Below are 144,179 nucleotides of genomic sequence, written 5' to 3'. Positions count from 1 at the left end.
TGCATAATAGGGTGTGACCTTTATAGTGATTGGTAGGTTCCTTTCCCTCCCCTTCCATTGCTCGCAGATTTTCCCTTTAAAAGGTACTTGCTGTCTGGTAATTGACCAGTTCTTGCTTCACTTGACTCCCCACTGTGTCTGAATATCTCCCGGGCTAAGGGAAAGGACCAGTGGTACACTTAACATTCCCTGGCCCCATCCATCTTTCCGGGGCAAACAAAGACCCAACATGTATTGACTGTTTATTTTATTGACTAATATGGCAAAAAGAACATTGGTTACATTGATTAAATAGGATATAGCTCTGCATATGTATTCCACTTATATCTGATACCCAGGACTTCCACAGAAAAGGAAAACATGTGTCACCATCAGTTTCTTACTCCATGATTCATTGTTTGGGCGTGATGGCATCTAAACTCAAGGCCTACAGGGCCAAATTCATGAATGTGTTTGTGTCAGCATGCCATCCTGGAACAAATTGAGCTGATAGGCAGTTCCAGGATCTGAGGTCAAGCACCAAGGGCTGACAAAATAAGAACAGATTTAAATGCAGATCATAGTACACTAAGATATATATATATATATATATATATATATATATATATATATATATATATATATATATATATATATATATATATATATATATATATATATACAGAGTGCCAGAGATGTCTATCCATTGTTCAGTTATATAGACTACATTCCTACCAATTCTTGGGTATTTATTATGCCTCCATGTAATTAATGTTATTATTTTTATCTTTAATAAACTATTAAGTAAATCAGTGTCCTGAAATTATTGCGTCCCTGTGAGAAATAGTATTCTTTTAATGTTTTATGATATATTAAATAAAATCAATCAGCCGACTGAAATCACGAAGTCTAATTGTGTACAATTACCATTCATGAGCATGTCATTCAACTGTGACATTGATAACATTCCATCAATATTCCTGTGGATGGGAACGAATTTTTAGGATATCCCACCATCTGGAAGTGGCATGACTGTATTCGAACTGTAGGCCTATGTTGCCGTGTGGGACTATGGCTTCTCCAATAGCCCTTAATTAAAAAAATATTTAGCTCCCTGGTTTGTAATTCATGACATTTTTTTCTGCCAGGCCTGGGATCTGAACTCAAGGTCTGGGTACGTATGCAGCACCGTGATGGAAGGGAATCTGAACATGCTTGAACACATGAAAGTCAGGCCTGTTCTCTAGGCCTGAATTCAAGCCTAAGAGCTTGAAAACATACTCCTTATATCCAATTTAAAGATAGGATTTATGCTTCCATACACACAGTCAGACCATATTTTGTTGGGTGTGGTTATTCATTTTATTTCTTGTTTTATTCATTTATTTACTATTTATTTCATTGACTCTAATGACCCCTCTACCATTTATTACATTGTTTACATCCTATAACAGCATCCAGATTTGTAAATATGTTCTCCATCATTCCTGACACCCAGGACTATCACAGAAAAGGAAAACATGTATCACACTTGGCTTCTTACTCAAACATTAAATTTTTGGATATGCTGGGATGTGAACTCAGGGTTTAGCAAGCCCAATTCATGAATGGATGAATGTAAACATGGCAGCCTTTAGCCAATGAAGCTGTGAGGTGGTTCCCAGGTATTGAGATCTAGCCCCAGGTTTGGCTAAAACAGTGATACATGTATAGGCAGAGGGTGGTATACAAATAAATATATATTAGTAACGAGCGCCAGAGGCATCTATCCATGATTGAATGACACCTACTACATTCCTACCAACTCTTACACATTTATTATATCACCATTGAGGGAATATTATTCTTTTCATGCATAATAACCTATTAATTAAGATCAATCAGCATCCTAGAATTATTGCATCCAATTTTAGACTAGACAGAAGCATGATGTACTCTTTCAGTTGGTATTCCTATGCAGAGGAACGAGTCTTTTGTGATCTCCTGCCATTGGTAGGTGTCATTACTGGGATTTTTTACCCGGGGCCTATGTTCACAGGTTAGCCTATGGATTCTCTGATAGGAAGCCAGCCTTCAGGTATGGCAGGTCAGGTCCACTTTGCAGCCATGTTATTCAGACCTAGGATGGTCACTGTGCAAAGAAAAAAATGTAAAACCCTCAGTCCTCTGCAGCTTGCCATTTTTTGTGCTATGCTACATATTTCTTATTCTTCCTGAAAGCCCTCTGGGCCTAGAATCCCTGGATTGGCAATGGGTCCGAGGGTGCCCCACCCTAGGGCGATTGAAGCTGAGGCAGAGTTGCCATGACCTGAGTTCAAGCCCCTTGTTGGCAAAATAAAGAATAAATAAAAACATTAATTAATTATTTAACTAAATTAAAAAACAAATAAAGCTCCCTTGTTTTGCATTTCTACAAGTTTTCTTTCCTAGCCTGGGATTTGAACTCAGGGTCATGGTAAATATGTAGCAATGTGAAAGAAAATGCAGATTTGCCACTACTTGAGTTCAAACCCCATGCAAATCCAAAATTAAAAATTAAGTCACTGAGCTCAGCAGGGGGAGTAGTTGTGGGGATGGGAGGGAAGGAATGGTAGGGGGAAAGCAAAGGAGGAGGCAACAATGCTCAATAGGAACTGTACTATTTACCATGCTCATTTAACTGTAACCCCTCTGTACAACATATTTACAATAAAAAATGAAAAAAGTAGTGCTTAGAGAAGCATTTTGGGGGTAAGAGAAAGTGTCTGAATAGATGTACAAAATTCTACACTGCATTTTTTTAATGTTCAGTATGTAACTGAATAAACATAACTGCTTCCATTAAAAAATTTAAGTCACTGTCTTGGAACTGGGGCCAGTATTTCCATCATTGCTGGGATTTGATCTAACCATCCAGGTAACTCTTTTGCACCATGAATGTAGGCAAAGCTCACTGTCCTTGAGGAAAAGAAATTCAGGCTAGAGATCCCAGCGTCTGAATGAAAACCCTGCAATGGAAAAAATATTTCTATATATGTGTAATATATGATATATATTTACATCTGTATGTTTATTACATATTTTAACTTTTATTATTGATTTTGTATTTTTTTATTTTTTATTTTTCATTTACTTATTGTTTATTGTATTTAGTATTATTATGCACACAATATTTAGTACATGTTGTACATCTATTATAAATTTGTACACAATAATTTAGGACATTGACTGGTTTTTCATTAATATTTTATTAAGTGTTAAACATGAATCATAATTAAATGGAAACATTTTTCACAGTCTTCACATGTTTAGAGTCTCTCCCATGTATGAACTTTGTCTTCTTTATCTTTATAATTTTCCTAAAGGAATTTCTTTAGATGATTTTTACTCAGAAGCCTTATATTGGGGATAGTCAAGTTGAGGGATAAAATTGTAATGGTGGGGCTAGAAATGTGGCTTAGTGGTATTGAGCTGAGTCAGCATGCATAATGGTAAGGTTTGAATCCTCAGTGCCACATACTCAGAAAAAGCCAGAAGCTGTGGAGTGGCTCAAGTGGTACAGCACTAGGCTTGAGAAAAAGGAGCTCAGAGACAGTACCCAGGCCCTTAGTTCAAGCCCCAGGTCAGGCAGAAACAACAGACCAGATGCCTGTGGCTCACAACAGGAAACTTAGCTTCTCAGGAGGCTGAGACCTGAAGACCACAGTTTAAAGACAGCCTAGGCAAGGAAAATCTGTTAGACTCTTATCTCCAATGAACGAAAAAAGACCACATGTGGTGCTGTGGGTTAAGTGGTAGAGTGTTCGCCTTGAACTGAAGGGCTCAGGGACAGTGCCCAGGCTTGAATTTGAGACCAAAAACTGGAAAAAAGTGAGGGTTAAGCAAAGTACATTGCCTGTTTGCAAATTAGAACATTCTCTGGAAAAAATGAATGTTCATGTACACCAGAATTGGAGTTAGAGTTCAAGGTTCAATTGTAGCCCATTCATATGCATAGCCTCTCAGATTCTAGCATTATAACCTTGTGTCCTACAGGTTTCTGAAAGGTCCAATGTTGAAAGGCCTAATATGCTGCCCAAGCCCTTTGTGATAAGCAGCTGACTTGTAATGCGAACATTATTACAGTTCTGAACCTAGGAGAGCACCAGTAGCTCATGCCCATCACATTAGCTCAGGAGGCTGAATTCTGAGGATCACAGGATGAAGCAAGCCAGGGCTGGAAAGTCTATGACTCTCTGACTTCTACTGCTGAAAGGTCAGATGTTCAAGAGCTTCCTGTGTTTCCCGTGGTAATGAGAAGTTGCTTGCACTCTAAATGTTCTTAGAGTTATTGAGTTATAAAGCAGGAAATAAACATCATTGACCAATCCTGGGTTCACATGAAGTTCTCAGCTTCCAAGCCCTAGTCTTGTTAGCAGGAAGAACTCCAGTGTAACAATATTTGAAGGCAGAAACCAGTTTCAAAAGCCAGACTATGCGAAGAGACCTAGGCCTACAGGATTAGGAGCTAGAATGTACACACTCAACAGGGAAGTGAGCTGCAAAACCATTTCATTCATTCCAGACACAGCCAGCAATGAGGGGAAAACTTGAACATTTGTCAGAGTTACACAATGATCAGGCTTTTCTCAGCCTCTTCAAACAATGACTAATTAACCTTCCTCCCTCAGGTGAAGGAAACCTCAGGCTATCTTTAGGTTAACAATAGAGAGCCTTGCTCTTTGGTCTTAGGGAGTGGGGTTTTGACTCTCCATCTGTCAGATTTGAAGGCCTTTCTTCTCGCTCTGCCTGTCCATTCTCCTTCCTTCATTCTCCACATCATTAATGCAAATACCCAGTCCAAAGAGAGGCAGGGTCCTTTCTCTTCTGGCTCCAAGCACCTGAGTTAGAACCTGGCTCTGCCCTCTTGACTCTGGGGCCCTTGGCTGACTGAGAAGTGGGAGACGGTCTTCCTGCTCTGTGGTTGTATGAAGAACATGTTGGTGTCCTGGCACGCTGCAGAAGGCCTCATGACTGGGGAGTGTTCCCTTCTTTCCTCCTGACATCCAAGACCAATTCTGGCTTTTTCTTGAATGTGCTACTGAGCAGTCAAACCCAGGGCTTCTTGCATGCTAGACAACACTCTCTCACTAAATCACATTCCCAGCCCCCTCATCTTTTTCTTAATGGTAGTTTTTACATAAATATGCTACCATTTTATGTCCTCAATTTTAATTTTCTGAATATTGGTTACTTCTAAGAAACCTGGTCTTCTCTTCCGCTGCGTGACTCTTCCTGCATTGGCCTCATAATAAATTGTAAATAAATGCTGCTGAGGGTGACCTGCTTTAGGCAGATGGCTGCACAGATTGTTGTGTATGGTTGTTTGTTAACACTCCTGGACCTTGAATTCAGGATCTGGGCACAGTCTGTGAGCTGCTTTATTGAAGGCTAGCCCTCTAACACTGGAGTCATATGGCTATACTTCTGGCTTTGTTTGCCCTGAACTTGGACAGGGTTCTCAAGGACTTTTCGGCTTAGGGTGACTTTGACCATAATCTCCTATCTCAACCTTGTAATGAGAAGTGTGATATATATAATCAGATAGACCTGTATTTGCATTTTGTATTAGATCTGCTTGAAGAATGCAGCTGCTATTCTACCCTCCCTTGAGCCCCAGAAACTCCTGGATCTGGAGTTGAAATTAACGACCCTCTGGCAGGGAGTACCTGACAAAGTACACATTCCAGATCACTTTCCCCTGTGCCTAGGATCGGAGATAGTGGCTGCTTGGCAAAACCACTTCCCCCGGGTCGGGGTCAGAGATAGTGGCCATCTGGCAACAACTTCTCCTAAGTTACCCTAGAAGTACAGTCTAATTAGTTTAGAGCACAATAGCTCACTAACCTGACCAGTTATTAGCCCCAGCCCTTTTCCCACTTTGTATTGCGCCAATCATCTGCTAGAATTATGACTTAAATTTCCCACGTGGTATATTAATTCATTGCCAATACATACTGAGGCCTTACCCCTACCAAAGAACATATGAAAAGTGTTGTAACCCTGTGCTTGGGGCCTCTCTCTGCAATCGGATATCAGTGCACAGAGGGGTCCGTGCTCGAGCTCGTCAATAAAAGACTCATTGCCGCTTGCATTGATCTTTGGTCCCTGGTGGTCTTTTGGCGGGGGCTCCAAGTCTCCGGGCATTATAATAAGTATCAAGGAGGACTTCTGAGAGCCACTGGTGCCTTCCTAAACATTGGTCTTGCTGATGTTCTTGAACAGACCAGTGAGTCCCTATCCTCGGGTTGAAGTGGTGGGAGCTGGAGCCCACAGTTTGAATCCTGGTCCTGCCACCTCCAAATGGCAGGAGATCCTAAGAAACTCATTCCTATCCATATGAATACCAATGGAATGTGATGTATGTCATGATTGAATGGGACGTTCTTAAATGATTCTCGGATAAAATTGTAAACAATTAGATTATAATACACTGATCAATTTTAATTAGTACTTATGAAACATTTAAACAATCACATTCATTAAATGGAGGCATAATGAAATATATCAGAACTGGGTGTCACATGGTATAGGGGTGCCATTTTTTCTGCCAAGACTTACTTTAGTTAATTGTTATATCCCATTTTCTGAATGTAATTTGGTATATGAAACTAGGATATATTATAAATCAATTATTCAAAGTTTTTATCATAAATATTTATAGCAAAATATAGAGATAAATCCAAATTATATATATATATAAGCAAATTCCCAAAATTAAATATATTTAAACCATTAAAATTTTTAACAAAACTTAACACTTGCTGCAGTGTTCATTATGACAGGAGCCTTGTATAGAATAATTGAATTCCTCCTCCTACACATCTCTTGAACAACAAATATCTGGAATTATTTTGTTTTTGACATGTCAATCTTGACTTTATTCTTAAATGTGTGCTTATGTAAGAAGTACATGGCTTTAAATTTCATGAAAATTCTTTTATACTTACTTTTTGTTGAATTGTCTAGTTTAAGAAAATCAATTACACTTTATATATAAAACATGTTCTATGCTCCATTCAGCATGACGTACTCTAACATTGGAACAATACAGACAAGATTTGAATGGCCCCTGGGCAAGGATGATAGGCAAATTCCTGTACCATTCCATACTTTTACAACAACAGATGCTGGAGGGGATGTGGACACAAGGGAACTGTACTGCACTCTTTGTGGGAGTGTAAACTTGTTCAATCACTTTGGAAAGTAGTATGGAGGTTCCTCAAAAGACTCCACATAGAACTCCCCTATGACATAGCAATCCCACTTTTGGGCATTTACCCAAAAGATCACAAACAAGACGGTACTAAAACTATCAGCACAATCATATTTATTGCAGCATTGTTTAAGATAGCTAAGATATAGAAACAACCCCGATGCCCCTCATCAGATAGATCAAGAAAATATGCTATTTGTACTAATGAAATTCTATGCCTCCATAAGAAAGAATGGCATCGCCCAATTTGTAGAAAATGGAAAGACTTGGAAAAAAATTAAGTGAAGTAAGCCAGGTCCAAAGAAACATAGGTCCCAGGGTTTTCCTAATTTTTAATAACTAATATATGTCTGGGATAAGCAGAAAAAGTCAAAATCTATGCACATATGACCAGATAAGATGATGTTAAGGGAAATGAACGCCCAAATAGGAACACAAGTGTTTTTTTTTTCTTGCTATTGTTTCGAACGTACTTATAACAGTCTATGTGATTTTTTTTGTTTCTTTATATGTTCCTCCCTCATGCTATAACCCCTGTTTTCACTGTATTTGAATTTGGTGTGCCCACCTCTTGTATATACGCTCCTCTAATTTGGGAAGAGGAAGGAAAAAAAAATGCTTAAGTAGGGATTCAAGTTGACCCATTGTAACAATGAGATGCACAAGACACTATGGTGAAAAATGAACTTTACAATTTAGGCAGGGGAAGGGGGGAGGGGAGTTTACTAGTAGAGGTAAGAGGGAAGGGACGGTAGACGGAAAATAAAGGAGGAGGTAACAATCCTTGTTAAGAAATGTACTCATTACATGCTCATGTAAATGTGACCTCTCTGTACAGTATTTTTAAAATAGAAAAGTATGAAAATGTTCTGAGATGGGAGAGTTTATTTCCTTTATTTTACTCAAACAATATGGCTAACAAAGAAATTAATGCAAAAAACTGATATGAAGGTATTTTGAATGAATGTGTGTGTGTGCACGTGCACATGTTCTCATGCACTTGCATGTATGTTGGTGTGCTCACAGTTTGAAAAAAGGGCTTCAAAGTCTTGCTAGGCCTTTCCTCTCTAGATTGGTGAGCTACTATATGAGCTACATCTCCATTCCTAGCCCTTTGCTAACTCATTGAAATTTTTGAAAAATAATCTCATGAATTTATTTTGCCCTGATTGGCTTCCACTGGTATCCACAGATCTCTGGCTCCTGAGTAAATATGCCGAGTAGTTAGGATTACAGGTGTGACCAACCAGCACAAGGCATGCAGAGTAATTTTAAAAGTAGAAGAAAGTTTACTTCACGGGGGCCTGTTTTATCATCTCCTACTTTTAAAGCATTTTGGAGTGATTATTTGTGAATTTTTTTTTCATTTTTTGGATTCTTAAGAAAGTAAGTGATGATATTTAAAAGTTATTACTTTTTAAAATGGAACCTGGAAAAATGGGACAGAATATATTTGTCTTTCTTATAAGCTCAGCTCTGTGCATGATAACCCAATGTCACCAACACAGTCTGTGTTGAAGAAAAAATGTAACAGAAAAAATAACCATGGGCAATAATTGCTATGGTATTATTTCTTGGACAATATGAATATTGAATTGAGAGTGTAAGAGAATGGAGAGATTTTACCTACCTTTTGTGTATTGCTGAAAGACTTTTGGAAACTTTGACTCATTTTCTTCCTCACAGTGTGTGTTTGGGCCATGCACTTACTGCCTTTAATTACAATTTTTCCCAACACTAAAATGGTAATAACATTAGCATTATAGAAAATGTTATCTTAAGAATTAAGGAAAATAAAACTTGTGAAATACTTAACATAAACTTCCATGAATGAGTTTTGAGTTTAGCCAGCAGTTTTTTTTAAATACTAAAAAGAATGTGATAAGTATTACAGAAACCATTGCATATAGTGAGCAAACAGAAGTAATGTAATCTATTGGCCATACTCTTCTTCCAAGGAAGCCAGTTGGATTATTTCTCATGCTGTAAATCAAACTGGTTATCTTATGTCTTGAGAGTGTAAAAATATCAGGGACAAAATAATGAAGGAATGTTGTAGACTGAGGTGAAGTTCATATGAAAATGTGCAAAACTGATAAAAATTCAAAGCATCTGAGCATTATATTGTGTTTTACATCATTTAAGGTACATTGCAAAGTTAAGAAAGACCTAGAAGAATGGATTCTCTTTTCGATGTCTTATCATTGGTTCTTGGATGAACACTTTCCTCATTCTTGTAAAGGCATCATAAGATGAGGGGAACTATATTATTTTTTGTTTGCTTCTGTCCATTTATTCTTCATTTGAAATCTGAACTACTTGAGACTGAAAGAAAACAAGGAAATTAGACACGCAGTCTTTGGAAAAAACAATCATTGTGAAATAAATAAAATGCGTATGTATTTTATTTATATAGTTATATAGTTATATAGTTATATAGTCTCAAGCATAAACAGAAAATGATTAAGCAATATCATGTTATTTAAAATTGAAAATGTTAGGAGTTGCTTAATATTGTTGCTTTCTAATACCTTGAATTAATTATTGATTTTGTATTTGAAAGATTAAAGATGATATTAACAAGAAACTTGATTAAAAGTGTACAAAAGTTCTGAATAGACATGTTCTCCTTAAAGCCCTGAAAATTTCCAGTGGGCTTACAAAGTTATTTAATACCACTTCTATGCTGGTTTAATTCTTTTTGAGCAGAACTCATTAGAGAAATGTAATTCAAAATTACTATGATACTACTTCATAATTATTGTAACTGTAAGTTCCGTTCCACCGTCCTCACAGCAAAGTCTCCACCTAGTATCTGCGTTAAGCAACTGGGACACTTGGAAGAGGTCACATCTGAATTTGATGTGGCCACACCTTTCTCCACCCATACCCTAGATAAGGCTTAGCCCAGGCCCAGAAGCTCTCTCTGCTTTTCTAGCTCTTTCTCAGCTCTCTTCTCTGTCCTCTCTCTCTCTGTTCTTTTCTAGCTCTCTCTGCTCTCTCACTCTGCTCTCTGCTCTCTCTCTGCTCTTTTCTAGCTCTCTCTGCTTTTTTCTATCTCTTTTCTAGCTCTTTCCTCTCTCTTTCCCAGCTCTCTCTCTTTCCCAGGCCTTTCCCAGCCACGTGGAGTGCCAACCTTGCCTGGTCCCAGCAGGTCTACTGAATAAACCTACCCCTTACCTGAATACCTTGTGCGTGGTGCTGTTCTTATTTGACTACCTCATTTTAAAAACCTAACTAACTTTTATCAAAAAAATCAAAGGAATCACGTGTGGTGGTAAAGGCTTTTAACTCCAAGTATTTAGGAGGTTGGATTTAAGTCTAAGGCCAGTCTGGAGTACTGAAGAGAATAAAAACCTGCCCTTTATTACCTTTTAACAAAGGTAATAATGCTGGGAGTGGAGAAAAGGAAATTTTCTACACTCTTCAACAAAATGCAGGTTAGTATTCTCCTTGTAGAAAGTAATATGCAGCTTTCTAAAGAACTCCAAAGTTGAAATATAATCTGCCCCACCAATCAAGTGATTATTTCTCTATTTGTAACTCAAATATATTTGCAGTTCATTGTAATCATCATTCACAACAACAGCCAAGATATAAATCGAAGTTCAGTGTTCAACTACAGACTTATAAAGCAACTGTGGTACATGCACAAATATCTTTTTCTGTTTCATCCTTAAAATAGCAAGAGACTTCTCCCATTAGCCACAACTTACAATGACCTGAAAGATGTATTCTAAATGAAGAAAAATATTGTCTTCTGATCTTTGTAAACACACACACACACACACACACACACACACACACACACACACACAAACATCAAAAATTAAGAGAGAAATTTTTAACAAGTAAAGCAACGTGGAATTGTTGGGGCATTTAGGTCACAATGTAGAAGATAGTAGATATACAGGATGAATCAGTATATAGTTGTAATGTACAACATGAGGATACAGGAGACAACACTGGCCTTACATGGTTTCCCTGATTTGCAATATCTAGTATATGTCTGAGTCAAGTAGAAAAGGTCTGATAAGGTGATGTTAGGGAAATGAACCCTTAGATATGTATTCTTTTTTTCTTTCATGCGATTGTTTCTAACACATTTATAAGACTATTTCATTGTTGTTTGTATGTCCCTTCCCCACAGTATAACCCCTGCTTTCACTGTATTTGATGTTCGGTATAATTTGTGGAGGGGAAGGGGAAAAACAAATCGTTTAAATATGGATAAAGGTGGATCCATTGCAACAATGAAATGTACAAGTCGTTATGTCTAAAACGAACTTTACAATTTTAGTGGGGGGGGGAAGCGGGTAGGATTGGGTGGGGGGCGGAGGGAAGATGGGAAGGGATGGGAAGGGGAAACAAAGGAGGAGGCTACACTCTTGTTAAGAAGTGTACTCATTATCTTGCCCGTGTAATTGTAATCCCTCTGTACAGTATTTTCACACACAAAAAAGAAAGAAATGAATGAAGCTAAGTAAGTAGGAGTTGTTCTTATGAGTAGGGGTTGCTCTTTTTGTTGTGCTTCCCTCAGTAATGGATAAGATGAACATAATGTTGCATGCTCAATATAGAACAAAATTTCAAATTAAAATACATGATATTATCCTTGGTGTAAACTAATTATTGCAAATAAAGGAAACCACGGGACCTATGTTTCTTTGTTTAGTTTACTTCACTTAATATGATTTTTTCCAAGTTCTTCCATTTCCTTAAAAATGAGATGGTACCTTTCTTTCTGATGAAAGCATAGTATTACATTTATGTATATCTCTTTGTGTGTGTGTGTGTGTGTGTGTGTGTGTGTGTGTGTGTGTGTGTGTGTGTGTGTGTGTGTGTGTGTGTGTGTGTGTGTGTATGTTTGTATGTGTGTGTTTCACTTTCTTGATCCATTCATCTACTGAGGGGCATCTGGGTTGATTCCATATCTTACCTAGGGTAAATACTGCTGTGATAAACATAATTGGGCTGGTAGCTTTAGAGTGGCCTTGTTTGTGGTCACTAGGGTAAATGCCCAGAAGTGGGATTACTGGGTAATTGGGAAACAGTATTGTGTACATCAAGGATAATATTAATAGTTGAGCAGAATAGCTCAAGAGCTATGTACATATGACTGTATAAGGTGATTCAAAGTTAAATCAACAAATGTTGATTTAACTTTTTGTTGTTCTTAATGCACTACGTGATTTGTTTTTATCCTTTTGTGTTTTCCCCACCTATGGTTTATTGCCTGAAGTCACTGTATTTTAATCTGATGCCCTGGGTATTGTAAATATGTTGATTTGAACTTGGGAATGGAAAGAGAAAAAACAAAATGGTGAGACAAAGGTCAAATAAGTAACCTATGCAACTGTCATACTCACAAGACAATATGTTGGAAATAATCTTGAGGGGGGGGCGTTGGGAGGGAAGAGGGTAAAAAATTGGAGAAGGGGTAACAAGTTAGAAAAGAAATGAATTCCTTGCCTTTCTTGTGTAAGTATAACCCCTCTATACTTTACCTTAACAATAGAATTTTAATAAAAAATAAAATATATGAGAGCAGCATTACAGGATATAGGAAAGGGGGAAATATTGTAGTATAGTGCAGTAAAACAGCTGTGGAGACCAGAAATTTTACTTTTACATAGGAAGAAATAAAATAGCACACAGATTTTCAGCCTCATGTCAGTCATTACAAAGAGAAAACAAAATGCACAATCAGCAAACCAATATAGATAAAATAGAAAATTAAACAAGTTGAAGGGATGACTTGGACCAAGAATAACAAATGACACAATTAGGTAACAAATAACAAGCTGGTAAGTTTAAAAAGTATTACCCATAATTCTATTAAATGTTATTTACATCACAATTTGTTAGCACTGTAATTCAAATCACAGTTAAATAATATATCATTTTTATAATGTTATTTATTTTTGATTTCTTAATATTGAATGTTTAATATATAATTTTAATTTTAGCAGCTATAGAAAAGAAGAAAGTGAAACTAATTTTAATGATATATTTTATGAATTGTAAAACAGAAACATTAGAATTTAAACAAATAATTTATCATTATTGTTTTATTTCTGTGAATTAATGTAATAATTCAAAGTGTATTCTACACTTAACACTCATCTTAACATGAAATAATAAATTATTGTACATAACTCGGTTTTAGGTGGAAGGATTCAGAACTGTGGTAAAATTCACACCACACAATACACGTGGGAATGACCCCTCTCCTCTAGTTTAAGTTGTGGAAATTTGATTTCTACATGAATGTAAAATTCCTGTCTAGGTGACATTTATACAAGTATATACAATTATATGCATGAGGAGTACTTCAGATGATACTTAAAAGTCATATTCATTAATTAAATTTTTATGATTTTGTACCAAATAAATATTTATAGAGAGACTGAATGTCTGATTAGATGATGGTGTATGTGGGCCAGATTATGCGTATTGAGGCTTATTTTATATTCCTGATATTGTTTCTACAGTTAGATTTAATTTTCCATAACTGGGTCAAGTGTATTATATTGCATATATGAAAGTAATTCTTTGCCATTAATCCTTTGCCATTTGTCAAATACTAATATTATTTATCCATGTGTTAGAAGTAATGGAAATAACAACAGATATAAGCAAGATAAATCAGTCTGAAATAGAAAAGTATTTTCACCTTTATTTTCATAGCTGGTCCTCTTTTACACTACAGAATATTCTTGGGAAAATGTGCTCCAGGATGGCCACAACTGCAGAATATTATGGTTTGATCTATCATAAGAGAAAGAAGGATGCAGAACCTCCCTTCCAAAAGTCTGCTCCCAGGGATGTAATCTGCTTTATGGTGGTTAATTGAAAATGAACATTTTTCACAGTCAACCTTGAAAAGCCATCTTGATAGACCATTTCTGTAAGTGGATTACTACAGAGTTATTCATGGCTTTGTAAGGATGCCAGATTGCCTCATTTTGAGACAATTTTACAGGAATTTAGTCACCAGTTCTTTGTATCTTTCAGGGAAAAACCAATTGAATCTAGGCCAGGGAAGCACTGGGGCCCAGAGAAGCTACTACCTTGAATAGTAATCCTAGACCTCTAAAACTAAACACACACACACACACACACACACACACACACACACACACACACACACACACACACACACAAATCAAACAATCAAACAAACAAAAAAATTCCAGTTAGTACAGCCAGTCAGGTCTGCTATCACAGCCTACTTAAAATCAGGCAAAAAAAGAGAAGCTGAGAGTTATTTAGATGATAACTAATATATTTTTTATGAGGCAGACTGAAATGAGACCCCAGAGAGAGGGTCAGGAAGACTGATAAGAGAGAATAAAATTGGTCACACAAAGATTGGAAAATAAAATTCCTTGCAGAACAAATAAATCATAGTAAGCCTGCGCATATAAGAACAAGACAGCAGACCAAATTCCAGAAATGCACATTTACTTAGAGGTCAGCTTAATGAATTATCAATGGAAATATTTGAATTCTTAAATATTTTACAACATGTGGAAGAATGCTGAAGAGAAAGAAAATGCCATCACTCTGTTAGGAGGTCCAACATCACATTAGGAAGTAATCAAGCACAGATTTGTAATAAAAAGAGTAAATAATTATTCCAAATGAGGGCTTCATTTGTTTTGATCTAACAGTTCTTGATTTAGGTGCTAGCAATTACCATACAATTGATCCAGTCCCACAGCTGAGTTAATACTGACCGCAGCATTCCCACATGAAGGAAAAGAGAAAATTTACAAATGTCTGATGAAATGAGTAGAGGGTGAAGTGTTCTAATAGTGATATCTAGGTTTAGACACAGGTGATGAGGTCGATTTTCTTTTCTAAAAATCCCCCATTTTTAGCCTACTGCCAGTGGCTCACAGCTGTAATCTTACCTACTCAGGATGCTGAGATCGGAGGACGGCGGTTCAAAGCCAACCTAGGCAGGAAAGTTCCTGAGACTCTTATCTCCATTTAACCACCAGAAAACCAGAAGTGGCACTGTGGCTCAAGAGGTGGAGCACTCACCTTGACTTGAAGAGCTCAGGGACAGTGTCTAAGTCCATACTTCAAGCCCCTCGACCAACAACAAAAATCTCCCTTTTCTTGGACTGCCTACATCTTTTCCTAACATTCAACAAAGAAGCCATTTTATCAACCACTACATTTAAGTCCTATTCTAGCTACTGCAAATAGAATGATTTGGTATCCTATGTCAAAAGGTTCATATTTGCAGAAATAACAACAGTGGTAAGTTTTTTTTTTCCAGTCCTTGAACTCTGGGCCTGGGCCCAGAACATGGTTATGCTGGTAGTTTTCATGTGAGCTTGTTTGTTATTTATTGGATTATTGCCAATGAGGGTAATTACTGGGTCTAAAGGGAGATCTATGTTTACTCATTTCAGGAAAATCCGTACTGCATTCCACAGTGGTTGAACAAGTTTAGTTTCCCACCAACAGTGTAATAGAGTTCCCAATTGGTTACATCCATTCCAGCATTTTCTATTGCTAGTTTTCTTGATAATGGCCATTCTAATTGGGATGAGGTAGAATCTGTCTTGGTTACTTGTAGATTTGTGGGTACCTTATAGCTACCATGAATAAATCCATGAAATCTATGTTGCTGAGAGTCTGCATTCCTTTCTCTTTTCTCTTAGTATAATTTTCCCAAGCCTTTCCTTTTCCTTAATACTGGTGAAAAGTCATCCTTTCTAATGGGTGATTAGAATTCCAGTGCGTGTGTGTGTGTGTGTGTGTGTGTGTGTGTGTGTGTGTGTGTGTGTGTGTGTGTGTGTGTGTGATGATTATAGGCCCATGAGTTCATTTCTATGTCTTCTGTTTCATGTGTACTTTTGTAATTCCATATTAAATTTGGATTGCTTTCTTTATTGCATTGAAGAATATTGTTAGGATTTTGATGAGTATCGCATGGTCAATTGTTTGGGGCAGTATTGCAGTTTTTGCCACTTTAATTCTTCCAACCAGGAACATTGAAAGATTTTCCATATCCTTGAATCTTCTTCAATTTCCCTTTTTAGATTTTAATGTTTTCACAGTAGAGTTCCTTCACATTTTTAGTTAAATTAATTAATTCCTAGTTTTGTTGTTGTTTTGTTTTGTTTAGATTAGATTTGATTGGATTTTGAGGCTAATACATATGAGATTGTATTTTGGATTTCAGGTTGGTTCTTCCCATTGTTGGTAACACAGAAAAACTACTGATTCTTGTGGGTTTTATACCGTGCTACATAGCTCAAGGTTAGCATCACCTTTACTAACTTGAGGGAAGAAGCTATAAGGACTTTTAAATACAGGATCATTTCATCTGTAAAAAGGGATAGTTTTACTTCTTCCCTATTTGTATCCCCTTATTTTCTCTTTCCAATTGCTCTTGCTAGAAAGTCCACTACCATTTTGAAGAGTAGTAGAGAGTGAACATCCTTGTCTCATTCGTGATTTTGTCTTAATGCTTCCACTGTTAGGTTAAGGCTAATTAACTATCATAACCAAACTCTGTATTATATTGAGGAGTGTTCCATGCATTCCTAGCTTCTCAGACTTTTTTAATCATAAAGGGGTATTGGAGGTTTTTAAAAGCTATTTCTATATCCATATAGATGATCATGTGTTTCTCACCCCTGCATCTGCTGATGCTTTGTGTTATGGTTACTGACAAGAATATTGAATCAAATTGTATCCTAGGATGAACACAATTTGATCATACTATATGTCTTTTTTGTTAGTTACTGAAAATGGCTGGTGAGAATTTTATTAAGAAGTTCTGTTTTAATGCTTATCAAAGAATTCTCTTTCTTTGGTGATTCCCTATGTGATTTGGGGAAGTGTGTAATTCTATCTTCATAGAATGTGTTTGATAATTTCCTTTCCCTTTCCATTCCATTGAAGAGTTAGACCTGCATATTGTAAGTTCTCCGCAGTCCTTAATTCCATGGTAAATTCATTGAATCCTAGCTTTTTCTGGAATGGGAAGTGGTTTATTGAAATTTAATATTCATTACTTCTTATATGTTACTTCTTGCTTCAGATTCAGTATAGGAAAGCATCAATTTCTCCAGGATTCTCCAGATTATTGGCATAAGGTTTTCAAAATACTCTCTTATAACAGTCTCAATTTTGCTTATATCTGTTGTGTTGTCTCATTTTTGTCTCTAATTTTCTCTATTTGAGTGAGTCCTCTTATTTTTTTTATTATGAAAGTGATATAAAGAGGGGTCATTACAGTTACATAAGTAAGGAGTACATTTTTTTAAGTGTTAACCCTTCCCCATTTTTTCCTGCTTCCCCCAACCCTGACATCCCACTCCACCAAAGTTGTAAAGTTAATTTCTAACATGATGTCTAGTGTATATCACTTTTGCTTTGGTTAATCTTTGTGCCACCATTTCTGTGATTTTTCTCCCCTTTCTCCAAATCAGATAAACATGTATAAGACAAAGCGTACCGAAATAAAAAACAGTGAGTACAAGGAATAAACCAAAGGGTAAAAACTTAATATAAATAACCCAAAGCAGCTCACTATACAATCATCTTGTATCCATTTCTTGGAGCTCATTTCGATAAGCATCATTTTATATGGTGATATGCATATTGCTTTTGAGCTATTGTGAATATTGTAGACATATTCTATTGTTTCCAAAGGAGTGAAAATCAGTGGCCTATGATTCTTTGGGTCTTGCTTGTTTGACTTATTATATTTTCGAAGTGATTCCATTTCCTTACAAATGGGGCAATGCCATTCATTCTGATGGAAGCATAGAGTTTTGTTGTGAACGTATATGACATTTTCTTGATCCCTCATTCCTGGCTCATAAGGGAGCTCTATTGAGAAACCTCCATACTTCTTTACAGAGTATTTGAACAAGTTTACATTTTCACCAATACTATAGTAATGTTCCTTTTTGGTCACATCCCCACCAGCCCAGCATCTGTTATTTTTAGTTTTCTTCATAATGGTCACTCTAACTGGGGTGAGGTGGAAGCTCAATGTTGCTTTGATTCACAATTCTTTTATGGCCAGAAATGTTGCATATTTATTCATGCGTCTATTGGCCATGCATATTTCTTCTTCAGAGAAGTCTCTCTTTAAATCTTTAGCCCACTTATTAAGAGAGTTGTTATTTCTTTGAGGATATGTTTTTATTTGGGGGGGAGTTAACTTTTGGGGCTCTAAATATATTGAGATATGAGGCCATAGTGTGTTGTAGAGCAAGTAAAGATCTTCTCCCAATCTGCTGGCTTTTTATTTACTTATCTATATAAGTTCTCTTCTTAGTCAGACTTGGTATGGTTGTGTCAAGTCTGTTAATTTATTTTAAAAAAACTCTGTTTTTTTTAATTCTTTCTATGTTTTATTTTGTCTTTATTTATTTATTTCTGATTTTTTACATTTGTTTCTGTCTACTGCTTTGGTTTAGGGCTTGCTCCTGTTTTCAAGGAGTTTGAGGTACATAATTAAAATATTTATTTGAGATTTCCCCAATTGCTTGAAGTAGGCACTCAGAGCAATAATTTTTCCTCTAACTACTGCATTTCCTGTGTCCCAGAGAAACTAGTATTTTATGTGTTCATTCTTGTTAAATTCCAGAAACTTTCAGTTCTTTTCTAATCCCTTCAGTGTCCCACTGGTCATTCAACAACGTGTTATTCAGTCTTCATGGGTTTTACAATTTTTTTTTGTTTTAGCTGTTTAATTCTAAGTTTATTCTGTTACAGTCTGACAAGATATGGGAATTCAATTAATTTTTCTTTCAATTTGGACAGAATTTCTGAGTGACATAGGATATGTTCTATTTTGGATAATCTTCCATGAGCTGCTGTGAAGAATGTATATTCTGATGATGAATGTATATTCCGTAGATGTCTGGTAGGGGTAGGTGGTCAATGTAGTTATTTAAGTCTGTAGTTTCTTGGTTGAGTTTTTCCTGGATGGTCGGTCATTCATGGATGACAATGATGTGTTGAAATGTGTTTTTAGGTTAAGTAGTATCTGGTTGATGATGTTTAGACATGTTATATCCTCCTAATTGAGTGTTGTCTTTATCAATATGTAATATCTCTTTGTACTAATTTTAATTCTATTTTATCTTATGTTAGTAATTCTACTGCAGCCTGTTTATGGTGTCCATTTGCTTGAAAATTTTCCTTCCAGCCTTTCAGTTTCAGTATGCGTTTGTTTTTGTCAATAAAATATGTCTCTTTTAGATGCTAGATGGATACGACGTGTTTTTTGATACCACTATTTAATCTATGTCTTCTATTCGGAAATTTAAGTCCACTGATCTAGAGAGTTAAGACTGAGAATTGCCTGATAAGTCCTGTTATGTTATACATTTGCTGTTCGGAGCCGTGCCTCATCTACTCTTAATATATTTACTTTGTTCTCTGATAGGGAGCATTTTACATAATCAGTTGCTGTTCTACTTGGTCTTCTCTATGTTGGATATATTTGATTAACTTCTATCCTGCTGACTTGGTAGAGATACATTGCTTTAAGTTGCTTTGTAATGAAATATTTTTATATTTCCTTTAAATGTAAAGGAGTTTGGCTTGGGCCCATATTAACGATTGGTAGCTGTTTACCTTTAATGTTTGTCATATATCATGCCAGGCTCTCTTTTTGCCATATCAGCTAAAAAATCTGTAATTTATCTCACTGTATATCCTTTATAAATAATCAGTCTTTTCTCTGTAGCATCCTTTCCTTGATCTTTAATGATCCTCTAATGGATTATGATGTAGAGGTTGCTTGTTCAGTACTAGAATTCTCTGTTTGGTGTTCTAAAGGTTTCTCTTTTCTGAATGAGCCTATCTCTCTGGATGTTTGGCATGTTCTCTGCTATATTTCTGTAATATGTTTCCCATCCATTTAGTTTCTTGCTCTTCTCATTCTTGATACCTATCTACCCGAAATTTGATTTCTAAATGAGTCTTGTACTTCTGGCAATATCATTTCTTATTTCGTTTATTTGTTCTTAATGATAATTTCCTCTTTCCTGTTAAACCTATTCTGTCTTTGACCCTGAGATTATCTTCTATGTCATTTATTTGCTGTGGAGACTTTCTGTTTTGTTTTCGATTTCCCTGTCTTCTAATTGGTCCTTTTTTAGGGCTTCTAACTCTTTATTAAAGATTTGTTTTAAGTCTTGTATGGAATTTCTGTACATTTTTTCTTTGGGTGGGGGGGTTGCAAAGGTTGTTTTTTTTAGCTGTGTCTTCTCTCATATCTTTTAACTAGGCATCCATTTTTTCCTTGGACTCCCTTTACTTCTCAGACTTTATCTTTGTTTCTTATCTCCATGAATTATTTTGCTAATCTTTGTTTGGTCTCATCTTGTTCACAAATTTCCTTGTAGAGGTTTTCTATCTTTTCATTAATCACATTTTCAGCAACATTTGTAAAATATTTTGATAACAATCTTCTAGGTCCTTGATTGTCTGTTCTAATGCCTGGTTATTTACTGTGTGAATTGAAGTACCTTGACATATTTTTCTTGTATTTTTTCTGATTGGTTGTGTCCATTTGGAGGTTTTCTCTTGGGGAAACAATGATGTTAATAATTGACTCTCTATGTTCTTGGTTGATTTGCTAGGTGTTGGTTTGGTCTTCTCTTTTGATTTGTTTTTCTGGAATTAGGTTTTTGTCTATACAATTAAGTGTAGAAGTGTAAATCACTTGTGGTGAGACTTTGTGATGTTAATACTTATGGTTCCAGTGACGGTTCGGACTGTCCAATGGTATGTTGAATTGTCTCTGTGTATGCATGTGGTTTTCTCTGATGTACATTTCTGTTCCTACTTTTTTCTATGTAGCCCTTTTATTTCTACACTGCAGATGTGCTTTTGAATATGTTGGCCAATACAGTCACAGCAGTCACCTGCCTGGCTGGGCACGTTTTCATAGATTTCTGTTTTCTAGTGAAGATAGTATAAAATCTTTTTATGAATTTTATGTCTATAATTATATCTATAATTACAGCTGTAAATCTATAATTATGGCTATCTTGGTGTGACCCTCTAGAAGTGGAGTACTGGCCAGGAATCTAAATCTCTGTTTCATTAGAGAGAGTTAGGGAAATTTTCTGTTGTTATTCTGCCATTGTTTTTCCTTTTCCTCAGATTTATTTTTTATATTGTTATTTTTTTCACATAATTTGGGATTTGTGATGGTTGTATCAGGTTATTTTTGTTTTTCTGCTCGTGTTATTTTGAAGTAGTTATTTCAGGCTTCTATGAAGAGACAGAAAGAGAGAAATATTTGTTATTACATTAAGAGAAATAGAGAAGACATTTTAACCTATTTGCTACAAGTAAATTAGTATTAAGCAAAGCTAATGAAAATAATTACTTCTTACGCTACAGAGGACGAGTATAGTACTGGGGATTATCTTGGAGGAAAAGACTTTAGAATAATAACAACTGATGCCTTATATTGAAATTACTGGCTAAACATTCTTCTTCAGAAAGGCAAAAGCTCCATTTCTTTCATATTAATATTATAAAATCATAAACCTGCATGTTGAATTGTTTTCCTCAGCTATTTTCAATTCCATGCTTCATCCATTACATATCTCTGAATGACCAATTCCTTAAAATACCTATATTTCTTTTATTGTGTTATAAATCTCAGTAATATAAATACGAATTTATCTCTGAGCCTCATCTTGAGCTACATTCATATGTAATTTATGCAGTCTCAAGCAAGAAACCTATTTTACTCTATTATATGTCTTAATCAATAAATGCATTCTCTTTAGAAATATGTTCTCATCTTTTATATTGCTCCAGTAAACATCATGTATCTAGTACATTTAATGAAATATAAGGTTTGGAACTGGAAGCTACCCCCCCCCATTATCACTTTAACGTAAACTCCTGGAGACTATTTTGCATAAAATATATAAAAGTGCAATCCACATGTTTATATATAAATAATATAATGGTTAAGACAATTAGACACAAGGACTACCACATCAATTCTCAATTGACTTAAAGGCACCAAAACATTGTGTTCATGAATATCACTCATTGTTAGAAAATGACTAGTCAATACAAAGTTTATATTATATTTGAAGTTTACTAAATGAAAATTACACCCAGATTTGCTGTCAATATCTTGTTTCCAGGGATACATTTTTTCAGCAAACAGGGAAATAAAAATAAGGGTTTGACACAGAATGTAAGACGTAGAAGTAGACTGTCTGTCCTTAAAATGATAAGTACCTGCAAATCATGTGATATATTAAAAGATACTATAAAAATTCATAAGAGGATTTATGATCAGAAATGATATGTAAGCAAAGTAACTGGAAAACTGTATATGTAAATTGAACTTTCAATATAAGATGGCAAGTTTTCAATAAATGGGCCCATAGAATGTAATTCTGTATTTCTAACTCACATACCATATTCGGCATTTTTCCACATACTCCCATTCTCTTACCTCAGTTCCTGATCAATATTCTTGTATTTCATGTTGTCAATTCCTACTAAAATAACAAGGTGGATTTTTTTTGGTCTCTAGATCCAATACATTTTAGTATTTTGGAATAGTATGAATTCATGGAGTTTGACTTGAATGTCAAGATTGTAGATATTGTATTCAGGTTACTGTTAATTGGCCTGAAGCATACAAAGACACATAGTATACTAAGAAGAAGGGACTTGATCTCAGGGAAACATACATGTCCAGGCAAGATCCTGAAGCAAAGAAAAATAAATGTAGCAAACACCAATCAACTATAATTACAAAGGAATGGAACTGATCTCTGATGTTTCTGGGTGGCAGCTGTGTGTGTTTGCATGTGTGTGTGTGTGTGTGTGTGTGTGTGTGTGTGTGTGTGTGTGTGTGTGTATGTGTGTATGTGTGTGTGTGTGTGTGAGTGTGTGTGTGTGTGTGTGTGTAGAGAGAGAGAGAGAGAGTGAGAGAGAGAGAGAGAATTTTAGTGTGGCTTCCATATTTATAGACCATAGAGCATTACTTATTAAGGAAGAGGTGCTCATATCAGAGCTCTGATACCATTGTCATCACTTTTTACTGCGAAAAACATTTGCTTAATCTCTAATTAAATAGGGAAAATAAACTAACATCTAACGTGATTGTTTTCACAATTTATTAGCATATTGAAGGCTAAAGGGAGGAATCAGAGATCAGTTTAACCTTCTTCCTCTCTTCTGAATATTACACAGCAATAGATGTGATTTCAGGAGTCTCTTGAAATGTACTGACAGCTAAATTATTAATGTGCTTTATAATATAAAACATATGATGGAGAAATAGATCAGCCAGCAAGCACAAAGTACTAGTGATAAGATCGAACTTTTGAGCAGGTTGCCATATCTTTTAGGAATGTAATTCCTGTATATGAACTTCAAATTTTGTGGCTTTCCCTGTGTGATCAAATGGTAGGAAAGTCCTATAGGAAAGTACTGTACTGTTCAGCCAAATAGAAAATGCTCATGATCCCATCCTCATGTTACAATTTTCCATTCCATACAGACTCTCTTTTAGAGTGCTTTCATTTAATATACTGCAGCACCTCATCCTTCCCTGTGGGAGACAGGAAAAAAGATAATTTTGATTGAATATTAAATTACATAAATTAATGTGTACAGGCATGATTTGTAAAATTATAGAAGTTTGTAATAAATGTAAGTAGGGAACATGTCACAAACAAAAAATATAATTAAAATCAAATGACAAGAATAGAAGACACAGCATTTTCTGCAGGAAAACATACATTAGATTAGTTGCAGAATTTCTCATTGGAGATAAATTTTATATTAGAGCATAATTCCCTTTACCCAAGGATTGAAACACTTTATTGAAAAATATATTTCTTAGAGATATTTTTGCTTCATAATATTAGGGATACAGGTGGACCCATTGCAACAATGAGATGGACAAGTCATTATGTCGAAAAACGAACTTTACAACTTTGGCTGGGGGTGGAGATGGGAAGGTATGGGAAGGGAAAACAAAAGAGGAGGCAACAATGCTTGATAAGAAATGTACTCATTATCTTGCCCATGTAATTGTAACCCCTCTGTACGGTATTTTCACAATAAAAAAATAATTTTAAGAAGAAAATAATCCCAAAGTAATTATTTTCCTATTTCCATCTGATTTACCTCCAAATTAGAAATCCAGATATATGATTTAATTTACTTTAACCAAATCTATTATTGAGAATAAGGTTCTTATACTCTCTACATTCGTCACACTAAGATCGTCAAATATGGTGACTTTGAAATGATTAGTCTCTTTATGAACTATGTTAACATTATTTACAATATGAGTGAAATGTTTAAAAATAGTATTTATTTAGTTTAATTACTCTGAAGAGACAAGAACTCATATAATAAAAGGTTAAAAATGATTAGTTTTTAACTTTAGAATTTAAGAAATGTTTTTGACCACACTGGTTACTGGAGCCTTCACAATAAACTCATGAGATAATTTATATTGATGAAGCAAAAATCCTAGAGCTTAGACATTTACAAATACAAAAATCAAGTCATTCTGAATATTTAGATCATATATTAAACAGAAAACTTAGCATTCAAATATCTGAATATAGTAATACATTTAATTGCAGGGTAAGTACTTGTTCTGAAAGGAGATAAAATTGCATTTATTTTTAAAAGTAAACCTAAGTATATATTTGAATAAAATACAATGTTTAAAATATCACTCATGCAAGACAAAAGATGTACAGTTCATTGCTTTTCATGACAATTATGTTCCCTAACTTACTAGAAATACTAGATTACTAACCCTAAATCTTTGCTTTGTAGGGAAATAGAAATTTAGTTTCCTAAAACTCATTACTACAACTTTTTTCAAGCAATTACTAAGTAATTGTTTATATTTTCTGTCATGGAATCTTATTTGATTTTTATTCATTAAATTAAATAATTAGCCAATAACAATATAAATTATGTGTAAACAAAGTTTATCTAACATATATATTTCTTTCAAAAGACAAATGGCACTCTTAAAAACACTGGAAGGGGCTGGGAAGGTGGCTCAGTAGTAGAGAGCTTGCCTTGCATGCCTGAGGCACTGGGTTCGATTCCTCAGCACCACATAAGCAAAAAGAAAAAAAGCCGGAATTGGTGCTGTGGCTCAAGTGGTAGAGTGCTGGCCTTGAGCTGAAGAGCTGAGTGACAGCGCCCGGGCCCAGAGTTCAGACCCTACGACCGAACCCCCCCCCCCAAAAAAAAAAATAGAACACTGGAAGTCAGTGTTATGTATTTATTAATTTTTAGTTATTTTGTTAATGGTTATTCATTTTCAGAAGTGGCATTTTCATTATGCTCTTTCCATAATATATTTAAAACTTTTGATTATACTCCCTCTATTTCCGTTTTATTATTCTTCTCTCCAAAGCTCTTCTGTTTTTCACATCAAATTACATCTTTATATATGCACATATAATCTAATTTGGAAAATTTAATGTGAACTGCAGGTTAATTCAAGTTTACAGTGGATTAACAGGATGAAAAAAACCTTGATTATTTTCAGTTAACTTCTGAATTGAGCTATCATTATTATTTTGGTTAGGGTTAGGATCCCAGACAGAATTACAATTAGGGTTAGAGTAACAGAAAATTTAGGTTCAACACAGGATGACCCATTGAAACAATGATACTCACAACACACTCTGTTGAGAATGAACTTTACACCATTGAGAGAGAAGACTGAGGGATGTAGGAGAGGGAAAGGATAGTGGGACAACTCCAATGCTCTACAAGAAAAGAACGAATTACCTTACACATGTAATTGTAATCCCTTTGTAAGCCTCTTTACAATAAAATAAGATTTTAAAATTAATGAAAAATAAAACCTGACATAGAAATATAAGTAGAAAATATAAATAGAAAATGAAATAGAAAAACACTTTAAAACTTTAAAAATTTAGGTTCAAAATGCAAGTAAAATTTAGACCTACACGCTGAGCAAGAGATATGATAAATGTGAAATAGAGGCTTGCTATTAACATTATGATTCAGTTATATGTAGGCTTAGGGTTAGGCAAGGTGTTCCAGTTAGAGCTGGGGTTAGGATAAGAAAAAAGATGTAAGATATTGTGTAAAACTGCAACATATTTTAAGAAGAATGAATGGTATCAAAGTTAGAATGAATGAAAACCAATGTGGGTGTAATTTCAAACATTCAGATATAATTTGGTTTAAACTGTGAGTTACTGTTTTAGTTCTTGTTAGGATTAGGGAAGGACAAGCTTTAGGGTAAAATTTACTTTTCCACTAAGAAATAGAAGCAAAAAAATGAGTGATTCAATAGAATCCAAACAATTTTACTTACATTAACCATTTGTTGTTAACTCGGATTGTGATTAGGATTTGGTTTCTGGTTAAAGGGCGTTGAGGATAGAGTAAAGAAATGGATTAAACTCGTGGCTTACGCCTATTATCCTAGCTACTTAGGAAGCTCATTTCTGAGGAACACAGTTCAAAGCCATCCCAGGCAGGAAAGTCTGTGACAATTTTATCTCCAATTAACCACCAGAAAACAAGAAAGTGGTGCTGTGGCTCAAGAGGTAAAGTGCACACCTTGAGTTAAAGAACTCAGGGATTGTGCCCATGCCTAGAACTCAGGGATAGTACCCAGGCCCAGAAATGATGCCCCACTAACAACAAAAAGAAAAAAAAAAGGAATGGGATAAATGTTTAGTAAATCTGAACTTATTTTAGGTTCTAGGAATTCAGGAAAAGATATTAGAAATATATTGTACTTCCATTATCACAGCTTTTCCTGAATGTTCCAGTTAGGGTTAAGATTAGAAAAATAACAAAATATTGGCCAAAACTACAAACTATTTTATAAAAAATGGATTGAATCAAAGAAGGGATTAATAAATCTAATGTATTTGTGTGGCTTTTAGAATCCAAATGCAATTGGTTCTAGGGTTAGTGTTACCTTTCTAATTTATGAACTAATTAATTAAAGGCAAAATTCTTTCATTCTTACAAACCAAGACAGTTACGATTGTGAAAACAAATTCAATTTTCTACCTGAAAATGTGTCTTAAAATATTTTCCAACCAGGATTAAAGAATAGTGAACAGGGTGTCATTTATTACAATTAGGTAAGTTGATGACAAAGGTTTCAAAAATATCTAAATACATGGGATAAAAATTCAGACATGTTATTGGGAAAACAGACATTCTACTAGCTCTAGCTGGGAAATTGTTTGTGTGTGTGTGTGTGTGTGTGTGTGTGTGTGTGTGTGTGTGTGTGTGTATGTGTGTGCACCCACCACAGGTCTTCAACTCAGGCCTGGGTCTTGTCATCAGCTTATTCTCTGCAAGTATGGCACTAAACCTCGTAGCCACAGGTTTTCTTCTGGCTTTTTAATAGTTAATTTGAGATACATATTTCATGGATTTATCTGTCAGGACTTAATCTTCTGATCCCCAGCAATCCTTGGGTTAGCGTTACTGTGGGTGCTACCACAAAGTGACAGTTCATTAAACTGGGAGCAATATGGAATACTTTTACTAGATACAAAATAACCAGTTCATTAATGTGGGAGTAACAGGATCACACTAGATTGCCTTCAAACACATTGTTTCTAATGCGTTTAACTGAATCCCAAAACATAATCAAACTTATTAGCCACAATGTATGAAGTAGCACAGATTTATGATGTAGAATATGTACAATGAATTAAATCCTGAATCAAAAGTCTTTTCTGGATTTGCAGTAAAGATAGAGTGTCATTGAAATGAAGTCCCAACTGGAGGCCTGTAGTGAGCAGCAGAGCATATGCTTAATGTGATTCCAACCCCCAGGACAATAAAGAAGTAGAAGAAAGTGAAAGTGTAGGAGGAAGAGGAAAGGAAAGGAGGAGGAAGGGGTAAGAAAGGAGGAAGGGCATAGATGGAGGAAGAAAAAGAGGGGAGAGGGAAAAAGTAGAGGGGAGGAGAGAAGCAAGAGGGGTACATTACCCTGGGAAGAGGATCAGGAGAGGAGTCAGGAGGAGGAAGATAAATGCAATATAACAACAAGAATTGTTGGAAAACATTTTGCAGAGAGAGATAGCACAGTGACAATAGGTGTGTTACCTGTTGCTCAGTTATTTTATTCATTCTTCAGTGAGGAATTCAGATGAAATCCTGAGTTTGGTGTTTTACAGAACACTTCAGGATTTCTTTTTCATGAATCAAACATGAGAAAGAACTAAATGCAACCTCCCTGAATTAAAAAAAGAAAGTTTTAGTGGATGCTTTTCATTTTTTGTCTTTTCATTTTTTTTGGCCAGTTTTTCAGTGCTACAAGGCTGTGCCCTGGAGCCCTTTCCAAGTCCCCATGTGAGCATCCATTCCTGTAGTCTCTGTTGTTGTAGGTGCCTTCTCAGATCACCCGTTGAGAAGTGTGGCCCCTTCCCTTGCAGGGATGTGCAGTGAGTATATGTGTGTGCATACTCCCCAGCATTGTCAGATGAGTCCCGCCCCCCATGCCCACCTAACTTCCCAGTCTCAGTTTTTCCATTTCACTCAGGAGCTGGCAGCCATGGGGCTGGAATTGAGTCCACTGATGACCTCTCCTCCAGTTGTGCTGGCACTGCTCTTCAGTGGTCCTGGGTGCTAGTGCCATCCCAGGGAGACTGTTATGGGGTCACTCCCTACACCCATGGGTGTGGGGTGGGGGGACACTATGTTTGTACACTGCACAGTCCATGTGAGAAGGAAGGCTGGGTGTGCAGCTAGCCACTTTGGGGCCAGGCAGCGCAACCTTGGTTCACCTCATCAGTCTTTAAGTTCGTCTGTGGACTGGAGCCATGTGCTAGCCCCTCTGCCAGTGGGCTTGTGAAAGATGCAGAAGCTCAGCAACCTGGATCCCCTTCAGCATCTCTGTGGACTTCCATTTTCTGGTCCCTGTGGGCTCGGGTGCAGGGCCATCCTTGCATATGCCCATCACTGCCAGAGGAACCTGGACTTGCAGAGTATCAGCTGCAGCACCGGGGGCACGAAGCCCCTTTGGCTTTGCTGTGTAGCCTCCTCCGTCGTCCTTCTGGTCCACATGGGCCCTTCTCTGGGTGCCATTCCGGGGATGCTCTTTTTGGAGGCAACGGGCTCACCCCCTACCATCGATGGTGTCCAAAGCAGGGGAATGGATTTGGCCTTGGCAATGTAGGCTGCACAGGTAGAAAGCAGGACTTGGGGTCTGCCCTGACTAACCCCATGGCTTCGGCACCTGAGTCTGGATTGCTTGGTTTGATCAATGATGGACCCTTGTTGGCTACAGCCTACTGCAACAAGTGCTGCACTTGCTGCAGCACCAATGTAGTGTCTTGGACCCCCTCAGGGACACCAAACGGACATCTGATGGGTCTACATGGGCTGGATGTGGGTTTCATCCAAGGACTTCATTAGAAAGTGCTACTCCCCTTCATTGTACTGTAAGCAAGAGGTGCCACGTATAATTTCTACTTTCTAACATTTTCCTTCACTGAGATAAACAGAACTGGGAAATATAAATAAGTTTTATAAAAACAAAATATATAACCTATATCACTTCAACCTGTTAAAACACTGTAATATTTTTTATCCGGTAGGAATTCTGTCTGTAATTACTTATTTTACTTTGAATGTAATTAATATAATATATTTTGTGTTTACTTTAGTATTCTAGTATAACTTTATTTGCACTACTTACAAACAATTTGTTTTCAAATTCTGAGATTTAATCATGTGTTTTTTGGATAAGAGTTTTGTTGTACTTTTATTTCCATTTGCCATTATGGCCTTATAAATACAAACAATAAAATCCATTCTTGTTAGTATCAAGTTTAATGATTTTAGACTAGAGACTCAAGGATATATCATTATATATCATACAGTAATGTGTATCACTTTGTTTAAAACTGCTCCATAAAATAATAGGTAATTCAGGCAGCAGCCACTTCATCTGGCATGCTGGTCCCTCTGGTGAAGTAGGACCCCAGTTGGAGCCTGCCCAGCTCGGGCCATTGTGGGCACCTCACCTGGGACTGTGGGAGAAGATCAGGATGTACCTGTTGTTGGGCTAGGGAAGCAACACTGAGGCTGCTAAATGAATGACACAGTGCCACTAACTCACATCTAGCACCCACCTGCTCCACGGGCTTGGGTCCTGAGGATCAGCCCCTGGGAGCATACACACCGTGTGGCCAACCTAGGAAGGAGTGCAGACCGAAGAGAAGCCACTCTGTGGTTCAGCTTGTACAGTATTCATATTTATCCTTCATGGAGCAGGGGACTATTCTGCTCCACTGTGGGGAGAAGACAAAAAAAGACAGGCCCAGGAGGGGTGATGCCAACTTTTGTATTCAGGCTGGCAAGGAAACTTTCCTCCACGCATGCTCAAGAAGCCCTTCTATGCTTGGAGTAGCAGCCAGGGACACTCCCATCCGATACTCCTGGCTGTTCTTTTGGGTTTGTATGTTAATTTATACAGAGAGCCCCTCCCTCAGACAGCAGAGTTATATTCTGGGTTTTGTTAAACATTCTGCATGTGAGCATTCCCAGTGTTTGGTTTTAGTATTGTTGCTTATAAATGCGTTGTGAAATTAGTGTTTTATGTATTGAGGTGTGGGAGGAGGAGACAGATTATGAACATAGTTTCCTACAAGCCTTTCATCTAAAAATGAAAGCAGATTCTCTCTAAAAATGCCTTTCAGGAAATAAATTTGAGGGGGGAATAAAGGCTGTTTTCTCATGAGATCAAAATGTGCTATTTTATATGCATATTTTATGGTTCAAAATACAATTAAGTAATTTACTATCTAGGAATAATTTTCCAGAACTAAGACTTAAGTGTCATGGGAGCTAGAGGCAGGATTTTTTTTTTTAGCTTTATCCAAAGGGAGGGAAGAAAGTTAAAATCCATACATTACTTTGTAGAATCAAAGTGGTAATACAAAATGAGAACCACTAAAAAACCTCTGTGCTATTTGGGTTTTTTATTGTTCCATTTGAATTTTTGGATTACTTCTATTTCATTGAAGAGTGAGATTGGGATATTGATAGGTATCACATTGAATGTGTATATACCTTTGTCAATATTGCCATTTTCATGAGGTTAATCTTCCCAATCCAGAAGCATTGGAGGTTTCCAACTTCCTTAGTTCTGCTTTTATTTTCTTTTTCAGGTTTTTAAAGTTTCCATCATAGAAGTCCTTCATCTCTTAAGTTGACTCTTAGGTATTTTATTTTGTGTGCAGCTATTAAAAAGGAATTGCTTTCCTAATTTCAGCTGAACTCTTATCGTTTTTGGAATACAGGAAAGGCATTGAATTCTGAGGGTTAATTTTATACTTTGCTAGTTTGCCAAAGTTTCTGATCAGCTCAAGTAACTTGGGAGTGGAGTCCATGCAGTTCTTTAAATACAAGATCATGTCATCTGCAAAGAAGGAGACTTTTACTTCATCTTTCCCTATTTGGATTTCCTTTAAGTTTGCATCTTGTCTTATTGCCCCAACTATCATTCTAATACTAAGTTGAAAAGTAGTGGAGAAAGCAGACATTTTTATCTCATTCCTGAATTTATAAGAAATGGCTTTAACTTTTCACCATTAAATATATGCTAGCTGTATGTTTGTCAATCCTTAGCAGAAAAAAACATAACTGGAGCAATATCATTTCCAAATTTCAAACTCTACTAAAAAGCTATAGTAAAAGAACAGTATGGCACAAGAACAGACCTGAGGACCAATGTAATAGGAATGAAGACTCAGAAATGAACCTACTGACATAGGAACATCTAGACTTTCACAAGGAAGCTAAAAAAATAGAATGGAAGAAAGACAGTCTTTTGAGTAAATTGTTTGGGCAAAAGTGGTTAAACTAAACTAGAAAACTAAAGCTATATCTCCGTGCACGAGAGTAAACTCCAAATGGATCAAGACCTCAAAATAAAAGAAGACACCATGAGAACATTACATGAAGGAGTAGGAGAAACGCTAGGGCTTTTTAGCCCAGGCAGATATTTTCTTAATAGAGAACCAGAAACAAAAGAAATATTGGACAAATGACATTGCATGAAACATCAGAGCTTCTGCAAGGCAAAGGACATAGCTAGCAAGATCAATAGAAAGTCTATGTTCTGTGAGAAGATCTTCACAAGTCATAAAATGGACCAGGTCTTATATCTAAAATATATTTAGGACTCAAAAAATTAAATCCGGGCTGGGAAGGTGGCTCAGTGGTAGAGCGCTTGCCTTGCATGCTCGAGGCCTTGGGTTCGATTCCTCAGCACCACATAAGCAAAAAGAAAAAAAAGCCGGAAGTGGCACTGTGGCTCAAGTGGTAGAGCGCTAGCCTTGAGCTGAAGAGCTGAGGGACAGCACCCAGGCCCAGAATTCAGGCCCCACGACCAGACGCCCCCCAAAAATTAAATCCCCCCAACAACATATCCTCAAAGAAACAACTGCTCGATAACTAAGTGGGCTAAAGACTTAAAGAGAGATTTCTCCGAAGAGGAAATAAAAATGGACATTAGACACATGAAGAAATGCTCAACTTTTCTATCCGTAAAAGAAATGCAAATCAAGACAACATTGAGGCTACACCTCATTCTAGTTTGAATGACTATAATCAAGAAATATAATAACAATAGTCGTTGGAGCAAATGTGGCTAAAAAAGAACCCTACTGCATTGTTTATGGGAGTGTAAACTTCTTTAACCTCTTTGGAAATCAGTATGGGAGTTCTTCAAAAGACTCCACGTAGACCTGCCCTATTACCCATCAATCCCACTTCTGTATATTTACCCAAATGTTCACAAACTAGGTCATACCTAAGCTGCCAGGACAACCATGTTTATTGAAGCATTATTCGCCATAGCTATGATATGGAACCAACCTCAATGCTCCTCAGTAGATGAACGGATCAAGAAAATGTGATATATAAATATATGATATATGATATTAATATATGATATTAAGTGAAGTAATCCAGGCCCAAAGAAACATAGGTCCCATGGTTTCCCTTGTTTGCAAGGACTAGTACATGTCTAGCACAAGCAGAGAAGATCAAAGGCTAATGCACATATGACCATATAAGATGATGATAAGCAAAATGTACCCCAAATCAGAGACACAGTGGGTTTTCCTTTCTTGCTTTTGTTTTTAATATACTTATAATGTGCTATGTGATTCCTTTGTAGGTTCATCCCATCACGGTATAACCCTTGTTTTCACTGTATTTGATTCCAGTGTTCTGCATCTTGTATATACATTTTTGTAATTTGGGGAGTGTGAGGCAAATAGCAGAATGCTTAAATATGGATGGAGGTTCACCCATTGTCATGATGAGATGTGCAGGACACTGTGTTGAAAATGAATTTACAATGTCAGGCAGGGGTAAAGGAAGGAGGAGTTGGAGAGGTGCGGAGGGAAGGGATACTAGGGGAAAAACAAAGGAGTAGGTAACAATGCTCAATAGGAAATATACTCATTACAATACTCATGTAACTGTAGACTCTCTATGCAGCACTTTTACAATAAAAATATATAAAAACTCTCTGCCTGATGTAGATTTCCAGCACTTCTCTTGGCATTGCATTTTTTTGCCTTTTCTGGCTGTGGTTATGTCCACCTGCCCAGTGGAACAGTAGTCTTCAAGGCATCTTGGTCATGAACTGGGACTTGGGTTATCCAGTGGTGGTTGGAACCAGGCCAAGGACAGGACAAAACCACTTCCAGGACATGGCTTCTTAATTCCCAATGCAACGAGGATTGCAAACAGAATTTCTCTGAATCTGACTCCAGAAAACTATCACTGAACCAAAAGGCATTCTCTCCTTTCTTCCTCCTTGGGAAAGTACAAAATATTTTTGCAGGTTTTGGCACACAAAAATTGCCCACCACTCCCCTGGTAAACTAGGTTTCAAGTCACTAAATCATGTAAATGGATAATGCGACACTCATTATTCTGGACATCATCTTCAGGTTATTTGATGCTTTAATTGGTTGTTGGTGGTGGTTGTGGTAGGGGGCCTGAACTCTGGGTCTGGGTGCTGTCCCTGAGCTCTTCAGCTCAAGACTCATGCTCTACCACTTGAGCCCAACGCCATTTCGACTTTTCTCTGCTTATGTGGTGCTGAGGAATTGAACCCAGGACCTCATGCATGCAAGATAAGCACTCTACCACTGAATCTCCTTTCCGGCCCTAATGTTTTAATTCTTTTAAGTTTATTTTTGTCAGTCGTAGGTATTGAAATCAGGACCAGGGTGTAACATATCCCTGAGTTCTTCAGCTCCAGGGAAGCATTCTACCACCTGAGCCATAGTGTCACTTATTGTTTCTAGATAAGTGACTCTCAGACTTTCTTGCTAGGGTTTGCTTTGAACCATGAATTTTAAAATTATTTTTCTTCTACTTGTTTATTGGAACATTACAGTTTTTCTGAAATTTAAAGTTTTCTGTAAACATTTGTTTTCAAATAATCCAACAGCATTAAATATTACACTTAGAATCTATCCTGTAGAACATCCTTTTTGAAATTCTTATGTTAAGATGAAATTATTATTCATTGTAGATAAATTCCTTTAATGTCCAAATGGGAAATATGCTTATTTCAGCAGCCTTGAGTCTCCTTCCTATTTTTTTTTCTCTCTACTATCTTTTCTTGTTCTGGATCAAGTATCATGGACTGTCCAAACATTCAAAGGAAGCTTATTCCATTAATTTAATAGAAAAGGAATGGGGCCTGCCTGCATCTCAAGGCATCTTTGAGTACCTTAATCCGAAAATTCACACCAGTGAATTTTCAAAGTTATTTTGATACTTTTTTAAACCATTCATTAAAGAAGTTCCAAATAGCAAGAATAAAAAACAATGTTCTGCTTTCTAAGAATGCTTAAAAAGCTAGTAATGCAACAAAACACATTCTATTCTTCCAAGATTCCATGGTGAATAATTTCACTTTTATCATAACCCTGACACTGACCTCTCCCTTCAAACTTGTAGCTTTATTCAGTTTTCTTGTTCCACCTTTGTTTTGGTACCAGCATCCGTAATCTCCTTGTAGTATTTGACAATGAAATTCCATTTGTTGTTAAAAAGCTCAATTAATATTGCCAAAGGCAGGCTCATGAGCATATCACAGAGCATAAACTATTGAATATCATTAATGTGATCCTATGCAACTATTCCACCAATTAATATAAGTACCACATAAATCGCATCTTCATATAACTTTTAAAATACAATAGTTACATATCTATGTCATAAAATAATTCAGACTACTAGTAGAAGAGACTAAGCTAAACCTTTTATATCATCCCCAAAAATTTATGTAAAATTTTCTTTTCTCATTAACATTCACCTTAGGGCCTTCTTTTCCTAGCACCAAGTTATAAGTCATGTACTTGGATTTTAGTCATCTCTGAGTAATGTCCTTTCTTTCCACTGCCAGTTAGTCCCTCATGTTAAATACCTGAGGAATTACTTGTCCCAATGTGCCTGCAAGAGGAGTATCCAAGTCGACTGTCTGTAACCACTCATCACTTACTTTGTTTCGGGATGGGGTATCAGAGACAGGGGTTCCAGGGATCAGGTGGCTGGAGCCATGGTATTATGAGTTATGGTAGCAGAAAAGAGTAGTAGAGACTAGGATACCAGGGAAATGGTAATTGTGACTGTAATTGCTGAGTTGCAGTAGCATGAAATTGGGTAGCAGCAACAGCTAATACAGGCATACAAAACTCTTTAGCAAGGACAAGAAATCATAGAAAAAGTGAAAGAATAAAAGTTGTGAGGGATTGTGGGGTACAATCAGGGCAACAAGATCATGGGTGTGAAAATGGGTAGCCAGTACTATGGTAGAAGCAATTGGAATGGTGGGCTGATGTGGTTCAAACTCTAGGTTTGCCTCTCCAGTTTTGGCTGTTAGATCTTTAGGGAACTACCTCTAGCAGTTCATTATCAGCTTATTGTGTGCAGGCACGTGCCATGTATAAATACCTACTCGGTAGATTGCATTCTTGACACCAGCTATATTATCTTTGCCCTAAGCATCCTGAGAGACCACACTCCAAAATGCTGCAGAACAGGCTCCACATAGTGAGTTTCAATCAACTCAAACAACACTTGCTGCTCCTCTCCAGTGTCAATTATCATGATAGAAATGGATCTGAGATGTGCTCAACAGCAGTGCTCTGAGAAGCTGCCAAATCTTACCCTGGCATTCTGGGAGCTCCCTAGAAATGGACAAGAGCACTTGCTGATGCTCTTCCAACTTCTCTCTGTGGCTCTAGACAGCCAGACTGTTCTACCTCAGATGGGATACTTTGATGTCCAGGAAGCCTCAAACTAGCTCTATCTTTTCTCTCTAGGTGCTCATCATCTTCATCTGCCTCTCCTTTTCCCTCCAGGTAGCTTGCTTCATCTCCACTTCTTTTAAATTGCGCTTCATGTCAACCTGTGGCTATCACACCAAGCCCTTCCACTTTCTCATCTATCTCTCTAGCTGTGAATCTGGCACAACAAGCTAAGTGTAACTTTTTTTTATCTGTTTATCAAGATTTGAGCTGGAATCCCAGGTAGTACTAGCTAACTGAGAACTTGGGAACATCTTGAATACTCCCCTGACATTCACTGCTCATTGAGAAAGATGCAAATGTGTGGTGGTCAGTCTCTCTTACATTTCTTGTTCAGTAGAATAAATTGAAGGCACAATGGGGATACTAGACAGCTGCTATGTCAGCAAGTGACCCAACCAAAGATAATTTAGTGAGGGGATACTTATCAAATGTAGTAGGATAAATCCACATATTTGTAGGACAATACTAAAGGCTTTCATTAAACTAGTTATTTTATGTCCCAAGTGACAGACCAATCTTAGGCTTTCCCCTAGATCTTCCTGATCTGAAGGCCTGAGGACTCCTACATACAACACAGACCTAATGACATGGGTGAATAGAAAAGTAGGTGAGTATGGATTAGTATTCTGAAGGTGTGCTAAGCTGTTGTCTTGTCATGATTACGATTAAATCAATGTCCTTTTTCTGACCTTCACCATATCTCTTTATTAGGCATCATTGGTAGGTTTCTTAGTGTGTCATTTTCTCCTGTTCAGTGCACAGGTTAAAATATTAGCATGCCAAACCATGGGTTTCCATTATCCTAGTAGACGTTTTCCCTTCTAGGACCTTCCTTCCAGATAATTCTCTTCTTGGGCCCTCATATGCATATATACAGAGAAGTGAATGTCTCACAAACCATGGAACATAGTTGCTCAATGATGATTAGCTAACATAGAGACTCAAATAATTTGGGTCTGGAGCCTTTCTGAGAGGCCTTGTACTATATACTGTGGGCAACATTGACAGAAATTCCTCAGAGCAATACCACTGGCAGCAAGTGAGCTCTGACTACTACTCAGCCCTTACTAGTTCTACCTCGGGTATGAACACATGAACAACCCTGATTAGCTTATTACACAGTGCCCCCATCAATGAAATAGTTTTGAGCCTAGGAGAAAATCTCCATTGGCAGTACACATAAGGAACAGATGATACCCCACACTCAAATGCTCCAGGAGAACAGAGTGTAAGGCTGTCTACACAATTGAGAAATAGGATTCTGAGGGTGGGAAAGGATGAGTTTAGATAGCAAACTTAGAAGTAATTATAAGTTTCTGAATTCCTAACCTAACTTCCGCTCCCCCTCACCTCAAATTCAGGAAGTGGTGGAATGTTTATGATCACAAAATGAAGTTTTTAATCCAGGCCCAAACTCTAGGTGTTCTTGTTACATCTTCCCACCTGCCCCTGATGTAAAAGGTCAGAAAGACAAAGGGGAAGGGAGCCCCATGCACAGGAATATAATTAGAAGTCACTGAAGTCTCTGACTTTCTATGTTGAAGGTAAGATAAAAGGCAGCTTGAGTTTCTAAGAACTCAGTTTCTAAGCTATATGGCTCCTTCAGAACTTTCCCTCCTCCTGTGTTTTGAGAGCAACAGCTAGTACAGTGCTTCTGTCTCTTAGGTACAATCTTTCTCTTCACACAATGCTTAAAGTAGACAATAGGTGGAAGCTGCTATTAAATCCAAAAAGAATAAAATAGCACAAGTAAGTGCTTCTGCTGAATTCCTGGACCCAACATGTTCCAAATTCTGAAGACAAAATTATTATGGGTGAGTACTAACAACTTCCACAGAATGGTGAGCTTAGAACAATTTTCCCAAGCAGTTTCTGTCCATGTTATTACTATTGCTAAGATCTACTGGATCAATGAGCATACAGACAGTGCAAGACAGAAAAGTGTAAGATATTGAGTCCCCAAAAAAGAAACTGGACCAAGAAGAGAAAACTTATCATTGCTGGAAAAGGAGGAAGACAACTAGGAGAATGTTTCTCTGAATACAGACATGGATATAATTAGAACAAAAATGTAAGTTGTGGCTCATCAGTACAAACTATCAAATCAAATTTCACTAAAGCTAAAAATAAAATATAAAAATAAAAAAACAACTATTTGGATTTCAGTACTAACATGTATTTTAAGGAGTGTGTGTGGGGGTGGTGGTCTGAGATTATTATGGGACATCATTGGTTCTTAAAAATCATCATATTGACACTAACCTTTAGGTTTCCCATTCAAGTCCGGTAGCTTTCTAGCTCTACCACTTGAAAAACACAATTCTCGCTTTCTTCTGGTTAACTGGTATTGGATATGTCAACCTGGATTGGTTCAATCTATGACCTTCAGATCTTACTGTATGGAATAGGTAATGTATGAGAGTGAGCCACTATGCTTAGCCCAGTATTTCCTGTAAGTTACTTAATCTTTCTGAATCTCAGTTTCTTCCTGTGTGGAAAGTGAAAAGAATTACTTTGTGGACCTTACAATCTGGTGGGATTTATGACTGGGTACAGGAAATGTAAGTGTTCAGGATGTTTGGACCGAGTCGGACACTCTCATAAAACTACTGATGTTTATATGAAACGAATTCTAGGAATTGGAAACAAGAGGGATTTTGCTGTTCTCGTTTATCCATTTATGGGCATTGAGGGAGCCAAAGATATTCAAAGAGAACAGGGAAACAAATGCAGCAGTTGTACTCTGTAGATATTATGTTCACAATGAGTTATAACATTGTGGACAGGGACAGGAGGAAAATCAGAGAGAGAGAGTGCAAAGGAAGTGATGAGATTGTCAAACAAGAAATGAACTCATTACCTGACTTACAAAATGGTGATCCATATGTATACTACCTTAACAATAACAATTTTAAAAATCCAGGTTTCTGATTCTTTCCTCCAGTTTTTGTAGGTGCCCTTAAGACTCAGGCCCACCGATGGAGTTTTTGAAGGTCAATTTATATGATAATGAATATAGAGCCAGAATCTCTTAAGAAATGTTATAAAAAGTATTTCATTCTTACTACCAGTTTCTCTTTAAGTGGCAATTCTATATGTTGTTGGCAAAGATTTTTTTTAGTTTTTTTTTAGTACTTGTGAGGTGTTGAAATCCTTCTTAAAGCTTTGCGACAGATGTCTGCTATATCTTGGCACCCTGCCCCTAACTAAGATGATAATCAACCTTTAAAATTAATGTACTTGAGTATGAGTTTTATTTATTTATTTTATTAGTTGATGTTGATGAAGTCTGGACCTAGTTGCTGTCCTTCAGCTCTTCAGCTCAAGACTAGTGCTCTACCACTTGAGCCACAGTACCACTTCCACCTTTTTCTGCTTAGATGGTGCTGAGGAATCAAACCCAGGGTCTCATGCATGCATTCAAGGTAAGCTGTTAACCATTGATCCATCTTCTCAGCCCTTATGAGTGGTATTTTTGTGCAGGGGTGAATCAAGAAAATCTATTGAGCAAATGTAATCATTTGCCACTAGACGTATTCAAACTTATGAATTACCTGATATTTTAATGAATAAAACTATCATTGTTACTAAGAATTTTTGTCTCCCCATGCTAAAAACATATAGGAGGTATTTTAAACTAAAACTACAAAAGAAATTTTAAGATCTTGATACTAACAAATATGTCCAGGTGTTATTACATTAAACAGAAAATTCAAAATGGTTTTTCTTCATGAATACAGAGATCAAAGGTCTTATAATACTTATTTCAAAATCCAAATTAAAGGGAAAATCAGTCAGGAGGTAAAATTTATTTTGAATGTTAGTTTTTAAAGAGGAAAAGAAGATCCTAGATGGCAGACTAAAGTCAAAGCAGTATCAGATCTCTATGTGCTCAGTAATAAATAAGAAGCCTTAATTGAAAAATTGAGCTGGAATATGCACTTAGGACAAAGATAAGCAATCCGAGCCCACCACCAACAAAGAAACACCATAATGTATATCTCAGAAGAAAGAAAAATTTCAGACCAGGGCTCAATATCCTTATCCTTGATTTCAAGGATAACCTTTGATACACATCCATCACCCTACACACACACACACACAAACACAAAAACACACACACACACACACACACGAATGTATGCAACAACTCAACCTACTCACATCCATTCAACATGAATCAAAAATCATCCTGTAATATTTGAAACTTTAAAAATTTTAAGTCTTGTAAATCATTGATAACAGATGCATAAGCAATTATTTTCTGAATAACACTCTGATATGGAAATGAGAATTCATGTTGGTTATAACTACTTAAACATTTTTGAATCTTGAAAAAATTAAACAAGATACAATCCGAATTTTGGGACTATATTTCTACCAGCTATTCTGCAAAGGCTTAATAAGAAGTTATGAAATCCAAAATTAAATACCAAATTAATACAATTAATACTTGTGTAAGTGAAATGAAAGACACTGATCAGAGACCTATGCTGCCTCCAGTTCTCAGCCGACTGCACACTGTGGCACCTTTGATTCTGCTGGGCCAAGCCCACAGTGTCTTCCCCAGAGCCATGGCCATGTTGGGGTTGGAGCTGGGAGCTCTGTGGATAGGTTGGAAAGCCACGGGGGAGGCCGAGCTGGGGTTGGGGCTGGGGGAAGTAAAGAGAGGACAGGAGGCCCTGGCAGAGGCTGGTGAAGAGAGGAAGGAGTCAGTAGGCCAGTGGCTCAGAAAGCAGCAGCCCCAAAGGCAGCTGGGTTCTGGAGAGTGTCTGTGAGGTGCGGAGTTTGGCCCCTGGGGCCCGGTGGCTGGGTGAAGAGAGGAAGGAGTCTCAAATCATACCCAGACAATGAGAAATGAGACAACCATGGCTGAAGAATTTCAAGAAAAAAGGCAGGGACTTGTAGGTAAACTCAGGGGTCTGGGACGGCAGCAATGCTGGGCCGGTGGTGGTCATGCTTCTCTGGAGGCCCTTGGAAGTGAGGGAGGGACAGCTTTGCTGTGGGCTAGTCCTCAGTCTCCCCTTGAAGCAGGCATCAGCAATTGCCAGCATAACCTCAGTCTGCCACACAGACCTGGCCTGGCGTGGATGCTGCAGACCAGGCAGCTGCTGGGAGGCTTTGTGCAGCTGGGCAAAGGAAGAATGGCAGGTGGGCACTGCTCCATACCAGCCAGACCCAGGGCCAGTGCGGAACTTCTGGCTCTGGATCAGGACCAGGGACTGACCCCCAGACAAGTGGCCTGTGGTGACCTGCGTGGTGACTGCCACGTGTGGGCTTGGAACTTCCTTAACATGGCTGAGGAGTCTGCACAGAGATGCACATTTTTTCCTGTGCCTCTCCCATCTTTTGTATTCCCACTGTCCTCAAACCTCGTGCCATGTCCATCTATAAGAGTCATCTTCTCCAGGCCTCTGAGAGGTCATCCCGGAGATGCTCACAGGGCTTCCCCCTTCTGGTTCACCATGCATGCAGGGATCACAGGGTGCCATCCTCCAGGCAAAGTGTACTCCCATTTCAAGTTGGCCACACTGCTTAAGGGAACACAAACTGCATTCTTACACAGAAAGCCAGGGGAACACAAGGCTGTCCTGCAGTCTAAGTCATCCTTTGACTCCTCCTGTTCAGGTGTGGGGCAACTGTGGAGCCAATCACCCCATCACGTTTGATAATTTAAAAGGAAGAGGAAAAAGCTTCATTGTCACAGATAGAGCTGCCCTTGGAGTTCTCAATGTACACTAGTCTTGTGCTGAGATAAGGATCCCCAAAACCACCAAGGAGCCAATTCCCATGTGAGCACATGAGAGACATTTATTGCAAGTTCGAGACTGGACTCACAACTGTCACCATCCCAGCGGGTCAGAGTTGAGTACCCCGACCCTTCAGTTAACAGTGTTTTTATAAGGTATAGGGCTTAGGTAAGGGGGTTCCTAGCTTGGCAGTTTCATTATTGATTGACATTTAATGAGTGAATATTGTAACAATCTTATTGGCTAGCCTGTACAGGCTAAGCAGTAAGCAGCAAACTATGTTAACTATGCTATTTTAAGAAACATCTGTACTGTTAGGTACCTTTCTTGTCATTCGTCATCCATATGAACCTGTCATCCATGGCTATTGCTAGGGGAGTGACGAGCAGAACGTTATTGGGACATTTCCCATTTTTTCCGGGAACCTGAATTATAACTTTCAGTAAAAGTCTTTCAGTAAAGGCCTTCACAATGGATACTTTCTGTAAAGGCCATCAAAATGGAGTCTAAGTCCAGAATGGCTGTTCTTTGGCTAAAACCTCTCACTAGGGGTTTGTGTGTGTGTGTGTGTGTGTGTGTGTGTGTGTGTGTGTGTGTGTGTGTGATGTGTGAGAGTCAGCTGAGGTTTGGGGTAAAACACTTCTTCCTTTAAGCATTGAGTTTTGTATCTAGTAGTTGTTCCCCCTCCCGAATTCTGAATTCTAAAGTTGTCCTTCCATATACTATTATCCTTTGATCTTCTTGATATTCAGATTCCTAAGGTCTGTTGTGAACTTCAGCATTTGCTTCATGAAAGTGGTGCATTTCTTTTAACTTTTATAAAGCCCTTTGCTCTCATTAGATGCAGTTTGTGCTTTGTTAGTTGTTTTACTTAGCCTAGACTGATAAGGCCCAGGCTGTGACTTTTAATTCTGAGATTAGATTAGACCAATATGAGATACTATGCTTTCAGTCTATATAGTGGAAGAAGTTCAGAATCTTTATTGTAATAATTTCCTGGCTTTAAAAACAAACAAACAAATCCAGTGAAATAAATGTACAATCAGTTGTTTTTGTTAATTGTGCACCATTGTAATGAAAAAAAAACCTTTTTACTAAAGTGAGTATTTAGAATGGAAAAAAATCAAATATTATAGAATTTAAGAATTGATCAAATACAAAAAGAAAAAGAAAGTCACTGATCAGGAATGAAGTACAAATGTAAGTTTTTAATAAGTAAATGAAATGTTTGAGATTCTTATCCACATAGGAAATACATAGGAAGATAAATAGGAAAGTCACTGAGATCCCAACTTACACCCCAGAGTAGATATCACCACTCAAATAAATAAACTGCTGGAGAGGTTGAAATAAATCAGGAACTGTATTTGGTTTTGTGGCATTGTAAACTAGGGCAACCCATATGGAGAACATAATGGAAGTTTACATAATACCAAAAAGACACATATGTTAATGACCTTTTCGGCAAGTTGGATACATATTGAAGGAATACAAGTCAACATGAACATCCATGGTCATGGCAGCAATATTCATAGCAACCAAGCTGTGTAATCAACCTAGATGCACAAGAAAGAGGGAATAAAGAAAATGCTCTATTCATAGCTTTCAACATATTCTGTTATATAAAAGAAGTGATTGTTTCTCCTGCATTATTGTTAAATATTTTGGGATATATACCTAATCCTAATTGCATAGGGTTTGTGGCATTGTATTTTTGGTTTAATGAGGGAGCTCCATATTGATTTTCAGAACACTTAAAATATGTTGAAAATAGCCTATAATATGTGTATATTAAAGCAAAATTTAAATATATAAATGAACACATCCAGGACCATCATATATATTTTATAATTTGAAGCAATTTTAAGAAGGCAACAACTGGGGGAAAAGACAATGTTAGAAGATTAATAACAAATATGCAGACATGGAAAAATACAAAAAATGTGCAACTAATTAGTGCTAATAGTAACAAAACATTTACCTCAAGTTTTAAAAATGAAACTATTAAAATAATACTTAATAATATCAAATAAATATGCCATGGAAGAAAATGTACCATAGACATATGTTTCCCCATAATTTGTTTTATTTTATAACAAATGGATTAAAATGTGATTACATGTCTGACGATGATAAAACATTTATGTGTAATTGATTGAACACAGTAAAGGAAAGCAACAGAGAAGTAGAGAGTAAGAACAACCTAGGGTATGGATGAAGATACTCAGTAGAACTTTGTGAGGAAAGAATGTCCACGGTTTTCCTCATCTAAAGAGAGCTAGGACAGCTACTTTTTGACAGAGCACTTGTTATATAGTCAGAGCAGTGGAGTTACTAATTTAGGTAGTAATATATTACTTTTATTCCCTAATCTTATGATGTGATTCCCAAATGATGTGAGTGGTCCTAGATTATCTGAGCCTTTCTGACACCAAGTTTCTAATTCCTCCCCCTGCCAATGATTTGTCTGTTACTCTCAATTCTTCTTGTTTCTGAACTCAACTCCTGTGACTTTTTGGTTCATGAGAAAGGACTGGAGAAATAGGATGGATGGCCTGGATTCTGACCTAACATCAACTCCAGCTTGAAGGATCTGGTGAGGAACTCCACCTGGGCCTCAGAATCAGAAATTAATTGACCTTTTTGGAAAGGGAGAAACTCACTCCCTTAGGCAGAATCTGTCATTCTTTAATTTTCTCTGAAGAGATTTGGTACTAGGGCACAATTTACAGAATGAGCTTTCCCACCACCCACCACAGTCTTGTCAGGAGGAAGAGGTTGAACACTAAAAGTGGCCTCACTTCTCACAGGGCCAGTCAGAAGCCAAGAGATCACACTTCCCTCCTCATCAGGGACCTTCTGGTAGTTATAGAGTCTGAGCAAAGTCTAAGATGGAGACTGAGACTGGGTCTAAGGAGGACACAAAAGAATGACCTTCTATTTGACTACAAGTGAGTTGTGTAATGAAACATGACAACTTCATTAAAATATGAAAATATACTAGGTGAGTTATCTCATTGCCACTTTACAGGAGGTCAGTTTCCCCAAAGGAGAAGTTGTTAAATGTTTTGACTACCAGTTTGCTCTCTAGGCTGTTGTCTCTCCCACCAATTCCCATGCTAGGAATTCATTGCTTCTTTCAGGCACTCAAAAACTTGTCCTGACTCCTAGGTAGGAATACTGTAGGCTATTTTTTGGCTAACCTCTTGCATTTGAGGTAGAATAGGCCTAGGCTCTGCTCATGCCAAGAGGTAGATGCAAGAAGGTGAGTATAAGCTCAGATTTGTGCTGAAAATCAATCATATTGGAAAAAATTAAATGAAATTAATAGTTGATTGATTCAGGGTTTATAGCTACTAAATTTAGGTAATTATTTGTGACACACCTAGAACCATGGGTTAGGACGAGAACACTGAAGTAGGTTCAAGATAAGATGGAAAAGACACACCATTGCCATTACAGGAGATGAGAGTGTGAAGGAACTATTGGCATAGTTCCATTTACTATCTTAGGAGTGACCTTGGATAGGAGGCTTTTAGAATAATATCTAAAAGAGAGGGATTGGTGGACACTGGTGACTCACACCTGTAATGAAAGCTACCCAGGAGGATGAGATCTGAGTATTATGATGCAAATGAAGCCCAGGCAGAAAAAGCCAGAAGTGGTGCTGTGGCTCATGTGGTAGAGCACTAGCTTGGAGCTCGGGGACACTGCCTAGGCCCTAAGTTCAAGATACAGGATCAGCAAAACAACACCAACAAAACAATAATGATAAAAAGAAATAAAAGAAGGACTTAAATATATGTGATGGAATGATGATCCTGTGTAACTATTTAGGGAACATAAAAGGAGATAAAATTTGGAGCAAAATAATACCTATTCATTACTAATCAAGGATGCAAAACAAATGCCAAATTCCTCTCTGGAAAACTACCTCTCTGGAAAACTTGGGCTGGGAAGGTTGCTCAGTAGTTAGAGTGCTTGCCTTATAAGCATAAGGCCCTGGGTTTGATTCCTCAATCAGAAGTGGCGCTATGGCTGGAGTGGTAGAACACTAGCCTTAAGGTGAAGAGGTGAGGGACAGCAACCAGACCCAGAATTTAGGCCCCATGACCGGCAAAAGAACCGCCCCCCCCCAAAAAAAAAACAGAAAAAAACCTTCGAAACTTATCTTTTATCAAAATTGAGGCGAGGCTTCCTTTACAGGAATTCTCCTTATCTAGCTCAAGGCCATCAGAATTTCAGAAGACTTTTCTTGTTGAGATGTAATGCACCTAACTCTACTGAACCTAATCATGGCTAGGTAAGTATGGACATTGATATGTTTATTGCATTTTTCCTTATAAATTTATAATACTGTCAGGTATTATAAATAATATATATAATATACATATGCATTATATATGATATATTAAATATATTATAATATAACATGTTATATATTAACAGACTTCCTAATTTTAGTGTTAGGTACATAACATATTGAAAGACATATGCTTGAATCTCTGAGTAATTTCTCTACCACTGGAAAAATCCAAGTTTCATTCTTATTACCCAAAGAGCAACATAGGAACGCGATGCCCATGGAGGTGGTTCTCTGGATTTTGGAAACTGTCATCTGCATGTACATATATATATATATATATATATATATATATATATATATGTATGAATATATATATATGTATGAATATATATGTATATTTATACTAGTGAATGTGTAAAACTATAGCAACAGTTACATAAGTGAACACCTATGTGCACACACACTCAATCACTTTCGAGTATAAGACTTTTTGTCTATGTGCCCTATTCACCTACACAGAGAGTACATGATTTGCCCTTTAATTGTCCTGGAAGTTCTTTATCTGGCTACTGTAGCTTCCCATCCTTTGCTGTCTAAGTAGCCAGATTCTATGTATTCAACAACAATACTTGTTACAGGCAACAGTATCCACTCTAACACACAGAGGAACTTGGATTTCAAAAATGCCACAAATAAGTGGGAGGTACAGCAGTAATTTTCAAAATTGAATAGATTATATATCTATTAGAAAGTTTGTAAGAAAAATAATTTCAATGTAGGATGAAACACTTGAAGAAAACTACAGTTTAAAATACATATGGCCAGGTGCTAGTAGCTCATGCCTTTACTCTTGGCTAATCTGGAGGCTGATATCTGAGGATCACAGTTCAAAGCCAGCTTGGGCAGAAAAGTTCCGGAGAGACACTTATCTCAAATCAATCATTAAGACTAAAATTGATACTGTGGCTCGATGTTGTAGAGAGCTAACCTTGAGTCAAAGACCTCAGGAACAGAGCCCAGGCCCTGAGTTCAAACCCTGCAATAGACAATAAATAAAAATAAAAATAAATTACATATAATTTCTTACCGACTCTCTACAAGGAAAATATGATATGTCACATGACACATATGACTTCAAGTTACAAAGTTCCTGGGCATTTCCCCACTCTTGAGAACTAGGAGTAATCCATATTGAAAAAAATAAAAAGATGAATGATTTATACAAAATTTCAAAACATACTATATATTATACAAAGGAAATGCAATAAACATGCATTTCACAGTCTAGTAACATCATATAGTATAAAGAATCTGATTAACTGATTCATAAAAATCAATACAATGCAATTAAAACATCCAATATCTCAGGTGTCAACTTAGCAGAATACTTTCAATCTATGATGAATATTTTGTAAATTACCCAGCACTATCCATCCCACAATGGCAGAAGGCTCTTCCTGAGAAAGTCCAGAGATTTGTGAGTGCTCCATGTATACCTGTTCCCATTCTCTATTACTTGGGCATGTGATAGACTGAATATCTGATAACTTGACAAAGATACAATTTAGGACTGGCTTCCAGTAATGCTATTTTCGTTCTCAGAAAAAAAAGGAAATTGAAGACAGTAGGAAAATCTGCCAGATCCTTGAAAAATTTCTATCATTGTGCTAAAACTGTACCCTTCTATTGTCACTTGAACAAACCAGTATTTGTCACTCCAACCACATGTACAAAAAATGTCTTTCCAAATATTGACCTGTTTTCACTTTGGCAAATCAAGACACACTATTGTGGCCCCATTTTACTTAAAATATCAGCTACGGTTGGCCCAAGAGATAATTGATCTTACCAATTTCTTAAATTTTAGGTCATCACCCAATCACTTCATAGCCCTTAAACATTAAAAATGTGTATCCATATAAGTCTGCATTACATACTTATTACTGTTTTTCATTTGTCATCTTTTACATATTTGTGTATCCCAGGTCGTAGTTCTGTAATCTTCCTTCTCATGATTTTACCACTGAGTACATGTAATTATTTCTATTTTTTTCTCCTCCAGCTCTGTTCTTTCTTTAATTCAAGTCCTTAATAGCATCCTGTCTACGGACAACTCCTAGCTATTTATTTTAGCAAACTCAAAAGATTCCAAAGTGAGCTTTAATCTTTAATCTACAAACCCATCCCTCATTACTATTTGATTAAGTGATACCTCTTTTAGTTGTCTTGTCAAAATACCATGGGGTCATTTCAGACTTGCATACATTTTCACACCTCATATGAAATCTATGACCAGGTTTTGACAATTTATCTCACAGAATATATAGTACATGAGTGCTAATACTATGACTTAAATTCAGGGCCTAGGTACTTTTACTTTTCTTTTGTGCTCAGGCTGTCAGTCTTCCATTTGAGCCACAGCTCCACTTTTAGCTTTTTGGTTCTTAATTGAAGATAAGTGTCTAATGGTCCATTTATCTGGTCTAGTATATATACCTAACAGACTATTTTTTATGATTTCTTATATGATTTATATAGATTTCTTATGTTATTCTTTTATGATTTCATAAAGATCCATAAATAAAACTGCTCAGAACAGAAAACAGTAGGTAAGAAGTCATAAACAATACTATTATGGTGGTCTTAATGGCTAAGCATAATGAATATGTAACAAAACTGTTGGAAGATTCATTTGCTCTTTTTGCTATTCTCTCCCCCTTCTTTGTAGAAGGTTCTTACTATGAGGTGCCAAATTGTCTGGACCTTTCAAGCCTTGTCTCAGTGACAGAAGTGATGGAATTAGGGACATGTGCTCCCATGGATGGATTTTAGGAAGTTCACAATATAGCAATACAAATACACATAAAGAAACTATTGTGAGTGATGTGTATTCACTTCCTCAATTACCAAAATTTAATTCATATGTCAAAACATCAAATTACTTATATTATCATATATGCAGTTCAACTGGCATCACTAGCACCCCCATAAATCAGAAGCAAATTAAAAGTTCTACTTCAAAAATTAACAGATAAGGCAGTGTTGGAAATACAAGAAGATAAACAATAAATCTAAAAAGTGAGATCTTTAATACTGGCAATGAGCAGTGATAGCTCAATTTTAACCAGGCTTGAAAAGTTCGGGTATCCACTAACTTATGTGTTTAAAGTTGCAGTGTTGACCTTAGTACCAACATTGGAGGTAACATTCAAAGCAGTTAAGGTTGCTGCAGTATTGTAGCTCAATACAGTGCCACCCTGCCTGATAATGGTAAAGTACAGAGTAGAAGTTAAGTCAGTAAAATGTATAGGAAGGATTCTCCACTGAGAATAACTGCAGGGGTGATCATCACTCTTGCATTGAAAATGTATTGCCCACCATTCTACTTTAAGCTCTAGCATTTTTCTGATCTGAAGACAATTATAACATACGAATGTGCCATGAGTGCTGAGAGGTGTATATTACTCGAATCTACGTATAAATCCTCACAGGTATGGAATGGGCTGACCCTGATACTTCATTCTGTGTTGTTGCGTTTCATGAAGAAACAGTAGTAATTAGGCAATTCACACTCACCTAAGTGTAATTCAGGCAACTGGGTCATCACTCCAGTGACGTGGTCTGACCTATGAAATAAATAACATTATTTCACAATGTATATGTGTTTCTGAAAATATGTGCAATACCAAATACCAAATATACAAAAGGGACAATGATCCATCTCTTATGTTATCAGAAGTAAAGATAGTCCTGAATTGTACTTTCTTGCTAGAGGATCACAGGTTAACTGCTGATGTTTGGTATCATTCCAGGTGATCCTATACATTTGTCAGTCTTCTTTGAGGAAGATTTTTTACGTAGTTTGTTTTGAGTTATTCAGAATATCAGTACTGTCATTAACCACAACCTTGGGACAGCAAATATGATGGGATACCTGGCCAAAGAAATGAGTAATCACAGGAAGTGATAGGAATGAAGACACCAGATGACGCAAAGCCTCATTGCCAGCTTCTGGATCCCCAAATCCTGCTTAACAGACTTTATATTCATTCTAGTATAGGGGGGTGGTCAGTGGCTACATGTATGTCCACAAACTAAGGCATCAATCTAGCTTGTAGTTATAATTATTAACATGAGGTATTGTTTGTAAATATAGTGATAATTGAATCCCTTATTGTTAGGGAGCAGAAGGGAGCAATAGTCATTACAACTATAGCACAGACATCCATCTTGTCTCCAAAGTCTTAATCTTTTAGTGTCCAACAGCTCTATCTTAAATACCCTTGAGGTAATAACTCATACCCCTGTTTTCCCTTGACTGTTTGACCTTCCCAGAGCCCAGTTCTCAGCCTTTTGATTGCTGTTTGAGATGGCTTCCCAATATATCCCTTTCCTGGTCTAAAAGCTTGACTCTAGAATCTCTCACAAGTACGGTGAGGGATGTATTATTTTGAAAAGGATATTTTTTCTAAGATAGGTTCAGTTTTTAAATTTTATTTTATTTCAGAGATACTTTACAGAGTGGTTACAGTTACATGAGTAAGGTAAATTCCTTGTTGTATATTCTTACCCATTCCATTGTTGTTCTCATATCCTTTCCCCCATCCTACCCCTCTCCCCACCCCAAAATTGTCAAGTTCATTTCTGACATAGTGTCTTGTGAATATCATTGTTGCAGTGGGTCGCTCTTTGTACTTTTTTCATCATTATGTTTTTCCTTTCCTTCTCCAAATCAGATAAATGTATATACAAAATGGAAGGTACCAGAATTAAGACAGAGATTGCCAGACATAAATCAATGGAAAAAGACAAATGAAATAAAATAAGATCTAGATACACTACTTTAGAGATATCAAGGTTGACATCTGAAAAAAAATGACTTGTTTCCATATCTTGGAGTTCATTTCAATTAGCATCATTTCGTAAGGTCAAATGTACATACCTCTGGAGCCAGCAATCCCACTTCTGGGCATTTGTGGAAATGATCTCAAGCTAAAACTCACTAAATCTACAACTATGATTTTGGCAGCATTATTACCATATCTAAGATATTGAGCGAATCTAGAAGCCCCTCTGTATATGAATGGATCAAGAAAAGGTGGTATATATACACAATGAAATTGTGTGTTTCTATCAGAAAGAATGACACAGCCCCTTTCTTAAGAAAATGGAAAGTCTTGGGAAAACAGTCATGGAACCTAGTTCCATGGTTTCCTTCATTTTTATTAATATATGCTTAGGATAGTCCTGGCAGACAGGTTCCCATTTTAAACTCTTAATATTCCCTTTTTTCTCCCTCTTCCTCTCTCATTCCATTTGTGTGTGTGTGTGTGTGTGTGTGTGTGTGTGTGTGTGTGTGTGTCTGCGTGCGTGCACGCGCACCGCCCAGCAATGAAACTTGACGTGGAGCCTCAAACTCTTGCTTGGTTTTTTCACTAATAACTGACTGAGTCTGTACTATTTGATACAAGGTTTCAATCTGTCTTTGATTGAACAACTGAACATAAATAATTCATGGATTGCTACCCCAGCCATCGGTGAACTATGAACTTCCAATCTCAGGCTCATGACTATCTAGAAATAGGGATAAGGCACTAGCAACCAGCTCTATTGCCAAGTGTATTTGCTTTGATTTGTTTTTGTTTTTTATTGTTTTTGTGCATCCAAAATCTGTAAGGAAAACAAATCATTTATAAAGAGGACTATTCACATAAAATGTGTGTTGTTTAAAGATTACCTTAATAATGTTATCCTTTTGCATCCACGTTATGTGATTTGATTTTTTTATCTCTACTATTACAAACAGTCAAGTAACATACACATTTTGAATCTTCTTCTCTTGGTTTTACAGTTTGTTAGGTGTTTCAAAACAGAGTTTATCAAGGTTTAACTCTTCACTACTGAAGCAAGACGTTTATGATTATTCCATGTCCTGTAAATCGTAAGTTCATCATTCTTGTGGCACCTTATGAGCACAGGTAGATTGTATAATAACTACACTTATTTTAGATCTCAATGCAATGTGCTCTACTGCCAAATATTCAAGAGCATCCTTTGTAATTCTCCTGCTCTTTTCTATACTCTACAGTGCTAAGTCCCGTGATGATCTTGTTGATTTTCCCCGCTGGTACATTCATCATTTCATCTTGGGAACTACTGGTATGCACTACTGTACTTCTTTCCGTTCTCATTGTGCTTTGGCTTAACCTTTCCCCCCCCCCCCCTGGAGGGCCAGAGATGGGGATATTTTATTCAATCTTTAGCTAAGACATCTATCTTTATACTTTCTAGAAATACATTCATTGAATTCTTTCTGTAAAGTCTAATACCTTGAAAATAATTACTGCATTTTCATGGCCTTTCGATTGGCATTAGGGAAGAATATAGGTCAGTAACTGTAACTTAGGTAAAAGAAGATTGTAATCATTCCTCAATAGCTGTTGTTCATTGGATAATGTTTACTTCAAGATCTGCCTGCCTGCTTCCTTTTCATTGTTTATTTTTCATTGTAGCCTTTTCTTCTGGAATGTATTTATGGGCCTAGTGAAGATCAATTTCTACTGTAATTAGTCATTTATTTTATTCCAACATAACTTCACAGATCCTTCTGACTTTCTTCAGGGTCTGTATAGTAGTGCTTCCCATTCTTAGGTATGTTTTAACATCGATGCATCCAATGATAAAGGCACATTGCTTAAATCACCATTTTGATGACTGCAATAAACCATGTTGCAACCTCACTATATTGCAATTTTCTGGTTTTAAATTCTTTTAGATTAGAATTGATGCTTGAGAATGAACTTTCTGCGTACAATTTTATATTTTCCTAATTATTTTTAGTATACTTTACAATATTGCATAAAGTGAAAACATTACTATTTACTTAGTTTTAGGATTTCTAAAATGGTCAGAGTAAAATTTCTATTCATTCACAATTTTAAGACAATAGTGTCCCTTATGACCAAGTGAGACATATTAAACTTTTAATTTGTGATCTTTTATGGTGGTTTTGGGGAATCAAGTCCAGTGCTTCATGTGTTTTAGTCTACTGTGTGCCTCTGAGCTTGATGTTAACTGTGGTTTTATTTTCACTCAACTGGAATAAAGAAAAACTTCCCTAGGAAAGAATTATTACTTGGTTACTTTCTCCAGTATCTCTCACATACATAAAAGTAATATAAGTCTACACTGACTGAAAATAGTGTTCTTCTATTGTATTTATTAGTAGTAACTTTTTATTTTTTGTAGCCCCACTCTTCACTAAGTCTTGCCCCTTTCCTATCCCTCCTTCCCATAAAACTTGACTAGATCGAATGGAAACTCACTTCCAGTCAGCCTCCTCCTTAAAAAGCCCAACCTTAACTAACCTACCCCCTGGTAGCTCTGCTATAAACTTTCAAAGGCCTGACTGCAAACAAACTCCTTCCTGAAAGCCCTCCTCTGCTATAGGGAAATCTCTCTTCCACTCAAAACCTTCCTGGAATACCTGCTCTGCACCACCAGAAACCAGGCCACATTCATATCTCCTTCTATGTCCCACCTTGCTGCACCAAGAACACTACCTACATCAGGCTCCTCCCTCAAATCCCCAGCTCATCCACCAGATACCCCACCCTAACTACTCTAGTCCCTCATAGTTGCATTGCTCCCCTTTCCTAGTACTTCCAAGCTCTTCCTTTACCTTTCATACCCCACCCCCAACTAGCCTTCTCCCTGGAGCCCCTCCTGTTTTCATCAGAACCTCCGTCCATAACTAGCCTACTTCTAAGTGGGCTAACCTCTCAAACCCAGCCTTGAACCTACATATTCTCACAAAACCCATCATGCAATAACTAAAACCCTTCACCTCCCTATAACTGCCCTTGAAGCCACACCTTGCTTGGCTAGAAGCTTCTCACACAGCCCATCTCCTGACTGGAAAGCCAGTCCTGTTCCCCCACAAGCCTCTCCACCTCCCACAAGTATTCTCTCAATGCCCTGCCTTAGTCTCCAGATGAACTCGACCCCTATTGGCTCCTCCCGCAGATCCACACCCTACTCCACCAGATACCCTGCCCATAATTATCTACACTTTGTATCCCTTGCACTCCTTCTCAAAGCCCCTCCTCCAACTAACCCCAGGGCTCCAAGCCCTGCCTTGCTCCAGAAAAACCACACTAGAATACCCCCCCACACTATCCCATCTCTCAACACCCACATTGTTCCACTAGAAACAACTGCACCAGTTGGGCTCCATCTGTCAGCCTCAACAGGCTCAACTGTAAGTCCCTGTCCCTGTCCCTACGTATTCCCTTTTTGAAGGTTGCTTTGCCCTACTGGAAACCCTATCCAAAGACCATGGCCTGCCTTGCAACACTGAAATCCCCACCCAACATTACTCCTCTTTTCAAAGTGGTGACTGACTATACCAGAAACCCCATCTTAACCATTCTAGTGCACTTGATCCTATCAGTGCTCTCACAAAGCTCTGGTTCTGCAAATCTCCTCCATACATTGTGACTACACCCTTCTCTTCAGGAAACCCCACTTCCACCCTAACACACTCCCCAAAGGCCTGCCATTGTCCACCAGTAACCCTGCGCCTTACTAGTCCATGTCTTCCTTTTACCACCCTGACCTCTCAAAGCCAGACCCTGAAAAGCCTCTCCCTCATAGCTCCACATTCCTGCACCAGAATCCCCACCTTCTGTCAGCCTCTTGCCTACATTCACTGCCCTGCCTTATGGCAAACCTCATCCTGCATATCCCACAAGGGCTCACAATGCTCCCACAGCACCCTTCCTCTAAGTAACCTCCTCCTTTGTAGATTTGTTCTTCCTTCTCAAAGCTCTGCCCCAATCAGCCTCCAGCCCTGTGACCCAGCCTTCTTCCTAAAGTCCCGCCTACTCTACAAGAGACCAGACCCCGAACAAGTCTAGTACTTCCTGTCTCCTCTCTGCGGTCTCAAAGCCCTACACAGACTGGTCTTCACCCCCTAAGCCTCACCCTGCTCAACTACAGAGACTGTGCCAATACCAACTCCTCCTTTTAACCAGAGAGGGCTCCACCAGAAACCCACACCATCTCATCCATGAAGGTCCAATCTAGTAACTGTTATTACAAATGTGATTTTGTACTGGCCATAGAATTCATACTAACCAATATGATAAGAAAGCAGTATTGCTAAAAGGCAACAAAAATTAGATAGCTATTAGATGCCTTATTCTATTTTGGGGTTCTGTTACCAGGCAGATACACATTGTGTGAAAATGTATGAAGGTGATTCCTCTTATTGGAAACCATTCTTTAAATATCAGTAAGGTTTCATGAATGATCATTTTATTTCTCGCAAATTCGTGCATATTTGTCCCCATTAATTTAAAAAATATTAGTTATTTTAAATCCTCTTTTTTCGTTGAGGAAAGAGTATTAGATGACTCATCTCTATAATAAATAATTTTGGAGTTGCTTACCTTCCTATGTACCAGAGTTTTTAGCAACAGAAATTCTCTACCAGGGGGCTGGGAATGTGGCTCAGTGGTAGAGTGCTTGCCTTGCATGCATGAGACCTGGGTTCAATTCCTCAGCACCACATAAGCAAAAAAGAAAAAGCCGGAAGTGACACTGTGGCTCAAGTGGTAGAGCACTAGCCTTGAGCTGAAGAGCTGAGATACAGCGCCCAGGCCCAGATTTCAGGCCCCACGACTGGACCCACCCCCCAAAAGAAAAGGAAATAAGAAATTTTCTAACAGAATCCACTTAGAATTTCCTCCTTCCACTAAAGTGTCCTTTGGAAAAGATTGAAATGAGATTATACAGATAAAATGCCAGAAATAAAAACGTATTTTAGATCATAACAAAATTATGATAAAGACCCCACCCAATGTGCTTTTAATTTTCTAACTAAGGGAACTTAAGCCTTTAACTGTAGACTTTCTGAAGACTAGAAGACAAAAATATAAGAAATGCCCTGTTATACCATGGTTCTGAAAACAAAACCAAAATAAATAAAGACAACATAATGACACAGAAGTGAATGAAGAACTTGTACATGTGATATAGAGTGTAAAAAATACACTGAATCAGGTAAAAATTATTTTGGTTACCACGTCTGGTTGTTCAATATATTTCATTGTAAATATTGTTCTTTGTTAAGCTGTGAATTAATATTAAAAGTCTCAGCAGAGATCTGCCCAGGTAATTGTGTTGTTAGTCAATTTCATCATTGCAAGATCATCAGGATGAAAAACTCCACCTACCTTAAGACACACCTGCAACCGCAGTAGACATACACTCCTATTGGTCCAACAGTGTAAGCCAGACCTGTGTTTTACCAAAGCTTTGTATGTGGTATGCTCTGGTTTATTCAGGCTGAAGAGCCAAAGTAACTCCAATTTGAGATTAACCCCACCATCTTGTGCTAGGCTTCCCTCAGAGTAATCCCAAGAGAGAGAGAAAAAAGAACACAGGTTGCCACCAATCCTGCCCACCCTTAAGAAATCAAAACAGTTGCCCAAGTGTTCCAGGAACAGTACATACCAATAGTTCAGAGAAAAGGCAGTGCGGTTCGGGTGGACTCAAACCAATCATGTAACTGCTTGTGTGGAAAGTCCCTAAATTTGTTTGTTCAATACTATAAAACTGTGCTGATTTTGTGCTCAGGGATTCTTAGCATCACCGGTTAGTGAGTGCACAGAGGACCAGCTTGGACTTGCAAATAAAGGACTCTTATACTGTTCATATTGGTCGTGGTCTCTGGGGGTCTTTTGGGAGTCTCAATCTGTACAAAATTTCTGGGTGTTCATGTGGAATCCCCCTCATAAAACTATCCAGATGCCCCACCACAGAGACTCATAAAAAACAGATGTTAAGTCAACGCACTGCTGTTCTGTATATTTTGTTGCCTGCAATTTCTGTATCTGTAATTCTGGTTTCCCACAGGGTCTGTATTCTGGTTGTAAGGACTCTTGGTAGACGTACTATAAGACTGTCAACGGGGTCTGTGAGAAGATGTCCCCAGACCCCTCGGGGTAGAGTGCTGTTCAGTACGGACTTTTTTGGGGAAATTTTCTGTCTGTAGTCTGGCACTTTCATGCAGACACTTTTTGGGAAGCTTTCCATCTGTATTGGGAAGTTTTCCATTTTTGGGGAAACTCTCCATCTGTAGTTTGGCACTGTCTGGTTTACAATTTACAATGATGCACTGTGTCTTTGTAAGTTCTGTCTTTGTGTTGAGTGTTCTGTTTGTCATTTGGAGTTTATCTTAGCCTTTGGCCTTGGCCCAGGAGGGTCTGAATATGGGGGAGAATCTGTCAGTCTGAGTAGATGGCCGCTAGGGAATTATTTCCCTTGCCCCAAAATGACGGACTTCTCTTTCACTTTGGAAGGCCCCTGGGTCAACAAATGCTGGTGAGACATCACCCCATTCACTGAGACCTGATTGTTCTCTGTTCTATGTTTCCTGATGTAGGGAAGTTCTGGGTGAGAGTGGCAGGCTCATTCAGCAGACTCTGGATTCAGCTTGCTGAGTGAGAACGGCACTGAGTTCTGATAGGGATAAACTCAACCTTTGGGTATTGAGTTTTCTAGTTCTGTTTTAGAATTGGTATGAGCTTTACATGTGGGTTTTTGGGTTTTGTGTTTTTGTTATTTATTTGAACATCTCTGGGGAAATAAAAGCTCCAGCCTCCAGCTGAGCTCAGTCACAGAGAAGGCTGTGTGGCTGGGTTTCACTTTTCAGCTAGTCCTGAAAATGTAAAGGGCTCTTGTCTAAAATTGGATAAAAATCAGGGCAGTTTAGTTTCCGGTGACCCTCCCCCCCAACATTCCTCCAACAGAGGGGATTCAAAAGACTAATTGGCAAAATGCCTTCATAAACAAGCAAGCCCAGGAAAAATGAAGCTCAACAAAGTTACTTAGTTTAAAAGAAATATTATCTTAAAGTTTTGTTTGAAAATTTTAGAAAATGTATGTACAAGTTGTTTTTATTTTTGCATGCTTAAAGATCTGTGTGAGTGTGTTTTGTATGTGTTTGTTAATATGTTGAAGATAGACATTTTCAGCATTCTGTAACAATTGGGTGAGTTTAAATTTAAAATTCAAAAGGTTATGAGGTTTGGACATTAACAAAAAATTTTAAAGAATTTTTACTTTGTTTCAAATGGCTTTTTAAAGATTCTTTAACTTGAAAATTAGAAAATCTGGTATTTTAGAATGCATAAGTCTCTTTACACTGTAATCAAGTTATCTGGCTTAACAACAAGGAGAAACTTAGAAGACAGGAGAAGGACTATTTTTAGGAGTGAAGGGTGAACATGCAGAACTGCAAGTCAGCTGGTCATGCACAGTGGAACCATGCATGGTGAAAGAAGGCAAGCTGGCACAAACGCAGTTCATCTAACCCTAAAGATCGGACTGGGTGCGTGCCCATTACACAGGAAGGGCTAAGTGGGTCATCTTTATTCTGTACCTTTTACCTTCAGATAGACACTGGAAACATGATGGTAAAACTGAATGATGTAATGATCTGATTAGCATTGCTAAAACTGTCCCTTGGATGTGTTAAAATTAAAATTAAGAAGGCCTTAAAAAGGGTTAAAAAGTTTATTTATATAATGCGATTTGTTCTCAATGATATTCTGCTATTGGATATTTTTTAAGGCATAATGGTGTTAAGTCTAGCTTCTTGGTACAGTGATGGTGATTATAATTTTTGCAATAAGAAAAAATTATTATTTGAGTTTAAATGTTTTAATGTGTATCAGTTTTAAAACAAGCAGCCAAGAGGAAATGAGTGACACCTAGCCTTGAGAGGTCAAGGGATTATTCAAAATGCAACTAAAAACTAAAGTATAGAATATTAAAATGGAGATTACAAATTAGGAATTGATTTCTGTATATAAAGCTTAAAAGTAAAAATGTTCTAATCATTTGCCTCAAAGTGCTAAAAGGAAAAATTAGGATTACCAAAATAATTGCTTAATACTTAGTTTAGTTTGCTCTCATAGGTTTTTCTTGTAACAGTTCCCAGCAGGTCCACAAAAAGGAGTGAAGATTCGTGTAAGTTTATCAGATGTACCTTTGGCTCTTAGTAATTTTCAGGTAAGAACATATTTAAAAGACACTTCTATGTTGACCACCTTGTTGCTTTTAAGTGGAGGAAAGTGGCCTTTTATGAGAATTATTGAACTGTAAACTGGTTCCACGCCAGCCCAGGCAGAAAAAGGTCCTTGTGAAACTGTCACCTCTACTCAGCCAAAAGATATCTGAAAGAGCAAGCAGAGTTGCTTTAGGACTCAAAGTGGCAGAGTGATAGCCTTGAGCTGTAGAGCTGAGGGGCAAAACTCAGGCCCTGAGTTCAAGTTCAGCAACTAAGGGAAATGCCAATGAGGCATTTTTCCCAGTGTGGAGAAGACACTCCTGGGATGAAAGAAATGGAGGAGCATCCAGAGACCATAAGCCACTGCTTGGATGGCAGAAATAATGTCAGATCCTAGAGTCATTTGTGGTTGGCCTTTCAAAAATTGGTCAGAGCCAGGGGGTCATGGGAACATATTTTGTAAGGATGCCTAATGTCTATGCCTATCTACCTTGTAAGGGACAGGAACTCGTCAGTCATCTGTGATAGTACTAAAAAGATAAGGTTTTAAAATGTGGAACATAGTTTAGATCCCAACACCTGTATGTGCCAAAAGCTCTAATTGGCAGTAAATTTTGAGCTGATGCCAGCTACATGAAATTCATCTGCTCAGGAAAAAAATCTTTGTAAACTTGAGAGTGTGTTTCTATTGATATCTGTCTGAAGGCCTGCTTAGGTAACTCAGACATTCTTATGTTACTAGAGATCACATTACTATGCCATCCAGAAAGATCCTTTTGCAAACCAAAAGTCTAAATAAGCTCCACTGCTGTAGCCAGAACAAAGGTCTGTGCATTTTTTGAAAGTTAAAAGATTGTTCTTAATGACATTTAACCCTGATAACCTCTTTGTAAAATAGGCTATGGTTATTGACTCCTGGCTAACTAGGATCAACATCCCTGAGTCAGCTTGAAGAAGTGACAGAAGATGAATCTTTGCCCATCATCCCCTTTTAAGAACAAGGGACCAGATTCACTTTTTTAAAAAGGTGGCAAAACAGACAGAAGGAAAAGACAAGACATGGGAAATAATATTATGGGCCTGAGCCCTCTATATCTGCCTAGAAAATCCTAGCCTTATTAAAAGAACTATCTAGTTTAAAATGTTGGCAACTTTGTAAATTGTCCCGGGCTGTTGTCTAAATACTTTTAAAATCTAGTGGGGTCACAGCCTGCCAAGCATATGTCATGTGTCCTTAACCAGGTTGTGTAGGAATTTGCAGCTCAGCACGAGGTGTGACTGTTCCTTGGAGCCACTGAGAGACCCTGCCGCTGCTGCTGCTGCTGCTCCTGCTGCTGCTGTTGCTGCTGGTGTTGCTGCTGCACATGCTAATGGGTAAAGTTCAACGACAGCCTGGCAGTCACCTGGAGGAAATCTACATCATCACCCAGACCACCTCCATCGCAGTAAAATAGACTGAACTCCTGCTTGATTCCATCACCTGAGAATGCTTCCCTGTTGAAATCTGCTACAAAATAAGATCTTGTGGGACATTTTTTGCTGATATCTAGTAAGCCCCTCTACTCCCACAGTGGATATTGGGGGCAAGGATATCACTGGCTTGCCTTAGGCACTTCAGGGCCATAGCCTAGTTTGTCTCTGGTATGGTAATAACCTGCTTCTTCCTGGGTGTTTTTTAAAGATAAAGGAGAGATTTTTTTAAATCAATGGAGGTAGTAAAAGGAATGAGACCCACCCTAATCTTAGCCTTAAAACCTAGCAAGCTTTTCATCCCATTCCTTGAGGCTTTCTGAGATAACTTGTTTCCACAAGTCAAAGGAAAACAGAGCAGATTTAAACTCTAGCCACAAAGAAGCTCAAGGAATCATAAAGAAGAGGAGGGTAGTAAAGAAAGCCTTACAAAAAGAATTGGAAAAAAAATTGGTATACTCTGGATAAGAAAGGATTTACAAAGTAAGGAATGTCTTAAAATGTTTGTAAAGAGGACAAACCACAGAAATTTTAAGTATGTAGCAAATGGTATGAGTATATTTTAAAATTGGAACTTATGAGTACAGCTGGTATGAAATTAATTGAGCTGGGGCTGGGAAGATTGCTCAGTGGTAGAGTGCTTGCCTTGCATGCCTGAGGCCCTGGGTTCGATTCCTCAGCACCACATAAGCAAAAAGAAAAAAGCTGGAAGTGGCGCTGTGGCTCAAGTGGTAGAGCGCTAGCCTTGAGCTGAAGAGCTGAGGGACAGCGCCCAGGTACAGAGTTCATGCCCCACAACCGGACCCCCCCAAAAAATTAAGTGAGCTGTGATATATGGAGTCAGGATTGCTGGAAGAAAATGAAAGGGCCTTTGGTACTGTTAATTTTGTTACTCACAATTGGACCTTGTAGAGTGATGTCCTTTGTAAAAGAAAGGATCAGCAGAGTCCATCTATTTGTTCTGAGATCCCAATACCAATCTGTAAATATAGAAGACTGTGCCAATTAGGGGACCATGATTGGTCCCCGATGGTCTGGAAGAGGAGGGAATGAAGAGCCAAAGTAACTCCAATTTGAGATTAACCCCACCATCTTGTGCTAGGCTGCCCTCAGACTAACCCCAAGAGAAAGAAAAAAAAAAAACACAGGTTACCACCAACTCTGCTCACCATTAAGAAATCAGAGCAGTTGCCCAAGTGTTCCAGGAACAGAATATGGCAATAGTTCAGAAAAAGGACAGTGCAGTTAGGGTGGACTCAGTCCAATCATGTAACTGCTTGTGTGGAAATTCCCTAAAAGTGTTTGCTCAATACTATAAAAGCTATGCTGATTTTGTGCTTGGGGACTCTGACCGGCACCAGTTACCGAGTGCACGGAAGACCAAGCTTGAGCTTGCAAATAAACGACTCTTTTGCTGTTCGCATTGGTTGTGGTCCCTCGTGGACATTTGGGGGTCCCAAGTCCGTACAACAGGGCTTGATACAAAATGTCTCTGTCCAGAGAATTAAATGATGGCATTTATAGCTAAAATGTTTTACGGTTATTATTAACATCTGACACATGCTGAGATGTTTATTTATACCTCTCTTTCTCCTTTTCTTTCTTCTTCCCTTTCTTTCTTTCTTCCTTCCTTCCTTCCTTCCCTTCTCTCCTCCTCCATCTCTATTATCTTTTCTTTCTCTTTCTTTTCTCTTTCTTTCTTCACTTTTCTTTCCTCTTTTAGGAAATGAGTATGAATTTAGATATTTTGTTTGCTCAACAAGTATTCTACCATTAAAACAATCCTTTATCAATTTAGTTACTTTGCTCATAGGTTATCAATTTTGCTGATGGCTGAACAAAGGTTAAGTTCCACAGTTCTTTCTTCAAAGCAGCTGGGAACACAAATGAATTCCAACATGCAAGACTTTAGGATGATATTAAAATCTTATTACTTTCCTTGCACACTGGTTCTGAACTGTGATCCTCTCAAATTCTACCCCTTTAGTTAGTGATGTGAATTCCAAGAGCCTGCCCTGTGTATAGATTGACTAAATGAATGATTGAAGGCAATTTCACTTTAATCTCTTTTTTTGCCAGTCCTGGGGCTGTTATAATTTTATTTCTAGACAATTTTTGTGCATATGTGCATAATAGCGTTAAAATTGCTTTCCCCCTTTTTTATCCTTTTTTATTTTTCTTGGTTATGGGGCTTGAACTCCAGGCCTGGGTGCTGTCCCTAAGCTCTTTAGATCAAGGCTAGTACTGTACTACTTGAGCCACAGTGACGCTTCTGGTTTTCTGGTGGTTAATTGGAGGTAAGAGTGTCACAGATTTCCTGCTAGGGCTAGATTTGAACTACCATCCTCAGATCTCAGTTCCTGAGTATCTGGGATTACAGGCATGAGTCACTGGCTCCCAGCTAAAATGTTATTTATTTTAAATTCTGTGATTTAGATGAGGGACTAGCATGCGTGTGTAGAAAGTTAACTTTCAAGTCATCTTTCTGAATAGTTTCAGAGGTTGATATTCATAATATTTATTGCAGTGTTTAAGAACAGAAGCTCCCAAAGTAACAGAATGATCCTTCATTTTCTCCTTCCCATAGGTATTTTTAGAAGAAAATGAGTGAGATCTAAGTCTAAGACAATATATACTTGAAATTATAAAAAAATTATTTTGATGACACATAAAGAGCCAGATTATGAAACTGCCTTTCATTTTCTAAAGAAAGGAACGTCAGACAAGTATATTTATTTGCAGGCTTTTTCATCTGAACAACAAAGAAAAAAAAACAATATCATAAAAAAGCTGAAGGGGCTGGGAAGGTGGTTCAGTGGTAGAGCGCTTGCCTTGCATGCATGAGGCCATCGGTTTGATTCCTCAGCACAACATAAGCAGGAAAAAAAGCCGGAATTGGTACTGTGGCTCAAGTGGTAGAGTGCTAGCCTTGAGCTGAAGAGCTGAGGGACAGCGACCATGCCCAGAGATCAGACTCAACGACTGGACCCAAAAAAAAAATAAATAAAATAAATAAATTAAATTAAAACGCTGAAGAAGATCAACATCCATGTAAGTGTGATATAGCATTGGATACTTTAAGACATTAATTTATTAAGGTACAATAATTATTTGCAAATGGTATCAGTTCGTTAAATTTATTCATTGTAATTTATTCATTTTATTTTATTTACATGTCACTTAGTATATAAATATATATATATAAATATATATATAAATATATATATATACATATATATATATATATATATATATACCAAAAATTTAGGAAGTATCAATCTCAACAAAACAGTGGATCATGTTGAATCATGCCATTCATCTCAGCACCACAAGAGGCTAAGTTGCTGCTCAGTACCTGTGTCATATAGATCCCTGGTTCACTTGGAGGCAGTCACCTCTCCTGATCCAGAAACTGGGCTGGGATTTAGCCAAGAGGAGGAAGGACTCTGCCTCATCTTCCCTGGGTGGACCTCACAGAATGCAATGTATTTGCTTGCTTTCCTCTTCCAAAAGGCTTGAAATGCCATGCTGCTAAGTGTTCACAATTTGATTCCAGTGACCTGTGGTAGAGGTGTGAGGAAATATTAAATTAAATTTCACATTTGCCAATTGAGCTGTTCTTCCCAGCCTGTGAGTTCAACTCAGCAAGTGTTCATTATTTGAGAGTTGAGAATACTGAGGTAGAGGAGAGTGGGAGGTTGATTGAAAGAGAGGAGAGATAGAGAGAGGGAGGGAGGGAAGGAGAAAGAAAAGAAAGGAAGGAAGGAAGAAAGGAAGGAAGGAAGGAAGGAAGGAAGAAAGAAAGAAAGAAAGAAAGAAAGAAAGAAAGAAAGAAAGAAAGAAAGAAAGAAAGAAAGAAAGAAAGAAAGAAAGTGATAGAGAATGGAGTCAGAAGTCACATGCCAGAGGAACTACCTGTATTTGGTATTAGGTCTGCCCCAGCGTGCAGACCCTATGCAGACACCCCCCCCCATTTCTTGGCTGTTTCCACCCTTTATGTGTTAACTAGGTATCTGACACACCTGGAGATAGCCACCTCCCCCTCCTGCTAAGTCACAACCTGGTCAGCCTCTGGTAACACTTCTCATCCAATCCTTGGCCTAGATATGTCCTGACACTAGGTTAGGTTGCTCCACCTTTTTTTACATGCCGCTCTGCCATGTATGGCATGGGCAGCAGTTAGGTAAATAAACTACTTTACCTGACTGAATACCATGTGGTGTTCATTTCGATGGCTACCTAATGAAACTTACCTAATTAATATACCTTACACTTCAGTGTTTCTTTTTTCTTTAATTTTAATTTTAATTTTTTGTAAACATATTCTACAGAGGGGTTACAATTACGTGGGCAAGATAATGAGTACATCTCTTATCAAGCATTGCTGCCTCCTCCTTTGTTGAACCTTCACATCGCTTCCCAGCCTCTGCACGCCCCCCCACCCAAACCCGCCCCCCACACACCAAAGTTATAAAGTTCGTTTTTGACATGACAACTTGTACTTCTCATAGTTGCATCGGGTCCACCTGTATCCTTAACCAACATATTTGTCCCCATCTCCTCCACAAATTATACCGACATCAAACATAGTGAAATCAGGGGTTGTATTGTGGGGGAGGGACATACAAAGCTACAAAGAAATAATTTGTAAATGAGTTAGAATCAAATGCATGAAAGAAAAAAAACATTTAAATACTTATCTAAGGGTTCATTTTCCTAACATTACATTATCTGACCTTTCCTGCTTGACTCATACATATACTAGATATTGCAAATTATGGAAACCATGGGACGTTTGTTTCTTTGGGCTTGGCTTACTTCACTTAATATAATTTTTTCCAAGTTTTTCCATTTCCTAACAAATGGGGAAATGTCATTCTTTCTGATGGAGGCATAGAATTCCATTGTGTATATATACCACATTTTCTTGATCAATTCATCTACTAAGGGGCATCTGGGTTGCTTCCATATCTTAGCTATGGTAAATAATGCTGCAATAAACATAGTTGTGCTGGTAGCTTTAGTGTGGTCTTGTTTGTAAACATTTGGGTAAATGCCCAAAAGTGTGATTGCTGGGTCATAGGGGAGATTTATGTGAAGTCTTTTGAGGAACCTCTATACTGCTTTCCAAAGTGGTTGAACAAGTTTACACTCCCTCCAACAGTGAAGTAAGGTTCCATTCTGTCCACATCCCCTCCAGCATCTGTTGTTGTTAGAGTTTTTGATTACAGCCATTCTAGCTAGGGTGAGGTGGTATCTCAATGCTATTTTGATTTGCATTTTTTATGGCTAGGGATGCTGAGCATTTCTTCATGTGTCTATTGGCCATCCTTCTTTCTTCTTCAGAGAAGTTTCTCTTCAAGTCATTAGCCTACTTATTTATTGGGCAGTTGTTTCTTTGAGGATTTGTTGTTGAGGGATTTAATTTTTTGAGTTCCAAGTATATTTTAAATATGAGACCCTTGTCCGTTGTATGGCTAGTGAAGATCTTATTCCAATCTGTGGGCTTTCTATTGATCTTACTAGCTATGACTTTTGCCATGCAAAAGCTCTGCAACTTCATGCAATCCCATTTGTCTAACCTTTCTTTGATTTGTTGGGTTTCTGGGTCTAAATTAAGAAAATTTCGGCCTGAATCAAGGAGACCTAGGGTTTCTCCTATTCCATCCTGTAATGTTTTCAGAGTGTCTGCTTTGACTTCGAGGTCTTTAATCCATTTGGAGTTGATTCGGGTGCAGGGTGATATATAAGGATCTAGTTTTAGTTTTCTACAAGTAGTTAATCAATTTTGCCAGCACCATTTTCTGAAGAGGGTGTCTTTCTTCCATTCTATTATGTTAGCTCCCTTATCAAAGATTAGTTGGCTATATGCATGTAGGTTCATTTCTGGGTTTTCATTTATATTCCATTGGTCCTGAGGTCTGTTCTTGTGCCAGTACCAAGTGGTTTTGATTATTATGGCTTTATAGTAGAGTTTGAAATTTGGTATTGATATTCCTCCAGCAGTGTTCTTTCCATTGAGGAGCATTTTTGCTATTCGGGGTCTTTTATTGTTCCATGAGAATTTTTGGATTGCCTCTTCTATTTCTTTGAAGAATGAGGGTGGAATTTTGATAGGTATTGCATTGAATTTGTAGATAACCTTGGGAAGTCATGCCATTTTCGTGATGTTAATCTTTCCAATCCAGGAGCATGGGATGTTTTGCCATTTTCTAAGTTCTGTTTGGATTTCCTTTTTCAGATTTTAAAGTTTTCATCATAGAGGTCCTTCAATTCTTTGGTTAAGTTAATTCCTAGGTATTTTATTTTTTGAGGGGCTATTACAAATGGAGTTAGTTTCCTAATTTCAGCCACACTTTTCTCATTGTTTGCATAGAGAAAAGACATTGATTTTTGAGGGTTAATTCTATACCCTGCTACTTTGCCAAATTTTTGAATCAGTTTGAGAAATTTGGGAGTGCAGTCTATGGGATTCTTTAAATACAAGATCATGTCATCTGCAAAGAGGGAGAGTTTTATTTCTTCTTTCCTTATTTGGAACCCCTTTATGTTTGCATCTTGTCTTATTGCTGTAGCAAGGCATTCTATTACTAGATTGAAGAGAAGTGGAGAGAGTGGACATCCTTGTCTTGTTCCTGAGTTAAGAGGAAATGGCTTTAGTTTTTCACCATTAAGTATAATGCTGGCTGTAGGTTTGTCATATACAACCTTTATTGTATTGAGGAATGTCCCATGGATTCCTAATTTTTCCAAAACCTTCATCATAAAGGGGTGTTGGGTCTTGTCGAATGCTTTTTCTGCATCTATTGTGATAACCATGTGGTTCTTATCCTTGCTCCTGTTGATGTGATGTATAATATTAATCGATTTGCGTATATTGAACCGTCTTTGCATCTCTGAAATGAATCCTGTTTCATCGTGGTGTATGATTTTTTGTATGAATTGTTGAAGTCGATTGGCCAAAATTTTGTTGAAAAGTTTTGCATCAATGTTCATCAAAGAAATGGGTCCATACTTCTCTTACTTTGATGAGTCCCTGCCTGGTTTTGGGATGAGGGTTATGATGGCTTCATAGAGTGTGTTCGGTAGTGAACTTTCTCTTTCAATTTCATTGAAGAGTTGGAGGAGTATTGGTGTGAGCTCTGCTTTGAAGTCCTTGTAAAATTCCGCTTGAAAACCATCTGGTCCTGGACTTTTCTTAGCTGGGAGGTCTCTTATTTTCTGTTTCTATTTCAATGCTTGATATTGGCCTGTTAAGCTGGTTTAACTCATCTTGGTTTTGTTTTGTCATGTCAATATTTGCTAGGAAATGGTCCATTTCTGTCAAGTTGTCAAACTTATTAGCATAAAGTTTTGAGAAATATTCCCTTATAATGTTCAGAATCTTGGTTGTTTCCGTGGTGATGTTTCCATTCTCATCTCTGAGTTTATTAATTTGGGTGTATTCTCTTCTTTTTCTGATAAGATTTCTAAGGGTCTGTCAATTTTGTTAATATTTTCGAAAAACCAACTCTTTGTTTTGTTGATTCTTTCTATAGTTTTTTTTATTCTAATTCATTTAATTCTGATTTAATTTTAATTATTTCTTTCCGTCTACTGGATTGGAGTTTAACTTGCTGCTCTTTTTCAAGGAGGTTTAGATGTGTCATTAAATTGTTGGTTTCAGATCTCTCCAATTTGTTGATGTAGGAGCTCAGAGCTATAAACTTGTCTCTGAGTACTGCCGTTGCTGTGTTTCAGAGTAGCTGGTAATTTGTGTGCTCATTTTTGTTGAATAGCATGAACATTTCAATTTCCTTTCTAATCTCTTCCATGACCCACTCGTGATTCAGCAGTGTGTTGTTCCCCCTCCATATGATACCGGACTTTCTTTGGTGGCTTTTGGTGTTGAGTTCAAAATTTATTCCCTTGTGGTCAGAGAGAATGCAAGGTATAACTTCAATGTTTCTGAATTTGGACAAGTTTGCTTTGTGGCCTAAAATGTTGTCTATTTTAGAAAATATTCCATGTACTGCTGAGAAGAACGTTTATTCTGATGCTGCTGTGTGAAATATTCGGGAAATGTCTGTTAAATCTAGTTGATCTATGCAGCTGTTTAGATCTGTGGTTTCTCTGTTGAGTTTTGGCCGAGTTGATCTATCTAGTGGGGAGAGTGGTGTGTTAAAATCTCCAACAATTAATGTCTTTGGATTTATGTGGGATTTGACACTTCAGTGTTTCCAGTTTTGAATCCATGGATATTTTTTCTGACACATGTGTGTTCAGTATCTACAAAACATATGTACTAACTTATCATGTAACAGTATAATTTTGCCTGGAATCTTTTTTTTAAATTTTTTTAATTGTGAAAATACCATACAGAGAAGTTACAATTACATGAGCAAGGTAATGAGTACATTTCTTATGAAGCATTGTTGCCTCCTCCTTTGTTTCCCCTTCCTATCCCTTCCCATCCCCCACCTCCCCCGCCAAATTTGTAAAGTTCATTTTTTGACATAAAATGTTGTACATCTCAGTGTTGGAATGGCTCCACCTGCATCCCTATTTAAACCATTTTTCCCTTCCCTTCCACAAAGTATACCAACATCTGAATCTTTAATAGCAGCCTAATTAACCTTAAAGTCTATTTTCCTTGCTTTGTTTCGTTTTTTGCCTAACATAAGCAAAGATTTGGTGGGACATTCTGAAAAGATCTCTGCCCTCATATTTACTAATCTCCCTGGGCTTCAACCCGTGAGGTACCAGCTCAGATGATGGAACTTTGAAATTCTGGAAAGCAGATGCACATCATAAGGCCCATGGCTTTGGGTTTTCTCAGATTATTTTTTAAATGTACTTGTTACTAAGGTGTGTACAGTGAGTTTACCATTCCACAATTCATGTCATGTGTATATTTTTCTTATAGACAATGGCAACCTTTCCTTAGCTTTCTCCCAGTTTCTTTTTTTGTTGTTGTTGATGTTTTTTTTTTTATTTGTGTACCTGACCTTCAGCTTGAAATCATGATTGTGTGCTGCCCCTGGGTTTTTTAATCAAGGCTACTCTACCTCTGGAGCCCCAGCTTCCTTTATGGCTTTTTGGTTGTTAATTGAAGAGAAGAGTCACAAATTTTCTCACTCCTGCTGTCTTTGAACTGTGATCATCAGCCTCCTGAGTAGCTAGGATTATAGGCCTGAGTCTTCAGTGTCCAGCTACTAAAGTGTTGGTTTTATGCTTCCCTGGTTGTGTTACAATTTTCCTCGACTCTTAGCACTAATACTACATATTGCCTGGCTAAAATCTGAATTGGTAGAACATACTTGTATTTTGATTAAAACAAGAATTGAAACTATAGGCCATAGGGACATATAAGCTAAACAATTCCCTTGGAACATGGCATAAAAACGAGTAGGTTTATTGCCAGTTGACTGTGTCTTGTCTTTACTGTTAATTCTACATGGCCTGTGAATGATGTTAAACATATCCAAATGACCATTGGCAGAAATAATGTTTCTCATCCTGTTCTAAAATTAAAACAAAAACCAACCAAAAAAAACTATATATGAGTCCAGCAATTTCCTCTAATTAAAGACCAGTCTGCCCCAGTTTATGAAAAAAAAATCCTTTAGTTAGGTGCTGTTGCTTTTTCTAACTGCAAATATAACGAAATCTGTTGTAGTCTATAGAATTGTATAACACACCTGTCATTTTAATTCACAAGAAATTCAGCCATTAAAAAGTTTATTTATTTTTTGAGTCAGTTGTGGGGTGAACTCAGGGCCTGGGCACTTTCCCTGTGCCTCTGTGCTCAAATTGAGCCACAGGCCACTTCTGGTTTTTGAGTTGCAAATTGGAGATAAGAGTCTTATGGGGACTGGCTTTGAACTGTGATACTCAGATCTAAGCCTCGTGAGTAGCTGGGATTATAGGCATGAGACACTGGCACCTGTCTTCAAATAGACATTTTTGAAATGATGAACTGCTTGGTGCCTCGGGCTCACATATATAATCCTTGCTATAGTTAGTGTTACAGGTATGAGAAACAAATACTAGGTGTGTGTTGTTCATGATAGTTTATATTGGCATCTTTTAATATAATTTGTTTCTTATACTACAATGCTCTTATTTTTATTTTCTCCTAGGTGAGGGTGATAGAAACCCTAGGTCTCCTTGGCTCAGGTGGAAATTTTCTGAATAGAGACCCGGAAACACAACAAATCAAAGAAAGGTTGGACAAATGGAATTGCATAAAGTTGCAGAGCTTCTGCAGGGCAAATGACATAGCTAGCAAGATCAATAGAAAGCCCACGGATTGGGAGAAGATATTTATTAGCCATACAACGGACAAGGGTCTCATATCTAAAATATACTTGGAACTCAAAAAATTAAACCCCCCAACAACAAATCCGCAAAGAAACAACTGCCCAATAAATAAGTGGGTGAAAGACTTAAAGAGAAACTTCTCTGAAGAAGAAAGAAGGATGGCCAATAGACACATGAAGAAATGTTCAACATCCCCAGCCATAAAAGAAATGCAAATCAAAACAACATTGAGATATCACTTCACTCCCATTAGAACGGCAAAAATCAAGAACTCTAACAACAACAGATGCTGGAGGGGATGTGGACAGAATGGAACCTTACTTCATTCTTGGTTTGAATGTAAACTTGTTCAACCACTTTGGAAAGCAGTATGGAGGTTCCTCAAAAGACTTCACATGGAATTCCCTTATGACCCAGCAATCCCACTTTTGGGCATTTACCCAAATGTTTACAAACAAGACCACACTAAAGCTACCAGCACAACTATGTTTATTGCAGCATTATTTACCATAGCTAAGATATGGAACCAATCCAGATGCCCCTCAATAGATGAATGGATCAAGAAAATGTGGTATATATACACAATGGAATTCTATGCCTCCATCAGAAAGAATGATATTGCCCCATTTGTTAGGAAATGGAAAAACTTGGAAAAAATTATATTAAGTGAAGTAAGCCAGGCCCAAAGAAACATAGGTCCCATGGTTTCCCTTATTTGTAATATCTAGTATATGTATGAGTCAAGCGGAAAAGGTCAGATAATGTGATGTCAGGAAAATGAACCCTTAGATATGTATTTTAATGTTTTTTTCTTTCATGCATGTGTTTCTAACGCATTTATAAGATTATCTCTTTGTTGCTTTGTATGTCCCTCCCCCACAGTATATCCCCTGCTTTCACTACATTTGATGTCAGTATAACTTGTGGAGGAGATGGGGAAAAACCAGTTGTTTAAGGATACAGGTGGACCTGTTGCAACAATGAGAAGTACAAGTTGTCATGTCCAAAACGAGCTTGACAACGTCGGTGCGGGGGGCGAGGTGGAAGTTGGGGAAGGAGAAGGATTGGGATTGGGGGGAGGGGGGAGGCTGGGAAGGGATGTGAAGAGTAAACAAAATAGGAGGCTGCAATGCTTGGTAAGAAATGTACGCATTATCCTCCCCATGTAATTGTAACTCCTCTGTACAGTATCTTCTCAAATAAAATTAAATTAAATTTTAAAAAAAGACCTATTTTAAGTGGGAAGAAGGTTCTCAGAAAAATTTTTTCAGTGTTTGTGTTGTGTAGTATTACCCAAGTGTACATAAGGTAACAGAAGGAGAAACAATAGGAATAGGAGAAGAGAAATTCTGTATTTAAGTAAAATGGTTCTATACACTATAGAAGACTCTGCAAATAAGACAATTTTGAAATAATAAAGCCATGGCCAGTATGCAGATCTATGGGAGTGACATAGAGAAAGCATTACTACTAAGTGGAACATGAAGGATGAGACCACTCTCTTTCTTCTAATAGCTCTAAATCATTATAGCTAATCATTCAAATTTGTAAAAAGTAGAATGGAAGAATAATTCTGGTTCCAAGCAATTCATATATAAGACCATGGACTTAACTGGAAAAAAGGCCATGTCGAGTGCACAGGAATTATACTAGCAATGAACTAGTGGCTAAGATCACATTTCTTTTTTTTTTCTTTTCTTTCTTTTTTTTTTTTTTTGATGGTAGTGGGGCCTGAAATCTAGGCCTGGGCCCTGTCCCTCTATTGTTCAGCTCAAAACTTTTTCTCTACCTTTGAGCCCCACACCACTTCCAGGTTTCTGTTGGTTAATTAGAGATAAATGCCTCAGAAACTTTTCTACTCATACTGGATTTGAACTGCAATCCTCAGATCTCAGCCTCCTAATTAGCTAGGATTACCAGTGTGAACCACTTGAAACCTGCTTAGGATCACATTTCTAACAGTGTATACTCAGCATAAGTAATGTGTATAGTCATCTGTCTTTATATGAACTCGAGATACAAATCTGTGAAACAGATTAGATTTTACACTCACAAAAATGGTTGTAGTTCAAAAGTTGATACCCATGGAGAAATAAAACTTAAGAATGTAAAGGAGTCTGGGAAGTTCAGTTTGCATCCAGCTTGGGCAAAACAGTCTTTGAGACACTATAATTAACCGGCCAAAAGATGCATTAGAAGAATGTCTCAAGTGATGGAATACTAGTTATGAGCAAGAGTGCTGAAGAAGAGCTTGAGGTTTTTGCATACTTATATACATACAAACACGCACATACACACAGAGGCACTTATATGTTCTAACAAACATATGGAACAACTGTCAGATTATGTAGAAAAGTTAGAAAATATATCCTTAGTAAGAATAAAATCAAGTGATAATTTTTAATATTAGAAAGTCCTCAAGTGAAATTTCCCCAAAAAGCTTGAGAATATTACATAGGTGAGAACAAAGATAGTAAGAAAGTCAACTCATCATTAATAAAGGGATCAGATCCGGGGAGGAATGAATCAGAGACCCCTTCACAGCATCTGAAAAGGTTCATATCCTGTTTCAAATGTTAGAACATCTTTGAAAATAGTACATGAACAATCTGAGCCATCAGTCTAACGGAAAATATTATTGGAGAAATTCAGAATTGCTAGTCTGTATCTAGATTAAATAAAAAAAGAAAACTATTGTAGGACAATGTGATACAAGCCAGGAATTCTAGCACTCAGAATAAGACAGGTGATTAGAGAGTGGAATGACGTAGTGATACTTTCAGTGGACTAGGTAGTATAATTTGTCTCAATAAAACAAACAAAAGAGGAATAAAAAATAAGCCAGAAAGGAATACACAGTTGGAAATTTGGGCTAATTTTGTCAATATATTTTGAGAAGTCAAATTTCCTATTGAAACGCAACTCATATAATCCTCAGTTGTGTTTAAATGCCGCCTTCATTACAGAATATTACAGTTGTGTTTAAATGTCGCCTTCATTACAGAATATTACTAGATGCAAAAGAGCTCATGATTCCCAACCAAGAATTTGAAAAAGCAACCATCATTCTGTTAGATTCTAAAGAAATGTTGGATTACAAAAGCTTAAGCCTAGAGAAATAGGAAAGTTCATTTAATGTAGGACTTTGTAGACCTGGCTAAATAAGAATTTAGATTTAAAATAAATATTTTTGTTTGTAATTTAATATTCTATAGGATCGTATAAAATTGTTTTTAAGTAGAGATTTAATTTACAAATTCACAAATTATTATGGCATTCTATTTGCCTAAAATATTATTTCAAGTAAGGTATAATTAGTAGTTAGTTAACAGTTAATTTCAACAGTTCATAAGTAACATGATAATGTGAATAATCTAGATAAAGTTGTCAACAAATTGATACTATTAATTTATAAATTTACCAAAAGAGCAACTTTTTGAGACTTTGGTGTAACATGGTATGAAGAGAGTAATTGCGTGACATCTTTTTTTTTTTCTACCAATACATAACACAGGAAGAAATTTCCTTAATTATGTACCTCTGTATACAATGAGAAAAATGCTACGGTTAGGGTTTGTTTTTATTTTGTTTTTGTTATTTGGTTTGTCCTAGGGCTTAACTTCTAGGCCTGGGCACTGTTCCTGAGACTGTTTTTGCTCAAGGCTACTGCTCTACCACTTGAACCTCAGTGCCACTTGTGTCAGGCTTTTCGTGACCAGTTTATTGGAAGTAAGCATCTAAGGAACCGTCCTTCCTGGGTGGGATTTGAACCAGAATCTTCAGATCTTAATATTCAGACATTCAGATCTCCTGATTATCTATGATAGATAAAATATGTAATTATAAATAATATTTGCAAGTGTTCTGATCTCAAGGGTAACACTGGGTGGAAAATGATGCAGCAAAGTTTAGTGTAGTGTTTAGTGTACGAAGGGCATCACATTAGCAGTAGTGTAGTATTTTTCACAATACTTATATGCTAGTCATGTTGTGAATTTAAGGAATTTTAACGTGCACATTACAAGTTGGAAATTGTTGAGCTAGGATGACTTTATGGCATAAAATCTTGGGATTGATGGTTATCTAAATAATGGCTTACTTGATAAACAAATGTTTACTCTAGAGGAATTAATATAGATACTTCATCGTTTTAACTTCTACCAGACTGTGGTTATTTTTTCTGTTGAATTTAAATATGTAACGCCTCATTGAAAACTGCACTTATTACAGAATTAAATAAAATGCAAACAGGTACTGTTTTGAATGTCTCTAGTGTGGCATGTTCAGAATTTGAATATGAATAGCTAGTAATAATAGGAATGTTGAAGAACACATATATTCTGTCCTCCTAACAATTATTAAGTTTGAAAAGTTAAGTGTTTCCATAGAATTGAACTTTTTCTGTTTTAGTATGAGACAATACTAAAACAATTTTTTTCCAAAATAATGACAAGTATATTCTAAAAATATTGTATTGTTTGATAATATTCAAGTTGATGACCCTCTCATAAAGGGATAATTAAATCAAATTAGCAGCCAAAATGTTCATTTCTTTAAAAGGTAATACACTTAGAATAAAATTACTATACCAATACAGTGAAATTATATTTTATACAGCTCAATTTTAATTTAATTTTATTGTCAAGGTGATATATAGAAGGGGTTGCAGTAATTATAAGGTAGTGAATACATAATATGTGCTACTTTTTTTACCCCTCCCTCATTTTTCTCACACTTTTCCTTTACCCCAATACACCACATAAGTTTAATGTAAATTTCCAACATGTTGTTTTGTGAGTATTGCTATTGCATTGGTTTGCCCTTTGTTCTTTGTCTTGCCATTTCATTGTTCCTCTTCCCTTGCTAAATTAAGATAAATGTATATACAATACACAGGATATTGAAATCAAATATAACAGGGATAAACCAAAGGGAAAACACAAAAGAAAAAAGGAATCACATAGTACATTAAAAACAACAACCACAAACAGAAAATTCTGTTCCCATATCCAGGAGTCCATTTTGCTCATCATCATCTTATATGGTCATACATACATAGTTATTGAGCAATTCTGCTCAACTGCTAGCACTATCCTAGACATTTCCTACTTATTACAAATGAGGAAACAACGGAATCTATTTCTTTGTGTCTTGTTTATTTTACTTTGTAGGATTTTTCCAAGTCTTTCCATTTCCGTATGAATTTGAAGTATAGAATTCCATTGTTGGTGGGAATGTAAACTTGTTCAACCACTTTGGAAAGCAGTATGGAGGTTCCTCAAAAGACTTCACATAGATCTCCCCTATGATCCAGCAATCCCACTTTTGGGCATTTACCCAAATGTTTACAAACAAGACCACACTAAAGCTACCAGCACAACTATGTTTATTGCAGCATTATTTACCATAGCTAAGATATGGAACCAACCCAGATGCCCCTCAGTAGATGAATGGATCAAGAAAATGTGGTATATATACACAATGGAATTCTATGCCTCCATCAGAAAGAATGACATTTCCCCATTTGTTAGGAAATGGAAAGGCTTGGAAAAAATTATATTAAGTGAAGTAAGCCAGGCCCAAAGAAGCATAGGTCCCATGGTTTCCCTTATTTGCAATATCTAGTATAGGTATGAGTCAAGCGGAAAAGGTCAGATAATGTGATGTTAGGAAAATGAACCCTTAAATATGTATTTTAATGTTCTCGTTTCTTTCATGCATATGTTTCTAACGCATTTATAAGATTATTTCTTTGTTGCTTTGTATGTCCCTCCCCCACAGTGTAACCCCTGGTTTCACTATATTTGATGTCAGTATAACATGTGGAGGAGATGGGGCCAAACAAGTCGTTTAAGGATTCAGGTGGACCTGTTGCAACAATGAGAAGTACAAAATGTCATGTCAAAACCAGCTTTACAATGTCGGGGGGGGAGGGGGGTATAATTGGGTGGGGGGAGGGGGGAGGCTGGGAAGGGAGGTGAAGGGTAAACAAAGGAGGAGGCTGCAATGCTTGGTAAGAAATATATGCATTATCCTGCCCATGTAATTGTAGCCCCTCTGTACAGTATGTTCTGAAATAAAATAAAATAATATTAAAAAAAAAAAGAATTCCACCGTGCATACATAAACCACATTTTGTCACTTAGTTCATCTACTGAGTCGCATATTGGTTTAAAACATGACGGCATGTAATTATCACTTAGGGTCATTCAAAAATGAGAGATGCCACTTCCCCAGACATTCTAAAAGCATGATTTCTAAGTAAGATAGGATTTTATGGTGGTAGGAGTTTTGAGAAATCTGGATGAGTCTCATGTATATCTTGCACTTAATTAGGCAGGAAGATATCCAATATCAGAAGATAAATATGGTAGTGTCAAAAATATGTCCCTTGAGAAAGATATAGGAGGCTGCCAGAAGTATAAAGTAGTTCAGATAATTTTGAAGAATTTAGAAATGCAAGCTTAAGTATGTCTCTTTAAATAACAATTATGTAAGTGGAAGGGCAAAAGAAGGGGACGAGAAGAAAACAACTGACAGCAGATCATTGTCCAAAGATAGAGTATAAAAAGACATAATCTATAACTTTCAAGTTAAAGAGAGACCAATAGAATACATCTCATTTAATTTAGGTACATGCAAAATAATTACTTGGCTTTTTCCTACTTTAATGCTCCAAAACAATGGAAGATTTGTAAGAAAAGTTATGTGATTGCCATTGCTTCAACCTGAACACCAACTGTGATAAGCCTTTTTTTTCTTACTTTGCAGTTGGAATTTATCCCTAGTTGATGATATTGTGTCTGATTAGAGTCAGAGTTAGCGGCTTGTACTTGTACATTTATCCCAGAATAGGTTAAAGCAGTCCCCCCCCCCAAGATATCCAAGTACATTGTCTGAATCTGTACTTTGAACACACCCTCACACCTGAGCACATTATTTGAAAATATACTTCAGCATTTCTTGGCACATTCTACTTTGTGCCCTTGTCTTCTTTGCACATTCCTTTTGAGTTCGTAGTTGCTCTATTTACATTTCATCTGTAAAAACTGCTAAGAAAATTTTTCAACTACCACTTCTTCTTTGCACATGCCCAGTCTATGTATGAAGGTACATTGTCCATGTTAAGCAATAGGGTAGTGCTCACTCTCTGCGGAGAAAAGTTCCACAATATGACCCTGTGTCCACATTAAAGTGTGTAGAATTTAAAGCATTTTAAGACAAACAGTGATATTAGAATTGAAAGGCACCTTATGGACATTTTCTTGGAGCTCATTAGTTTACCCAAGAGAAATATAAATCATCCACAAAATCTGGATTAATATTTTTAATGTTGCCACTGTGCATGCATCCATATTAAAAATCTGCACAAATAAAGAAACAAAAAAACTAAACCTTAACAGGTAGATTGACTATGTGCTTATAACAAATTATGGAATAGATTTTGGAATTATTGCAAATTCCTAACCAGTATGAATTAGTTTCTTCTCTCCCCACCACTACACACAAATATTTAAGAGTGGCAACAGAATTATTTCAAGTAATATACTGTAAATGTTACTGCAATATCATGTGTATCTCTAAAATTCCCTTGAAAGTAATAGATTATACATTCTATTGAAATATTAGTTATTGTATTCTAGGAAACTTTTGGAAGAATAGACTGTATATCTTTGAAATGAAAAAGGTCAAAAAATAGTAGCATAAAAGCTTTAGAGGAAGTCTGTCTTCAGCAATATATATATACATATATATATATACATATAATATGTAGAAAGACATACATTTTAGAGAATATTTGTCATCAGAAATAAATACATATATTTGAATTTATGTGTGGAACGATGTACATTATAGTGAAACAAAAATCTTAAAACATAATTAAATTAAAAAAAATACATCAAACCAAGTGACTCACGCCTATAATTTGAGCGATTCTGGGTAATGAGATCTTAGAATTGTGTTTGAAACTAGCCCAGACAGGAAAGTACTTTTTAGGGGACTGGGAAGGTGGCTTAGTGGTAGAGCGCTTGCCTTGCATGCATGAGGCCATGGATTATATTCCTCAGCACGGCATAAGCAAAAAGAAAAAAGCTGGAAGTGGCGATGTGGCTCAAGTGATCGAGCTCTGGCCTTGAGCTGAAGAGCTGAGGGACAGCGCCCAGGCCAGAGTTCAGGCCCCACGACTGGACCCCTCCATCCCGCAAAAAAAAATACTTGTTCAATTCTTATCTCCATTTAACCACTAAAAACAGGAGTTACCTCTGTGCCTCACATTAATTTCAAAAAAGCACCTTTTAACTGCTGTGAACATTCCTTAGAAACATGAATACATTCCCCTGGAAAATGTTAAGTAAAACCTATAGAATATTTATGTTTATGTTAAAGACATGACTATTCAGTTTAAGGTATTTAGGTAATGATTAGGAATTAAGAATAATGATAATATATTGGGACTGGTCTTTTATTCTATTTTATTATAGTATTAAAATGATATTTGTAATGATTGTATAAAAATACTCTTGTTTGCTATTTGAGTTATAATAAGTAATAAACATTTTAAATTGATTTCCATAGGAAAAAATCATTTTCTTAATGGTATCAATTCTTTTTTTTCTTTTCTTTTTCTTTTTTTCCTTTTCCTCACTTTTTTTAAAAAAATTTATTTTTTATTGTGAACATACTGTACACACGGGTTCCAATTACATGGGCAAGATAAGTACATTTCTTATCAAGCACTGCAGCCTCCTCCTTTGTTTACCCTTCACATCCCTTCCCAGTGTATCAATACTTTAGTAATTACAAAACAATTAAAAAAATTAGTCGAAGGCTGATTTGCTCTAAGACTATATTTGTTTTCTTGTTCTAGTTTTTATATGTTGGTCGAAATTAAAATTCCAAAAATTCAATGGATATTGGTATTCAGGAACATCTTTATATGTACTAATATTGGAGTTGCTTAAGTGAAATTGTTTTATTTCATTTGTTATTTTCACAAATAAGTCAAGATGATTATGTATTTTTATTCTTTTCATTGCTATTGGTTCTTACCTTGATAATAATTTTTTTCCTAGCAAAGTAGAGAATACAATTGGATTGAAGAAGTAACATATGACTTTCTTAGAATGCAGATGCATAGATTTGGGTCATTTGTCATTTGCTAAAAGTTTCTTCCAGAAAAGGTTATCAATTACTTATAAGTGATGCATAATTCCTAGATATTACAGTTATCATATACACTTTTTGATTGAGTTATCTCTGTATAAACTCAAAAAAAACGACCAAAAAACTCAAAAAACACAGAAATCACATCGTTGTTTTAAACGCTGTAGTTTACAAAGACTTTTTAGCCAACAATGAAAACATCTTTTTAGGTATTCTGCAATTTGTGTGAAGTATTTTTAACAATAGTTTTCCTTTTTGCTGACATGAAGTTCACATGCAATATATAATCTCCTTTTATTGTATACATTGTAGTGCTTTGGAAGTAAATTGTACAATAATAGGTTTTCCAAGCCTAATTTTCACAAACTTGCATTTCTTCAAATAGAAATGCCATAAATTTTAGAACAGACATTAAAATAGATATAAAATTCACTTACAGGAATTTGTCCAGCATACATCCTCTATAGTGTGTCTTTTCAAATTTGTTTTTGGGGATTATTTCCAGGTTCTAACACATATTATTCAAGTGTACTGTCAATGAGCTATATTCCCTGTCCAAACAAGTTTTTTACTTCTCTTTAATATATACATAGAAGTGTAATAAATATATCCTGTAAATTTTCTTTGACCTTTTGAAAACTTGCTTGATATAATGATTGTAGTATTGTACAAATTGATTTGCTATGTGGAGTATATCAATTTCTCCATAATTGCACTACTATATTTTGTGTAATCTTTTTATTTTATGGTCATACTAGTGAGTTTTCTTTTGATTTATTCTTAGATACTAAAGAGGAACTTATTTCATTTGCTCCTCCTATTGACTATCAATTTACATATGTTCTTTAAAGAAATACCTTATTCGGGAAAAATTTATATAGAATTAGAAGATATAAAAATACTTAAGATTCAGTAATATTGTAGCATTAACATTGTAGCATTAACAAATATGTTTCCTGTATCTCTTGGATACGTTTTCACTTCGGTTATAGTGTCCTTTGAATTATGAAAAGCTATCACTTGATATAATCCAGATTATTTTTGCTTTTCATTAGCCACTAATGCATTCCATGTCAAAATTTTAGAAACCTTTTACATTTATGCATTATAGGTTTTCACATCTCACATTTAGTTTGATAATCATTTTTTATATTAAATTTTTGTATAAGGATGGAAGTAGGCTCATATCTGTAACCCTGCCAGGCCGGGAAGGAACGTCCATGATACTCTTATATCCTATAAACCTCTAGAAAACCAGATCTGGTGTTGTAACTCAAGCCGTAGGGCACTCACATTGAGCAGAAGAACACAGACAGCGCTTAAGCCCAGAGTTCAAGCCCCATGAATGTCAAAAAAACAAAACAAAACAAAAAAGGATTGAGGTAGTAGTCTAAGATCATTCTTTAAATCTCGAGAGACAATAGTGTCAATACACCCATTTAAGATTTTATTTTTTTTCATAAAGTCATAGGATAGTTTTCAAAATCTATTGATCATAAAACTAAGAATTTATTTTTGACAACTCTGTTACATTCTTCTATGTATCTGCTCTTATAGTAGAACTATTTAGTCTTCACTACTAAACATGGTAATACGATTCAAAGTTAGTATGAAGGCTGAAGCTACACAATTTTACAAGATTGTTCTGACTGACCTGTATTCCTTGAATTTACATACGAGTTTATTGAGCAGGTGGACCAATATTCTACAGAGATATCTAGATGTTTGATAGTCACTCATATTTTGTACCTTGTAAAAACACAATACCCCAGATATTATACATAGAGAAATGTCTTTAGTGAATACTGGAAACAACTAAAATTAATTTAGGAATGAGTTAAGACTTAGATAATGCTGTAGCATCATCAAACTGAATGATAACAACTTGAGCTGTACAACAGAGGAGAGTGAGAGGGGAAATAATGATGGAACACATAGGAGCTATATGTCATTGCTATGGTGTTTCAAAAAACAGAAAGACTTCAGAGAAGAAAAGGAGAAAAGTAAAGTGTCCTGAGTCAAGTTTCTTTTTAATCCATCTAATAGTTTGGACCAAAAGTCAGTGAAAATGGGAAAAAAGAAAATAGAAAATAAAGCATTGTATATACCTGTTACAATGTAAGGAAATTTAATAGGAATATGATAATTAATTCGCAAAGAAATAAGAGAAAAATTAGCTAAACTCTAAAGGGAAAAAGAATGAAGAGAGAAAAGAAGCAAAGTAAAACATTTATCAATAACAAACACAAGACTTTGGAAGTGGAAAGGTAGTGGGAATATTCTATATAACAATAAAAATTGCTAGCATGGATAGAATAAGGATCACATTGTATCATATATAATTTTGAAAAAACATACTAGGAATGAAATTTTCAATGTCATGATTTGCAACACTATTTGGATTATAACTAGGCAGTATAGCTCAATGGTAAAACATTGGCCTAGCATGTGTGAAGCAATGGTGTGATCTCCCAAACATTACAAAGTACACACAAAGCAAACACACACAAAAACCACATAAACACACACATACACACATTTGGAATATTCATATTATCATATTAAACAGAGGAAATTATCACAAATACTAAAAGTATGTTAATATATGAAATCATAATATTACTCATACTATTTAAAAGTTTAGTAGAAATAAAATAGTCATAATATACTTGGATTTTAATAGATTAAGTAAATTAAAAATTAATAGAAGACATGAGAATATTTGCAAATAAGTTTAAAAAATAAGCATTTTGAAACAAATGTCCTTTTATTTTGACAAAAGATTGATGTTACTGGTGTTTTAACTCAAGATTTAGAATATGATAGCGAGGTGCCCTATATAACAGTAGCGAGGGCTATATATCTATTCATTTCATTCTGAATAGTTTTATAATAAGGTCAGAGTTTCTCAGTATCTCTCGAATTACAAACCCTATTTACACTACCCACCATAGCTAGAAAATGGATGCCACAAATCACAATGCCTAGCTCAAACTTTTTTTTTTTAATTCAAGTAAAACTATTTCCAAAAAGTGGCCAAGTAATGAAGCATTTCTTAATAAAGTATGTGCTTCTTGAAAATACAGTAAGGATTTGTTACCTGGACAAATATGTTTATAACTATAAGAAAATAAATTTATTTAAAATCATTAACCATATAAAAATTAAGAAAAAATTGTTTAAATAGTCATGTTAAATATTATAAAAGAAAAATACATGTGTCTGAATAATTTACATGTGTAAAAATCATGCAAAAATAAATTAACTAATCCTACAACTCTGAAAAAAATGAATTACCCTAAAGAAACGAAATCATTTAAGCCCAAAATTTGAAATTTAGAAAATAAAATGAAGTGTGCTCTTTAGTTGACTCAATTAAGTGTAAACCCTCTGTATATCGATTTTATAATAAAAATGCATTAACAAAGAAAGCAGAAGTACCCATGGATCAATAGCAACAAAAAAAGCATCAGTATTTCTTGTTTTGAGTATACAAAATTCAATGGAAGGCATTACAATGTTCCTTCCCTATTAAATGTACTCAATACTTTACCTTATTTAGGTAACTGTAACCTCTGTGTACATTACCATTAAAATAAAATTAAATTGAAATTAAAAATAACCCAAATGATATACCAATTAAGAATTCGTAGAAGCCATTGGTTAAAAACTTTGTAAAAAACTGCCATAAATACCCAAGGAATATATTTGATGATATTATTTAATTACTTCAACTTCAGCAGAAAAGCCAAAAGTTTAAAAATTGTTACAAAGTAAAGTAATAAATCAGAATATATTACTATTAATAATAAACATAAGATTAATTTATAGTGGTAGTCCAATATGTAAGAAATGAGGGAATTTGCCATTCATTTGCACTTAATAAGGGAGAAAGAATATTTTAGGTCTTTTTAAATTATCATAAGTTTAATGAAGAAACTATTCTGTCACATCATATGATAGTCAGATAAAGCTGATATTAGAGCAAAGAACAGTTTTTTGAATGTTCATGTATATATTTATTTTGGTTGTGGGAAATTGTGGGTATTTCAACTTGGGGTATATTTTTCTTGCTAGGCTGGCATCATATCAGTGGCTCATTTTAGTATAGGGGTTTCCTTGCCACAAGAACTTGGACCTGATCTGTGCTTTTAGCCTTCCCATCATCAATGGCATCCGAGATGAACATCAACTTGTCCAGCCTGCTACCTTGATTGGCCTGGATCCACAGTCCTTTCCATCGTAGTAATTAGATAGTGAAGGATGGTGGAAATGTTCCAATTCACCCAGCTATAGATTGAGAAGGAATTCCACTAAACTTTTGGCCTGGGTTCTGTTCTCAAGCCTCCTAAGTAGTTAAGAGTACAGATAGGAGCCCATGGTGCCAAGCAGTAACAGCATTTTTAAAGCAATTAGACATATATATGACTTAGGCTTGTGATTACCTCAGGAAATGAATAAAAGAGCAGTGAAGCATAGAGGACAGGCAGAATTTTAACTAGCTACTCAGAGGCTGAATACACTTAACTAGCTACACGGAAGTCTGAAATCTCATGACCACTGTTCAAAGCAAGTCCAAGCATGAAAATACAAGTGATTATCTAAACAAACAAACAAAAGAAACAGAAGTGGTTGAAGGGGTAGACCACTATCCTTGGGCACAGAAGCTGAGGAATAGTTCCCAGGCACTATCAAGCCTCAAGAATGATGAATGCATGCATGAGCACATGCACATGTGTGTTTGCATACTCCCATGCGCATGAACACACACACACACACACACACACACACACACACACACACACACACACACACACACACACACAAATGAGCATTTCAATGTGAAGTTCTTTTTTACCTTGCTGTACTTTATTACCCTGTATTAGTTCACAAATTAACAAAATCAGCTAAGGACCTATTTACATAAAATTCATCATGTTTCTCTAAAATCTACTTTCTTTTTGGAAGCTTGCTTTTAATTGACCCAAAAGTAAATTATTCAGGAAGTCTTCATCACTCTCAAGTCTATAGTATTAGATGATTGTTTAGGTTCTTCCTAGCAATATGATTTTGAGAAATCCTGCATCAAATAATATATTTCTTTCACTAGAAGGGAAGCCTCTGTCAAAAAATTAATAATAGGTTTTTCTCCTCCTGGCATGCATCCGTAGTTATATTATCTTCATATATTTCATGATCTGTGTATGGCAAAGAGTACCGTGAAAGTAAAAACACCCTTCTCAGCGCTTAGCATTTTTATACCATTCATAGATATGAAGGTGTTTAAATGTTACTGAAATTGCTTTGGAATAAATAACGTTCACCCTGACTATCTTGAGAAAGAAGAATTCGTTTCTCAGCACGTTAGGTAAGAACATCAGGGAAAGAAACAAAAAGTAAAGTTAGGAACAACTCAACACATACATTCAAATGAAACAAAACAAGACAAGAAAACACAAATTAATTCAGTACTCAAGAACCTGCAGGAAATGCAAAGATTTTTTAAAAATCATCTATGACAAGCTTATGAAAATCCTGACTACATGGGAGTGCACTGTTGTGAGAACATTGGCTAAGGCCCAGACTAGACAGAAAAATCTGTACATAACACCATGCACTTGTTATTCTAAATTCCAGGAAGAATAACATAAAGTGGACTGAGACCAAGATCATACACATGTAGGAAGCCAGTTTCTATCTGAAAAAATTATCAGGATAATTTAGGGCAGGACACATGACAAAGTGGTAAGAACACCCATTTAGTGGGCACAAGATACTGTAATATTAGGGATATTAAAGAAAAAAGCTATGATTTTAATAATTGGAATAATTGTAACACTTGAGTATTTGAGTGGAGAAAAATCCATTAGAGAGATAGAATGAACCCACTTTCCAATGCTACTTTAGTGATAATGTTTAGTGGTTCTTCACACAAAACAGAGTTACCTTGCAAATGAGCATGGATATGCATTTGGGTTATGGAAATACTCTACTTACACAGGTGTAAATTAAATAGAATTTTTGTGTAGATTGTAGTTCTTGAACTAAGAGCCGGGTTATGTCCCTGAGCTTTTTCTCTCAAGGCTACCACTCTATTACTTTAAACCACAGTTCCAGTTCTTATTTTCTGTTGGTTGTTTGGAGATAAGAGGTTAATGGACTTTCATGCCCAGGATGGGTTTAAACCATGTTCATCAGATCTCAGCCTCCCGAGTAACCAGGAGTCTAGGCATGAGCCGTCGATGTTTTTAATAATTTAGTAAATTGTATAGTTACAGAAGTTAAAAATTATCGTTGTAACCTGTGTAATATATGTATTTATGTATATATATCAATACATATGGATAGAAATAGTTTAACATATTTTTGTATCTACAGTACATATATGAAATCATCCATTATAAAATAAAATGGAAACAAAAGTTAATAAGGAGCAAAACAAAGGGAATTGTTACACGTTTCTTTTTGTTGAATGAAATATGAATCAGTTTGGAAAAACCATCTCTAACAAAATGGATAATTTCTATTAATTCTAATCCATCTATTTGCCCATATTGTGCATCCTCACACATGAGTGTCAAAATCAAACCACACTTTTTGTATGTATTTAACTCACCTATTATAATTTAGGGGATAGATGAAGTAATCAAATAAAGATTAAAATAATAGTAAGTGAGGCTATGAGTTAGAGCTGAAAAAGATTTTAAATATGATAATAGCTAATTAAAATGAATATTTCTTACTTTTACTCTTGTTATGTCTCTCATTCGCACATTACGAAAGTACATAGAAGGTTCTCACTAAATTTATGTATTAAAAATATATTGAAAAAATATGGGCATAGTGTGGTTTTAGCTTATTGAGACATGTATGGGATAGTGTGTTTTTGAGGACTTGCAATACGTTGTGATGGAGATGAAAGGAAGGATGTGCTTATTCTGAAAAACTGGCTAGAGGATTGCTCACAGAAAAATATTGATGAATTCTTAGAAAAGGTTACTGTAAAATCACTTTCACAACCTTGTTCATTACTGCTCTATTCACCACAGCCAAGTTATGGAAACAGCCAAGATGCCATTTGGCGGAGGGATGGTTGGAGAAAGTGTGTCATATATACACAATTGGATTGCATGCATCCATTATGAGGACTGTTACATTATTTGCAAAGAAATGGATAGATCTAAAAATATGCTAAGTAAACGAAGTCAGAATCAGACACACAAAGGACCCATGTTCTGTCGCATATTTGGAAGCCAGAATTTTATGCAAGTTAAACAACAGTATTAACCAAAGCTTTCATTTTTCAGAGCAGTATTTAAAAGGTGTAGTAGTATCTTATAAAATTGAACTTTTAATCCAACAAAATGAATACCAGGAAACTATCACCTGGAAGATGTGAGGGGAAGACAAAGGGAAGGAATAAAGAGAGTTATGGAGTAAGAGTGAAGACATTATATTCAATGCAAATAATATGAAAATAGAAAATATTAAAGTGGGGTGAGGTTTGGAAGGGTAGGGAAAAGTTATATAAAGATCCAAACTTAAAAACTCATTTATTGAATGGAAATTCCCGTGTATACCTAGTTAAGATAATAAAAATATAATTAAAAACAATGGAGACATTTGATCTTAAACCCTGTTCTCTTAAACCATGAGTCAATATAATATTTTCTTCCTCAGAAGTTTTCTTTGTAGGTATTTTCCTCATAGTGACAGAAAAGTGATCAATGCAATGAATATCAATACATTACATTGCACATATTAAATCACAGTAAAAATGTTAGAATTCACAACATGATAAAATAAAAGGTAGAATGTGTCAAATGCTAATTGATTGTTTTTCCAAGTACTTTACCTATGGTATATAATTTAATCCTCACAATAATTGCATAAAGTGGAACTCCTTACATTTTTAATTCTCAGTTAATAATATTGAAGTCTTCAGAGTTGGAGTTACTAGTACAACATTGCACACATGGTAAGTGTTAACCTGAGGATCATGTCCCACTGTATCAATTAACCTCATTCTATTTTATGACTAAAATATCAGCACTTAGTCTACAAATTCTAGGAAAATTTCCCAGAATTATTGTTTTCAGTTTCACAATATTTCACTTTATCTTTGTTAGAAAATAGGGAACTGTAATATGAAAAGTCAAAGTTAATAATCAATGCATACCTCCTTGGTGAAAGGAACTGCTAAAGTATTACATTCTTGATTTCTAGCTCAAAATAGTAAAAATCATATTTTATCCCTTTACTCAACACTGCAATGCCTGGGGACCATATTTCTGTTTAACACTGTCTTACTGAAAGAATGACCTCCCCAATTCCTGATGGAAACAGACTGCAGGTCTTATGGACCAATCATTTTCACATTGCAGCTCAACTAAGTTGTTTACCATTCGAAGTATTTTGATTGCTTTTTGTACCTAACATTTTGAGAGAAAGTTACTACTTTAAAATGCTGTTAAAGCAAGACTGATATAAAAATCACCTTTGACCCCACATAAATATGTTACCTTTCCTATACCCAAAAATGCATTCTGACCTATCATTAATGTTAGGAATGAGAGGATAAAAAATCATAGACACCAAGACCTAAGTATGAATTAAAAGACTCTCCAACTTGTGAATACTATTGGTTTAAAAAGAAATGAAGGGCTTGGAAGGTGGCTTAGTGGTAGAGCGCTTGCCTTATATGCATGAAGCCCTGGGTTCGATTCCTTAGCACCACACAAGCAAAAAGAAAAAAGCTGGAAATGACGCTGTGGCTAAAGTGGTAGAGTGCTAGCCTTGAGCTAAAGAGCTGAGGGATAGTGCCCTGAGTTCAGGCCCCACTACCGGACCCCTCCCCTCCCAAAATAAAGACATCAATACTACCAAATTTTTTCAAAATTTCTTATGATACTGAAGACTAATGAAAATAACTCATGTTCATGGGAGTAGAACACAAAACACAAGATTAATCCTAATCATATTAAAAGACCTTTATTTATACTACAAATTCACTCATAACTACAAAGATTCTAAAAATAACTGAAGCACAGTGACACAAAAATAATTTAACTGCATCATGTACATTCAAAGGACTGTGCTAATAGAAAACAAAATTATACTTATAATTAGGTTACCCAATTCACTTACATTCTTTTATTCTATTTCTTTTAGTTTCATAAAAACTGGCTTTACATAAAATGATGCATAAAAAGCCAATATAGCCACTTACATTTTCAGATCTTAACAATATTTATTTCACAAATGTCTTTAGCTGTATAGTCAAAGAACTAAAATATTACTAAAACATTTATATGTTTTTATGAAATTGCAAAACTCTCTCTGGGGGGGCTGGGAAGGTGGCTCAGTGGTAGAGTGCTTGCCTTGTATGCATGAGGCCCTGGGTTCGATTCCTCAGCACCACATAAGCAGAAAAAGCTGGAAGTGGCACTGTGGCTCTAGTGGTAGAGTGCTCGCCTTGAGCTAAAGAGCTGAGGGACAGTGCCCAGGCCGAGTTCAGGCCCCATAACTGGCAAAAAAAAAAAACAACAAAAAAAAAAAACAAAAAAAAAACCTCTCTCTGGGGTGTTATTTATATTGGAAAAGATATTAGAAAAGCCTTATTTGTTAAAGTTGTGATAGTTACTCCCACAAAAGAACTATTAATGAAGAAAGCTTTGTATGTACAAAACAACTTCAAATGCATCCACAATCTGGAGATAACACATGTTTTTGTTTTTTTAAAAATATATATCTAACAAGTATAGATACAATACTGATTTTCAGTCATTATGATGGGATATTCAAACCTTAAAAATACGGGGTTTATTATCTTGGTGTGAATAGATAAGGTCTTACAAAGAAAGTTATTTTCAACTGAAATCCGGAAAGAGTTTATCCACCTTGAGTTTCACAGAAATACCCTGAGAGTAATACCTATTTGGTCAAGTCGGTCAAAATCACTCCATGAATATTTCTTAAAAATATAACCAATTTAAGAAGTCAAATACACATTTTGTACAGTCATCTTACAGAATAACTTACTACCTAATTATATGTGTATATTTTTACCTAACATATATTAAGAAATAAAAATGATCTCTTTTATCTAACTTATGTTGTAAATGCTTTGATTATGATGATTTTATTACTTAACAAATAAAATTTACTGAAATGACAGGACAGAACACTTATAAATAAAAAACATTGCAACACAGCTCTTTGCAGCCTCGCCCTGTTCATATTGGCAAGCAATATTGCAAGAGCAAACTCACACACATAAACACACATGTGTGTGCACGAACACACACATATACACACATGCTAAATTCAGGGTTTATTGTACAAAAAAGTTCAAATAAAATATTAGTGATTTGGAAAATGATAATTTGCCTTATTACAAAATAATACATAATCCAGTCACCATGGTAGTAACATTTTATCTGCCCCGCCACCTGTGACCACTTAATTTATTTTAGGTAATTATTAAACTAATTCATTCCTTCATTAGTTAAATACTAATACTAGAGCTTGAACTCAGGGCCTAGCTCTGTCCTAGAATTTGTTTTTTTTATTTGTTTTAGTTTTCTCAAGGCTATCATTTTATTGCTTGTACCATTTCTAGCTTTTGCTGGTTACTTTCAAACCAGAATCTAATGGACTTTTTTTCTTGGTCTGGTTTCAAACCACAATAATCAGATTTCGTCTTTCTGATTAGCTTGGAATAAAGACATGAGCCACCAATGTGGCTCCTACTTTTTCCTATACTTATATATTGCACATACTTAGCAATTTAATATTGAGAGTATAGAAGCAAGTTGTATAGTGATTATATTGTTCTGTCAGAAATTCAAGTTAGTAATGTAAATTTCTTCTTAAGACCATACACAAAAAATACATACGAAGAAATCTGATGATGTGTGTGTATGTGTGTATATGTGTGTGTATGTATGTGTGTGTGTGTGTGTGTGTGTGTACTGTTGCAATATGTTTCACATATAAGTACTGTGCAGGGGTGTCCAGACATTCACAGTAATTGCGTGAATATCTGCCTTGAGCTACCAATTCATGGACAATGTCTAAGTGTCCACTCTAGGCTTCCCGATGAAGAGGGGTATACTCATCCTCATCCTCAGTATTCATATGACTGGCCTTTTTTGAAAGTAGTCTCTGCACTATAGTAAGTTGCAAGTAAAGCACTCTACCACTGAGCCAGCAACCCAGTCCAAGGATTAAGATTCTTATTTATAATTTGGTCAAAGCTATGTCTCTTTATGTAGGCTACTAAAATGTATTTACTAATTTCAATAAATACATAAATTCTATTTCAATCTCTTTTAACAAATAAAAAATAAAATTCTTTACTTTGTAAATGGATCAGAAGCATGGATTTTTTGGCCAGCTAGGTCATTGAACATCTGTATCTCTCTTCCTCTCTCTCGTTCATGATTCTCATAGACAATAAGTTGATCCATAATTATCCTAATTTATTTTGCTTTTATATTTTTGGTTGCATCATTTCACTTTCTGCTCTGCCATTTTCCAAATCAGCACCACATAAACAGAACCGCAGAAGTGGTTCTGTGGCTCAAGTGGTAGAGCACTTGCCTTGATTTGAAGAGCTCAAGGACGGTGCCCAAGCCCAGAGTTCAGGCCCCACACCTAATTTTTTTAATAAAGAATCTAAATCCTTGATGATTCTATTAACAATTCTGACTGAAATCAGTTGAATCACACTTTTCTTGCACAATGAAAGAAGAGATCCAGGCTAGGAAAGCAGCTAGAAAAGACAGGCAGATTGTATCTGTGACAAAACTTTGTGGAAAATGGTATCAAAGATTACTTACTGGTGATCCATTTGCATTGAAAGTATGATGCTGAACTATTGTTTGCTGATTCTGACCTATTGCTTTGATCATTATATTATCCAAGAAGAAAAACTGAAATTTAATTGATATCAAAGGACTACTAATACATGTGGACTCCTCATTAAGCATCTTCAATCATCAAAATCAACTGAAGAAAATAGATAGGCCTATTTTTTAGATGAAAACAAGTGTCTTTAAAAAAAAACAAGAATTTAGGTAGTCATACAAAGGACTTCTATTTTACTACTGCACTATACATTTTTTTCTAAGGTTGGTTACCAGTAAATAATGGATCTATTAGAAAGCACTTAAAGCTCATATATTGAATAGTAAGTTCTCTTACACTATATCTTGGTATTTTCCAAATCATTTACATAGAAGGCATTGTTTCCTATTTTCTCCTTTCTAGAATAAGCTGCCTATGAAGACAGCACTGGTCCTCATTTTCAGTCTGTGCATTTGAATACGGAGGAAAATCTTTCCTCTGCTCTCTATCAATTCACTACTCTCCAGTTAGAATAATTTAAAATAGTAAAAATGGAAAAAGAGAAAATAAATCATGGTGGATTAACATATGCAGAAAATTCACCAGATTTTTCTGACCAGTACAACCAACCTGAACTATTGGGGACATACATGGACACTTCATTTCCACTGGTACTCAAAGTCTCTGGTTAGGCAATTCTGATGAAGACAAGGAACAAGATGAAAACGTGAGAAAGGTATCAATTGCAAGAAAATAATGGAGAAGAGTCCATGCAAATTTCTTCTTTGGGATGTCGAAATGAATCGGCTTACTACAGTACCGAGACTATTTTTCAAAAAGGCCACTCATATGAACACTAGAGATGAGGTAAGTATACCCCTCTTCATCAGGAATCCTAAAGTGGACATTTAGACATTGTCCATGAGTTGGTAACTCAAGGCAGATATTCATGCTATAATTCTGAATGGCTTGGCAACCCTGCACAGTGCTTATATGTGGAATAATACCAGAATGGATTCTTTCTTACTTCATCATGATGCAGATACCAATCTCCAAACTAAAGTCCTCTTGACCTCCTTGAATCTTGTTGCTGGGAATTGAAATAGCAAAGATATGCTGTACCTCCTTCTGTTGAATCATGATATCAAACCGGATCTGAAAAACAACTTGGAAGAAACCTCATCTGATATTGCCAAAAGGATAAGTATGTATCACTACTTTTGAAGTAGTGGAAGGCTGTACAAATTGTACTCCTATGTAGTAATGGTTTGGTTAAGTTTCTTAAATTTCAAAAGTGCCAGTCCATCCTTTCTGTCCCTACAAAATATTTTCATAATACAAAACAACAGTAATATCTTAATTTAAAAATTTATGGATTCCATGGTATTCTTCCACGTGAATTGCATGACTTTGGTCTCAAAATGTATTTAAGAGTTGTTTGTATGCATCTATAATGATTTCTGCAGAGTTTGGAATATTTTTAATTTTATTTTTTCTGTTGAAATGAATAGTATAGAAATTAAAGATAATCCTGGTGATTGTCTGAAAAAAGTATCTATGTTTCTATAAAGTTCATAATCTATTTCATTGTCTTCTAGATATAATACTTTGCAGTCTATATTGTTTTATAATATAAAGGTTCATTAATAAATGTGTCCTTTCAGATTACATTCTATATAGAAAAAGTTTAAGATTCCTTTTTTCCCGAGGTCCTTATATTATTTTATTTCTTTGGGATAAAAAGATAATGTTATCTAATTTCAAGTTTTTTAAAGGTTATTCTATGTAAGGGCCGTTCGAAGGTGAAGATTTAATACACTGATGTCAAACTAACCTGTAATTCTATGAATTACAGGTTTTGTTACACTTGATTTTTGTAATCAACTTTTTAATAACTGTTTTTCATTTCTTGCATTTGAAGAATGAAAAATATGGAATACTTCACACATTTTCATATCATCCTTGTGCAAGTGCCATGTTAATCTCTGTATTGTTGTAATTTGGGTAGACCGACTGCTGAAGCATGGAGTATCCTCTTAGTTTAAGTAGTTAATAATGCAATCTTTATACAGGCATATATCCTTGGTTGCCTATTTGTAACAAGGAACCTTTATTGTTCCTAAATATGCTATTGATCTTATTTCTATAAATTTCTGTATATAGTGGGAAAAACTTATATTGTTTGGTCGATTGCTCACATTTGCAATTTTTTGTCAATGACTATTTTGTCGTTTTCATTTGAAATTTGATCATATTTTGAAGCCTTTATAGCTAAGTCCAAAGGTGATGGCTTTTCAAGTACTTATCAACGGAGTTAGCGTTGTGGAGCTAATGGATTCAAAGTAAGCCTTGCATAAGAGCTACTTCTAAACTTCTGCAGCTTAAAATTTCCTAAATGAGGTCTCAGTGGTACAAATGTCCTCCTTACCCTTCACCCTTCTTCCATGTAGGAACAGACCAACCAGAATATCTTACCCTGACAGCATAGTTTTCTTACTGGAACAAAATTAATCTTAGTTACAAGGGTTCATAGAGAGATGAACACTGCAGACCGAAATATTCAGAATAGAAGGTATTTTATCAAAATATAATTGTTTATTATACCTATCATTTTAAAAGTAGCTAAAGCCAAGAATGTGAAAAAATTGTTCATATGCATGTTTACCTAATATCCTGGCCTGTCTACCATCCAACAAGGCAGGAACTTACACTACTGACTTTCTATCACCAGATATTTCCATACCTCCTAGAGAAGTCCATATGTTTCTCCTCGATATTAGGCTTAAATTGGTTATGTTTTAATCAAAGTGTTTCCTCTTGCCTCCAGGCTGTAAATTTACAAATGGTAAAGTTTTAGGTCTAACTCTACTGAAAACTGAGGTAGAGATAATGGAATAATACTTTAAAGCAGAGTTGCCTTTGATACCCTAACCACAACAGAACAATGAATAACAATTTCTCATAATATATATACTTATATATTTTATATTTATATGTATTGATCTTAAATTTCACACAGTGACTCTTACTAGAATTGATTGATAATTTGACAAATAAATTGAAATTTATTCCCATAAATAGATTGAAACATGAATAATTAGGTTTAGAATATATAATAGAATATAAAAAGTATCAATGCAATGTCCTCGGGATAAACTTGTGATACCTTCTAAGTGTTCGTGGTCTTCTGAATTCACATAGTAAAAAAAAACAGTATTGTTTTCCTCTAATCTAGAAGAGATTTTACACTGCTGCTGTGTATATTGTGTTAACTCACTAGTCCCAAAGTGTTTTTCTCCATATTTCTGAAACATTCTTACTGATTATACCCAAATTTTGCTGATATGATGCCTAAAAGCTATTATTCTTCTGCAGTACCCACGGGTCTGAGGATATCAGGTCCCAGTTATCTGCATCATCAGGTAACATGGGCAAACCTTCTCATCTTGGCCCATGCAACATGCTAACAGAAAGTAATTAAAGACCCATCTCAATTTCTCACTTCCTATGATATTTCAGTGCCCCAATTCATTGCAGGAATTAGCAGTAAGCAATTGTGAAATGTAAGGCAACTTAAAATGAATGATGAGATCACAAAATATGAGAGAAAGTAATGTAGTTCAAACTTTCAATTTACAGATGAGCAGCCCATATGAGTAAACAAAATCCCAAATGTCACAAGATTATTTTTAATACCCCTCTCTTAATGATGAATGAAAGATTGCAGTCCAGCATAAGTAGGCAAAAAAATAATTCCTGGAATGATAGATCCATAATTGTTCTACCAAGGCTAGGAAAACTTGACTTAGAGGTCCAATATAATTTCGAAAAACATTAATTGAGAAGACCCTTAGTACTTCAAAACACTGGTACTTCAGTAAATCTTGGTTCTGTAGTATAAAAATGTTGTCATTCTCAAACCAATGATAACCTACATTTAATCTCTTGAAAGTATATAACTTTTCAAATAAACTTTTTAAAATCATATTCACCAAAATAACACTTGACAAGTAAATGACAGTGACATTAAGTTTTTCAAGTGTAGGAATCAAGTTACAATAGAGTTGATTTATTTACTCAGCACTAATGCCAAATAAGTTCAACCATTCATTAAAGTGTAGAAATAATATCTCCCACCATTTGCGTTGATCAGTAGGTGCCTTCCAGAAATGTGTAAAATAGATCAGCTTCCCATAATTCAAACCCAAATATTGGATAATAAAGTAAATTTCATCACATAAGAATGCACACTTTAAAAAGTTACTAATAGTTGCCCAATCATGTGTTGCCTTATCATATTTTCCCTATCTGTCTAACATAGTAAGAAATATGACTTTAAGTCTTGATTATGGGTACTGATCAAATATGTGATAAACGTAAAATTTGTCTTCTATTTCTATCATATTACTCTACAGTAATAAAATTTAGTTTTCTTCTTTGTCCAAAACTTATAGGTAGCAGAAAATATCATCCCATGTAAAATAAAATAATCACACACCAATGTACAAAGCCATTTATAAAAACTGGTAGCTAGCTATAAATTCTAAGTGATTTTTAAACTTTCTTGTTGACTAAAGATTAATCTTCCAAAAAGATGAGAATAAAATCATGTCTAGGTGCTTCACGTCTCCAGTCTTACAAATTGTTATTGCAGATGAATGAATTATGGAAATATAAGCTGACATCAGTTCAAGTATATGCAGGATTGAAACTCCATGGAATGTATATAAGCCTTTCAAACTATTAACTGACAGTTTAACAGAATGACTATCAGGATATTGAAACCAGAAAGGAATAATATTAAAGACATAAAATGAATGAAAAATGGAACAAGGGGCAAGTACAGCTAGAATACTCAATGTACACATGTAATAAAGGAAGTGGTAAATCTGAAATAAGTCTTGGAGAAAGGGTTGGTTAAGAATGATAGAAGTATTGCCTCTGATCCAGGAGCATTGGACAATTAGGTGGACATATTTAATTCCAACCCACTTGTGCAACCTTTTGAAATTCAGTTAAAAACACAACTACAAACAAAAACACACAAAAATCACAACCAAACAGCAATCTCTAGAAAGTATTTATATGACCTCACAAAATTTTAAGCAGTTAATGAAGGGCAGTCTTGGGAAAAGCAAACAAAGCTGTTCAAAGATGGCAGGTTAGGGTAGGGGAGAATTTTGAACAGATTTGAATAGACTGTCAAAGGTTATAAATCACCTACATCGACTGAAAATATTTTCTTCTGTGAGTATTCTTTTTTTTTGGGGGGGGCGGTCGTGGGGCCTGAACTCTGGGCCTGGGCGCTGTCCCTCAGCTATTCATCTCAAGCCTAGCGCTCTACCATTTGAGTCACAGCTCCACTTCCGGCTGTTTTCTTTTTGCCTATGTGATGCTGAGGAATCGAACCCAGGGCCTCAGGCATGCAAGGCAAGCGCTCTACCACTGAGCCACTTTCCCCGTCCCCATTCTGTGAGTATTCTTTGTCTGAACTGGTTACTCCAGTCCTGAGACACTCTTCATAGCTGACGAAAATAGAATGGAAGAAACAAGATAAAGAACCCATTACACCACTGGAGAGATAACAGTCCTCTATGGTTTTTCTCATCTTTCTCCACTACTCTTTTCTCATACTTTTAATAATGTGATTTTGAATTACATCTTTCCTTCTTTTTGAGAGAATTACTGTTTGGTAATTAAATGTCAATTCACAAATTTTGATGTCTTTTTTTTTAAGAACTTTGAATTTAAATTCCACTAAAACCTTGTTTTCACACAGTGAAAATATATTTCCTGGGTAAGGACAATTCTCAAGGGAACCTACAGGATTTACAGCAAGGTTTGTGAGGCTTGTTTGTTTAGTGTGAAAATGAGCCATATTCACCCACATTGCTCCCTCCCAGCTAAGTCTCCAAGGATTTCTTTGCATGAAAGCCTATTTTCCCAGACAATTTTAAATGTCCTTAATAGGCTATGTTGCTAAAAAGTTTGAACAATTAAAATTTACCTGTCATAAATTTTAAAACTTTTTTGAAATTCCTTTATCAGAATCGCGAATTCAACAATCCTAATTCCACCTTTACCATCAAAAAAAGTTAACATGTTGTTTTCATGATATAGTGTCCATGAAACTACTGTTTTCCAGTGGCTTTTTTATGCATATATATGTTCATATAAGCTGATGATGAGCAAAATGACCTCCAAGATATGGAAAGAGAGATATTAATTTGCGGTTGTTGTTTTTGATGTACTATGTGATTTCTATTTTCTTTGAGATTTTCCCCTATGGTTAATCCCCTGCTGTGTTTCATTTTCGTACCCTGTGTATTGTGTATACATTTACCTTAATTAGGGAAGGGAAGAGGAACAAAAAAAATGGCGAGGCAAAGACAAAGAGCAAACCAATGCAATGGCAATTCACACAACACAATAAGTTGGAAATGTACATTACAACTTTTGTGAGAAAAATGAGAGAGGGGATAGCAAGTTTGAAAAGTTATGTATTCAGTACCTTACAATGGCTGTAACCCCAGTGCACATAACTTTCATAATAAAATTAAATTAAAAATAAGCTGATGAAATAAAATTTCACTGTTTTGGTATAGTAAATATTATTCTTTATGTAGTAACTTTTTAAAAATCAGTATTATTTGGCATCTAATTTGAATTAATTACCTCTTCTTTATCACAGGATCACCAACTTGAATATCCAACTAGACAATTTTTCACAATATACTTGCCAATATTTTGAAAATAGAATAAATTTACTACTTTCTTATACTAACACAGAAAACATTTTCATTCTATGGAAACCCATAACTTTTAAAAGTAAATAAGTTGTTAAGAGGACAGAATGTATTTGTTCTTCAAAATTCCTAGGACTAATAACTACTCATTTTAAAATTCTGAACATTCCATACCTGAGAGACTCAAAATATACCTGTTTGCATGTTATGTAATTCTGCAATAGATTCATTTTCCAATGGGGTGTTACAGACTGAGAAGTGAACAGAAAAAGAGCCACATTCTGATATGGGATAAAACTATGAAGCATGTTATAATTAATTCTTCAAGAGTAAGCAGTTTTTTATCAGATTAAGCTATTATTTCATGACCATCAATCACAAGATTTATGTCATAAAGTCATCCTAGCCCACCAGTTTCCAATTTGTAGGGTGTACCTCAAAATTCCCTTAATTCACATCAAGTATAGCTTATCTCCATTGTGAAAATACACTGCATCTCTGCTAATGTGATGCCCTCCTTGTTCTGGAAAGAACACCACTATTAACTGGGTTGCATCATTTTTCCTCCACTGGAATTCTTGCAAATATTACTTATATTTATACTTTTTAACTATCAAAGATAATCAGGATGCTAAGCTTGGAAGATTACAGTTCAAGACTGTGAAATCTCAGGGTCTATGTTGAAGGGGCAGAATGATGCAGGCTCCGGCCTCAGGATTATCTGAGGACTGTGTTTAAGTATTAGGAAAGCTCTTGGTATGCCGGGCTAGAGAGGAAAAATGTTCTCTCCCTATCTCAAAACACATGTCATGGACTCCTGGGAGCTGAGGAAGTAGCTCTTCTGCTTGCTTAAGCATAGTTGAACAGCTGGTCAAGCATTTTCCTGAGATTGGAAAAGTGGTTTGAGCTTATTCTAAAATAGTTTTGATAAATAATATACCAAGACAGGGCTGAGAAGGTGGCTAAGTGGTAGAGTGCTTGCCTTGCATCCATGAGGCCCTGAGTGCGATTCCTCAGCACCACATAAGCAAAAAGAAAAAAGCCAGAAGTGGTGATGTCGCTCAAGTGGTAGAGCTCTAGCCTTGAGCTGAAGAGCTGAGAGACAGCACCCAGGCCCAGAGTTAAGGCCCCATGACCAGACCCCCCCCCAAATTAATAATATACCAAGGCATTGTCTCATAGGTCAAGTAAAAATGTATCTGTTAAAATTTTTGTGTCAATGTCTTCTGACCAAATCTTGGCAAAGATCATGCTTGCTTGTCTTTAAATACCCACTAACAACAAAGCACAGCATGCAGTGGCAATTGCTGTTTGCACTCTGCATCCCCAGTGCCCTGGTGATTTCGTTACACTTACTCAGGGACCCCAAGGCACTAGACGTTACAATTGGCACCCAAACAGGGACCCTTCATGGTTGAATTCAGGAAGGGATATTCAGGTAAGTACTTTTAATTACAGGATGATGGGACAAGTTAAATCTACTCCATACTTAACTATGCTTAAACATTTACTTGCTGCTTATGGTCTAAATATTTCTTCTTCTGACATAGAAATCTGTATTAATGTAGTTAGGGAATGGAATCCTTGGTTCCCCGATGAAGGAACATTAGATGTCGATAATTGGAAATGAGTAAAGAATAACGTAGAAAGAGCTGTTCGAGAAGGGGAAAAGATTCCTATTAGATTTTGGTCCATTTGGGCTATTTTACATACCCTTTTTAAAGCTTTGAATGAGGAAAGATTAAAAGCAGACTTAAAGAAAGAGGCCACCCCTTTTATAGTAGATTTACAATTGGACTCTGAGGTTAAGGACTCAATAGATAAGGATGCATTGCAGTTCACAGAGAAAAAACAAGAGGTAAAAAAGGCTGAAAAGGAACAAACTGAAAGTGTAAACAAAATGTCTGAGCAAATGGAATGGATATTATCAAAATTACAACATATGGGGTTGGAAATTAGCAGAGTGAAAGGAGAACCTGAGAAACTGAAAGTAAAGCAGCCTTCAGCTCGTTCACTGGCCAATGCAATTTTTACAGCATCATTCCCTCACAAAACACAGGGCTCAGACAGTGACTTTGATGATGAAATGCCTATTTATTCTTATCCTGTAATTCAACGACCCCCTATGAATGGTATATCTCAACCAGCCAGATATTAAGGTGCTGCTGTAGATGATATTGGTAAACTTAAGAAGGCAGTAATGTTGTATGGTCCGTGTAAGGTCCACTCCAGGATGGCCAGCAGACTCCACACTCCTCGCAGCAAAGTCTCCACCCAGTACCTGCGTTACCTAGGCAACTGGGACACCTGGAAGAGGTCACATCTGCATCCCCTGAGGTCACATCTGAATTTGATGTGGCCACACCTTTCTCTGCCCATACCCTAGATAAGGCCTAACCCAAGCCCAGAGGTGCTCTCTTGCTGCTCTTTTCTTGCTCTCTCTGCTCTCTGCTCTTTTCTAGCTCTCTCACTGTTCATTTCAAACACTCTGCTCTCTTTCGCTGCTTTCTCACTGTTCTTTTCTAGCTCCCTCTGCTCTCTTGCTGCTCTTTTCTAGCTCTCTGCTCTCTCCCAGCTCTTTTATAGCTCTCTGCTCTCTCGCTGCTCTTTTCTAACTCTCTCTTCTCTCTCTTTCCTGTCTTTCTTTCCTCTCTCTTTCCCAGCTCTCTCTTTCCTAGGCCTTCCCCAGCCACGTGGAGTGCCAACTTGCCTGTTCCCAGCAGGTTTACTGAATAAACCTACCCCTTACCTGAATACCACGTGTGTGGTGCTCTTCTTACTCAGCTACCTTTTTTTAAAAACCTAACATAAATGGTGCCGTGACTCGGATAAAGGGCTTAAATTCAGGATTGCTGGGATTTCTCTGTTTTTTTTTTCGTCTTTTTTCTTGTTCTGTTTGTTTTTACCCTTTTTGCTCTGAGGAATACGCACAATTCTGATGGCCTTTTGTGAACCCAACTGTCTGCTGCGGACAGAGCTCATCGATACCATTGCTGGCCTTCATAATCCACGTCCACACCACTTCTCTACTCTGGTAAGTGAAGCTACTCTATGGTTCTCTGTTGCTCTCTCTAGAGGGCTCTGGGGAATGTTGGGACGCCGCTTCCGCCTCGTCAGCTCTACTTCACTCACCAGACTGACTCTCCTACTCTTTTAATGGGGTGCTGCGAATCACGCTTGAGCCGTGAAACCCCTTTAAAATGTCTCCTGCTCTCCCTGGAAAGCCAGAGTGCCTCATTTTTATGCCATTCTCAGATGTAGACAGTTTTTGCTACTTCAATGGTAAATGGTCAGAAGTCTGTTTACTTTTGGGCTCTCTCTGTTCTCTCTCTGCCATTCATGTCCAACTTTCCCTATCTCTCGCTGTCTTTTTTCTACATTTTGGCTTGTGTCCTGAAGAGTGTGACGCAGGCTGGGTCCCAACGACCCCCTCTAGGTTCTCTTTCAAAGGCTAGCCAATTGTAGTCTTGGTCTATTTGTTCAAGGTGTCTTTGCATTTTTTTTTTTCAGAAATTCACCATCTTGAGTTCACCATCTTGGCCACATGGTGACTTTAGGGTTTGGCCCTATATGGCCCTTAACCTTCCACCAAACTTACTATTCCATCCATCTATTCTAAGGTGCCTTGCTAACAAGTTGCGCTCTTCACAGGCCCTGGTAACTGAGGCTCAACCATGTGATGTGCCTTTGTTAGCAAAGATGTCTAAACATTGTTGTTAAAATTTTAGGTTTTGAGTTTTGCCTTTTTTGTTTTGTGTTGTTTATTCTACTGACTACATGGTTCTAAAATACTGGGCATATCTGTGCTAAAATTGTCATCACATCTAATGAGGTTTGTCATTTCAGAATATTTGTTGGCAATTCTTGATAAGCCTTTTTGTTTTGTGTTGTGAATTCTACTGACTACATGGTTCTAAAATACTGGGCATATCTGTGCTGAAATTCTCATCACATCTACTGAGTTTTGTCATTTCAGAATATTTGTCTGTCAATTATTGATAAGAACCAGGTCAGTTCTACTTATTCTACTTGATCTCCTTGTTGCTTTAATTGAAAATAATAAAGGGTTTTTGTGGCATAGATTGCAGTTCAAAGTCAGCCCAGGCTGAAAAATCCCTAAGACTCCATCTCCCAACTAACCTACAAAGAGCCCGGCTGGAATCATGGCTCAAGATTCTTATTTCTAAGCAGCCAAACACTGGAAGTACTAAGGTAACTCAAAGTGGTAGAGCACTAGCCTTGAGCAGAAGTGTTCATGGACCGTGCCCAGGCCTTGTGTTCAAGCCTCCTTGAATACCAACTTGGGCAAGCCATCCCAGCAATGAGCACCTAGACTCAGCCAGTCTGGGGAACAAGGGAACATGGAGAGGAGTAAGAGGAGATGTCACATCAGCTACTTTGTGCCTGCCCTTTCAAAATTTACCAGAGCCAGGAGGTCAGTGGAAGTAAGAAGCCTGCCCATCAAATGTCTATACCTGTCTACCTATTAACTAAACAGGAATTTATATTCTTGCCTTTGTCACCTGACTTCTCTACCTAGTCGCCAGATGTCAGAAGTATCTAGGGACATTTCTACATTTTCAGCCCCAAGTCCTTCCTCTTGCCATTTATTTGCTCTGGAGTATTTTTTTCCAGCCTCTCAATGCTCATCAGACTTCTCCAGGCTTCATCTAAGGACTCATGCCACCAAGGTACCACTGCTGCTCACTGCCTTCTCTGGGAGGGGACCAAATTCCAGCCTTTTACCCCTATTGTCGATGCCCCCTTGTCAGCAGGAAGTAGCCCGAGAGAATCCATGCCCTATTTTATGATTATTAAAAGGCTGGAATATAAGGTCCGCTACAGGATGGTGAGCAGACTCCACCCTCCTCGCAGCAAAGTCTCCACCCAGTACCTGCATTACCTATGCAACTGGGACTCCTGGAAGAGGTCACATCTGCATCCGTTGAGATCACATCTGAATTTGATGTGGCCACACCTTTCTCCGCCCATACCCTAGATAATGCCTAGCCCAGACCCAGAGGTGCTCTCTTGCTGCTGTTTTCTAGCTCTCTCTGCTCTCTGCTCTTTTCTAGCTCTCTCACTGTTCTTTTCTAGCAATCTGCTCTCTCTCTCTCTGCTCTCTCACTGTTGTTTTCTAGCTCTCTGTTCTCTTGCTGCTCTTTTCTAGCTCTCTGCTCTCTCGCGCTCTTTTCTAGCTCTCTGCTCTCTTGCTGCTCTTTTCTAGCTCTCTCCTCTCTCTCTTTCCTCTCTCTTTCCCAGCTCTCTCTTTCCTAGGCTTTTCCCAGCCTCGTGGAGTTCCAACCTTGCCTGGTCCCAGCAGGTCTACTGAATAAAACTACCCCTTACCTGAATACCACGTTCGTGATGCTGTTCTTACTCAGCTTCCTCTTTTTAAAAACCTAACAGTCCTCAGTCTCATTATGTTAAGGAATTGCTTAATGGGCTTGCCTGACATTACAATAATTTTGCTCCCTAGGATTGGAAGATGCTTTGTAGAGCCTTGCTTAAGAAACTGAAATACCTACAATGGCAAATGTGGTTTACTGAGTTATGTACAAAAAGGGCTAAACAAAATGCACAGAGCAGTAATCCACACCTGCAGATCATAACCTTTCCCATGTTAAGTGGAACAGAACAATATGCGGATGCTCATATGTAAGTGAACTCTCCTGAAGAGATCCATGAGGAGTTAAGAGACATTGGTATTGAGGCATGGGAAAGGATTTGACCAGTAGGAGAGCATTATGGCTTTTGGACTAAAGAAATTAAAAAACCTAATCAACCCTATGTTGAATTTTTATCACGATTGAAATTGACCTTGGAATGTACTGTTGTGGTAGAGGCTGCAGGGCAACAACTGCTACACATGTTGGCTTATGAGAATGCTAATGAGGACTGTAGACGGACCCTATTGCGTATTAAAGAATCTGGGGATGTGAATACATATTTAAGGGACTGCAAAGACGTTACATCTGAATCCAGGTGTATGCAGGTATTTGCTAAATCTATGGCCACTAACCTGGCATGCTTGCAAACAAAACCCTCTAAAGTGTTTTGGATAGGGTCAAAAAGGCTACTGACGTTAACAAGAGAGGACCAGGAATTTGCCCTAAATGTAAAAAATTGAAGCACTGGGCAAGGGAGTTTTGATCAAAAATAGACAATAAAGGAATTCCTATAAAAGATGCTTACCCTATGCAGGGAAAGTCTCCATTGGGACAGCCCCGGGGCCCAGGATTAATAATGGAGGGCAGCCAACCATTTTTTCCCTTCTTCCTGCCACAGCCCACAGCACCGCAGTGGACATACCAGCCTTAAAAGATTTTATTTTGAAAGGTGGTGATAAGCCACAAAAATATCCTACTGGAATTTATGGGCCTTTACCTGAAGGAACATTTGGCCTATTGACCTGTAGATCCAGTCTTAATGCAAAAGGAGTTTTAATATATTTAGGAATTATTGATGCTGACTATATTGGGGAAATAAAATTTTTAATGTCAGCTGCTGCACATATTTCCTTTAAAAAGGGAGAATGAATTGCTCAAATCTTGTTATTATCATATATATCTATTGGAAAGTCATTTACACTCCACATTGGGGGATTTGAAAGTACTAACCAACAAAATGTGTTTTGGACTACTCATATTACTAAAATGCAGCCTAAGATTAAGATTAATATTCAGGAAAAGATATTGACAGGACTAATAGATACTGGCTCAGATATTACAATTATTAAAACTCATGAATGGCCTAATCATTTATTATATAAAATAATCCCCTGTAATATTAAAGGAGTTAGCAATACTCCTGTAAATTTTATAGGACAAACAGTGTCATATGTTACTATAACCTCAGAAGACGGACAGAGAGCTATCCTTAAAACTTATATTATGGAAGTTCCAGTTAACATAATTGGTAGAGATGTACTGGAACAATGGGGAGCTTATATTCAATTTTAACATTTTTAGATGGAGCCCATAAAGATATTAGGGAAATTTGAGGAACTTCTTTGGATTGAACAATGTCCTATATCTAAAGAAAAATAAGAAACAGCTCATCAATTAGTTGCAGTACAGTTAACCAAAGGACATATTGAGCCTTCTATGTCAACATGGAATTCTCCAATATTTGTTATTAAAAAGAAGTCAGGGAAATGAAGATTGCAGACTGATTTATGAGGAGGTAAGGCATCCATGTACCCTATGGGGGCTTTACAACCTGGTATACCGTCGCCTGCCATGCTTCCTAAAAATTGGCCAATAATAGTAATAGATTTACAAGATTGCTTTTTTTTTTTAAACCATTCCTGTACATGTAAAGATTGTAAAAGATTTGCCTTTTCTTTACCACAAATAAATCATCAAACCCCTCATCAGCGCTTCCAATGGGAGGTGTTGCCCCAAGGAATGATGAATTCTCCAACTATGTGTCAGATATATGTTGATAAGCCTTAAAACCTGTTAGACAAAAATGGCCTCACATTTATATTTTTCATTATATGGATGATATTTTGTTTGGAGGACCAAATATAACAGAATTAGAAATGGTGTTACAGTTTTATATTTAAAGATTTTTGATTAATAATAGCACCTGAAAAAATACAAAAAGATACGGTGGTAAAATATTTAGGATATATTGTTTGTAGACAAACAGTGACAACTCAAAAAATATCTTTACGACGTGATCAATTACATATATTAAATGATTTTCAAAAGTTACTAGGAAATATTATTTGCATGCTACCAGCCTTAGGAATTCCTACTTATCTATTACATAATTTGTTTCAATGTTACAAAGGGAGCCTGATTGACATAGCAAAAGAACTTTAACTAAGGAAGCTGAAAGAGAAATACAATTTGTAGAACAGAGAATAAAAAAATGTTTTTACATCGAGTAACGCTTATTCAACTCATAAATTTATATATTTTAGATACATGAAAATACCCAACAGGAATTATAAGACAAAATGAGCTACCATTAGAATGGATTTATACACGGCATAGATTTACAAAAAATATTATGCCTTATGAACAACAGTTGGCAGTTATTATTCAACAGGCCAGGCAACTGGTATTTATCCTATCAGGGCATGATTTATTTGAAATCATCTTTCCTTTGCCAAAAGACCAAGTAAAATATTTGTTAAACCTGTCTGAAATGCTACAAAGAGCATTAGTAAATTTTACTGGGCAATTTTCCTATCATTTTTCCCAAAGGTAGATTGTGGGATTGCTTGGGTAAACAACAACTTATCATTAATAATATAATTACCAAGGCCCCTATTTCAACTGCTATTACTGTTTTTACAGATGGCTCCAAAACAAAAAGTGCTATTAGACAACAAATAAATATTGGGTACAAAGAACTACTTAAGCATCAGTTCAACAAAATGAACGTTTTGCTATTATTAAGGTGTTACAAGATTTTGTGGGAGATGTTAATATTGTTACTGATTCTGCCTAAGCTGTAGGAGTTGTGAGTAATATAGTCACTGCAGTTACACATTCATCTAAACCCCAGCTAAACCAATTATTTAAACAATTACAAGCATCACTGCAACAACGTAATGCCAAAGTGTTTGTAGCTCACATTAGAGCTCACTCTTCCTTACCTGGGTACCTTGTATATGGCAATAATCAGGTTGATAAATTAATTTTGTTCTGCTAAACAGGATCATTCTCATTTACATACAAATTCTAGCTATTTACATATGCTTTATAAAATACCTTATTCTCAAGGTAAACAAATTATAAAAAGGTGTCCTATCTGCAGACCAATGCTTTGAGAGTTGTACCTGCTGGAGTAAATCCTCCCAGATTACAACCTATAGAGCTCTGGCAAATGGATATAATCCATGTATAAGCATTTGGCTGTTTTTCCTTTGTACATGTTACAATAGATACGTATTCCAAATTTGTTTGGGCTTCTGCCCTTATGGGAGAAACTGTTAACCATGTAATAGAACACTTATTGGAAGATTTTGCCATTATGGGAGTGCCTGCCAAAATGAAGACTGACGTGGACCAGCCAATAAAAGTATCAGATTTAAAAGATTTTGTGAACTTTATGATGTGGTACATATTACAGGAATAGAATATAACCCCCAAGGACAAGCCATTATTGAATGTGTTCATGGCACACTAAAACAACAAATGAAAAAATTAAAATGAGGAAAAGGTTGGATGAAAGTATGGATATTTTGTGGTATTCCATGCAAAATCCTAAAATAATTTTACATCAAGCTCTTTATGTTCTTAATTTTTTAAACTAACCACAAGGAGATATTTTAACTAGAGCTGAGCGCCATTTTGAGCAAATATCACAAAAACCTTATTTAAATGCTCCCGTATGGAATAAGATTGCATTGGATGCAGAATGGCAACTAGGAACATTATTACATAAGGGGCAAGGATAAGGTTTTGTGTCTACACAGGATGGCAAACAATACTAGCTTCCTGCCTGATGGATACAGACGTGGCCCAGTGAGGACAGCCCCATATCTTGCAAGGAATCCGCCAACAGTTGAGGAAAAAGAAATCCCCACTGCCCACCTGGGGGCAGGTTAAAAAGTTGACTGGAGAAGGACAAAAGATGTTACAATTTAATGGTAAACCTGTCACGGCTGAGAACTTGTTCCTGGCCATGTGCCCTGCTTATTGTAAACTCTGTCCATGCTAATGCTAATGTAAGTTATTGGGACTTTGTTCCTAACCCTCCTTTATTGGAACCTGTTGTTTGGGGAGACATGTATATAACAGTCTATACTGTTCCTGCTGTTTTATCTCCTCCTTGGAATAATTTCACATTTTGCAATAAAGATGATGGTAACTTTTTAAATTTTACTTACTATACTCATTCCTTGCCTGTTTTTCTGGGGCCTCCTCCATGTTTAGTAATGAATTGGCAACATTGGGTTTTACCTGGGAAACGCACTTCCAATTCTAAAACACAGCTGCACCAATTAACTACTTGGCCATTAATAGTAGCTGGGAAAGTGTCACTGATGGCGAGTTATCCTTACCTATGTGCCCTGATTTTACTTATATTGATTTAAAATATCAGCCTTTTGTGTGGCAAGAGGGTAGAGGAACATTTGGGAAAATGTTCAATAATTTTATTAATTGAGGACCTTTTGGACAGTTTATTAACACATGTTCAGAATGGAATATTACCAGATGTGATTTATCAAATGTTACTAGGATGCCGGAAGCCATTAATGGATAGCTTACTGGAGCTCAATTGATGGCCTAGGGAGATGGAGGCTTTGCAGATGCTCTATGGGCTTTCATGGCTGCACCCAATGCTGTTCAGACTCATCTTTGGAAGGTCGCAGCGGCGCTGAAACCCATGATGCTATCAAATGGATCGTTTTCAGGGACGGTGAACTCTGCATCCACTTATAATTTTACTTTGTACAAATCTTATGATGCAACTGCTTGTGTAGCTCTGCCTTATGCATTTTTAGTGGGAAATTATACATTTTCTCCTACTATTTCTTGTTTTAATTGTCGCCTGTGTTCTTGCATTAATTCCTCTCTTAATTTTAATGGCAGTATAGTACCATGATATTACAACAAAGAACTCATATTTGGCTACTGTTAAATTAGGAAGAGAATGGTCCCAAAATCCTTTGGATAGTGTTGTTATTGAATTTTTTACCAAACTACTACAATGTACATAGTGCATGATTGGAGCCATGGTAGCTGTCATCTTAAACTTAATTGCTATTACCACTGTTGCTGCGGTGTCTGGAATTGCCCTACACACTTCCTTACAAATTAGCACTTTGTGGAAGAATGTCACCGGGATTCACATGAATTGTGGGTCTCACAGGTAGAAAATGATACTCTATTACAAACACAGATTAATTTTCTTAAACAGACAGTGGGATGGTTAGGAAACAAGTTATTGGTTGTGAAAAAAAGTTATTGTTAAAATGTGATTGCAATTTTACTACCTTTTTCATTACTAATGTAAAATATAATATATATATATATATATGATTAGAATGTAATACTGCAATATTTATATGGAAATTCTACTGCTGCTCAATTGATTGCTCAGTTACAATTTGATGTACATGATATTTTTGGTAAACAATTTACAAATGATGATGCTTCTAATATTGCTGATGCATTTATTAAACAATTGGAAGGGTTGGATCCAAAAGAAATACTACAAAGCATTTCACATACTGCTAGTGGTGTGGAAATTATGGTTGTTATTATTTTGTTTGCACTTGTACTGTTATATTTGATATTTATGAAACCAATGCAAGCGTCTATGATAACTCTGTGGAAAGCTTTACTTTTAAAACAAAAGAAAAAAGAAGGAAATTGTGAAGACTCAGGGTCTATGTTGAAGGGGCAGAATGGTGCAGACTCCGGCCTCAGGATTATCTGAGGACTGTGTTTGAGTATTAGGAAAGTTCTTGGCATGCCGGGCTAGAGAGGGAAAATGTTCTCTCTCCCTATCTCAAAACACATGTCACAGACTCCTGGGAGCTGAGGAAGTAGCTCTTCTGATTGCTTAATCATAGTTGACCAGCTGGTCAAGCATTTTCCTGATTGGTTTGAACATGCTCTAAAATAGTTTAGATAATAATATATCAAGACATTGTCTCATAGGTCAAGTAAAAATGTATCTGTTGAAATTTTTGTGTCAATGTCTTCTGACCAAATCTTGGCAAAGATCATGCTTGCTTGTCATTAAATACCACTAACAATAAAGCACAGCATGCAGTGGCAATTGCTGTTTGCACTCTGCATCCCCTGTGTCCTGGTGATTTTGTTACCCTTACCCAGGGACTCCAACGCACTAGACGTTGACAAAAGCCCACCGAGGCAGGAAGGTTCTCTAGATTCTTATCTCCAATAAACTTTCCAGCAAAAGCCAGACACAAGTGAGCTGAGATTGAAGTGGTAGGGCATGGGCCTTGCGCACAAAGAGGCTCAGAGACAGTGTCTAGTCCCCGAGTTCAAGCCCTAGGTCAAACTAATAAAATAAACAAACAAAAAAAACAAATCCCAAACCTAGCAGTTTTCTCACTGTATACAGAAGACGTTATTAAGGAAATTGCTACCTGTGTTACATACAGGTAGAAGACAGATGACACACAATTATTCTCTTCATACCATGTTATACCAAAACCTCAAAAAATCGTCTTTTCTAAATTTATAAATTAATATCATCCATTTTTTGCCAACTCTGTCTACATTATTCACATTTTCATTTTATACATGAAGTGTTGGTATTATCTATTAACTGAGTTCTAATTCTCATGAAAGAATATTCTAGGCAAATAGATTGCAAGAAACATTTGTAACTTTATCAATTAAACCCTCTACTTAAAAGAATTTTGTAGTATCCTATAGAATATGAAATTACAAACAAAACCAAAATGTTTATTTTAAATTTAAACTCTAATTTAGCAAGATCTACATAGTCCTACATTAGATTAACTTTGCTATTTCTCCAGGCTTAAGCTTTTGTAATCCTTCATCCTATCCTTGGAATCTATCAGAATGATGATTACTTACTTTTTCAAATTTTGGATGGGAATCATGAGCCATTTTGCATCTAAGAATGTTCTGTAATGAAGAGAACATTTAAAACACAACTGAGGATTATATATGAGTTGCATTTCAACAGGAAACGACTTCTCAAAATATAATGACAATATTAGCCCAAACTTCGAACTGCGTATTCCTTTCTTGTTTGGTTTGTTTTATTAAGACAAAATTATACTACCTGGTCCAGGGAAGGTATCACTGTGTAATTCCACTATCTAATCTCCTGTCTTAGTCTGAGTGCTAGAATTCTAGCCTTGTATCACATTTCCCCTCCATAGTTTCTTGGTTTATTTAATCGAGATACAGACTAGCAATTCTGAACTTCTCCAGTAATATTATCCACTATACTGCTCCGAGTGTTCATATACTCTTTTCAAAGATGTTATAACATTTGACACAGAATATGAACATTTTCAGATGTACCTGCAGGAGTCTCTGATTCATTCCTCCATGGACCTGATCCCATTAATAATGATTACTTGACTCTGGTCCCTATCTATGTAATATTCTTAAACTTTTTTGAAGAAGGTTCACTTGAGGACTTTCTAACATTAAAAATTATCACTTGATTCCAATCTTACTCAGGACATATTTTCTATTGTTTTCTACCTTTTCCACATATTCTGAGAGTTGCTTCATATGTGTATTTGTGAGTGCATATATGTGTCTCTGTATATATGTGTATGATTGTATGTATGTATGCAAAAGCGTCAAGATCTTATTCAGCAACCTTGCTCATGGCTGGTATTGAGCCATGCTTCCAATCCAGCTTTTGGCTGGTTAATTATAGTTTCTCAAAGACTGTTCTGCCCAGGCTGGATGCATACGGAACTTCCCAGACTCCTTTACATTCTTAGGTTTTATTTCTCCAGTAGTATCAACTTTTAAATTACAAACATTTTTGTGAGTGTAAAGGCTAAGCTGTAGCCTAGATTTTCAACGTAAGAATTCATATAAAGATAGATGAACATGCACATTATATATGCTGTGTGTACACTGTTAGAAATGTGATCCTTAGCTGGGTGGTGGTGAGATCTTAGGACAGGGCTCAAAGCTAGGCTGGGCAAGAAAATCCTGGAGACTCTTTTTCCAATTAACTACAAGAAAACTGAAAGTGGCACTGTGGCTCAAGTATAGAGCATTAGCCTTGAGCTGAATAGCAGAGGGACAGCTCCCAGGCCCAGTGTTCAAGTGCCAAGACCATCATTAACAAAAAATACATAAGTAAAGGAAAGAAAATAAATGTGATCTTATCCACCAGTTCATGGCTAGTATAATCCCTGCTCTCTCAGGATGATCTTTTTTTTCCAATTAAGTCCATGCTCTTATATCTGATTTGCATTGAAAACAGAATTATGCTTCCATTCTACTGTCTACAAAGTTGCGTGATTAGCAAGCATGATTTAGAAAGGGAGTGGCCTCATACTTCCTGTTCCACGTACGAGTAATGCTTTCTCTATATCACTCTCATAAATCTACATACTGGACTTGGCTTTATTGTTTCAATGTTGTCTTATTTGTAGAGTCTTCTATGAACCCTTATACTTAAACACAAAACTTCTCTTTCTCTTATTATTGCTATTGTTTCCTTACTGTTAACTCATGAACAGTTGGCAAATAATGCGCAGCACATACACTCACAAAAAAATGATCTGAGAATCTTCTTCCCATTTAAAATTCGCCTTAATCCATAGAGAACTTACAAAGTTTGAACTCAATATACTTATGGAAAATGTATTTAAAAGCAATATAAATTTCATATTTTCTCTTTACTAAGTTGTCTCTGAAACACGTGTAACCTCAGAGCAGGATGTCCTTGTGTTTTTTCGGTGAAGCAAGAAAACATTCATTATATCTCAGGCAGCACCGTAGATTGTTCCTGGAAGTAACTGCTACTGGATGTGGAAACTGGTCCCAGGAAAGGAATGGAACATAGAGGATTGACAAAGTTCAAGTTAAATTGTGCTTTCCTTTTTACTGTTCAAAAAATCCCAAGGCTTGAAGGAAACTCTGTCCCTGACTTTTTCGTGTGTGTATTTACTCATATATAACTTTTCTGTAAACTCCTAGTTGAGAGTATTACAAAAAGAAATAATGTGCCATTTGAAAGCCAGCATAGAACAAAAGGAAATAACGTTGTTTTAAACATGTTCTATTGCAGGGACTGGGAAGTTGCCTCAGTGGTAGAGCACTTGCCTTGCATGGATGAGGCCCAGGTTCGATTCGTTAGCACCACATAAGCAAAAATAAGCCAGAAGTGGTGCTGTGGCTCAAGTTGTAGAGTGCTAGCCTTGAGTTGAAGAGCCGATGGACAGCGCTCAGGCCCAGAGTTCAGGCCCACGACTGGACCCCCCCAAAACCATTCTACTGGTAAGAAACAAAGACATGGAGGCTTTAAAGTGTCTTATCGATGGTATTTTCACCCCTGAGATGATTCCCTTGTTTCAGGAGTCAGTTATCAATTCCTTTAGTTTGGTCCTGAATTTTCCAGAGAATAAGGATTCCAAAAAAGTATCCAGTGATTATGATCAGCAAAAGAAGCCTCTTCTCAGACCAGTACTCCTTTAAGGAGGGTCCCAATGAAATATCTGGGGGTTTTATTTGCTTGTTTTTTTAGTTTGTGTTGGTTATGGGGCTTGAACTCCTAGGCTGGATCCTGTCTCTGAACAGTTTTGTTTCCTGCTAACCTGCCCCCAAAGCTCTGCTGCTTGAACTAAAATTACACTTGTGGTTTTTATGCTGTGTAATTACAGATAAGAGTTTGACAGACTCTACTGCCATGGTTGGATTCGAACTAAGATAGTAAGAAAGCCAAGTGACATCAACTGTATAGACATCTCTCTTCAAAGAAGAAATATTAGATGTTTTTTGTAAAGCTAATATTTGACATTTTTTTCTCTTTTGTATTGTGAGAATACCATACAGAGGAGTTACAATTACACGGGGAAGATAATGTGTACATTTCTTATCAAGCATTGTTGCCTCTTCTTTTTTTCCCCTTCCCATCCCTTCCCATACTCTCCCTCTTCCCCCATCCCATCCTCCCCCCACCAAAGTTGTAAAGTTCATTTTTTGACATAATGACTTGTACATCTTATTGTTGCAATGGGTCCACCTGTATCCCTAAACGATTTGTTTTTAGAGAATATGTCCAGCACAGATTCCATAACATAACTCACCAAAAGTAGGTGCATTGAATCATTTTGGAATTAATTTTTTTTTGCTTGGGAAGATTATTGATCTTGTCGTTCCTTTTGGGGAAACTTAAAGTCATATTTCACCTTTTTTGTTGGTTCTGAGGCTTGAATTCTGATCCTGGGCACTGACCCTCCGCTCTTCAGTTCAAGTTGACCTCACTACCACTTTAGCTACAGCACCACTTCCTGGTTTCTGGTGGTTAATTGAAGATTAGGTTCACATGGACTTTCCTGACAAGGCTGGCTTTGAACCACAATCCTCTGGTCTCAAACTCCTGAGTAGCTAGGATTACAGGTGTAAACCACCAGCACCCATTTCATATTTGCATTTAGGTGCACTGACACACTGTGTAGACAAAGAATTGAAATTTTAACCAAATGATGACATTGCAGCTTTTCAAAAAAATTGAGGTAGCAGTAAATATGTCCTCCTTTTCCAGTTTGTTACATTAATGAATCATGAGCTATGGGACCCTTACATTAGCATCCTGTGACATCTGTATAGGTGTATTTAGTATCAGGAAATGTTCATAGAGAAATATAGAAAGAATGAGATTTTTAGAAAACAAAGGAGATAAGATATGAAAGAACAGCATAGAAGGAGATACATTTACCACGCAGAGATTAAGAACTAGCCTAAGAGATTTAGAATGCTAAAGGCAATGAGGAAAAGCCTAGTTGACAAATAGTTCTTCAATAACCAAAAATGGTTCTCTAGACCAGTTTCTGGTATACCTTATTTACTATCATTTTTTCCTTCCATCCGGAGTTACTCCTTATTTTCTGTCATAACTATTAATTAGCCTCTGCCTTTTTGATGGCAAAACTGACCAAAAAGATTTCAAAATCACGCAGACTACTTTTCACTTTGTGATTAGCAGTGATGACACAAAATGCTGGAATCCTTGACTTTCCAGAATTAATCTTCAGCGGACATCCAAGCACATTCCTGGCATTAATTGCTGTGACTTAATGAACAAAACTTTTTTCAACACAGTATCCTAACATAACTAAAGTACATGAATTAGGGGCTATTGTCAGGTGTCAGTATGTAAGGAGCAATTATATATTTCAAGTATGTGTTCTTTCTTTTCCATTTACTAATTTTTTTGCCAGTCCAGGGGCTTAAACTCAGGGGTAGGGAATTATTCCTGAGCATTTTTTTCCTCAAGGCTAGCACTCTACCACTTGTGGCCCAGTATTCTTTCTAGTGTTTTTCTTTTTTCTCTGTTACTGAGGAATTGAACCCAGGGTTTCATGAATACTAGGCAATCACCATACCATGAAGCCACATTCCCAGAGCCCTAAATGACTTTCTTAAGAAGGCATTACATTTTCATTCCATAACTAAGTATCATAAGTTTGGCCAGGTGCTAGAAAATGATGTAGAAAGCAATACAATACAATAAGTCCAGTAAGGCTGGATGGACAATGAATTTCATGATCTAGCCAGGGCACAGTGTGGCTTACCTCAGGGTGCTGTTTCAACAGGCTGAGCTAGACAGCTCCTGACCCACAGCCCACCTCCAGAATGAGACGGTCACCTTGGATTCCAGCCACATGGGGATGCTGGGCCCCCTTCACCAGCACCCATTCAAACAGTTTTTATGAAAGAGAGAGGGAAAAGTCAGAATTAAAATTAGGTTGGGTGCCGGTGGCTCACAACTCTAATCCTAACTACACTGGAGGCTGACATATGAGGATCATGGTTCATAGCCAGCCCCCACAGGAACGTCTCTGAGACTCTTATTTCCAAAGAACCACCAGAAAACTAGAAATGGTGCTGTGGGCTCAAGTAGTAGAGCACTAGCCTTTTGCTGAGGAGCTCAGCAACAGCGCCCATGCCTAGTGTTCAAGCCCCACAACTGACAAGAACTGGACTCCCTACCACAAGAAGCGGATTGAATATCACCCATTGTCCTAGGGAGCATGGTAGTGAAGTCAGGCCGAGCTTCCTGTGAAGTTGAAGTCATAAGGAGGTTACCTGACTTCTCTGTGCCTCGGTTTCCCCAGATGCAAAATTAAACACAGTGAAGGATCCCCATCCTCATGGGTATAGGGTAACGATGAAAGAGACCCATGTTTTGTTTCAAAATCCCCAGCTGTTGCATGATTAATAACTGGCCCCACCTGAGCCCTTTGTGGGTATCTTCCTGTCATTTGCTCACAGAATTGCAGAGAACCTTCTCTGAATGCCACTCCCTCCATGCCAAGCCATGCTCCAGAGATTCCCTCTGTATAAATCCCTTGTTTCCTCAAACTGTCCTGTGAGGAGAATGAGTTCTGATGGTTGTGACCCTTCCCAGAGCTTCACCTGTGGTCAAGAATTGGCTGCTGTGGACCAAAAGCTTGGGATAATCCATCTAAATCGATGACTGAGCATGGTGCTACATGGTTACCATCCCAACTACAGAGGGCCAGGCCTGGTAGAGCATACCTTTCCCAGATAGGAAGACTTCGATCCAGTCCAATCAGAGCATATATTGAGTCTCTGTTTCAGAAATGCCCAAGACAGAAAGATGGCTCCTCAGAGCCAGGGTGAGGAAACAAGCATGGGTCATGGTGCCCAAGGAGGGGTGTCTGATCACAGTTAGTTGTGATTTGGGGGAAGCCACTCACCTGTGTTGCTGGGAAAAGCTGCTGGAGGCTGCTCCAGGTGGGGCAAGAAGCAATGGCAGCGAAACACATGGACCAAGAGCAGAGAACCAGGGCCAGGGACCAGGTCAGGGCTTTAGGCCTGGTTGGCAGTGCACCATTGCCTGAGGTTTAAAATCCTGCAACTTGGGAAGGGGAGGAGGGAGCTGGGGTGCGGGCAGGCATCTCAATTTCCTACTATACTCCAAAGTTGCTTGAGTCTCTTCCTCACCACTTAGCCACCTCTACCTTCCTCAATTGCTGGTAGTGTTGTAAACTAACAGAGGGAATCCAGGGTGCTACTAGGCAGCATGGAATGTGGGCGTGGTCACCATTCTTGTATCCCATTGGTCAGAAATAACCATGAAAGAATGGGGGTGTGGCCAGAGTTCTGTGATGCAAGCAGCATGGGCTGAGTCAAGAAGACAGCGGCTCCCCCAGCCCTTATCCCAGGGACCAATGTCCAATTCAGTTGGAGACAAGAGGGTGACCTGCTTTAGGCAGATGGCTGCACAGATTGTTGTATATGTCTGTTTGTTGCCAGACCCGGACCTTGAACTAAGGATCTGGGCACAGTCTGTGCACTGCTTTTGTTCAAGGCTCGCCCTCCACACTGGAGCCTTGGGCTTCTGGCTTTGTTGGCACTGAAGTTGGAAAAAGGTCTCAGGAACTTTCCTGATTAGGCTGACTTTGACCATGATCCTCCCATCACAGCCTTGTAAGTATCAAGGAGGACTGCTGAGAGCCACTGGTACCTATCTAATCATTGGTCTTGCTGATATTCTTGGACAGAACGGTGAGTACCCTATCCCCAGGTTGAAGTGGAGGGAGCTGGAGCCCACAGTTCGAATCCTGGTCCTGCCACCTCCAAATGGCTGGAGAGCCTATGGAATTCATTCCTATCCATATGAGTACCAATGGAATGTGATGTATGTCATGATTGAATGGGCAGCTCTTGAATGATTCCAGGATAAAGTTATACACAATTATATTATAGGACACTGATCAATTTTAGTTAATACTTTATTAAGCAGTTAAACAATCACATTCATAAAATTGAGGCATAATGAAATGCCTAAGAATTGGGCCTCACATACTGCAAAGGTACCATTTTTCTGCCAGGACTGGGATTGAAACTCAATGTCTTGGTAACTCTATTGCACTGTGTGGGAATGGGAAGCTGGCCGCCTTAAAGTCAAGAAATTCAGTTCTGTTCCTTATGCCTCAAATAGATCTACACCACTAGAAAACATCCTATTCATGTACAATTTACATACATGATTTATATTTATATACATATGTTGACTCCATATTGCATTCAGTGTAATTACTTTATTTTTTTTATTTTTTCATGTATTGACCATTTATTTTATTGACTATTATGGAATATAAAACATTGAATACATTGATTACACAGGATATAGGTCTGCATATGTATTCCACTTCATACCTGACATACAGGACTTTCATAAAAAGGAAAACATGTGTCACTATCATCTTCTTACTCCACAATTCATTTTTGGTAGTGCTGGCATCTGAACTCAAGACCTACAAGCCTACAAGGCCCAATTCATGAATGCGTGAGTGTTAGCATGCCATCCTAGGACAAATTTTGCTGACAGGCTGTTCCCAGGACCTCAGATCAAGCCCGAGGGGTGACCAAATAAGAAAAGATTGACATGCAGATGGCAGTATGCTAATAAATATATATCTTTATAGAGTGTCAGAGATGTCTATACAATATTCAGTTATATAGACTACATTCCTTCAAATCCCTGGGTATTAATTATGCCTCCATGTAATTAATGTAATTAATGTAATGTAATTAATTAATTGTTTTCATCCTTAAACTATTAATGAAATCAGTGTTCTGAAATTATTGCTTTCCTTTAAGTAATAATATTCTTTCAATGCTTCATAAATATTAAATCAAATCAATCAGCCTCCTGAAATGATGCTGTCTAATTTTATAGGAGCATCATTCATGATCAGTTCATTCAACCGTGACATTGACAATATTCCATCGTTAATCCTATGGATGGGAACCATTTTCTTTATCTCTGGCCATTCGTTGGTGTCAGGACAGGGATTCGAAATCAGGGCCTATGTTGCCACATGGGCCTATGGCTTCCCTGATATTCTGGCAGCCTTCAGCAATGCAAGGTGAAGTACCCTTTGCAACAGTGTCATTCAGACCCATGAGGGTCACCATGCAAAGGAAGTAACCATAAAATGGCCATATTTTTTCTGTGCATTGCTTTCCATGCAAGACCTGGGGGTCTAGGATCCCAGGAGGAGCTGTATGTCTAGTGGCTGAAACCCAGACTAGGGTGATCAAAGCTGAGGCAGAGTTGCCACAACCTGAATTCAAGCGCCATATTGAGAAAAGTAAAATAAATTACTCTCCCTGGCTTGCAATTCACACTGTTTATTCTTCCAGGCTTTGGATTTGAACTCAGGATCTGGGTAAATCTGCAGCAAAGTGGATGAAGGGGAAAATCACCGTGTTTGAACATAAGAAAGTTGGTCCTGTTCACAGCCGGGCGCCGGTGGCTCACGCCTGTAATCCTAGCTACTCAGGAGGCTGAGATCTGAGAATTGCGGTTCAAAGCCAGCCAGGGCAGGAAAGACCGTGAGACTCCTATCTCCAATAAACCACTAGAAAACCAGAAGTGGCGATGTAGCTCAAGTGGTAGAGCGCTTGCCTTGAGCTGAAGAGCTGAGGGACAGCGCCCAAGCCCAGAGTTCAAGGCCCATGACCAACAAAAAAAAAAAAGAAAGAAAGAAAGTTAGGCCTGTTCACTAGTCTTGAATTCAAGCCCCAGCCCTGGAAACATACTATTTATATACATTGTAAAGATAGGATTTATACTTACCTATAGATGTTCAGTCCATACATGTTTGGTGTGGTTGTTCTGGTATTTTTTGTTTCATTCATTTATTTACCATTGATTGTACTAAGATGAAACCCCTTTAATTTATTACAATGATGACATCGTATCACAGAGCATCTAGATTTGTAGAAATGTTCTCCATCATGCCAGGATTCTCAAAATCACCCAGGATATTCAGAGAAAAGGAAAACAAGTTTCACACTTGGCTTCTTACTCCACCATCCGTTTGTTGGTAGTGCTGGGATCTTAACTCAGGTCCTAGTACGACCAATTCGCCTATAAGCCAAGGTGAACACACTAACCTGTGAGCAACTAATGAGCTAAGCTATTCCTAGGATCTGACATTGATTGCCAAGGTGGTCCACTATAGTCTTGAATTCATAATTTAAACGTACGATCTATATTGATACACATGTGTGTAGAGAATCTTGTGTTCGGTGAATTTCTTCTCCTTATTTTGTCTCTATTTCATGGAGGTATTGTGTATTTTACTAAATATGGTGACAGGTATAACTTTGCTGACATGGATGACAACCTATTCCTATGGTTATAGGGTTGCCTTTGAATTCCTCTTCTTGGTTGAGACTCAGGACTTTCACAGGAGAGGAAAACGTGTGAAACAACTGGCTTCTGACATCAGGATGATGTCAATTCTAAATTCTGACATCAGGATGATGTCAATTCTATTCCATTGGTCCTGAGGTCTGTTCTTGTGCCATTACCAAGTTGTTTTGATTACTATGGTGTTGTAGGAGAGTTTGAAATTTGGTATTGATATTCCTCCAGCACTTTTCTTTCTGTTAATCATCTTTTATGCTATCCAGGGTCTTTTATTGTTCCATATGAATTTTTGGATTGTCTCTTCTATTCCTTGAAGAATGAATTTGGGATATTGATAGGTAATACATTCAATTTGTAGATAGCCTTGGGAAATATTGCCATTTTCATGATGTTGATCCTTCCAATCCAGGAGCCTGGGAGTTTTTGCCACTTTTTGTGTTCTGTTTTGATTTCCTTTTTCAGGTTTTTAAAGTTTTCATCATAGAGGTCCTTCACTTCTTTGGTTAAGTTAATTCCTAAGTGTTTCATTTTTGTGGAGCTATTATGAATAAAGTTGCTTTCCTGATTCCAGCCAAACTTTTTTCATTCTTGACATACAGAAAAGCCATTGATTTTTGAGGGTTAAATTTATACCTGTTACTTTGCCCAAGTTTTGAATGAGCTTGAATAATTTGGGAGTGGAGTCAGTGGCATTCTTTAAATACAAAATCATTCAATCTGCAAAGAGGGAGAATTTTACATCATCTTTCCATTTTATGTTTGAATCTTGTTTTTGCTGTATCTAGGCATTCTCATACTAGATTAAAGAGGAGTGGCGAGAATGGACATCCTTGTCTTGTTCCTGATTTACGAGGAAATGGCTTTAGTTTTTCACCATTAAGTATAATGCTGGCTGTAGGTTTGTCCTATACAGCCTTTATTGTATTGAAGAATGTTCCCTGGATTACTAGTTTTTCCAGAGTCTTCATTATCAATGGGTGTTGAATCTTGCCAAATGCCTTTTCTGCATCTATTGAGATAACCATGTGGTTCTTATCCTTGGTCTCATTTATTTGATGAATTTTATTAATTGATTTGCGTATATTGACCCAGGTTTGCATCCCTGAAATGAGTCCTGTCTGATCGTGGTGTTTGATTTTTTGCATGAATTGTTGAAGTTGAGTGGCCAAAATTTTGTCAGAAATTTTGCATCAATGTTCATCAAAGAAATGGGCCTATAATTCTCTTTTTTTCATGAGTCCCTGACTGGTTTTTGGATAAGGGTTATGATGTCTTCATAGAATGAGTTCGGTAGTGCACTTTCTCTTTCAATTTCATTGAAGGGCTATTGGTGTGAGCTCTGCTTTAAAGGCATTGTGGAATTCTGCTGCAAATCTTTCTGGTCCTGGGCTTTTTTAAATGTGACTTCTCTTATTGCTGTTTCTATCTCAATGTTTGATATGGGCATGTTAAAATGTTTTAACTCATCTTGTTTTAGTTTCGGCATGTCAATATTTGCCATGAAAAGGTCCATTTCTGCCAAGTTCTCAAACTTATTAGCATAGTTTTCATAAGTATTCCCTTTTAATGTTCTGAATCTTGGTTGTTTCTCTGGTGATATTTCCATTCTGATCTCTGAGTTTATTTGGGTGAGTTTTCTTCTTTTCCTGATAAGATTTGCTAAGGGTCTGTCAATTTTGTTAATTTTGTCGAAGAAACACCTCTTTGTTTTGTTGATTCTTTCTATGGATTTCTTCGATCCTAATTAGTTTAATTCTGATTTAATTTTAATTATTTCTTTTCATCTACTGGATTGGTGTTTATCTTGCTGGTCTTTTTCAAGGAGGTTCAGATGTCTCATTAAATTGTTGGTTTTAGATCTCTCCAATTAGTTGATGAAAGAACTCAAAGCTATAAAGTCGCCTCTGAGTACTGCCTTCGCTCTGTCCCAGAAGAGCTGGTAATTTGTGTGCTCATTTTTGTTGAATATCATGAACATTTGAATTTCCTTTCTAATCTCTTCCCTGACCCACTGGTGATTCAACAGTGTGTTGTTCAGCCTCCATGTGTTACAGGACTTTCTTTGGTGGTTTTTGGTGTTTAGTTCTAATTTTATTCCCTGTGGTGTGAGCGAATGCAAGGTATAACTTCAATGTTTCTGAATTTGGACAAGATTCCTTTGTGACCTAAAATGTGGTCTATTTCGGAAAATGTTCTATGTTCTGCAGAGAAAAACGTGTATTCTGATGCTGCTGGGTGAAATATTCAATAGATGTCTGTTAAATCTACTTGATATATGCAGCTGTTTAGATCAGCGGTTTTAGACTTGAGCTGAAGAGCTGAGGGACAATGCCCAGTCCCAGATTTCAGGCCCCAAATCTGACCCAAAAAATGCCTCTGCCACATCTGCCTTGCTTGCTTTGACTCACCTCATGTTGGCATACTAGGAGGCCAGCATAAGATGAAGCTCCAGAAACCTTTTTGGATAGAAAAAGTAACCACTGCATGGAAAGTGAGGGGTGTTTTAGAAGAGATTTGGAGCTGAACACAGGCAGGAGGGCTCATGGCTTCAGCCTCATCTGTCTTCTGAATCATTGCTTAGTTACCAGCTGATATTTTTTGCTCCAAAATCAATGTGGCAAAGTCTGCAATTCTTATTGACTCATCCACATACACAGACCTGGTGAGGCATCCAGAATGACTTAAAATGTAGATTTCCTAAATCAGAGAAATCTGTACCAGAGTAAATGGGCAGAAAGAACTTCATTTAATCAGGTTCAATTCATTTTTACTTGCTAATAATTTAAATGAGAGAACAATATCAAACTAACCAAGCTTTCACAAAATCAAAATATCCAATCAACTACATTTTACAGGAAGTAAATATTCACAGCACAAATCAGAATTTCTGAATAGGTGGTGCTCTCAGAAAATAAGAAATTAGGGTTCAGGACACATGTCAGATACATTTCACAACAGCATCAAAATTAAATTCATTACCACAGGTGGCAAAAGTTGCTTAATCTCAGCATGTAAGGTCATTATCATTGTTTTCTGGTCCTTAGTAAAAAAGATGGAAGAGTTTGATTTCCCTTCTCAATTTCAATCTTCAAATTCACATTTTCTTCTAAGGAAGTCATTTATCTCACACACCTGACAATACAGAATATGTCTTCAAACCAGGGTCTCCAGGGCATCTGGGAGCAAAATAGGAAGAGAGAAACAGGCTACAAGAAGCTTGATTGTTCAGGAATAAATCATGTTTGTACTTCTGCTTGAAAGACCCCAGACTCCTGGGACACTTTCGTCTATGGGAGGGTGCCCCAGAGACCAAGACTCCAAACCAGTAGATGCAACAAGCAAGAGGAGTTTATTTGACGTTTGCGCAAACGGACTCTCTGTCCCGAGCAGACAGGGAGCCCCAAGCAGTGGTTACAGGCTTTTTTTAAAGGCAGAAACCCCAAGATTTACACATAACACAAGGCGTCTGGTAATTATGGGTCACTATACACTCTACCAGTCATTTTTTTACTACATGGGGAAGTTTATAACACTCTTTGTAATAAAACAATTGGCGCGGATGCTCAAAGGAGATAGTCACTCTGGGAGATAAGGGTCAGGGAGTTTACAGAATTACAGGGTTGAGATTGATTAACATTTGGCCTAGTTTGCTGGACTTGCCAGGTGGTACTTATCTTGGGTCCCTATCTTGGGTCCCTATCTTGGGTCCCATTTGGCCACTTAGGGAATTTTCAAACAGGAACCAGGAAAACATACCTGTGTGTTCTTTATCTATGACCACAAGCCTTGTCCCAGGGGCCGGCATCTGGGCTCCGGCATCTGGGCTCCGAGACTTTTTACTCAATTCCTTATTTCCCATGCAGAAGGGAGGGGGTTAGTGATAGGGCGAGCAAGTTTACAAAAGCAAAATCAGCAGTTAGCTATTGTGAAATGTAATTCTAATTTTTAATCTTTCATTCCCTCCTTTTTCTTTGGGCTAATTTTAATCTTAAAATTCAGGGTGTCTCTATATTATCTTGTGGGATGTCAGTCGTTCTCAATGCTTGGTATTTGGATCTCAGAACTAATAGACAGACTGCGCTGATCTTTTTCTTATACAAAAGACACCAGTCTGTTGAGTATTCAATGTCTGATTGTAACAAAATTAACTGTACCAGAGCCCCTTACATTTTTTTCCCACCAGTCCTGACTCTGTGTATCACAGTTAATTTTATACCAGCTGTACTTGTAAGCTCCAATTTTAAGACATACTCATACCATCTGCTACATACTTAAGCTTTCTGAGGTTTGTCTTGAAGACAATCCTTACTTTTCAAATTTCCCCAATTTCCTTTCCAAGGCTTTCTTTACTACCTTCTTTCTTTACAATTTCTTGAGCATCTTTGTGGCTGCAGTTTAAAACTGCCCAATTTTCCTTTGGCTTGTGGAACCTTTATCTTAGAACAGCTTTAAGGCACCACTGTGATGCAGAAGCTTGCTATAGTTTAAGGCTAAGAGTATTACCTCCATTGATAACACACTCAGGTTATCACCATACCAGAGGCAAACTAGGCTGCGACCATAGAGTGGATTTCCAGTCACTATGCACTGAAGTGCCTAAGGCAAGCAAGCCAGTGATATACTTGTCCCCAATATCCACTGTGGGAATAGAGGGTTTCTGGATATTACCCAAAAGAATGTCCCACAAGATCTTAGATTTAGCAGCAGTCAACCAGGAAGCAGACTCAGGTGATGGAATCAGGCAGGAGTTTTTCCAGGTGGCTGTCAGGCCGTCGTTGAACTTTACCCATTAGGGTATGCAGCAGCAGCAGCAGCAGCAGCAGCAGCAGGGTCTCTCAGTGGCTCCAAGGAACTGTCACACCTCATGCTGGGCTGTAAATTCCTACACAGACTGGTTAAAGATACATTGCATAGGCTTGGCAGGCTTTGATCCTGCTGGTTTTTAAGATCTTTAAACAATAACCCATCACAACTTTTTTTACTAACCAGATATTTTTGTAATTAGACACAAAAGGCTCAGAAGGCTTAGTCTTGTAACCATCTCTGACAAAAGCAGTCTCCACACCTTGCACACCGACAACTGTTAACACTATTTTTTATGCCTTTTTTTAAAAATTATTTTATCTATTTTGCTTTATTTTTCCAAAACTGACTCTGCACCCTTGATCTTAAAATGGGGGTAGAAGGGTGAAGGTCCATCTTCTAACTTCTTCAAGCTGACTTCAGGGGCGTTGATCTTACCTAGCCAGGAACCTATAACCTTAGCCTATTTTACAAAGAGGCCATCAGGGTTAGATGTCATTAAGAACAATATTTAACTTTTGACAACTGCACAGACCTTTTCTCCAGCTACAGCAGTGTAGCTTGTTTAGCACTCTGGTTTGCAAAAGCATTTTTCTAGATGGCTTTGGAATGTGATCTCTAATGATCCCAAACAATGCCTAATTTACCTTTGCAGGCCTTTAGACAGATATCAATAGAAACACACTCTCTCAGGATTACAAACTTTCCTCAGCAGATGAATTTCATGTAGCTGGTGTCAGCTCAATATTACTGCCAATTAGAGCTTTTGGTACATAAAGGGGTTGAGATTTAAACTATCCCCCACATTTTATAACATTAGCTTTTTACTATCACAGAGGACTGGCAAGTTCTTGTCCCTTACAAGGTAGTCATGAACATTAGGCATGCTTCCAAACTATCTTCCTATGACCTCCTGGCTCTGACCTGTTTTGAAGGGCCACGCAGAAATGACTCTAGGATCTGACATTTCTGTCATACAAGCAGTGGTTTACTGCCTCTGGATGCTCCTCCAATGCTTTTGTCCCAGGAGTGTCTTCTTTACTTTGGGATAAATGCTTCATTGGTATTTCCCTTTAGCTGGTCACTGGACTTGAACTTGGGGCCTGAGCACTATCCCTCAGCTCTACAGCTTAAGGCTAGCACTCTGACACTTTGAGTCCCAGACTCGGGGCTTGAATACTGTCCCCTAACTCTTCAGTCCAAGGCTAGTACTCTGCCACTGTGAGTCTCAAGCTTGGGGCTTGAGTACTGTCCCCTGACTCTTTAGTCCGGGGCTAGTACTCTGCTGGCTGAATAGAGGTGACAGTCTCACAGGAACCTTTTTGTGCCCGGGTTGGCTTTGAACCAGTTTGCAGATCAATGAGTCTTTAAAAAGGCCATTTTACTCCAATTAAAAGCAACAAGGTGGTCAACATATAAGTAGCTTTTAAGCATGCTCTTACCTGAAACTTATTAAGAGTCAAAGTTACATCGGACAACTTGTAAGAATCCTCTGTGCTTTGCTCTGGGCTTGCTGGAAACTTAAAAAAAAAAAAAAAACAACCTATAAGACCAAACTGGAATAGCAATTATTTTGGTAATCCTAATTTTTTCCTCCATGCACATTGAAGCCAATGTTAAAAACAACTTTACTTTTAAACTTTATATCCAAAAATCCATTCCCTATTTTTTAGTCTCCTATTAATCTTCTTTTTAATATTGTATACTTTAGTTTTTATTTGCATTTTGAAAAGATCCCTTGAAATCTTGAGGTCAAGTGCCACTCATTGCCTCTTGGCTTCTTGTTTTAAAACAGACACACAAATAACAATCATCATAACTGACCCAAAAAGCTAGACTTAGCATCTTTATGACTTTTAAAAATATCTTAATTGTAAAACATTAAAAACAAGTCACATTATACAAATAATTTTTAACCCTCTTTTTAAGGCCTTTTTAATTTTAATGTTAACACATCCAAGGGGAGGTTTTAGCAATACTAATCAGATCATCACATCACTCATTTTAACCATCATGTTTTCAGTGTCTATCTGCTGGGAAAAGAGAGAACAAAGATGGGCCACTCAGCCCCTTCTATGGAATGGGCACACACCCAATCCGACTCTTTAGGGTTAGATGAACTGCCAGCTTGCCCTCTTTCACCATGCATGGACTCCTCCCAGGACCTGTCCCACCATGCATGACCAGCTGAACTGCACTTGTGCTTGTTCACCTCTCACCCCTAAAGATAGGTCTTCTGTTGGCTTCTAGTTTTTCCCCCTGTCTCTTCTCTTGGTTCTTGAATGAAATCATCAGTTTTAGACAGACAGAACAGGTACCATCTTTGACAGTGTTAAACTAACCTTTACATTTAAATTTTTAATATTTATCCCAAATTTTAGCCAAGGGAACTAGATCCCAAACAGCCAATGCATTTATGTTAAGCCATATAACTTGATTACAGTATAAACAGTCTTATGCATTTTAAAACATTAGTTTTTTAAATACCAGATTTTCTAATTTGCAAGTTAAAGAATCTTTAAAAAGCCATTTAAAACAATGCAAAGATTTTTTTTAAAAATTTTTGGTAATGTCCAAACCTCATAACCTTCTGAATTTTTAAATTAAAATTCACCCAATTGTTACAGCATGCTGACAATTTTATCTTTGAACACGTTCACAGACACACACAAAACATTCACACAGATCTTAAAGTGCGCAAAAATCAAAATCAGTTGTATGTACACCTTCTAAAGTTTTTAAACAAAAATTTATGATAGTATTTTTTTAACTGGGTACCTTTGTTGGGCTTTATTTTCCCAGAGCTTGCTTATCTAGCAAGGCAATTCACTAATTAGTCTTTTGAATCCCTTCTGTTGGAGGAGGGCTGGAGAGGGGGTCACCTAAAACCAAACTGGCCAGAATTTTTTAATCCAATTTTAGACAAGAGCACTTCACAATTTGTTACATTGTCAGGACTAGCTGAAAAAGTCCAAACCAGGCACACAGCCTTTTACACCCTCACTGCTGGCAGCCTGCACAAGGAGAAAACGCAGCCTGAGGCTTGAAGGGAACCAAACTAGCCCAGTAACCTTCCATGACTCACAGGGAGGGTGGGCATAGCAGGTCTGTGACCGAGCCCAGCTGGAACTTTTATTCCCCCACAGATGTTTAAATAAATAAATAACAAAAACACAGATAAACACAAAAACCAAGGATCCACATTTAAAACTGGTACCAATTTTAAAACAGAACTAGACAAGAACCAAAGGCTGAGTTGGGGACTAATGGGCCCCAGGTTATCCCTACCGGAATTCTGTGCTGCTCCCACTCAGCAAGCTGAATCCAGAGTCTGCTGAGTGAGCCTGCCACACTCACCCAGAACTTCCCTACCCCAGAAAACATAAAACAAACACACACACTAAAGTTAACAAGACAAACGACAGGCCACAAAGACAAAATCAGGTCTCAGTGAATGGGGCGACATCTCACCACCATTCACTTACTAGGGGACTCAACCCCCCTACTCACCTCTGGAGGATTTTTCTCTTAGATTCCTGCAGACGTTGACCCAGGGGCCTTCCAAGGCAGAGGAGAATTCCCAGTCATCTTGGGGCAAGGGAAAAGAAAAATCCCTAGCGCCTGTCCCCCACACTCAGACCCCCTGAGCCAAGGCCCAAGGCTGAGATCTAACTGGGGCAACTCGCAGGTGGTCAGTGGCAATTTCATAATTGACAAACAAGCAAGTTCCTAAAACCTGACAATCTGGGCTCGAGCTGTAACTTTTTTCCAGTCATCTAAAGTCAGATTTAAGGGGGTTGTTAGTTGCTGCCCCTTCCCTTTAAGGACAGCAAGACAGACAACAGAGACAATTAACACTAAACAGAAACAGAGGAAACCAGACAGGCGCTGCGCAGCAGTCGAAGGACTGCAAACAGAAAAAGCAACTTCAGATGGGAGTGGCCGACCATGGCTAAACTCCCCGGGAAGGAGAGAGATTCCACGTTCCCTCCTTCCTCCAGGTCACCCAGGAGTAGGACTCCCAGGCAGGGCCAGGAAGAGAGAGTTTCTACATTCCCTCTTCCCCCCCAAGTCTCAGGGCACGTCTGCCTGAGTCGGGCCTGGGGTCTCAGGGCACGTCTGCGTCTGCCTCCCCCACTGGCCCAAATACAGGCAAAATACAGGACCTGTACAGGCACTTTTCTTTGGATCACAGAGTACAGAATGCAGAACAGAGATAACAAACACAGAAGACGCGAAACGCAAGAGCTCTATCTTACCTCCTACCGGTCCTGGAATTCGGGGTCTGGGGGCACAAGCTTCCCGGCCAATGCACCAAATGAAAGACCCCAGACTCCTGGGACACTTTCGTCTATGGGAGGGTGCCCCAGAGACCAAGACTCTAAACCAGTAGATGCAACAAGCATCTACAAGTCCGTTTGCGCAAACGGACTCTCTGTCCCGAGCAGACAGGGAGCCCCAAGCAGTGGTTACAGGCTTTTTTTTAAAGGCAGAAACCCCAAGATTTACACATAACACAAGGCGTCTGGTAATTATGGGTCACTATACACTCTACCAGTCATTTTTTTACTACATGGGGAAGTTTATAACACTCTTTGTAATAAAACAATTGGCGCGGATGCTCAAAGGAGATAGTCACTCTGGGAGATAAGGGTCAGGTAGTTTACAGAATTACAGGGTTGAGATTGATTAACATTTGGCCTAGTTTGCTGGACTTGCCAGGTGGTCCTTATCTTGGGTCCCTATCTTGGGTCCCTATCTTGGGTCCCATTTGGCCACTTAGGGAATTTTCAAACAGGAACCAGGAAAACATACCTGTGTGTTCTTTATCTATGACCACAAGCCTTGTCCCAGGGGCCGGCATCTGGGCTCCGGCATCTGGGCTCCGAGACTTTTTACTCAATTCCTTATTTCCCGTACAGAAGGGAGGAGGGTTAGTGCTAGGACGAGCAAGTTTACAAAAGCAAAATCAGCAGTTAGCAATTGTAAAATGTAATTCTAATTTTTAATCTTTCATGCTTTTTCTTTTTAATTGTGAAAATACCATACAGAGAGGTTACAATTACCTGAGAAAGGTAATGAGTACATTTCTTATCAAGCATTGCTGCTATGGAAAGACTTGATGGCACAGCTAAGCTAGTTTGGGAGTGCTTGTCCTTTCCAGCACCCAGGTGGGAAGCTGGTTAGTTGGGAGGGGAGAAATGTCTTAAAGTTTCAGAAAAAGGCAAAAGATTTGTGCATGGTTGTTCTTCTCAGAAAATAACCTTTAAATAAGATACGTTTTTCTCTTTACAAAACAATTATACTGTAGTCCACTTCACTGTAATTTCCCCTTCTGTAGTTAGTTACTGCAGAGCACATGGGCAGCAAAGGTGGTGCTGAGAGGGAGTGGAGTGGGCAGAGCCCAATTTACCTTATGTTCAGTGCTTAACCAGCCCGTGAATGCTTAGGTGCATCATAAGGTGTGACGTTGACAGTGATTGGTTGCTCTTCCTCCCATGCCATGCCACCTGCTTCTTTTGGCTTTAAAAAGGGCTGCTCTCTGTTAATAAATGAGTTTTCTTCCTGCTTGACTTGGCTCCCCACTGTGTCTGATTGTCTCCTGGGATGAGGGAGGCTGGAGAATGGGCGAGCACCGCACTTACCTTTCCTCAGACCCCTCTGTCTTTCTTGTTTGCTGGATGGACAAAGAGCCAACCAGTTACCTGTGCTCAACTGTGCTCTGAAAAGGTTAATGGAAAAACATCTCATAATTTGAAAGAGACCACATTCACATAATATCTTTATTTTTTTTGGGGGGGGGTTCTTTTTGGAGCTACAGTTTCACTGTATATATCTTTGATTATTTTCCTGCCTAGGCTTCTGTTTCCTGGAATTACAGGTATGCACTTCCACATCCATTTCACATTACTTTTTATTTTTACAGTATATTGTTACAATTTTTCTATTTTTATTAGTTACTGTTATATTTGTCTTACTGTACCTAATTTATACTTGAAGCTTTATTGTAACTATATTTCTTTGGGTAAAAGCATAAAATGGTCATCTCGGTATTTACAGTGTTGCTTCCAGAACTGATTGAGTATACTAAAATCAGCAGAGGGTCCAGTCCCATATAGAAAATAGCATAGTATATTATACAAAATAAGTTACACTATAAATCACATCAAGGTTATATGTATTACCAACATACATGTAACAGTATGTAAATAGTTGCTATATTGAATGTTTGGGGAACATTTTTTCCCTGAATATTTTAAATTTCTGGTTGATTGAATACCTAGATGTGGAAATTCTGGATACTGAGGGTTAATTCTATAAAGTACTTCATGGATTTCAGGTATTCACTTGAAATGTATATCCAGAGGCTAAACAGGAACTACTGTAACGATCAAAATGAAACTTGAACCTCTTATTTTGCCATAATTATTCATTAAATAAAATGTGGATAAATTTGATTCTGTACGTCTTGCTCCTCCTCCTACTACTACTCCTCTTCTTCTTCTTCTTCTACTCCTCCTCCTCCTCCTCCTCTTCCTCCTCCTCCTTCTTCTTCTTCTCCTCCTTCTTCTTCTTCTCCTCCTCCTCTACTCCTCTTCCTCCTCTTCCTCCTCCTCCTCCTCCTCCTCCTCCTCCTCCTCCTCCTCCTCCTCCTCCTCCTCCTCCTCCTCCTCCTCCTCCTCCTCCTCCTCCTCCTCCTTCTTCTTCTTCTTCTTCTTCTTCTTCTTCTTCTTCTTCTTCTTCTTCTTCTTCTTCTTCTTCTTCTTCTTCTTCTTCTTCTTCTTCTTCTTCTTCTTCTTCTTCTTCTTCTTCTTCTTCTTCTTCTTCTTCTTCTTCTTCTTCTTCTTCTTCTTCTTCTTCTTCTTCTTCTTCTTCTTCTTCTTCTTCTTCTTCTTCTTCTTCTTCTTGTTCGTCTTCCTCCTCCTCCTCCTCGTTTCTCAGTTCTGAAGATCCAGCGCAGGGCGTTGCATATAAATGGCTTGGTCTTTAACACAGTTCTACATCCCAACCCTCTAGAGCTTCTAAAAAGCTAGTTTGAGAATATCACAATGTTTAATTATCAAAACAAACTTTTAATTTCCTTTCTAGGTTCCAGAACAGGGAAAAGTGTGGTGGGGGAATAAATGGGACAGTCACCTAGGGAAAATTTTGCTGATTATCATATTTTTATTCATATGGCATTTAAAAATATATTACCATATAATTTAAATCCTATTTTTAAAATTTCTTCGTAGGAACAATGACCAACTAAAAGTTTTTTTGTTTTTATGTATAAGGTTCACAATGCTGTCTCTACAAGAATCTTTTAAAACATTCTTTTGACAATCTCCAAAGAGGCACAACCGAAATCTATATATTAAATATTCTAATCATCATATGAAACAATTAGGAAGGGCAAATCAATAGAAACAATGAAAACTATGTCAAACACAATGAACAGGACAATTACCCATCAAACAGAGGCTTATCATGTTTGAGAACAGCAGTCTGAAAATTTGCAGAAGTACTGACAGGACAATGTTTGAATTCAAAGGAAAGAGGAAAACCCTTAAAATATTGAAAGACAAACATGCACCAATATGTCATGTCTGTAATCCTACATACTGAGGACGCTCATTAGTGGCTAAAGAAAAGCAAGAATAAACTGGATAACATCAAATGATAACCTTTCATAATTCAAAGGACACTATAACAGAAGTGAAAATATATCCAACAGATACAGGGCACATATGTGTTAATGCTACAATGTTAATGATACAATGATCCTAAGACTTAAGTTTTTTATATCTTATAATTCTCTCTCTGTATATATATATTTTTGGGGTCCGGTCATGGGGCTTGAACTCTGGGCCTGGGCACAGTCCCTCAGCTCTTCAGCTGAAGACTAGTGCTCTACCACTTGAGCCATAGCGCCATTTGCTGATTTTTTCTTTTTGCTTATGTGGTGCCGAGGAATTGAGCCCAGGGCCTCAAGCATGCAAGGCAAGTGGTCTACAACTGAAGCACCTTCCCAGCCCCTAATTCCGTATATTTTTTTCTGAATAGTATATATTTCTTTTTTTAATTGTGAAAATACTGTACAGAGGGGTTACAATTACATGAGCAAAGTAATGAGTACATTTCTTATCAAGCATTCTTGCCTCTTCCTCTGTTTCCCTTTCACATCCATTCTCATGCCCCCACCATGTCTCCCCCTAACTCTCCACCAGGCCAAAGTTGTAAAGTTCATTTTTCAACATAACGACTTGTATAGCTCATTGTTGCAATGGGTCCATCTGTATCCCTATTTAAACTATTTGTTTTTTCCCTTCCCCTCCACAATTTATACCAACATCAAATACAGTGAAAACAGGGGTTATACTGTGGGGGAGAGACATACAAAGCAACCAAGAAATCATCTTATAAATGTTAGAAAAAATCACAAGAAAGAAAAAAAAAACATTTGAATACTTATATTGGGGTTCATTTCACCTAACATCAACTTATCTGACCTTTTCTGCTTGCCTCACAAATATACATTACTGCAAATAAGGGAAACCATAGGACCTATGTTTCATTGGGCCTGGCCTACTTCACTTAATTAATTTTTTCCAAGTCTTTCTATTTCATAAGAAATGGGGCAATGTCATTCTTTCTGATAGAGGCATAGAATTCCATTATGTATATATACCAGTTTCTTAATCCATTCATCTACTGAGGGGCATCTGGGTTGGTTCCATATCTTACCTATCGTAAATAATGCTGCAAGAAACACAGTAGTGCTGGTAGCTTTAAAATAATCGTGTTTGTATCATTTGGGTAAATGCTCAAAAGTGGGATTGCTGGGAAATAGGGCAGCTCTATGTGGAGTCTTTTGAGGAATCTCCATACTACTTTCCAAAGTGGTTGAACAAGTTTACACACCCACCAACAATGAAGTAGGGTTCCCTTCTGTCCACATACCATCCAGAATCTGTTGTTAGAGTTCTTGATTATACCCATAATAACAGGTGTGAGGTGGAATCTGAATGTTGTTTTGATTTGCATATATTTTATAGGTAGTGAGGTTGAGCATTCCTTTATGTGTCTACTGGCCATCCTTCTTTCCTCTTCAGAGAAGTTTCTCTTTAAGGTTTTAGCCCACTTATTTATTGAGCAGTTGTGTGTGTGAAGATTTGTTGTTAAGGGATTTAATTTTTTTATTTCTGGGTATATTTTAGATATGAGACCCTTGTCCGTTGTATGGCTAGTGAAGATCTTCTCCCAATCCTTGGGCATTCTATTGACCTTGCTAGCTTCATCCTTTGCCATGCAGAAACTCTGCAATTTCATGCAATCCCATTTGTCCAACCTTTCTTTTATTTATTGTGTTTTTGGGTCTCTTTTAAGAAAATTTCGGCCTGTGCCAAAGAGACTTAGAGTTTCTCCAATTCCATCCTGTAATATTTTCAGAGTGTCTGTTTTGACTCCAGGTCTTTGATGCATTTGGAGTTGGTTGTTGTGCAGGGTGATATATAAGGATGTAGCTTTAGTTTTCTACAAGTGATTAACCAATTTTGCCAGCACCATTTACTGAAGAAGCTGTCTTTCTTCCATTCTAATTTTTAGCTCCATTATCGAAGAATAGATGGCTATAGGTCTGTAGGTTAATTTTTGATTTTTAATTATATTCCATTGGTCCTGAAGTCTGTTCTTGTCTTCAGTATCAAGCTGTTTTGATTACAATGGTGTTGTAGTAGAGTTTGAAATTTGGTATGGATATACCTCCAGCACTTTTCATTCTGTTTTTGATCATTTTTGCTATTCAGGGTCTTTTATTGTTCTGTATGAATTTTTGGATTGCCTCTTCTACTTCCTTGAAAGATGAGGTTGGAATATTTATAGGTATCACATTGAATTTGTAAGTAGCCTTGGCAAGTATTGCCATTTTCATTATGTGGATCCTTCCAATCCAGGAGCATGGGAGCTTTTTCCACTTTCTAAGTACTGTTTTGTTTTCTTTTTCAGGTTTTTAAAGTTTTCATCAGCTGGGCACTGGTGGCTCACGCCTGTAATCCTAGCTACTCAGGAGTGTGAGATCTCACAATCATGGTTCAAAGCTAGCCAGTGAAGTTAAGTCCATGTGACTCTAATCTCCAATAAACCAGTAGAAAACCGGAAGTGTTGCTGTGCCTCAAGTGATAGAGAGCTATCCTTGAGCTGAAGACCTGTGGGACAGCACCCAGGCAGAGAGTTCAAGACCCATGACTGACAAAAAAAAAAAGTTTCCATCATAAAGGTCCTTTTTGGTTAATTCCTAGGTGTTTTATTTGGGGGAGGGGGCTATTATAGATGGAATTGTTATCCTGGTTTTAGCCACACTTTTCTCATTGTTGGATTAGAGAAAAGCCATTGTCTTTGAGGGTTAATTTTATACCTGGCAACTTTGTCAAAGTTTTGAATCATTATGAGTAATTTGGGAGTGGATTCCATGGGATTCTTTAAATACAAGATCATGTCATCAAAAAGAGGGCAAGTTTTAATTAATCTTTCCCTATTTGGATACATTTTATGTTTGCACCTTGTCTTATTGTTGTAGTTTGGCATTCTAATACTAAATTGAAAAAAACTGTAGAGAGTGGACATCCTTGTCCCCTTCTTTTTTTTTTATTGTGAAAATACTTTACAGAGGGGTTACAATTACATGGGTAAGATAAGGAATACATTTCTTATCAAGCATTGTAATCTCCTCATTTGTTTCCACTTCTCATCCCTACGCATCCTCGCCCCGCCCCCACCCAATTCCCCCCTCCCCGGCACCAAAGTTGTAAAGTTCATTTTCAACATTAAGACTTGTACGTCTCATTGTTGCAATGGGTACACCTGTATCCCTATTTAAACGAATTGTTTTTCCCCTTCCCCTCTACAAATTATACCGACATCAAATACAGTGAAAGCAGGGGTTATACTGTTGGGGAGGGACATACAAAGCAACAAAGAAATAATTTTACAAATGTGTTAGAAACAATCGCATGAAGGAAAAAATAATATTTGAATACATACCTTAGGGTTCATTTCCCTAACATTAAATTATCTGATCTTTTCTGTTTGACTCAGACATATACTAGATACTGCTAATAAGGGAAACTATGGGACCTATGTTTCTTTGGGCCTGGCTTACATCACTTAATATAATTTTTTCCAAGGCTTTCCATTTCCTAACAAATGGGGCAATATCATTCTTTATGATGGAGGCATAGAATTCCATTGTGTGTATATACCACATTTTCTTGATCCATTCATCTACTGAGGGGCATCTGGGTTAGTTCCAGATCTTAGCTATAGTAAATAATGCTACAATAAACATAGTCGTGCTGGTAGTTTTAGTGTGGTCTTGTTTGTGAACATTTGGGTAAATGCCGCATAGGCTGAAATATTCTTAATAGAGACCCAGAAACACGACAAATCAAAGAAAGGTTGGACAAAGGGGATTGCATGAAATTGCAGAGCTTCTGCATGGCAAAGGTCATAGTTAGCAAGATCAGTAGAAAGCCCACGGATTGGGAGAAGATCTTCACTAGCCATACAATGGGCAAGGGTCTCATATCTAAAATATACCTGGAAATCAAAAAATTAAATCCCCCAACAACAAATCTTCAAATAAACAACTGCCCAATAAATAAGTGGGCTAAAACCTTAAAGAGAAACTTCTCTGAAGAGGAAAGAAGGATGGCCAATAGATATATTAAGTAATGCTCAACCTCCCTAGCCATAAAAAAATGCAAATTAAAACAACATTGAGATACCACCTCACTCCAGTTAGAATGGCTAAAATCAAGAACTCTAATAACAACAGATTCTGGAGGGGATATGGACAGACGGGAACCTGACTGCATTGTTGGTGGGAGTGTAAATTTGTTCAACCACTTTGGAAAGTAGTATGGAGGTTCCTCAAAAGACTCCACATAGAGCTTCCCTATGACCCAGCAATCCTTTGTCCCCTTCTTGATTTAAGAGGAAATGGCTTTAGTTTTTCACCATTAAGTATAATGCTGGTTGTAGGTTTGTCATATACAGCCTTTATTCTATTATGAATGTTTCCTGGATTCCTAATTTTTCCAGAGCCTTCATCATAAAGGGATTGTTGGATGTTGTCAAATGCTTTTTCTCAAACAATTGTGATAACCATGTGGTTCTTATCCTTGCTCTTGTTGTTGCGATGTATTATATTAATTGATTTGCATATATTGACCCAACTTTGCATCCCTGAAAAGAATCCTGTTTGATTGTGGTGTATTATTTTTTGGATGAATTGTTGAAGTCAACTGACCAAAATTTTGTGGAGAAGTTTTGCATCAATGTTCTTCAAAGAAATGTGTTTAAACTTCTCTTTTTTGATGAGTCCCTGCCTGGTTTTGGGATGAGGGTTTTAATATCCTCATTGAATAAGTTCTGTAGTGAACTTTCGCTTTCAATTTCATTGAAGAGTTGGAGTAGTATTGGTGTGAGCTCTGCGTTGAAGGCCTTGTAGAATTCTGATGTAAATCTGTCTGGTCTTGGGATTTTTTTTAGATAGGGATTCTCTTATTGCTGTTTCTATCTTAATGCTTGATATTGGCCTGTTAAAATGGTTTAAATCATCTCGGTTTAGTTTCAACAGCATGTCGATATTTGCTATGAAAAGGTCCATTTTTGCCAAGTTCTCAAACTTATTAGCATAGTTTTGAGAAGTATAACCTTATAATGTTCTGAATCTTGGTTGTTTCTCTAGTGATGTTTCCATTCTCATCTCTGAGTTTATTTATTTGGGTGATTTTTCTTCTTTTTCTGATAAGATTTGTTAAGGGTCTTACAATTTTGTTAATGTTTTAGAAGAACCAACTCTTTGTTTTGTTGATTCTTTCTATTTTTTTTGGAATCTAATTCATTTAATTCTGATTTAATTTTAATTATTTCTTTCCATCTACTGGATTGGTGTTTATCTTGCTGCTCTTTTTCAAGGAGGTTCAGATGGCTCATTAAATTGTTGGTTTCATATATCTCCAACTTGCCCCTGAGTACTGACTTTTCTGTGTACCAGAGGAGCTGGTAATTTGTCTGCTGGTTTTTGTTGAATATCATGAACATTTGAATTTCCTTTCTAATCTCTTACATGACTTACTCGTGATTCAACACTATGTTGTTCAGCATCCATGTGTTACAGGACTTTCTTTGGTGGCTTTTGGCGTTGAATTGTAATTTTATTTCCTGTGGTCTGAAAGAATGCAAGGTATAACTTCAATGTTTCTGAATTTATGCTTTTGTTTTGTGACCCAAAATGTGGTCAGTTTTTGAAAATGTGGCATATGCTGCTGAGACAAAGTTGTATTCTGATATTGCTGTGTGAAATATTCGTTAGATGTCTGTTAAATCTAGTTGATCCTTGGAGCTGTTTAGGCCTGAAGTTTATTGTTTTTGCCGAGTAGATCTATCTAGTGTGGATAGTGGTGTGTTAAAGTCACCAACAATTAATGTCTGTGGATCTACGTGAGCTTTGAAGGAAAGTAGTGTTTCTTGGATAAATTTGCGTGCTCCATTGATTGGCAAATAGATATTTAGAATTGTAATATTTTCCTGAAGGAGCAATCCATTAATTAGTATGTAGTGACCTTCTTTTTCTCTTCTCACTAATTTTAATTTGAAGCCTATTTTATCTGATATTAGGATTGCAACTCCCACCTGTTTATGGGGGTCATTTGCTTGGTAGATTTTGTTCCAGTCTTGCACTTTCAAAATGTGTTTGTTTTTATTGGCAAGTTGTGACTCCTGAAGGCAGCAGATGGAAGGATTTTGTTTTTTAATCCAACTAGACAATCTACGTCTCTTAATTGGAGAGTTAAATCCGGTAATGTTGAGAGATAGTACTGAGAGGTATTTTTTTATTGTGGAAATGCAGTACAGGTGGTTTACAATTACATGGACAAGATAATGAGTACATTTCTTATCAAGCATTATTGCCTCCTCCTTTGTTTCTGCATCCCATCACTTCCCAGACTCACCTTACCCAATCCACTCCCCCCCACCAAAATTGTAAAGTTCAATTTTCAACATAACGACTTGTATATTTCATTGTCGCAATAGTTCCACCTGTATTCCTATTTAAACAATTTGTTTTTTCTCTAACCCTATTCAAATTATACCAACTATAATACAGTGAAAACTGGAGTTGTTTTTTGTTATGTAGAAAAACGAACATTACAACTTTGGCCAGGGAATGGGGGAGGGAGGGAGTGGGGATGAGTGTGGGGGGGAGGTGAAAGGGATGTGAAGAGGAAACAAAGGAGGAGGCAACAATGCTTGAAAAGAAATATATTCACTACCTTGCTCATGTAATCATAACCCCTTTGTAGAGTATTTTCACAATAAAAATCTTCACTTATTATAATTCAAATACCAAGCAAGAGTAATTTTATATAATCATTACAAGTATCATTTTATCACTATCATAAAACAGAATAAAAGAGCAGTCCCAATTATTACCTACCTATCATTATGCTTAATTTCTAATCATTACCTAAATATCTTAAACAATCTAAATAGTCATGTCTTTAACATAGACATAAATATTCTATAATTTTACCTAAACATTTCCAGGGTCATACATTCATGATTCTAAGAAATGTGCACAGCAGTTAAAAAATGCTTTTGTGAAATTAATGTGAGACATGTTGTTGTTGTTGTTCTTTGCAAGTCCTGGGCATTGTCCCTAAGCATTTTTGTGCTCAAGGCCAGCACTGCACAACCTGAATCACAGGGCTAATTTCTGTTTTTGAATGGTTAATTGGAGAATAAGAAACTCAACTGTAGTTTTCTGTTTGGGCTGGATGTGAAAACAATTGTTAGATTTCAGCACCCAGAGGAGCTAGATTTACAGGCGTGAGTTACTGGCACTTGGTTTGATGATTTTTTAATTTTAATTATGTTTTAAGATGTTTGTTTCACTATAATGCACATAATTCTATAGATAAATTTATATATATATGACGACAAATTCCCTCTAAAAATGTATGACTTTCTACACATAACATTTATACACACACACATATAGATGTTTCTGAATATATATACTTCCTCTAAAATTTTTATGCTACTATTTTTTTACCCTTTTCATTTCAAAGATATAGTCTATTTTTCCAAAAGTTTCCTAGAGTAAAATGACTAAAGTTTTAATAGAAAGTCGAACATATTATTTTTAAGGTAATTTTAGATATACACATGATATAGTAGTAATATTTATAGTATATTAATTGAAAAATTCTGTTCAAACCCTTAAATATTTGTTTGTAATGGCAGGAAGAGGGGAAGTTAATTCACACTGGTTAGAAATGTGCAATGCTTCTAAAATCTGTTCAATAATTTGTTATAATCACATAATCAAGCTACCTGTTATGATTTAGTTTTTTTGTTTCTTATTTATTCAAAAATTTAACACGGATGCATGCACAGTGGTAATAATAAAATTATTAATAAAATACAAATAATACAAAATCATAGGCACATACCAGATTTTCAATAATTAACACTTAAGATCCTAATAATAATTTTGTTGAAGATGATGATAAGAATGACTTTGATAATGGCAATGTTATAATTGAAAAGGAATACATTTTAGACATCTTTGAATTTAGATTTCCCACATTGAATACATAATAATAAACAGTGTTGGATTACATACAATAAGGAAGCAGTAGGGAGGTTGTCAAAAGACTTCACATAGAACTCCCCTATGACCCAGCAATCCCACATTTGGGCATTTACCCAAATGTTTACAAACAAGACCACACTAAAGCTACCAGCACAACTATGTTTTTTGCAGCATTATTTACCATAGATAAGATATGGAACCAACCCCGATGCCCCTCAGTAGATGAATGGATCAAGAAAATGTGGTATATATACACAATGGAATTCTATGCCTCCATCAGAAAGAATGACATTTCCCCATTTGTTAGGAAATGGAAAGGTTTGGAAAAAATTATATTAAGTGAAGTAAGCCAGGCCCAAAGAAGCATAGGTCCCATGGTTTCCCTTATTTGCAATATCTAGTATAGGTATGAGTCAAGCGGAAAAGGTCAGATAATGTGATGTCAGGAAAATGAACCCTTAGATGTGTACTTTAATGTTTTTTTTTCTTTCATGCATGAGGTTCTAATGCATTTATAAGATTATCTCTTTGTTGCTTTGTATATCCCTCCCCCACATTATAACCACTGCTTTCACTATATTTGATGTCAGTATAACTTGTGGAGGAGATGGGGAAAAACCAGTTGTTTAAGGATACAGGTGGACCTGTTGCAACAATGAGAAGTACAAGTTTTCATGTCCAAAACTACCTTTATAATGTCGGTGCAGGGGGGGGGGGAAGAGAAGGATTGGGATTGGGGGGAGGGGGGAGGCTGGGAAGGGATGTGAACAGTAAACAAAGGAGGAGGCTGCAATGCTTGGTAAGAAATGTATGCATTATCCTGCCCACGTAATTGTAACTCCTCTGTACAGTATGTTCACAAATAAAACAAAATAAAATTAAAAAAAAAGAATAACAATAGGAGAGTTTCAATATCAAGAAATAACAATCACATAATCATGTGAGACAGTAAATCCCTAATGTTATTCTTGTAGTCTCTCTAATGTATATTCACTTTTCTTGGTGGTATTGTTTTCTTATAAATAAAATTGTTTATTTTCACGTTTATTATCCCACATAGATAAAATATAATAAGCTGACTGCTTTGTTATCAAATGATCTTGTTTGTTCTAGCCTTGGGAACTTAGGAGAAAGCCTTTCACCACCCACATAGCCAGTGGCTTAGTTATATATCCCTAGAAGGTAACAACACATGCCACAAGCATGCTTCACTCATTAGGCAGAAATCCTTGGTCAGTTTTAGTTTCTATCCAGTTCACTGAAGAAAATCTATGTATAAATTTATGAAGCACACTTGGCAGCACATAAAGCAATAAGAAAATTCTGATGGACTAAGATTAGTTTTCAACCTAGTGTGATTAGTTCAAGTAACTTCTCATATACATACTATTCAATAACCAATGTTTTTCAGAGATATGTTGAGTATGTTCTTCAATACAAATGTAGACACATGACCTACTTTACATAATATCAATTACATATCTGTGGTTGCCTTAAAAGGACACAGCCCTTAGAGCGAGGAGGTAAAATTTATTTTTATTTCTGCATGAAGCAATTTGTGACTTTATACCAACAAACTGAATTTGACTCTTTCCTTATTTGTAAGCTAAGGTGGAAAATGTAAGGACTCTTCACTTTTCTTTTTTCTTCCTCTAGGAGTAAGCAAAGTATTCTTCAATATTTCTGGTAGATTACATCCATTTATAGATGAGAAATGTAAGGCCAACAGTCAATTTAGTGAGTAAATAATGATACTAGAATTTGTGTCTGAGCTCTTCCCTCTGCACACTTAACAAGGAACAGTAATTTGTTGATGGAGAGGACCAATATGAAAACACTATGTGGAAAAAATATACTTTGTAAAAAGTTGTTTAATACTAGGTGACCAGTGATGAGTACATGAAACAGACTTGTGTCAGGGGCATAAAAAGGAGTACATAGAAATCATATTAGTGCTGGGCACCAGTGGCTCATGCCTGTAATCCTATCTACTCCAGAGGCTGAGATCTGAGGATCATGGTTCAAAGCCAGCCTGGGCAGGGCTCAATCTCAGGTCCCGGGATGGACCTAACCCTCTATTGGCTCACAGAATGTTGTACTCACCATGACCCATTCATCACTTTGGTTTGCTAGGCCTTGAGTTAAAATCCCAGAACTGTCAAAAGATGAATACTGATGTGAGAAGCCAAGTGATCTTCCTCTTTTCCTGTGCTGTGAGAGTCCTGCTTCTCAACTAGGAATGGAACATTCTATATAGGCAAATCTATAGCCATGAGAACAGGTTGACATCCATGTCAGCACAGTTATACCTGGCACCATACTCAGTAAAGTACACAATACCTCCATGAATTAGACACAAATTAAGGAGAAGTGCACTGAACACAAGATGCTGTCTACACATGTATATCAATAGAGGTCCTATGTTTAAATTATGAATTTATGATCATCCTGGCCCTCCCTGGTGCTCAATGTCAGGTCCTGGAAATGGTCTAGCTCCTCAGTTGATCACATTCCAATGTCCTCACCTTGACCCTTTCACCAATTCGGCCTGCTAGGTCCTGAGTTCAAATCGTAACACTGTCAAAACATGAATCCTGATGTGAGCAGTACATCAGTT

At 37.1% G+C, this 144,179-nt stretch overlaps 1 long non-coding RNA gene and 2 other non-coding genes across 3 annotated transcripts; 1 reads left to right on the top strand and 2 right to left on the bottom strand.

Moving 5' to 3' along the window:
• Positions 1–7,011: 7,011 nt before the first annotated feature.
• Positions 7,012–7,114, top strand: LOC138812334 (U6 spliceosomal RNA). The gene has a single exon (XR_011367591.1). It is a non-coding gene; the product is annotated as a U6 spliceosomal RNA (small nuclear RNA).
• A 57,393-nt stretch (positions 7,115–64,507) lies between these two features.
• On the bottom strand, positions 64,508–117,916 carry LOC138812330 (uncharacterized). Its single transcript, XR_011367588.1, has 4 exons — positions 117,647–117,916; positions 116,498–116,605; positions 111,798–111,848; positions 64,508–64,752 (listed from the first exon to the last, which is right to left on the bottom strand). It is a non-coding gene; the product is annotated as an uncharacterized lncRNA (long non-coding RNA).
• On the bottom strand, positions 94,435–94,536 carry LOC138812336 (U6 spliceosomal RNA). Its single transcript, XR_011367592.1, has one exon. It is a non-coding gene; the product is annotated as a U6 spliceosomal RNA (small nuclear RNA).
• Positions 117,917–144,179: the final 26,263 nt, after the last annotated feature.

Source organism: Dipodomys merriami, unplaced genomic scaffold, assembly GCF_024711535.1.
Source record: "Dipodomys merriami isolate MVZ:Mamm:240054 unplaced genomic scaffold, mDipMer1.0.p SCAF_562, whole genome shotgun sequence".
Lineage (NCBI taxonomy): Eukaryota > Metazoa > Chordata > Mammalia > Rodentia > Heteromyidae > Dipodomys > Dipodomys merriami.
This window is presented reverse-complemented; position numbering and strand designations above follow the sequence as displayed.